Source organism: Corvus kubaryi, unplaced genomic scaffold (assembly GCF_017639235.1).
Source record: "Corvus kubaryi isolate FWS band 111438036 unplaced genomic scaffold, C.kubaryi_AGA036_p1.0 37334, whole genome shotgun sequence".
Lineage (NCBI taxonomy): Eukaryota > Metazoa > Chordata > Aves > Passeriformes > Corvidae > Corvus > Corvus kubaryi.
This window is the reverse complement of record NW_024581108.1, coordinates 14,147,607-14,263,940: the sequence shown is the minus strand read 5'-3', so window position 1 is coordinate 14,263,940 and position 116,334 is coordinate 14,147,607. Positions and strand designations below refer to the sequence as shown.

At 39.2% G+C, this 116,334-nt stretch overlaps 1 protein-coding gene across 4 annotated transcripts; it reads right to left on the bottom strand.

The window, feature by feature from the left end:
• Positions 1-23,234: 23,234 nt before the first annotated feature.
• Positions 23,235-98,020, bottom strand: ADGRL4 (adhesion G protein-coupled receptor L4). Of its 4 annotated transcripts, none has more exons than XM_042030390.1 (16): positions 97,400-98,017; positions 95,833-95,982; positions 60,178-60,330; positions 54,064-54,219; positions 53,488-53,558; positions 51,655-51,822; positions 51,382-51,565; positions 49,020-49,136; positions 47,739-47,932; positions 46,311-46,478; positions 44,593-44,796; positions 43,368-43,588; positions 43,207-43,273; positions 28,441-28,532; positions 25,382-25,550; positions 23,235-24,938 (listed from the first exon to the last, which is right to left on the bottom strand). In XM_042030390.1, exons 1-16 carry the CDS (start codon positions 97,518-97,520, stop codon positions 24,876-24,878), a joined length of 2,298 nt encoding a protein of 765 aa, XP_041886324.1. In that variant the 5' UTR covers positions 97,521-98,017; the 3' UTR covers positions 23,235-24,875. The 4 variants fall into 4 exon arrangements, with proteins under 4 accessions (XP_041886324.1, XP_041886327.1, XP_041886326.1 ...); XM_042030393.1 differs by lacking the exon at positions 97,400-98,017 and adding an exon at positions 60,427-60,526 and having other exon boundaries at positions 95,833-95,915; XM_042030392.1 differs by lacking the exon at positions 44,593-44,796 and having other exon boundaries at positions 97,400-98,020.
• Between the last annotated feature and the right edge of the window lie 18,314 nt (positions 98,021-116,334).

The following is a 116,334-nucleotide window of genomic DNA, read 5'->3' as shown; positions in this document are numbered from 1 at the left end:
CCAGCTTTGCTTTCCCTCAATTCTTATGATGAAGAAAGACACATTTCACAGTTTTCTTCTCCCTGATTTTCTTCATTTTTTTGGTTGGTGTGTTTTTTTTTTTTTTTTTTTATGAAAGTCTGCAGTATGTAATGAATGGCTGCTGCCAGGAGCACACTGCAAAGTGTCTATGTGATGATTATGTGAGTGGTTCACAGACTTTCACGTTCCATAGTATAGAAGTGAGCATTCGGGGCAACTCAAAAAGTTTTAAAACACCTGATTTCATTCAGGGAAGAATCAAAGAGTTTCACTAGAAGAAATTGTCTTTACACACATAAAAAATGAAGGTTTCTAAAGGCATCTTTTGGTTAGATGACAGAAAACCTGCATTTTGTAATACCGCAGGGGTTCTTTTAATAAGTCACTGAAAAGTTCCATTTGACAAGCCAAACCTTGAATTTTTTTTTCATACTTATTATAGCCAAGGAGGTGCTAACCTAATACAATGGGCAAAGGAGTGTCATCACAATACAATAGACCAGACAGAGTTAGTACAATGCTGGGCAATAAGGGATCTCACTATAATGAGTGAGAGAAGCAGCGTCTGCAGCATAAGAAGCATGTTTCAGAAAAGTGAAAAGAAATGTGTTTGGTTTGTTACTGGTCATTTTATACCTGCAATTGTAACCCAATGCAATGACCTCTAGATGTTTAAGAGTCTTTAAAAAGCAAAATGATCGTTTCAAAGGTTCACAGGCCAAAAGAAACCATTATGGTACCTAACTGGGGGCCTCAGCAACACAGGCTTTTTTAGATTTCTGCACAATGTTTCCTCTATCTAACTTGATAATTCAGAGTTACATCAGTGGTGTTAGGCTGAGTTTCAGTTTGGCCCTCTATACTGCTCACATGGATGCACTGTGAGAGCTACAGAAGTATTAGAGGATGAGATGAGAGTTTTCTCTTCCATTTAATTATATTTGACAAAAATTTGCATAAATTAAGTCAGAAATCTCTTTTTTCCTGTAGGTTTTTTGTATTTGTTTCCAAAATCTTTATTATAGTGTTGGCCCTCAAATCACTTTATGCCATTTATACTCCCCAGCTCATGTTCAAATTTCAAGGCACACTAGCTCTGGCATCAGGACAATCCTATAGAAAGTATGAAGGGTGTTTGGCTAGAAGAACATTCCCATCCACCACATCATTCTAAAGCACAACACGGACAAAGGATGCTCAGAACAAATCCATACAATATGCTATATGTAAATCTCCACAGGTTTTCAGCAAACTACACTCTGAAAATTTATGCGACCTACTTTTTCAGATTGCTTAGTGCATAATAGCATCCTTGCTGTCAATCACATGGAACTGCAAGTATAATATATGCCCTTGATGTGGAAAGAAGAGAACGAGGCATAACTTGAATAAAACTTGGGCAAGATGTAGAAGAAAATGACGAAGGTATGAGTTCAGATTTACAGCACAACAATACAAATGCTTGGTTGGGGGAAATGAGCTGTTCATTTGCTTGAGGCCAGAATGAAATATATGGGGTAGAACAGAGTAATTGTAGTATACAGAGGTACAGTTTGGATCACTTGGATATGCAAATGACAGGTATCTGAAGGTCCAAGCAGCACCTTTCCTGATTACCCAGAAGCTCTAATGCAAAGCTTCATGCAAAAGAGTGATATCACAGAATCACTGAATAAGCTGTGTTGGAAGGTACCCTCAAGGATCATAGAGTCCCACTCCTGGCCCTGCACAGCACCATCCCCAAGAGTAACCCCATGTTCCCGAGACCATTGTCCAAAAGTTTCTTGAACTGTCAGGCTGGTGCTGGGACCACTGCCCTGGGGAGCTGTTCCAGTGCCTGACCACCCTCTAGGTGAACTTTTTCCTGATCTCCAGCCTAAAATTTTCTGATGCAGATTTGAAGATAAGGCAAACAAAATATATTGGAGTTACTTGGTGCAGCACAGTTTAAGGAGAAGTGCATTTCTGGACCTAATTTTTTAAACATTTTTAATAGTTTGGTACTGATGAAAAATGGCATTCTTATTTAGCACAGAAAAGTTAGAGTGGTATATAAGCTTTGATTCAAACATAGCAAAACACAGCCAAGCTACAAACATCGCTAGAATGAAACAACACTTTTGACTTCAGTGAGACCCAGTTTACAGCTACTAAGAAAAAGAAACTGTGAAATACTTCTGAGTTCCAATTGCTAAATGGCCTGCAGGAGTCAGAAAACTTGGTTTTGTGGTTGAGGCAGTAGATAAAGCCTGAGAAGAACTGGTTTCAATTTATGGATCCATGTCGGTCTTGGAGCAAATCACAGTTAATACGAAATGTGGGTAGTATGTCATGCTTGTTGGACTATAAACATTTTAAGGCAGGGAAAATCTCTCACTAGGTGAAGATTCGGCATCTACCTCAAAGAAATATCTATCTTTGACTGAGAGGCTGAAGTATTCCTATATTAGAAATACTGATCAATAACAAAACCAAATATTTCTGTCTCTTCCCAACCTCCCCTAGTTGCTGGAGCTTATCTCAGATGTGAGATTGGGTACACAGATTTTCTTCTGCACTTAGCTGTGTTGGGGGCAGACAGCTCCTGCTTGCTGATAAAGATCAAAGAAGAAAATGAACCAGAGATGTGAGGGAAAACAGAAAGGAGGAGGAGCTGATGGAAGAAAATGAACTGGTGGAGATATTCTGGTCTGCAGATGGTGAAGGGCTTATCCCAAGTGCTTTCCACTTTACCATCTGGCACTAGCTAGAACAGAAAGTTCTCAGGGAATTAGAAAATGTTGCTTTCACCTCAAAAATAACCCAAATATAGGGCTAATTATTAAGGGAAAAAAACCAACTTGGTATGTACAGAAGTATCCAGAGTTCAGGAAGCGTGGAGAGAGCATAAGCAATCAAGGATGAGAGCTCTAAGGCTCTCTTTTATCTAGCCAACATTCAGGGCAAAAACTAACCCTTGCTTTGAATTCCCATCACCTTGTTCCTGTGCTTGATGCTTCATGCAGACCTCGCCATCTTACTTCTCTCATCCTTTCCTTTCAAAAATCCCTCCATCTGCAGTATCACTGTGAATTGCTTCTAGGACATAACCTGGCACATGGGATGAGGACTAATGGTTTCAGAAGATATGTATGCTTTTTGTTCTGAAGAGAGATGGCATAAATTAGAAAATGAACTGCCCCCTCTCTATCAGTGTTATATTCTTGCTTCTCTAAGGGACATTTGGGGTATAATGTGGTGGGAAGACATGTTACAGATGGTTAAAACACAGTGAGAAGTTGGTTTTATCTGCCTCAAATTAGACATGGAGACAGAAAGGACAGCAGTTTCTGGACATTAGGAGGAAAGTTTGTTTGGCAGGGTTTTTGAAACTCAGTCACATATTTTTGTTTAACAGCTTACAAGATAGTGTATTATAAGATTGAGTGAGTGTTTATAATCTGTGTTGGAAAAGGACTATGGGATGTAAGTTGCTGGTGAATGGTTTCAGCTTATGTCTGAAAGGCTGGCAACGATGAAGGAGGCACTGTTTAGGGCTCTGAACCCTGGAGGAATGGATGCTGACCACCCTACATCTGCTCCATGGCTCCCCTGGGGAGGAGCAGTAGTTGCTACCACTCCTTGGGGGGATTTCAGCACACAGTGATTACTTCACTCTAGTGTTTTTGGAGGATGACAGAAACTTCCTTTAGTTTATACCTGCACTTGTATTTATTGCTAAGGGAATCTAGCTTCCCATTAAGTGCCTCTCAACTCAAATAGCTCCAATTGTTTTGCCTTTTTTTTTTTGGTGAAAGCATGTAGGAAAAGACTTATACTACCAAAGACAACTCTTCTCGCTTCTTATTCTTTAAAGGTTTTGCAAAATGTTCTTATTTAATAACAGTTATCTTTATGTAGTAGCTGTATCTTTTCATAAGCTAATAGTTGTAAAGCACTGTCTACTTTGCTTAATGATGCTACTTTCCCAATATAAAACAGGTCTAATGGGTGTCAAATGTGAAAGCAATATTCCTGCAATTTATCACTTAAGCCTTCTTTCACTCTTTTGGGGTGAATTGTTGTATTTTTAAAGGGAAATTGATTGCCTTGAGTGAATTCTTTTATTCTTCTACATTAACAATTCATGAATGAAGCCAATAGCTGCAACACAATCTTCAGTTCCTTGTCCCACCAATAACCTCAGCTGTATCCTGGAGGGTAAACTCACACTGCATCAATCAGCTGTCTCTGTGGTCTATAGCACAGCCATGTGAACTGTGGCTTACACTATGTTCTTGTTTGCTCCCTTGACTTTTGGCAGTAGGGAACTCCACAGAAATGAATTAACTGCTGCAAAGTTTTCTGGCGTGCTGTACTTTACATGATTGGAAAGTTATGTTACCAGAAAGAATATAGACATTTACTCTGAAGTTCAGAACCAAATGCCAATGGTCTAATGATCCTGTGCACCTTTCTTCTCTGCACTCCTCTTTTCTCTATCACTGTTAAGCATTGGGCCAGTCCAGTTAAAAAGATTCTGGGAGATTAAAGAGATTTCTGTTAGGAAACATTTTGGACTATTTTTGTTAAATAACCCAACCAAAAAAAAAACCAACCCCAGACCAGCCCTATAAAAATGAACTGGGAAAGGCAAAGAGGCCAGCACTTTAAGAATACATTAAGTTTGCACCTGCAAATGAGTTCATTCACTTCTTTCCATGAGCAAACCCTGTGCTTCTATTCCCACATGAGAAATAAGCACACAGCGCTGGTCAGGCAGACATCCAAATGCCCAGACTCAGGGTAACTGTGTGCCCACAAAATTCATAGGGAGAAAATGAAAGCTGTGAATATGGACTTCAGCCTAACTTGTGAAGCCAGAGCTGTTGTGGAGGAAAACTAATCACTAATGAAAACTAAAATCACTAATGAAACTTCTCACTGGCATGTCCTTCTCCTCACTGCTGCTGACTCCTCTCTTGAAAGCCACCTGTCCTTAAGGACATTTTCCTTCTTTACCAGCTTTTATTTTGTCTCCGACTCTCCACATAAGCATGGATATGCATGTGCCTTTTGCTGTTTTGGTTCCTCTCCAGCCAAATTTCTTGTCTCTGTATGCAGCAACCTGTACCCACACACAGCTCTGCACACCCCAGGTTGGACAAGAGCAGGCTTCACCCAGGAATGGCTTGGGCGAACCCCCTGGGCTCTCTGGACACACTTATTTCTATCTCAGTTTCATCATGGTACTCGGTGTGTCTGGTTATAACACCTTGTACAACAACAACAAAAATATTGCTGGCTTATGAAAAACTCACCAACCAACCAACCAACCAACCAACAAAATCTGAATGTCTTTCATTAAAAAAAGCCAATTTTTTGACCAAAACCCGGTGAAACTTAGCAAACGGTTTCTTTATTTCCTCAGGAAAACAATAAATGAAAAGGCAAATAGTTAGATCCCCCTTTGCCATTGAAACTATATTTAAGAGAAGCTGCTGTGGCCTCGTTTCTTTAACATTTGACCTCAGTGGGATAGAGGAGATACAAAAGACTATTTGCTTGCAGATTGTAAGATAACAAGCAATACATATGAAAATGCAAACCTGAGATGACTCTTCTCACAAATGATCCTGGAGAAGATGAAGAAGTACAAAAAAAAGAAAAAAAAAGGAAAGAGGCAGAGAAATGAATGACAGACCTGTAGGTTGTATGAATAAAGATCTAAGAAAAGAGTTGTGAAAAGAGCTCATTTTTCTGATTCACCAATGAAATTTCTTAAAAGTCCCCAACAAGTTGGATGTTCACCTGAACCTAATTTTTTTTCCCTAGAATTATCCACAATTGAAACAAATATTGCCTGGGATTAAATAAAAATGTTTGTTTTATCTGAATTATTTTTTAAGCTTTGATTTGAGGTATTCTCTGAGATCTTAGAAAATAAGTGCTTGAAAATAAAGGGATTGACTGATAGGCATTTAAGCAGCACTACTAAAATAGAAGAAAGAGAAGAACAAATAATGTTGGCACCTTTCACAAAATGGAGCAGGAAAAAAATCTGGGTTGTGGGAAACCACGGCTTAGATTTCCCCTCTACCAAAGCTGCAGTTCAGACATGAATCTACCTTTCCTTTCCTGTCCTCATGCAATTTATTCAGACAAACATTCAATAAGAGTTTATTTACACGTTCATTATTCAACATGATATAAAATTATATCTATAGACCCAAGTTACAATCAGGGTCCCACGCACACCAGGAAGAATTAATGAGGTGACCTTACATGGTGGAGAGAGAAGATCTGCATCCTGTTCTTAAGATGTGGAAAGACACAGAAAAGCTAAAGTTTTCTTGTTTGTCCAAAGCAATCCCTGGAAAATGGGATCAGAAATCCCAAGTCCTGCTACAGAGGCTTTTCTGAAAAATATTCCACCAGACACACTATAAAGATTCTCTCTAATGTCCCTCCACCCCTTTGCTCCTTGAACTGGTTGTGCTGAGACTCCTGGAAAGCTCTGACCAGATAACCTTGATCGACAAAACATTTTACAAAGACAAGGGCAAGGTAAACTTCCCTGGACTAGTCTGCAGTGTCATAAATGTTTGCAGAATTGACTGTTCCCTCCAGAGGCAGCCCCATGCTTCACTGTCCCTGCTGAATACAAATGAAGTCACTGCACAGCACAACCAAGTGCATATGCTGTGGTGTGACCTCCTGTTTGGTGACATCCATCAGTGAATTGCTCTGTGGTAGTGGCTGTCTGAAAATCAGCTGGTACATGAGTTTCTACTCTGATTTCACTAAACCCCAATCAATAAGGGCATATAGCTTTAGTGTTCTCATATACCTGCTCTGTGAATAAAGAAAATGAAATAGTTTCACAGACTTTTGTGATCCTTTTTAAAGGGCCCAACCAGAAATTGGAACATGTCAGAAGCTCTAAGGAGGGGACTACAGACAAGCAGCATTGTATGCATAGGAGCTGCAAAGTCCTCTCTTCTAAGGGGAGGAAAAGGAAAATCAACCTAAATATCAATGAACACTTATAAAAAATCTTGAAAGATTAATTTGGCATAAGTTAGTATTGCACTCTCTGATGCTGGACCCTTGTGAGCAGGTAATTCTGATTAAACTAAAGAAGCATTATAGACTGTTCAAATATAAGCATATATCCCAGCTCTATCTATACTGGCATAGAAAATTGTGAAAAAAACTTCTCTTGGCATTCTAATTGTAAGGATATTATGGGGGAATTTTGTTTTTCCAGTAAAAAACAAAACCATTAACCAACCTGACTATTTTGTAATTATGGACAGATTAGGTACCAATCGGAAACAATGGCTCACTTTGTATTCTAGTAAGAAAACTGGGGCAAATCAAACAAAAGTGCAAACAGCAGTTTCAAAACAAAAGGAGATTCCTCTGTACTGAGTGTATCACTAAGCACAACATGGAAAAATTTCCATGAATAATTGGAAATCTTCTGAAACAAATTGCTACTAAGGCTAATACAGAGCTATTCCCACTTGGACCAAAAAAGACCCAATGCCTCCGGTGACAACACTGACAAAATATAAATACCTGCTATTTTCTGAAGTTCATTCTAAGGTATTGTATTCTAGTTACAGACAGTATGTGTGGCTTTGTGAGTAAGAACAGCAGTGCCAACGTGAGATAGGGGAGTTATTATTCCTAAGTGTTTTGTTATTGTTCTTAAAACATCTGCTAAGAAACAGTGCAACAAGATAAAAACAATGATATTATACGCAGGAGAAAAAACAATGGCTTTAGAAAAAACCAACTCTGGGAAATGGAGAGGAGGCTTTGCAAAGGAGCTCTTGTTTTGCTTTGCAAGGGTTTACATGGGGCTGAACACACATAATGGCTAAGAGCAGAGACCAGAGCATTTAAATGAGCTTTTCAGAAGTTTACTTAATAGATACATGTTTTACATCAAGGACAGATGATAGTAACTTTCCTTGCTCTAAGTTTTTTGATTCTGATAAAGGTGTGGGTAAAAGATAAACATATCTGCTCATGTTTATTACTATTCTAGTGAGAGAAAGATATTTGATTAAAACTGTCATTCGCTTTTCAGCTACGGAAGTTGTATGTTGGTCTTTGGTGTTCAATAAGAGTTTTGTTATGTCATCTCAAGCATTAAAATTGGTTGGTGCCCTGTCTTAAAATCCTTCACCTTCTTGCCAGTCCTCTTAATTTTTGTCCCTATCTTATTCCCTAACTCCTTTTCCAGCTGTCCACAATTATAAAAGTAAATGATTTCAATATGATGCAAAAGAGTAAACAAACCCTTACCCTGCAGTTGTTCTAGGCACTGTGAAAGAACAAATAATCATTTTGACAGGTAGACAGCAGACAGGTCAAAGTGATCTGCTGAATGTCTGCTTTCAAGAAAGGGCAGCAATGCAAAGCTTCTTTCCCTTTCTTTTCTTCTACCTTTGTTTTCTTTCCTTCCCATCACTCTCCTAAATTTCAGGGTGACCCATCAGCATTCATAGATATTGAGCTAAAATAGTCAGTGACTTTGTTCATAGCAAACCATTTCTAAGGCAGATACTGCAGAAATATATGATTTTTCTGCATTTTTAAAGTAGAAGTATGAGATCCCCTTGCTTTTGCATAATGATATAAAGATCCATGGCCATTTTCTTAATATATTGCAATAAAATACACTCTGAACATCAACTACTTAGAGATATGGTAGTAAGAAACTTTCTTTCAAGAGGAAAAGTTTGGACACTGGAATGGGAAGAGTGTAGCTCACCAACTTTTTTTTTCTACTTCTCACCATTGGAAAAAGACATCCCATCCTGTTAAAACTAGGTGTGTTTGAAATAATGACTTGGAACCCTAAATTATGGACATTAAAAAAATCATTCAAATTCTGCAAAATATTTATAGAGACATCTATATATATTACACATATATCTTTATATGAATAATACATTTTAAAATTCTTTTTAAGGACCTGCTTTGTCTTTTTCTGAAAATTCATTCACGTTCTCAAGCTCTGACCCTCCCCCAGCCTATGGAGATTAGACTTTTTTCCCCTCTAATGGCAGCTGGCACCAATCATCACATTTCAGCAGCTACCCTGCTAGTATGTGGACAACCTTATCCTGATCTGGAGGCAAAGGGCAGTTGGTACACCTGTTCTGGCACTCATGGCCTTGTGTGATTCACAGGGGATTGCAGTGGAAGCTGGGGCAGGGAGGAGGTGGGTCCTGGCCACAGTGTCCTGGAAGCAGGGTGCTGGCAGGAGGTCCTGATGTCCCTGTGACCAGGGCTGCCACGTGGGGGTGGAGGTGTCAGGGTGCGCTGGTGGCCGGCACTGGTCACAGACCTGAACTGTTTCTGCAAGTGTAGGGAGATGGGCTCCAGGAGGCACCACCAACCCACATTAGAGACCTTTGTATTCTGGTAGCTCTCAGCTACACATTTGCTTGTGTTATTACTTCTCAGGCTGGCAGGCTTAAACTACCAAGGGTAATCCTGGGGCAAGCTACAATTACAACTTCTTTCTGTTGTGGAGACATGACCTTTGACCGTTTGATTGCAACTGGCTTTGGATCAGGGCCTGTGGCCAAAGCTGTGTTGCTAGCATAACATGCAACACTCTCTGCAGAGCCTCTAAGTATAAGCCATCACTTCTCTGATCTAAAACACACATAATTGCAATGAGCTGTGAGATCTTCCAGCATTTCATAGCATATAGAAGAGATTTATTAACAAAGATTTTCTGTTTGCAGATAGAGAATTATACAGAAAGCCAAATTTTTAGCTTTCATGAAGAAGTGAAGCCTAGTGTATGAAGAAGGGGTGAATTCTGGGGCGGGGTGTGTCTGCACATGGGGACACATCTTTTCCATGTACCACTTGGTAGTTTTATGAGAACAGATCTTCAAAGGTGCCAGAAAAACCTGACAAAATGGTTGTAGCTTTACAGTTCTGTTTAGGTTAAAGCACAACTATTAAAAAAGGCGATATGGGCATTCCACATTCTGTTGCCAGATAAATTTGGGTCATGCCTTTTACATACGGAGTTATGGTAAATTCTTATTAGTAATCCATACACACAACAGAATTATATTTCTGAGTTCATGAAAGAGCTGTGGCTAAGACTAGTTCAGCAATCAGAGTGCTACAAAGGTTATGTCATCATCTCAGCTTTACGCACAACGCAGGGCTGTCTGGATCAGTGAGACTCTGCCTTCAGCTCTTCCATGCTGTGCAAGCTGGGACCAGCCTGCTCTGACAGCAAAGTGGGCCTGCGAGAGGAGCACTGCAGCTACCAGTGCACTGAATATCACTGAAGCTTTCAGCATCAAAAAACAACCCCAAAAACTCTCTCAAAAGCAACTGCCCCGTCAACCTCTGCATAATCCAGTTTATCTGTCACGCATGCTTTGTAAGGGCATCAGCCTATTAAATTCAACAGAGTCAACTTCAAACTTACTAAAAAGGGAACAGAACACAATGAATATATTTTGGTCAGGCACGGTACAATATTTATGGCCTTTCTTCCCCACCACAGTTATGCTACAGATTCATTTTATGTGAGTAGATCTCGTTAGACAAGCAGGCATTTGCAAAACATTACAAATGCAACAGAGTGTAATGAATACACTTCCAGAGAGGATATTCTGGGATGCTCCAGGCCTTGATTGGGCAGCTTGTTTAAACATCAGGTTAAATCCTTTTTAAGTGAAGTGCCTTGTAGAGGTTTTGCAGCAGTGCTCTTAATGACTGCAAAAAAAAAATTGTCAGGAAACAGAATAAGGTCAGCTCTCATTTTCTTTCAGCTAACTACTCCAAAAAAACCTATTCCCAGTTTTTTTCCACGCGCATGAACTCTGCCTGGAATTAGAGGGAATTCTTCTTCCTCTCCCACCAAGCATCCTCCCGATGCTACCCCTCTTCCATTGCTCCAGCCCCATTACGGCCCTCGGTCTCGGTTTTCCGCCGGGCCCCCGCGCCCAGCTGTGCCAGCGGTTTCCAGCTGCGGCGGTCCCCGGCAGGTGGCACTCGGGCTCCGCGCCTCGGGGCGCAGGGACGGGGCGCGGGCGGACGCGCTCTGCAGCGCCGGGACGGGGCGGAGCGGCGCCTTCTGGGCTTAAATCGCCGACAGCAGCATCTGTCGGGAGTGTCCCGCGGGCGAGCCGGCCGTGTTGGGGGGGAGGTCACGCCACGCTGCCGGGGACAGCCCGAGGCGGGTGCGCCCTTCCCGGAGGGAGCGGAGGCTCACGGCTGAGCATATGCGGCATCACTGCAAACCCTCACGGAAGGGGAATTTAAAGCACGGTTATTATCCCCAGGAGGAAATGCCTGCATCGAGAGGGGAATATATATATGCATACTGTAACTCCTACTCGTGTTAATGGGAATTATGTGTGTAAATCCCCAAATTCCAGCATACAAAGATGAGAGCGTCCCCGTAAGGGTCTGAATTATGCATTTGAATTAAATCTGATTGTTGGGAAACTCATAGTGCTGTGGCTCTTACTATAAATTTATACTTAGTAGGACTGAGTTTCACCTGAAACAACAGAGCCTGAAGTGTTATTTGTTCCAGCACATTATTTTGTTAGATGTGATAATCAGCTCACAGCAGGACTGTGAGAGGCTACTCAGCTTGTTGACAATTCTGGGTGCCATCCAGCTTCAAGCAGCTTCTGAAGGCTTCAGAGGGGGATCCCAAACCTGGCTATTCAGGAAGATGTGGCCAGGGCATTGCTGACTGTCCACAGTCACTTCCCAGGACATCCCTTTTCCTGGGGGCAGAGTTATCTGTTCTGTTTGGGGTGCACTCCCACCCCAAAGCAAAGACTACAGGCGAGACTCGTCAGAGGTGCTGCTGTTCCCAGCCCCCTGCATGTTGCCAGGTGGATGAAATTTTTTTCTTATGAGTTAAGTGCCTAAAAAAGCAGTCTGAGGTGGAGGAGAAGCTTCAAATCAGTTCTCCTTGACTTACTGGGCTACTCTGTAGATTATTTCAGGAATTATGTGACCTAAGGGTATGACTTCCATTAGCATTACCTTCGAATTAGGAAGGTGCCTTTCACAGGAGCTTTTGTCCCACATTTATCATCTCAACCTCAGATCTGTTTTAATCCCAAGGTATCCCTTCTCTCAAGGCTGCACATTTTCCCTCAGGTCTGAAAGGAAGGAAATCCTGTCCTGACCCTCATGTGTCAGCAGCTGTATGTGGTGAGTAGCCATGGTGCCATAGGAGGGATGCCATGGAGTTGGGGGAGATCCTAACGGGGAAACATGTCTAAAGAAGCCATGTCCATGGCTTCAGCCTGCCCTATCTTACCTTCACCACCTTATTATATGACCCAGCACCTACAGGGAGGAGAACAGAGAAACACAGAGGACAGCTGTGGAGGGCCTGAGGCAGCAATACATGCATGGCAGGGAAGGGTTCCCTTTCCAGGGGTGTCCAGCTTACACACCTCAGGGATGCGATGGTGCTGGGTGACAGCATGAGCTCCAGGGCCACTGTGTACAGGCATGGCCACAACCGTGGTGTGAAACAACTGCCAAACAGCCCCTCAGCCCCTCCCATTCAGTCGCATTTTCTCCTCTTTCCTTTCTCATTTTGTTCAGTGCTCAGACACTTCATTCCTCTCAGCTACCCCATGCGAGAGCAGCCATGCGTGCCCTCTAATCCTGTGCAGTCCCAAGGTTAGGCTGAAGCAGACCAGCACTTAATGCCATCCCAGATTTAAATACCAATCATAGAGACAGGGAATTGCTTTATTGTGAACGAATCCTTAATCTATCAAGTTATTTGGAACAGCAGAGTTAATTATTTTTAAACCTCACGCTCATACCTTAAGCCTGGGTGTGTCTCCAACAAATTCACTTTCAAATCTTGTAATGAAATAGAAGTATTGCCAGTCCTCATTAAAAACACCACAAAAGCCACAGCAGCAGTGCTGTGTTCCTTGTAATGATTTGTTTTACTGATAGATCAAACAGCCTGTTGACAATGGTTGACTGCAACTGACAGCCTCTTCGAAAAAGATAAAGAAGTTGTACATTTTATTGATTATAAAGCAAATTGGGTTTTTGTCCCTTTAAATTTTTTATTGACTAAAATTGGAGAACTTAGGCCTTTGAAACTTCATCTTGCCATGACATTACAATGAATTATAATCCTAACCTATTCATGCTTCCTCGAAGGCCTGACCCGTTTGCCTGCCTTGCAAGCATGTTGTAAAATGCCCTGCATTTACATACATATTTTCAGGAGCTTTTTATTCAAGAACTGCGGCAGACTGGAGAAAGAGAAAGAGGCTGAACGGGCAAGAGTTCTTGAGATCCTGGAATTTTAAGAGTCTTGCAATATCTTGTCACAAGCTGCAAGCTCGAGGCAGACATTTTTGGATAAGGTTCTTAGTTTTTCATTACACAGGAGTTGAAATTTTTAATCCTTTCTGGCTCTGAAGATCTGTGTTCCTGAACATCCTGGGGATGGAGCCCATATTGCTGAAATAAATCTGACACTTTCTAGATCAATTTTTAGGGTCAGATCTTACAGAAGCTTTAGGCAAATCAAGATTTTTAAAGACCAACTGCCAATATGGGCAGTAAGACCACCAAATCTGCTCTCAACATTCTTCTTGCAACCCCAGGTATCTCCCTGCCTGAATCCAAGCTGTGCAGGCATGCATTTGCACAGAGAGGAGCAGGTAGATGGGGATGTGTGAATGAGTGACACTCAAGTCCCCTGCCTGGCACTGTTTGAGGGGGGAGGCCAGTGAACACCTCTGACCATGACCACAGAGTGCCTCAAAAACATCATAGTGTCAACTTTACCCTTCTAGCAGAAAGAGAAAGGGAAGCAGAAGAATTGCTTGTCCCTTCCCTGACACATCTTTGTGGGTAAGAAAGCCAGAGCACCTTACTGTCAGTAAAGCTGCACAGATGAGAAAGCAGCAAGAAGGAGCCCTGACTCCTGGTCTCCAGTCTCAGGGCTATTTTTGTTCGGTTGCTCTTCCTGCTCTTTTCCTGCTCACTCGTAGCAGTGATAAATGAGGAGGTGGGGGTGGGGTGGGGGAAGTTTTGGAAGGAGCTGTCAGAGCACTGGCTTCCACCTACTGTCTCAGGCACTTCCAAAGGGAGAGACATTCGGGCCCCTCTTGGGTCCACGATTCCTTGCTTCAGCAGCTGACATTTGTCAGGAAAACATACCCCTACTGTGCTGAGTAGCAGCTCATGGGCAGGTTTCTGGCAAACACTCCCAAAAAGTCAGAGATGTAGATTTGAACCCTAACAGGAGCTGGAGCATATACTACCCGGACCCACTGCTCCCAGTTGCTAGGCACTTCAGGATAAGTGGATCAGTGTCACCATTGCAGCTGGCTATGAATATAAAAACAACCCTTTCTCTGTTATTATGCAACTGGATGTAGGTTACATCTCCCAGAAATGCTGGATCTAGCACACAATGCCAGCAATTGCCTTCCTGGTATTCACATTTGTGTTAAAAAGACAGACTAACCCTGTGCTCCTCTTTTTCTAAACTAGTTGGTATATATGAGAAAAAAATACAATGTATCAGATACCACACCACCCTGAAAAACATCACTCTGGACTGAGCATTTTATCCACATGACCCTTTCCATGTTCTCAGCCTCAACGTCTTTCAGTAAGGAGGAAGGAAAACACCCACACACAGAGTCCACAGCAAGTGACAAGGGGAAAGGGAAACTCAGTTTCTGGTTGCTTTAGGGTGGGCAACTTGTGAGCTGCTGCCCACAAAGGGATGAGGCACCTCAAACCAATGCTAGAGGTCTGCAACCACCGTGGGACTTTGGCCTCTGATGGACATCTGCTCCTGTGTGAGGAGCAGCTCCTATATCTGCACGTCTGGTCTGTCAGCCTGGAAACCGGACCTGAAACCCAGCTTTCAAACTGACAGTATTTCCACCAATGGTGACCTGCTAATTACACCCACAGTTTGGTGCTTATGTACCTTATTTTACTTAAAAATTATTATCTGAAGTGGTTTAGTAGCTCTACCACAGATTTCAGTGGGGTGCTTGAGCTTAGGAGACTGGTTTGAAAATTTTGACCCAAATATATGGGTTATTACCAGGTAACATCCATTCACTCACAAAGAGGATCGGTTAAAAGCAGCTTGCAGTGCAACAGTTCATGCTGTCTCTGTCCTACAGGGATGGAAAGTCCTTTGGTTTCCTGTTTGTTGATCGGGTGCTTTCTCCAGTTGCTCAAGTCAGTCAAAGGAAGAAAAAAAAATTAACAGAGCTTCATAGGAATATTGCATTCTTTCCCAGAGTGGAGGCAAAACAAACAGGAGTTTAAAGTAAACAATCTCTAGCAGCAGATCTTTTCCCCTTTTATTGCATGAATTACAATGCCCTTCAGCCAGCAGAAGGCAGAGAAAGTTCTGCCAGGAAAAAGAGTTATTTGAAAAAGTTTACTTTAAGCTTTTGTTTGCTTTGCTGCACACACACACACACAAAAAAAAAAAAAAGGAAAAAAGAAGAGAGAACCTTTCTTTCTTCTCTCACTTTAGTGCTAGGTAGAAAGAAAATGGATTTCTCTTTATCGACTGGTATGTGATTGGCAGAAGTAAAGGCAAGTTTCCTCGTGGTCATGCCTCTGTGCTCAACCATGACCTGGAAGAACATTGTGAGAGATAAAGCAGGACTGTCCTGTTCACCAAGGACATGCAGAGCAGTGGAAAAAACAAAATATGAGTGTCTCTGATCATTGCACTGATATAAACAAGCACAAAGCTACCAAAGCCAAACAGCACAATTTTATTTTAATATAACTGCTCAATGAATCTTTTTCTTCTAAATCTCTGTTCCTTTTGTAATGAGGACTAAAATTGCAGTCTGTTTTCATTCTCACTCTTGTAAATCTGGAGTAACTGGAAAAGAGATAAAAAAGCTCTTTGTTGGCTAGGACAAAAATTCTGACTAAAAAGTAAAGTGTTCTCAAAACAAAAACCATCATCTTTTGTGAAAAATGTTCCCATTTCTGATCAGTTCTAATGTTTTCATTTGAAACAGACTTTTTGATCAGAAGTTAATAAAAGTGTGTTGTGAAATACTCAGAGCATTTTATAAAATGTATAAGAAAAATAGGTGGTTTTGTGAAGACTTTATAATAGAATAAGAAAAAGAGGCAAAGATAAAAAGAGATTTCTAGCAATGTATAAGCAGAGGGGGATAAAGCTGAATAGCAGTCGGATTAGTGCAGCATGAGTTTGTTTTTAAAGTACATCCCTTTTCTACACTTCCACCCTCTCCTGTTTGCCCCACAACCCTGACCTTGTTCCTCCCCATTTCAAAAGAGCCGTCCCTTCTTATTTCCCTTCTGACCTGCATTCCTCACTGCTGGCTGTAATGTGGCGATAAAGCACCAGTAAACCCAGCCAGCTTGCCTAAGATCAGAAGATATGGAGGGTGATGTTAGCAAATTAACTGATTGGTATAAAACAAAGGCAGAAAAAAAAGCTGTCAGGAAGCTGAGAACTTTTGAACCCGTTTAAACAAATACGTGGCTGAGTAGCAGGCTTGTCTGTTACAGGAATAGCGTCTGCAAGAGTCAAGCCAGAACTTGGAAACTACAATCAGTTGCACCCTCAGAGAGCATCCCCTGGTAGGGGAACAAAGCTGTTGAAGAAAGGGGAGCTCCTGCCTGGCAAAAGACAGGACACAATGGGATGCTCCTTGCTGCCGTTTCTGGCCCTGGCAGACCTGTGCTCCAGACCCTCCACTCTGCAGCAGCTGCAAAGAGACAGCGAAGCCTCTTTGTGCACTCTCCTTGTGACTGTGTGTTCAAGGGCCCTGGGCTGGTAAAGAAAGCATGCTGTACTGAAAATAATTGCAGTTAAGACTTTGAGACACACAGACACTCATTTATTTAGTACCATTACCTGGCTTTCCTGCTTCTCCACCAGCACTAAGAGGGTTAATACCTTCCTCCTGGGCTGGCCTCCAGAGATACTGCTCTCTGTGGCTCCAGCTGGCTTTCAGAAATCTCCAAAGTTTTGCTGTCCTCATTAGCGACAGATGTGGGAGTTACAATTTGAAATGTAGGGTCCCTGAAGTAAAGAATTGTGAAATCCTAGGAACCCACAGAAGCACTCTTAACCGTGCCAGGGTACAGATCACAGAAAACACGCCCTCATGTAATGCTGAACACGAGGCTTTATTACCAACACTACTTTCCTTTCCCCCCTCCACTTTGTCACAGAGTTCCAGCGCAGCTTTTCCTGGGAGCCTCCCTCTTGGCTTTTGCAGCTCCCCTAGAGCCCCACAGCATGGTGCCTCACTGCTTGCTGGGAACGGGCCTGGCAGCACTGTCCCCTGAGCTGCATCCCACAGGCTTCCCTCTGTCCTGATGGCACAGCCCCAGCCAGAGCCAGGCACTGATTCTTTCCTGGAATCAGCCCTCCTATTCCAGTACAATTATTACAACAGGCATCTAAAGTAACCTGAACCAGAACACATCTTAGCCACTGCTTTTGTCTTGAAAGTGGACAGAATTTTTCATCCTCTCCATGCAGCACACTTTAGAACCACCTCTGAAGCATGCCTTTGTTACAAACTCCCTTCTTCTTTTCCTGATATAGAAAGGGGAGACCTGAAACGTGGCTGCACTCCTGGATAGGACATTTGCTTTGTCAACCAGCCCATACCACTTGTATGCAGAACCTGACAGGTAAAGCCTCTGAGGTCAGCCTGCACTGGCACTATACAGGGCTTGGAGAAGAGATTATTGCTTCATTGTCATCACACGCAGCTCTTCACCAGCATCTTTTGTGCATAGAAGAGACTTGTCACTTGTACCATCCTCCATTAGTATTGTGGCTACTTCAGGCCTCCTCTCAGACCAAAACCAATGCAAAACATAGAAATATTTGTGAATAGGCTTGAAGTAGAGGGTATATAGTAAAGAGAATCTAACTTTTTGGTCATTCAAGTAGTTAAGATAACACTGACCACTTGAAAGGATAGCTTACTTTAAAACATGGTTTTATGTAACTATTGTACCCTGTGCATGACCAGAGAGCACGTTTCTGTCCATCCTTTCTGCACAGACATACAACGATCCAACGATGGATGCAGCCTAAGGTTGCCAGATCCAGAGGGATGCTACTCATTTGTAGCTCACAGAACATGTATTCCATGCACACAATGTCTTTCTGAAGAAAACAGTAGTTTTAAAGGAGAAAAAACAACTAAACAAGACCATTCACGCCGTGCAACAGTATAAGCAGATCTCACAGGCTCACGTGGTCTCATGAAAGCCATGCAGAACCACAGGGTCTTTCCCTTTTTCTCTCTTACTGTAAACGTCTTCGTGATGTTCCTGCAAGATTATGCTGTCTGATTCAGTAATGTGTAATATTTTTAATCTAGAAATGTTGCACACAAGTCATTCATTAAAAAGATTACATATAGGATATAGTTCAAAGTTTCTCCAAGAATCAGTTTCTTTTTTTTTTCACATTTTTAGCTTCAGAGAAGACATCCTTGCAAAATTACCATTTGATACTACTCTCATTTTCCCAATAATACATAACCTGTGTTGCCCCCAGACCCTGAGCCTCCTTTGAGTGCTAACACCTCCTCTCCCCCAGCACTATTCCCCTTTCCTTTTGGCAAATACAATTATTCATGGAGGGAACTGTGATGTTCTCTAAATGATAGCTCTCAACTATCAATTTTGTCCCAGAAATTATTCTTTCATCTTTTTTTCCTGGCTTTGAAAACCTTATATATTAGGGTTAGGATGCATTCATGCCTTTGTTTTGCTACTCACCAAATATCACTGTTTTTACCCTTGTTTTCCTATTGCAGCACTGATATCCCTTGCTCACTCCAAAACCAAATATCACACTCCAGCCTTCTCAGCTGTGCTGGTGGCTTAGACTGGAAGGCAACTGAAGGTCAGCTGTGGGTGCTGGGTGCATTCCAGAGGGAAGGTCTCTGGGTAGGCGTGTCCTCATCAGTACCTGCCAGGGGAGGATGGACACCTGGTCCTGCCCCATTCATTTGGACAGAGAGTGTATGCACCACTGCTTCTGAGAACAAGGCATCAAACCCCAGAGTCTTTAGGAGTTGTATTATAGGTATTAAGTGTCAATTGTGATGAAGACAAAGCAGAGCTGAGCATCAGAAGAGAGATTATCCTTCAGTAGGACAGGCCTTGTAATTTCAGTGAGGATATACTTGTCTTTTTTCTGCTTCAATGCGACCCACCTGCCGGAGAGGAGTACAAGCTGCCTCTCCCTTAGCTGGCATCTATATTAAATGGGTTACAGCTGCTACTCAACTCATTTAGGGCCTAACCCCTTGACAACAGAAGCCATGACTTGTGCACAGGATTTTGATGAGTCCTACCTGGGTATTTGCAATTGGTATTTCTGCAGCTCTCTTACACAGTGAGGAGCATATTTTCAGCTTAAGGAATGTGACCCAATCTTTCATCTTGAGCATAAATGAGCTCATACTAACACACCTAAGGTGGGTATTTGTAAGTGGAGGGAAAAAGCCCACATATATTAAGTGACAGACAAAATTAAAAATGGCTGAGGAGAGGTAAGAAAAACAACTTGAAGTTCACTAAAAAAAAAAAAAAAAAAAGAAAAGGCTCATAAACATCATGGAATGAAAAACAGCTAAATGAATTCCACTACTGATAATGAGCAGGAAGCCCAGTGCTTGGGATTGTGAGTTTATGCAAATCTGTTATTACTGCAAATTGGCATCCTAAGACCCTGATCATACAACACTTGCACATATGCTTAACTTTATGCACATGAGCAGCCTCATTAACGCCAAAGACTTAGTCGTGCATAAAACTGAGCAAATACATGAGTGTTTGTAAGACTGGGATTTAAACACAAGGGAGAGAAAACAAATTTACTGTATCATCAACAATTATTTCTGAAACCCAACAGAAGCCAAGGTGATGCCAGAAGTCTGCATAGTGCAGAAACATTCAAAGAGAGAGAGGAAAGGGATTTTGAAGATTGTTGCCTTTAACTCAGTCCATTAGACTAAATAATGGTGGGCCAGGCATAGGAGGAAAATGTCCCTGCTCAGATTAAAATAGAACTGATTTTAACAAAGAAAACTGGATTGTCTCTTAAAAACATGGTTTCAAACTTAGTTATTATAAAGAAGAACAGTTTATAATCAACTTGGATTCAGCAAAATTATTCAGCAGTGTCTCACAAAAGTCTTACAAAATTAATTTAAATGGCGTTAGGTTTATGGGGATTCAGAGCTGACTGCAGCATTTATATAAATAGTTACAATAAATACAAAGGCTTACATTGGAGGGAGGTGCCTATTGCACTGCACTGAAGACTGATGGTCAGTCTTGGAGCTAGTTTTAATTAGAATATTTGGCAATGCTTCGGGAAACAGAGGAGCTCCCCTATGTTATGAAATTTGATGAAAATACAATTTTTCCTTGGGAATCCAGAAGAGTAAATACAATAAAATTTAAGTACTTACCAGCAAGACGAGAAAAAACCAAAAAGCTGTAAAACAACATCTGTAGAAGTAAAGCTTCTTCCAATTTTAAAGGGATAGTTCTGGAAAAGGAATCCTGGGAAAAGTGCAACCCTGCATTGGGAAGATGTAAAATAAGGCCTCTACAAAACGTAGTTGTTATCATAAATAGAATCAGTCATAATTTATGTTTATGTTTCATCTTAATTTCAGTGTGCTTTTTAAGCATTTTTTTTTTGTTCCACTTGGAAAAAAAGAGTTCATTCTCAACAGTCAGTTTTACTGTTACTTTTTGTTGGGTATGGATTTTTTTTCATACTTTCTGTTCTTCTGACCCCGTAGGATTGCTGCTGTCAATATTGCTGTGTAGCAGTAAAGCTGATGGAATTATTGTACTTCATATGAGTCACATCTTGCAGCTTGTTTTGAAACAGCAGTTCCAGGGCCTCCAGGTTCCATGTGTGGCCATAGATCTGACTCCTGGCAACGTCTGGATATGTCAAGGGCTCTTGCCTCTCCTTAAGGTTGTTCAGGCAGGTTGTCATGGAAATACAGGGTTTAAAAACAGCAGTCCTGTCCTTCTGTGACTGCATCTCCGTGGACAGGCTGCCCACAGCAATGGCCGTGAGGGCTGAGCTGGCAGGGAGCCAGGCAACTTGTGAAAATGCTTCAGCACGTTTGCACTCGACAATTTGGTTGTGTTTAAATGGACTATCAGTGCATTGATGATCAGCTGTTTTCAAGTCTGCATCCATCTTAAAGGCTTAATTTTATATAAAAATTGCATGGGGGGTGACTTTGGTGAGGTGGCATCGTCACTCCTGTAATCTCACAGCACAGCACTGAATGTATGAGAACAAAGGGAAGAGAGTGACACAGGCTGGAGCAGGTTGTTGGCCGGGCCCTCCTCCTACCACCTCTTTTCCCAGAGGAAAGAAAGTTTTAATTTTCTTCATGGGTTTTGACTTTTTTATCTCATCTCCACAGATTTCAAAGAAGGAGGTAGGGCTTCTCCTGGGATTAACTGGCACATTGCAAGAGTGTGATTATGAACTGGGCTTTAAGGAACTATTATGATAAAGATATAAAAAGTGATATTATTGATGAGAAAAGTGATGCTGTAGGTGTAGCAGCTGGAGGAATCAGCCCTGAAAATATTTGTTCTGCTTCACATAATCATGTGCAGAGTTGTTTTATATGTGTGGTCAACAAGGTGCACAAGTCTCCAAATTCCTGGCTTCAGAGCATCACCATGTTCTGAGTTGAAGGTCTGTGACAACGGGAGGCTAGAGAAAAGTCTGAGATAAATTTGCACTGTATTTATCTTGTTTTAAATGACTACCTGCTTCATTCCATAGGTAAACAGATGATCTGTTTATTAGCACAGCTTCAGCAGACTGAACCTCCCAAAGGCTATGGTGATAATATTGCAGTTTCTTTGAAATACAACTCTAATTCTTTGAGGGAATATTTATTTCAGAATAGATGAGTCTTTACCTTATTTGTTGTATTCTGAAGTACACCTTGAAATGCAACACTGAACACGTGTTTCTGTTTGGTTTAATGGAAAAAATTTCTTCATCGGGCATTTACTTTCAGAGTGAAACCATAACATTTTTCTTTTTATCTCGCTGGTCAATCCCTGATGTTTTTACTTTTTTATTTTTCCTGTTGGCCCCACTGGACATGTCATATACCTCCAAAAAGTGTGTAATCTTAAAAAGTGTTGAACAGAATTCTTAGTTTTCAAACCAGTCAGCTAGTTTATCTGATAATTAGATTACATTAATTTACTTTTGGAAAAACAGTTTGCATAGCGCTTGAGTGCAAGTTTGCATAACAAAATTGTAACTAATGCCTGATTATTATTTTTCTGATTTGATACCATAGAGTCCTGGAACAATCAAGGATGGAAGGGATCTCAGAGGGTCATCTCATCCACCTTCCTGCTCAAGGCAGGGTCAGGTATGAGATCAGGTTGCTGAGAACTTTATCCAGTCTTAAAAACCTTCAAAGATTTTGACACAACCACACAAGATCTCTGGGCAACCCTTTCCAATACTTGACTGTCCTCATAGTGAAAAGGTTTTTCCTCACATCTTGCTGAAACCTCTCTTTTTCAATTTAAGTCCAATGTCTCTCCTCACTCTGCTGGGTTGGGGCTTGTGTAACTAAGGGCTGTGACAAATAAACGCTTTAATTTCTTGTCAGTACATCTGCATGCACTAGGAAGGACAATTGCAATATCCTTCAGGGTCTGAGGCAGGGAATCTAAAAAAAAATTTCTGCTCTTTATGTGCTGTTTTAAAAGATGAAAACTCATCCTTGCATGTAAGGAAAACAGAGTTTCAATGAAGATCTGACCCAGAGACAGTAGAGCAGTATTCCTATAAAAGATGTTCTTTCATTACAAAGACTATTGTAAGCTAAACATTTATGATATATTTTCTTTCCAAGGAAATTTTTTCAATCTCCCTGAGCATGCTGAAGTCATTATATAGTTACTAGAGATGCTTTGTCCAGATCAGCTTACTATAGGTTACAGTTCTGCAGGAGATTAAAAATGATGGGCTGGTAGATATCCTTCTAAAAATACTCTTTTAAGTAATATGTATCTGCATGTCCCAACCTTAGAACAAAATATACAACAGCAAAGGAAATACAGCAAATAATTGAGGGCAAAGGATATGTAACAATGAGAACTTTTACCACTGTATTTATTTAAATGAATGGAAATGTCAAAATGTGGAAGCAAAGCACTCCAGTTTATTCACATATTTTACATTCAAAAGATCAGGAGATTTCTTTAGTATTTTTTTTAAAAATAGACTCCTCTTTTTTCAAAAAACTTGACAGAGCCATGGAATATACTTAATGAAGCCTGTCATTGCAGTGCATACAATGAAAACCTTGTGTACATGGAAAAAAGATAAAAACCAAAGTTGACCATTACTAAAACCAGATTTCCTGTAATATAAATAAAATTCAGAATAGTGCTTTATTTTAACAGACAACACGACAGTGGGATTTATTAACAACTACATATTTACAGTGTCTCACTGGTAAAAATACTGGGCTTCATCTGAGATCCTAGACACTTCCTGAGAAAGCAACATGGACAGGAGATTGCTCAGCACTTCACACAATTTAGGTGCTAAAAGGGTGAAATTAAAGCATACTTTTCAAATAAGTCAGATGCCATAGGTGGAATGGTTGATGCAATGTGTTTATGCTCTGCCAAACTTGCACCTCGATCCTCCCTTTGATTTCAGTAGTTCTGTACATACTCCTAAGGTTAAGTGCAGGATTATTTAAAACCCAGGAGCCTCAGAGGAAGACAGCTGCTTGACTCAGTAGAGTCAAGAGTAGAGAAAACTGTTGTAATTGCAATTTTACACAATGGAGAGGCAAATTACCTTGAATTTAAATCTGTATCCTTCTGTGTGGGTGATTCCTATCATTTTAATTTGGTTTTACAAGGCCTGGATTCCAAGTATCTCTATGAAGTGACAAACCTGTGAAAGCATCTTCTTCCCACAGCCTCCAAAATCATAGTGCCAGTTAAGCAGATCTCAGTCTTTTTGGCAATTAAATAAAACAAGAACCAGATCTGTTTCAAAGTATTCACAAAATAATCTTTCAGTAATAAAATGACTGTCCCACCATTCTTGTATCAGATCTGACCTCAGCTCTTTAGATCTAAACAATTCTTTAGAAGTTATAAAAATAAAGGATTGATTAATATACAAATATATATTTCAGAGTGATAAGAGAATAATATTAAACAAATCCCTTTTTTAATCTACTTTAAATTAAAAGAAATGTTTTCAAAAGACTAGGCTGAAGCAGATCTTTATCTATTGACTCTTTAATGGAACCCATTCCCTGCAGATGGTCACATACAACTTAATGTAAGAAGTTCATTACTACAAAAGGATGGTGAACATGTTTCCACTAGCAAAGCACTTCATAAAATCTGCTGTGCCAGTTGGTTCTTGGTATCTTGCTTTCAAGAACTGCAGATATTTTTAATATTAGAAACAAAACCTCAGTCACAAAGTCTTGAGGTTCTTTAGAAATTTGCTGCTTTCCCTTGTCTTTATTAATATTTGTTTTGCAATGATCCAGTTTGTTTTCTATACTGTTTTTATACAGAATAAAATAGATGTTCTGCACAAATGCACATGTATGTACAAAACCAGTAATTCAGCTAAGAGATATGCCTGCTCACTGGGTCATTTCATACTTTCACAATACCATATTTTGCAGTATTATCCATAACAATAGCATGTAGGTTGCTTCCTTCTTCTGCTGAGATGCTTTTGGGTGTTTTCGTTCCCTTTATCTCAAGCAGCCGAAACAGCAAGGAACATTTTTGAACAATCTGTAATACTCCTCCTGAATCTGAAATAAAAAGATTGAATGTATTTATGAAATAGATTTATTGATAGATCTATATGTATTTGAATTCATTTTGTACTGCTCCCATCACTAGATGTTTTAAGGTGGGGCTGAATTTTTCTTTAGGACAGAACACTGAAGAAAGTATCATCCAAGGGTAGTGTGGGTGAATCTTGCTGCTAATTGAAAAGACTGGAAGGAAATTTTATTACACACATTGTATTATTTCATCAGGTTAATGACACTATAACCAGTTTTACAGTTAAAAAGCCCCATTTTTCCATGTTTCATGCCTCAGTTTCAAAACTGGAGGTAATATGTGAGAACACAAAAGCTGGAAAGTGGTTCTGCCACCACTGAAGGCAAAATCTCAATTTCAGGGCTGGGCACCTGACTGTGTAGGGACATGAGACTGAGTCATTTCCCACAAGAAGTAGGACACTTACCTTCCTAGACAATACACAAAGAAATATGAAGATGAACATCCCCTGGAAGGCATTGAAGATTGTAAAAAGATAGGCAGTAACCACGGATCCCTGGACCACATGGAGGACCCCGAAAATCCAGGTAGCTCCAAGGAGAAACAGGAGAGCAAGGGCACCTCGGGCACAGGATCTAGACAGTAAGAAAACGTTGTGACCAACATGCAGGCACATGCTATTCCCCTTTCTTCTCCACTTTGGGTGGTGAATGCTGCCTTGGAAAGTTTTTCAGAGCTGCAAAGGCCTGAGAAGTGCAAATGCAAGGACTGCTCTTCAGGGTGTGCTGTAGCACTTTAGCATGAACAAACTCACATAATCACTATGGAAGAGCAAAGGAGTAAAACTGGAGGGCCTTAAAACACTGGCTTCTTTAATCTTCAAATATGTTTTCTCTAGTGTACTGCAGCACCATATGATTTGATTTAAATCTACTGTTAGTGTAATTCCCCAAGGAAAAACATATGTCTGTTATGAAGCATTCCCCCAATTTTCCTCCTCCCCCTTATCTTCCTCAAAAAAATAACCCAGAAAAATGTTCAGTATGCTCTTAGGTCAGTGCATGGGCATGACATCAAAGGATTCCCAGGCTGCCTCTCAGGTTCACTGCAGAGGATGGTGCCAGTTGTAAAATCAGATTCTTTTAAAATTCTTTCTCTTAAAAAAACCCCAAGAAATTGTTTTTAGAGCACAAGTACTGTCAAATAGTTCCTGGGTCAGCATATTGATGCACTAAAATTGTAGGAACTGATGGGCTAAAATTTTTTTTCCAAGATGCTGTAGAGCACTGTACACAGGTGTCATAGGTTAGCAAGCATAGTCCCGGAAGGGACGTCCTTGCTAAGGGGTGCTTACAGTTTCCTCTGGGACCTGATAGAACCTATCAGCTGGCCAGTTTGAATATGGACAATTCTCTAAGCCACTTAAAGTTGTGATCACCTCTGTGATCCACATTTAAGAATAGGCAAACTCCCCCTCCAAGCTCTCTCTCGTTTCCGGCGCTGGCACAGGTGGCTGCAGGGCCCGAGCAGGGCCCAGTGGGCCCGGCCAGGCCCTGCTTGGGCCAGGCCGGGCCGGGCCACGGCCATCCTGGAGCCATGGACCTGTTCCAGCCGTGGAACCCCCCCCACTGCCTTGCCGTGGGCAGCCGGAGCGGCTCGGCTCTCCCCCCTCTCCACTGCGATAAGAAAAATTCAACATTCCAGCTGCAAAGCTGCAAGGCCAAGGTGAGATTAACCCTTTTATTGCTGTGAAGAGCTGAAAACCTGAGGGAAGAGAGAGAGGAGATGCTTAAAGCTGAAATTCTGTTGTGAAGCTATGATATATCAGAGTATCCTGTTGTAATTTCAAGAAGATATGGGGGGTGGAGTGTTCAACTCGTAAGCAAAAGCACCTGCTCTGAGATAGGCAGATGGTGACACAGCTGTAATTTCATGGGAAGTTTGGACAGGGAGAGATGGACCAGATGAGGACTTTTGCTCCAAACGGGAAAGGAGAAAACCTCAGTCCCTAGAGATGCTCCCAGAGATAGTCCTAACGATGAAGATGATGAAGACCCTTTGCTCCCAGGGAAGGAGAAGGGCCTCTGTTTTTGTTTCTGAACGGCTCAACCTTAAAATTATACCCCAAAAAACTTCAAGAGTGGACCCTCGAAAGCAGTTGCGGGAAAAGCTGCAAGTCGGGGGAAAGGACTCACACGCAGGCAGAGAGACTCCTCTTCCTAAATGGACTGAACGATATTTGGAAGTGGGCGGCTGTCTCATTGTGATAATGTTTTCATAGCATGAGCAAGAAGAGACTTCTCTTTCTAAATGGACTGAACAAGGTTATTATGGAAGTGGTAAACAGACTGAACATCTTAAGGGTTGTCTTTGAACATTGTCAGTGGGGGAAGGGAGGAAGGTGGGGGGAGGAGGAGAGTTCTGAAGGTGGTATAATTTTTTTTTCTTCTTTTAGGTCTGTTAATAAACTTCTTTATATTCTTTCAAGTTTGGTGCCTGTTTTGCATTTCTCCTAATTCTTATCTCACAGCAGATAAACAGTAATGAGTATTTTGGACCAAACCACTACACTAAATTGGTGTTTCTGCCCGGTTACAAACCGAACCCGCGACAACAGGCTTGAGCAAATTACAGCATGTTGTCTTGGAAATGAAGCCACTGATTACTTTCTTATTCATTCTCAGCTCAGTCATTGCAGGACTTCCTTTGTACAGCAGAAATTTTTAGTACTGTTCCCCTGAAAATGAATAATTTTCAACTTCATTAGAAACAGGTCACCACATGAAGCTATGAAAGGTGAGGAATAAGAGAAAGTAATCAATCAAACAATTGCTAAATCCTGACTATAAATCTAGTTCAATGCATTGAAACTGCAGGAGTGTTCCTAAGCAACACAAACAGTAAGTTGTTTTCAATGTTCCCTGTAGTACACTTCAGCTTTTCCTGCACAAACGGTTTTCAAGGTCCCTATAAATCAGTTTTAAAGAGAGTGAGTTGATGGAAAAATCATAGCAGCATGCAAAGTGAAATCCTGGAGAGAATCCGCTCCATTCCCCCAGTGCCACAGAAACACAACGTCCTACTGCAGACTTTTCCCAAGCAACACGAATGCCTCCAATCTCTTATCACTGAATTACTTGTTACTTCAAGGCAAATATTTTGGTCCCATTTCAGGAGTAAGTTTTGAAATCTGTTTTGGCTTGCATAGAGGCTGTGGAAAATACTTAAGAAAAAAGGACAATCTCTTCTTTAACTTTGCCGTCAGCCTTCACCCTCTGGTTGATATGGCCCACTTGTTTTCCTTGTACACCTCTCACACACACCCCAGCATACAAGGTATTGCTCAATGGGAATAATGACTGCAAAATTTATGTCTAAATATAGGTAAGGGTAATAACAGAAAAAAAAATCTTTATTTTTATACAAATCTCAGGAGATTAAACAGTTATTTTTGAATAGTCACTATCATCTCTGTTGGTATTTAAACCTACAGAAGGTAGAATTTGTATTGAATGGCAAACTTACCTTATATTTTCATAACAACTGACTTCTGGCTTTAACATTGCAGTGTGTCGAAATACTTTATAAATAATCACTCCAAAAGCCAACAAATTAACCTGAGGGGAGCAAAGAAAGGAACTTTTAGTTCAAACCAGGATACTCTTGAATGCCAATAACTGTTAAACATTTAAATGAAACAAGTCAGATAGAGTTTCTGGGTATCTGAAACTTAGGGAATCCCGTGCCAGGAGGGGAAAAAACCCACCCTGTTCTGATTCACTTCTATTAAAAAATATGAGCCCTGAAATAAACACTGGTCAAACAGGGATGTAACCCTACCTTATCTCAACAGTATCACTACCAACAGTCTGCAAATGTTTATTGATTTTATCGGTAAATCTCTTCGATTTCCTGCTGAGATTATTTTTCCTAAGTAGAGATGGATGAACGGAAAGGAAAGGAATGAAAAGGAAAAGGAAAGGGAAAGGGAAAGAATTAAAAAAATGGAAAGGGAAATGGAGAAACTGCTGAAAAACCCTGTACCATATGGGTTTTCTGTTGTACTGTATCATGTTGATCTTGAAACATGTGTCTTTTGTTGCTGAATAACATTAATAACATCATTCATTATGAGGACTTTGGGGTGTGAAGACTTTCAAGTGACACAAAAATCTTAGAGGCTTACACAAATAATTAAAAAAAATCTAGCTTCTGTTGAAAGGCTCCTTGCTGCATATTCTCTCTTATATTTTATGGTTTTTCGTCACAGATGAATAATTTTGGTATTTTTTTCCTTGATTTTTGTAAAATTGCATTGCTTTATTTGAGTTTGAAACGAAGAAAAGTGACTAAAAGAAGCAGTTTTGCAAATGATGCTCAATTGTGGTTCTGATCCTCTCTTTGCTTGGCTAGGCTTCACTGATCTTTCATTTAAATTTATACTGCATTCCTTTAAAAATGTGGATGGTTGCTCTCTTACTTTGTAGCATTTAACATCAGAATCTATTTAAAATGTCAGTGAATGTACTAAATTTTAGCTCTGTGTCATTGAGGTACTGTTTGTAAACTTTTGGTTGCGATCCCTTGGTCAGTTCCTGTGGGCTTCCAGCTGTAGAATGAATAGAATTAATGCCTTCCTCAAGCTGTTTCTCCAGAAAGACTGTATGGTTTTTCCCCTGCTTCTTTTTATTTAAAAAAACCAAACCAAACACAAAATCCAAACCAAACTAAAACAAAAATCTCTGAAATGAAAACCAAAAGCTGTTGGAGCACAGCATCACTTGAAAAGGAATAATTTTCATTTGTTAACACTCATTAGGTATGTCCTTAGAACATTTTTGTTGTGTCAAGGGGGGAATATCTGATATTAAAGCAGGCTCTGCTTTAATTAGCTACATGCTCATAGTTTAATGAAGCATAATATATTTACAATTTGATAAGGACAGGAGATAGAGTTGATTAGCAGTTTAGGGAATTAGTCCTTCTTTGAATACCTTGTACTAGTGCTGATCGTGAGAGCTATTCTGAAGCTCCTTATATTTAAAATTGTAATCTATGATATCTCCTAAACCAGCAATTTTTCAAAGTTAATTATAAGTCAGTCAGCAGTTGTGGATAATTATATGCAGACTTACTTTTTATCTTATATTTGTTGGTGAGTAATATATCAAATAAGTTTGTGCACACACTTTAATCTGCGTAACCCAGCTAATGTACTTATTAATTTGAAAAAGGTAGCGGGAAATGTGATCAAAGTACTGTGAGCATGGAGTGCACACTGCTACTTCTTCAGAAACTGCATTGGAGATGGCAGCACAAACCATGCAGCCAACCTTCCTCTGTGCCAGCCCCTCAGTAGGATTACTAATGTCAGTGAGCACCTTCCTATTGCCAGAAATAGGTTCTGTGAGAAGCTCTATGGGGCAACCCCCCCTTACTCACAATAACAGCTGCAGAACAGGCAAGGCTTTGCTGAGCAAGGATGGCGCGGGCAGCAGGCTCCATTTCTCCTTGTCCCAGTGGAGCTCCTTTACACAAATACTATTTGCACTGTCCGTTGCACAGGATAATAGGATTTGGCCTTCTGCATTAAAGTAATACCCATTAACTATGATCTTTTCATTCAGCAGCCCATTCTAATGGGAATAATCTGTATGTATCAGGGGAACGGGAGAGGTTAACACTGGCTTCTCAGAGTCAGCTGCCAGAACACAATTACTGTACAATATGTCTCAGGTAGCCTCACAGGAGGTAGTGTTACAGGGTAATGAGGGTGAACTTAACTTCTGAAACACCTGCTCATTTCCAAGATTTATAAAATCTTAAGTCAGTCTTTGCCCCATTTTGAAGCACTCCATTAATAAAAAAATTTCTATAGCGAAGCAGAAGTGCATAGTCTGGCTTTACATAATGCTTCAACCAAAGCTGGAAGCCTCTGGAACAGCATTTCGTCCTTTGAGGGGGATGAAATGGATAAAACCAAAGTATTAGTAACTATCCTGAGACATGGAAGTGAAGCAAAACTTGCAGGAAAACAACAGCATGAATTCATGGGTAAATCCCGGAGAAAAAAACAGCTAATGTAAACAACGTGTCAAGTGTGGCCTTTGGAGAAAAATGGTAATCCAAAAGGAATCCCAAAAGGTATCCTAAAATTGATGCATTCTGCTTCAACCTGATACTCTGCATGTTCTTTGCTATGAACATACCAATGGCCTCAACTATTTCTGGGAAACGGAAAGTAAAAAGTTCATGTTGGATGGCAGGACTGAGTTAGGAACACTAATAAGTTGGATTTATTAGGACTAAAGAGGAAATAGAACTGATATCCCCAAAGAGCCATATGTGTTCCAGCAAATGATATGGGAAGTCAAATCACTTAAAATGCCTGGCCAAAGATACAAACATTTAAGACATTTGAATTTGTATCCAAAACTGAGTTTCAAATGAGCAGAAATGGAGGTGGTAGGCTGTAAAAGTAATCTAAAATATAGATGTACACAGGAAATCCTGGATCAAACAGAGGGGCTTCTGGATGAGAGACACTGAAACATCTAAAAAGTTTCAACAGCTACTTACAGCCAAATATTGTTTTATTCTTGCTTTAGTTGTAATCATGTGTTTTCATTTTTGTAATTAAACCACGGTCTTAAGATCTTGTTGAATAAACCTTCAATGATATTATAATTAAGACTGCCTTAAGGTGACAGGCAAGGTGAATGAGAATGAAATGGCAAACATAAGGCATGCTGTCTCTGGAGAGGGAGCAAGCTGGAGCAGAGCAGGATGTGCAGGCAGCTGTGAAGCCGAGCTCAGGACAGGCTCTGCACAGGGCTGGGAAGGGCCAGCCTGGGGACGAGTTACCTGAATAATGAGCAGAGTTACACTGCAGCTTGGGGCAAACCCAGAGCGTGAAATGCTGTGGCATGGCCACAGTTTTATCAAGTGAATAATGATGTTACAGTGTGACACAGCAAGTTCTGGTGCCTTTGTTTTCAGTGCTATTACATGGTTGAGCAGTCAGAGAAACTGCTGCATGTCCTGAGAGGGGCTTCTCGGCAAGTCTAATAGACTAGAGGGGAATTGCATTGATTCCAAGCCCTGAACTGAATAATTTTTTGTATTTTATTTATTTAACAAACCACCCCAAACTGCTATTGAGCAAACAGTGCACTCAGTCCTCACCATTTTACAAAGGAAACCTCTGACTTTCTCCCCACCAGCCCAATTCTCTGAAGTGCTGAGCATCCTCAACCCTGCCTCCTCTGCAATTCAGTGGGAATCATGTTTCACTCATCATTGCTCAGGTGCACTACAGGACTAATTTTAATAATTAATCTATTCCTTTTTTTTTTTTTTTAAGTGGTTAATCAAAGTCAAGGACTGATACAGAAAAAGCCTCCACTCACAACATCTTCAGGGAATCAAGTCTCCTTAAAGATATTTGTAAAAGTATTTTTAGCCTTCTTAAATTCTTGAAATGTTGTGGTATATTTATGAACAAATGAAAAACTTAAAATATATTTCTGTGAAATAGACATTGAATAAGAGCAATTATTAGGATGCCATGAAATCAGGACTCTGTAGATATGGGCAACTACATTTATGTAGCTGTATAACTCTGGATAATCTCTGAGGAGACACAAATCTGCATGAGCTGGGTTTTATTGTACACCCGAGATGGAGTTTAGAGAAAGGATGGTAAGTGTTTGGTACATCTCTCTCTGGGAGATCACATATGAAAAGGGTCAGAAGGATTTAAGGTTTTGGAGTGGCTTCTGGCCCCGTTAAGCCAATATGCAGAACTCCAGTTAAATAGTAAAACTCCCACTGTCACCAGGATTGTCAAAGCTTTATCACTACACACCACAGAGAATGGCAATCCCAAGGGATTCACAGGCAACAGTGGACACTGGTGCAGGTTTTGCTCTGCAGATTAGCACTTAGGTGTGTCATGGATGCACACTGTAGTATAGAGCAGGACAGTGAAATTGCCCTGCAGCTGTTTTGGGGATCTCCATGATACAGTTCCCATGTTCAGAATTGTGATGTTGGTGGGTTAGGTCCAGCAGGCACACAAGGAAGAGTTCAGAGCTATCTGGAGTGGTACAAGTCCTAGGACCAGATCTGACCCACAGCATTGCTCTTGATAATTTCCTCTTGTAGGAGAGAAAAAGTAATTGAGAATTCAAAGAAATTTCCTGGTGCTCTCCTAATCATCTTGTCAACAATAAGGAGGCTTTGCCAAAGGAATTAGCCTGGGGAGGTCTGTTCAACCAATCATATGTGTCTTAGAATAAGATGGGAAAAGCAGTGTGTGGAGTTAACCTACCTTCACTTACATCTTGGATGGCTCTGGAAATCTGTTTGCAGATTTGCATCCCCCCCTCTCTGTCCCTACTGCCATGGTTACCTGAACAGGTGCTTCTGCAAGGAAGGAAAGCTGGGCATGGGCAGAGCAAGACACTGCTGCTCTGGCTTCTACTCCTCCCAGGTCTGGGACTGCCCCAGCAGAGAGCACTGAGGAACAATCTCATCTATTGTCTAAGCAAATTACAAACTTCTCTGCTGATTGTTAACTGTATTTTGGAAAGTTAGTAATAATATAAAAATGAGCATATAGGTCCTAAAATCCTAAGTGCTCCAGGCTGCTGGAGTTCTGCTAATGGCACAATGCCTAGCAATTGCTATATTTAAAATAGGTCCTTAGTTCCAGTCTTAAAGGTGCGCATTTGACATACTGGAAGAGTAACATAGTGTTCTGCCCTCAAGTAAATATCATGTTAGTGCTTCACACTGCATGGAACTCCCTCTGTGTAGATACAGAATGATAGTTATTGTTAGTTGAACACTGAATAGGATGAACTACACAAAATTTAATAAAACTTGCAAATAAAAATATTTGCACTCAAATTGAAGAGCTGTAATTTCTTTCATAATTAATTACAATTAAATTGTAAGACACTGAGTGAAGTGATCTATCATCATTTTGCCCCATCAAGATAGCTGACAGCTGTCAAATTTGACAACTAAGACGTCTTTTTTCCTTCTCCTCCCGCCCTGCTTCCTTTTTTAAAGCAAGACAAAGAGCACTTGAAAGCTCAGAGGGGAATGGTGTGTCTTTCATGACGGTAGCTCAGTTAGCACCTGGACTTCTGGTGAAATGAAATGGATCAGGACAGGGCATTCAAAAAAATTTTGTCTAATACTTTTTTTCTTGAAAAATGTCAGTTCATTAGCACTAAAAGACATTTACTGTTTTAGACTATGTTTTCACCAGGAAACGCTTCCTGACTAGGATAGCTTTTCTGAATAAAACCAGAAAGGACACTCCTGAACAATGAAAATCCCCGTGGACTGTGCATTTGTATAGGATGTTGGAGACATGGGGCACAGTTTTCTGTTTTCCTTAATATTCAGACTAGGCTATGACCCTTGGTTTCTCCAGGCTCTGAATTCTCTCCATTCCCTGCTACTGATGGATCTATTCCATGCCATATAAATAATTAAATATTCACTGGAGCAGAGAGACCTGGATTTCCCTCACCCCCCAGTTCCTCATCCAGGAATTATCTAAAGACAGTTTTGTTTTTTAAACACTGCTGTAATTGTTTAATATGAGACTGAGGTTTTGAGGCTATTTCCAATACACATTATTTATAGAATGAAAAAGGAATTGGTAATTTCATGTAGGATATCTTTGCGCAAAAGATACACCCCAGCCTTTCAAAAGTTATTAAAACATTTCAAATACCAGCCTTTAAAGGCTCTCTAGTGTTACAAAGAAGAGAAGGTATAAGAAAGAGGTAGCTAATTCTAAAGACTCAGACATACTAGTTCTGATTCAGTCTGAGCACTTTACATTCAAACTTCAAAAATGAAACCCCCAAATCATTCCCTTTTCCTTTCTTAGTCTCTGGCTCAATAATTGATGAAACCATCTATATGCTGATGTCAGATCTCACAAAAAAGAATGAGAAAATTTCTCCTGCTGCTCTCTTAGGCATATACTTGAATTTTTTACATATATCATATTGAATTTGGCTCTTTCAAAAAATGTCTGAAGTTCAGAGCAGCTGTATCTGTATCAGTCTGTACAATGACCCTCATTATGAGCGTTTGAATTAATGAGCTTGTGATGGTCTGAGTTCTGCCACAGAGAGCAATACATTTCTGTCTTTCTGGCTGGATGGCTAATGGCTGGGTAAAATGACAACATTCAGTGGGTCATCATTATTTCAGTCAGGGGAGAACGGAATTAAGCTATTAACAATACAACAGTTTAAGCTTCAAAATGAAAATGTATGCTATATTAATTGCATAAAATTGGACACAAGCTGGCAGTCAAACAGTCAGGGTTTGTCTCCTGACTGATTTATCTCATTACCATGTCCCCAGTGAATATATCTTCTTGAATGCTTTAAGTATACAACAGCAGTCTTATCTGGGAGTAGGAAATGGAACAAAAACCTTAATGAACCCCCTTTAGGCTGTATTTTTGGGAAATATTTTCCATTATTCAGGGGTAGAATCTTATAGTTCTAAGACTTTAATGATTTCCCTTGTTTTAAAAGTTAAAACACAGCCAAATGGGTTTATTTCAAATCCTGACTCAGGAAATAAAAAATGTTCACATAGTATTGCTTTTTATTTATGAATACTTCAAAGATTTCCTTTGCATACTTCAAGCTATAGATTTAGACTCAATTAAGTGTTTCCTTTATGTCACTTTATATCACTTAAAAGAAGATGTAAATAAATAAATAAATGAGGTTTCTATGCTTTTCATCAGGGTAAACAGCTTTGCAGACTTACGGATTCAGTGTTTCTTACTGGATTGCAAAACTAAACACATTATTCACCCTCAGTTCTGCAGCCAAGGGCAGGAAGAATGAACCAATTGATCTGCACCTGACCTCAGCCAGAATTATTAGCCCAATTAGATCCAGTGGTAGGACTGGGGTCTATTCTGCTTGCAGTGTGAATAATTACTAGGTTTACTCTTCTCCTTTTCCAAGAAGCTTTTGGGAAGGTGTGTTAGGAGTGACGTAAATCAGGCTGTTTAGTGAACTGATTCAAGGTGCATCAAAAAGTTCAGACTACACCTTGCTCCTGTCCTATGGTTTCTTTGCATAGATGGGAACCTTTCTTAGGGTGCATCTGGAGCCTTATACAGGAGCCCTGCAGAAGGAGTTTTGCATGGCAAAGAGGAGTGACATAGTTGAGTATTATCTTTTAGCACAACTAGCTTCAGTGAATGGATGAGCTACCTGGAAGGAGAAAGTATCAGGAGCATGACTGAGATGTCAAGTCTGAGAACAAGCCGTATTTGCCATTTTGGAGGCGTGAATACTTGGCAGAAAGATATCCATACCTTCCACAATTTGCCAAATCCTCTTGAGGATTTGGCTTTTTGCTTTTTCAGAAATATCCGCAATTCTGCTGTGGACATGGTCGCAAAATCCCATGGTGTGATTTATTCAAAACCACAAAAGCTTCTTTCAGTGACCAAGTGAGATTTCCAAGCAAAGTATTCCTGTGCAATTACTACTGTGAATTTAAATTCGCCTCTCTAAATGGCTGTCAGGGATGAATCAAAAGGGCAGTAGAATAGTGGAAGAAAATCTGATTCGAGTGAGAAAATATGTCATGTGGATGAAGTCACTACGTAATTGCTAAGAAAGTCCAAAAGACATCATCAGTCCATGTTTACTGCCTAAAGCAAACCTATGTTGTCCTTTCAATGAACAATTTAGGGTAAGCATATATGTTTATAGTAAATGTGCTTGTAACAAGGAAATGTACATAATCACCAAGAAGATATTAAACAATTAAAAAACCCTAAAAATAAAAAACAAAAACCCCAACCTATTTCAGTCAGTTGTGTGGCTTTCCTGAAAAAACCATCCATAGAAGCTGATTATACATGGATCCATTAAAAGAATGGGCACTGTTTATCTTCCTAGAATTGAAGGAGGATGTGTGAGACATTAATCTGCACTGAGCTGTGGAACACCTCAGGAAATCTGCACAGCCAGCTGGCACATGCAGGTGTTCTCCCTCTTTCCCCTGACATCCACCTGTACTCCCTCACCTGCTGTTTCTGCTTGGTTCACTCTGGGTGACAGAGGACATGCTTGAGTTTCAAGTCTAATGTCCTTTCAGTGACTGAAAGGGAAAACTTAATATACTTTTTATTACAGAACTACTAAGTTGTTTTTTTTTAAAAAAAACCCGCTTTTATTTGGAACATCCTTCAAGCACCCTTCAGCCTTATGTGATGAATTTGTTACTCTGCAATAACATAGGATGTAGCAATTTTCACGTTGTAGACTAATGGCCACACCCTCTTTTTTCAAAGTATTTCCAGGGACCTTAGAATTGGAGCTTTAATGGCAGAGAAAAGGAAGATAAAACCTTAATTCATGTGAAAGCTCTGGTCTTGCTGAGAAATTACATCCACTGAGTATGGCAATGTGGAAGCTGTGGCTTGGAGATTTAAGCTGATCCTGTCCACTGAACAGGGCAAGTATTTTGTGACTCAGTTATTATTTAGCACAGCAGGTATTGTTGTTGCTGAACAGCACTGTGCTTTGAACTAATCTGTTTCAAGCAAAGTTGCAGACTCAGTCTTTAATGCTGCTATATAATTAATTCTCTCCACTTTATCCACTATGGCATAAGAAATGCCATGGAGACACCTTCAACTGAAGCCACAGAGGGGCTAATGAAAAGGGGACTATTACTCTTTAATAAAGAATAATAAAGGCATTTCTAGTCCCTGTAGGAATTTATTTCCACTAAAAAGGCAGACTGAGGAATAACAGTAGATGTAAAAATTGTTTAAACCAGCTATTTTCTGAAAAACATACAGTAGATGGTAGAGTATATCTTTCACATCTATCTAAGAAGCATAACTAAGCATTTGCTTAGTTATAAAAAACCCACAGAGCTTTTCAAAGCATAAATATTCACAAAAAAAAAGTGAGGTGGTGTTATGTTTTGTTGTGGTAGAAGTCAGAGGTCAAGCAATTTTTTGATAAAAATTCTTAGAATATCAAGAAATGTCAGGAATACTGAACATGCATTGAACATTTCACTGAAGAGCAGGGATAATAAAGTGAGGAACCCAATTAGGCAGTGGACTTGACACCAGTGTGATGTGACTCACCTCAGAGGGACTGCTTTTTCCTTTTTCTTTCTTTTTTTTTTAAATTTTTATTTTTAAATGGTAACAATGATCTGTCAGACCACGTTCTTTATCTTAGATTGTTTGAATTTTTTTTCTATAAGATGTTCAGTTTGAATAGCCTAGATGAAGTACATGAAATTTGTGTGTATATGAGAAAACAACAGAGTAATGGATTTGCCAAGAAATTTTTCTGCATTGATTGCAGCAGTATTACTAATCCTGAATCAACCTAAATGTACAGAACTGAATAAGTATTAGAGCTGTCCATTAAGATTTGATAAATGCACTACTCCATTAATTTTACCTTTTTTTGTTGAATAAATTATTTGACAAATAATGGTAAAATCCATCAAATAAATTATCTGATGAATGTATTTTTTAAGTAATCGACTAGCTCTAATGAATATGCAGGCAGTTCCTTAATGAAAAGCATTACTCTACTGTTAGCCTGCTTTCATCACTCATATGTCACTTTTTTGTATTTTGCAACTGCAATCTGTATATTTTATTCATTTACCCATTCATTTACACAAGAAAGGTTCAAAACAGTATGGTTAATCAATCACTGAAGTTCTTAGAATATTTTTGCTTTACAGTTGATTATCCATTACATTTTTTAAAAAGGGCTTGGATTTTCTGGGGACACCGCTCCCAAGAATTATTCTTGGCTTGTATGTTCCAAGTCAAGTGCACAAGAATGCTCTGAAAATTGCAGGGTTTGTGTTTAAGCCATTTTTATAGCTGTAAACACTACAATTACCAATTGTTTCAAGAAACTGGAACTTGAAGCCAAGCCAGAAACCTTCGATGTCCCTAAAAACATTCATTAGAAGAGTAAAACAAGGAATAGCATACAGGAGCTACCTTCTCACTGCATGGCACTGGGATGTTTGGATAAAAGACACAGAGAGGATTATCTGGATGATGTTCAATTTTGGAAATGTTCCAAAGTCAAAGAGCAAGTCTGTATTTTGTTATTACGGAGGTGATCTCAACAAATGATACTGATAGATTTATACTGTCAAATGGCAAATTGCACCTATTAAAGTTACAACACGTCACACTTCTGAGTCCTGGTTCCTCACAGAGGTGTGCCAATTTATTGTGGCAGTGGCAGTAGGTACAACAGTCAAGTTTGCATGACTCTGTCGATACTGTAAAGGTACAAATCATGTTTTCATGGGTGACTTTGAACTTGCTGCACAAAGCTCAGCTGAACAGATTTGATGGGAGAACATTGTGGGAGACAGGTATATTAGAGGGGTTGGCTATAGCTGCACTTGGAGTAGCAGTGATTATTTTCCAAATTTTCCTTTTAATGTCTCGTACATTTTTATAACTACAGTGTTAATAGCCTTTGGCTAACCCTTCCAGACATCATTTCTACTCCCACATGGGTAACTAATATACAGCTGGCCCTCAAAATAGGTACAAGTGGAAGGACTTGTGCTGTGTCCACAGAATTTAAAAGGTGAAGTTTCCAAAAACACCAGGGATGCAGAATAAAGCCCTTACATAGGTCAGCTCCCACTCAAAAAGCTATGATGCCAGAGGTGGGGAAAGCCATGCTGAGATCCTCCTCAATGGGAAGGAGTTTGTTATTGACTGACATTACATGCTAATCAAAACTGCAGCCACGTCACCCCCGCAGCAAATAGTCATTTCCATTCTGCACACTTATTACAGGGAGATTATTATTTTAAGACTGTATTACAATAGAAAAAAAAGCCTTCTAGGGCTTCTTTTTATGCTCTTCTCTCCCCCCCCCCCTTTTCATACTTTTATCTCTGGGGTTTATATTTGTCTTTGCCTCAATCAGGCTTGGGTTGCAGTGTGTGTTAATGTTTGTCCCTTAAAGCTTGAGATAAACTCACTTTTCTATTAAAAAGTTTAAATACTTGTTATAAATAATTTCTCCATACTTGTATGCTTTGATCTAATCTACTGCATAGTTTTAGTTAAAATGGTTGTGGTTCTAAAGATTACAAATATTAGGAGGAAGAAATAAGTTGTAGAAATTATCTTCAGTTTGCAGCCTGCTTTTTAAAGGTTTAAAATGCTCTTTCTTGGCTAAGTCCATCTAAAGAGCTTCTGACCCACTTCTTTTCATGTACAGTCACCAATATAATAATAATAATAATAATTTTTAGATGGGATCAATAAGGCCATTGCTTTGCACTTAAGACTTCTAATAGAACCTTAATTTTAATAAGCAAACACCTTCAGAAGCAGTGTTTCTGCTTAGGCAATCAGAGGAGAACTTAATTTGTACTCCTGATAAACATTTGAGCTCCCTATGCTTCATTATTACTGCAGATTTACAGCCCAAGAGCACGTTTGAAACAATGTGCCCTGAGACAGATAACCCACTGGTACAGGAATGGTTCTGTTCTCATCATTTACATGCTGTCTCAAAGGCAGATTACAGTATAATCCAAACCACAAATCTCCTGGGCCCCCACTCACAGAAATGGAAAACACCATTGGGTACATGGGCATTTGTCATGACAATAATTTTAATGCTTTTGTGCAAGAATTTTGTGGTGAGTAGCCCTCCAGAGAATTGCTATCCACACTCTCCAGACTATCTTTGAAAACCTGCAAATTCAATGCTATTTGTAGATGAAGCTCAGGATTAAAGGTAAACTTGAAGCTGCCAGATTTTTCACCTTTCAGTATGAGGGTTGTAGTGCCCTATCTGGTTATTCCAGAACAAAAGTGACATTTCCTCGTCAGAGTCCTTAATTAGCATTTTTTCCCCTCTTTCTCTTTAATTAGCTGTGAGCAGAATGGAAATATTGGGAAAAGATTGGCTCCTGCAATTAAAAGGACTTCCTGGGTGGCACTACTTTGGAAAGAGTTTAATCTTTGTCATGTTGGAGCCCATGCACTGCTCTCAAGAGGAAGGTTGGACAATGGAAACAGAATTACCACCACCAATGTGCCTTCCATGGTGAAGACATCTGACACCAACTTCATCTTCTAGTGTCAGTGCCTATTTTCATAGGCTTTCCGTATTTCCCTTTATTATCTAGATAGAGCATAAGCAAATTACTTAGCTCCCTGCACCCTTAGAAAACCCTCTTGCAGTTCATGCTTCAGTTTGCTATCACTTCATCAAAGCAAGCTGTCCAAACCCTCAAAAAAACCCTGGAGCAGCTGAAGCACCTTGCTGACAGTGGGTTGTCTTTGCCCCCCGGTCTAGTGGAGCATGATTATGAAGAGACACTAAATAAAGGTATGTGAATACTGTGAAAACAAGTTAGCACAAAATATTCCTATAACACACAAAAAGTAGCTGAACAACCACGGGGTTCTTTGCTGTCCAGCTACAGGTCTTTGGCCTGGCTTCACTTAGGCAAATGAGTGAGAGGAAAAGAAACTCGCTGGCTGCTCTCCTCATCCGTAGGAGGGCTGCCCTGGCACGCAGGCCTGGATCAACTTCTAGCACCTCCCTTTTTCCTTTTAATTTGCAGGGAATGATGGAAGATCTGGAGTGCTCAAAGAATGTCTACAGGCCTCAGAGCCGAGCTTGCAGGATTTGCTTCTGCAGCCAGCCAGATTTACAGCAAAGCCACTGCAGACCTGCTCTGCCTCCGCGCTGTGTACCTGAGATCCCCATTAGGTACAGCTCAGCTGGAGCTGAAAACAAGGTCACAGATACCTACACTTGGAGCATTTTGTATGTTTTGATAATGAGATTTTCATGTGCTAACAGTGTAGGGATACACCACTGTGCATAAATCTTTACTTGAAGGCAGATGAGGAACAGGTATGAGAGAAACAACAACAAAACCCCAGCTGTGCTGCCTCCATGAAAGAAAGAGATAAGGTCCAAAGAGGAAATAGGAAATTGTAAACTTATACCTAAGAATTGTAAGAATTTCCTAGTAAAGGATGATGTCTCCCCATGATTTTGTTCCATCTTGGTAACCTGTCAGACACCAGGGCTATCTGACCCCAGAAGCACTGCGTGAAGGGAGGTCATGGTGCTTTGCTTCTCAAAATCTGCTGTGCTCACAAGAAGGGTGAGATGGGAGGCATCACCTATCTGGCATGTTGTTTCCAGCTGTACCCAATATGCAGCGGGATTTTGGGGTGGAATTTGACCAGAATTATACCTGATAGTTTATTAAGTTTTGAAATGGATAATGCCTTGAAATAAAACTGTTCCACTACCAAGTTTTATGTGTTACGATCTTCCACTTCTTTTTTACAAATCCTCACATCATTACCAAACAGCTTAAAAAGCAACACAGTTGTAACTGACTTGACCATAGATGTTGTGAGGCCTCACTATTGCACCTTCTCCTTCTGTTAGCTCCAGCTATCACTGTCAACACAGTCATACACAATAAAGCCCCATTACAGCTAGAATGGTTCCTTAAACTTTATAGCACTTAGAAATGCTCTTGAGACACCAAAACCATTTCGATTCAGCATTGAACATATAATACCTGCCAAATTTGTGGTTTGAAACCACTTCCAATAAGAATTAAAAAGGCCCTCTTCACAGCTGAAATAGGGCTATCAATACTTGACTTGTCTGCCCATGTGAAATAGCGGGTTCTTTTCTCTGACGTCGCAATTTAGTTTAAAATGGCTTTGATGATGACAGGGTACATGCGAATGATAAAACCACAAAGATGACAGTCTAATCTTACAAAGATGACCGATCACTGATAAGAGATTAAGTCACACAACATTTGAAAAACCAGATTATCTGTCTGCTAGGATGGTGTCTGTGTACACCTCCTGCTGAGCCATGCTGAGATGCCAGTGACATACAGAGATGCTTTGTAAAAACCAGAAATGCTTCACAGAATTTCTCAAACCATTGGGATAAAAGAAGGAGAGTAAGAAAAAACCCCTCTGATAGTATATTGAACTTTTTTTGTCAAACATTCATTTTTCAGACTAGTAAAGTATTTAGATGTACAGCATATAAATAATTTAGAGGTACTATAAAAAGGTCTAAATTAGTCGATTCTGCCCTATAATTAGCACTCACAGCTATGCTGGCAGTGGGTGGGTGATTATTAAACACCTTTTATTATTGGCTTTATGTACTACAATAAAAAAATTAAAATTATACTTACAAGAATTATTAGACATGCTGGTCCTATAAAACTCCATATAAAGTTATTCTTAGTGCTGAGCCAACATCTGAAAATTAAACAGCAGAAAATGCCTTGAAATGTGCTTTTTCAATTACTGTCTCCTTCTGTACTATGATTTGGACACAGAAAGAGTGACTTACACTTCTGTGGTGCCATAGTACTTGTATCCCAGTGCAGCAGAGATTCCAACGACCACGGCTGGGCTGACATAGCCAAAGACATAGAAATTCTTGTGCAAGAAACCCTTGTTGTAGATGACTCCCACAACTATAAGGTAGAGGTGAATACCTTCAATGCACATCCATGCAAAAGCAGCTAGAAGGAAATAATGGAGTAGTCCAGCAGTAATTGAACAGAAGAGCTAGAAATTCAAGCAGAGAAAGCAGTAGTCATAATTCTATTAATAGGCCTTCGTCTATATATATTATAATATAACAGTACATGCACAGCAACCGAGTGACTCTCAAGTGGTGATTCAGCCTAGCTGTAATGTTAGTTAACAGCACCCATTTGCACATTCATTCATTAGTGTTTTCTGTAGCAAATGGTAAAATAGACTACATTCAACTTTTAAAATTGGTGTGTGTCTTCCCAGAAAAACTGTATAAATGGTTTGACAAAGTTGGTCCTATTGTTATAGCTGAGTAGCCTACATGCTTGATCTACATTTTTATGTTTTTGATAACATTGTAATTAGGCACCATGAGGAATCATTTTTGAAATAGCTTTTGTTATACAAAGTGTTTGCAAAATGATATTTTTCAATCTGTCAGTACTGGAGTGCTACCTCAGGGAGAGCAGCTCATACTTTTTCAAGTGATTTTAAATCCTATTCAGCTATTATAGTAGGCTATTTTGATAATTTATGCATAATTTTATTTCCTAAAACTAATCTGAGATGCAAAATTTGCAAGCTTAGCTTTCTGAAAAGCAAAAGGGACAGGTGAAGACCTCACATACAGGAAGCAATGTAGTCCTGCAGCTGGCAGCTCAGCGTCTCAGATGTCAGCTTGAGATAGCAGCTCTGGCCTGGATTTTAGGGAAAACTGTTACCCTGGGAGCCACCAATGTGGCTTTGTACAGCTTCCTAAGGGATTTGAGAAGTGAAAATGCTAAACACATTGGGATCACAGTCTTGATAAAGGTGACAAATTTTAAATGAAACCCATGGAGCAAAGTCAATACACACCAGCTCAGACGAAGGCCCTGCTTCTTTAAACGACCATTTTGTATTTCCTCTAACTGTTCTGGGAAGTCAGGGTCACTATTGTAGGTAGGATATGTGGGGAGTAGAAGGAAGATCATATCTTACACTGCATATTTACTTTGCAATACAAAATCAAGACACAAGTGAAAGCTACCCACCTTATTATTGTTCATATTAATTCCAATCAGAAAAATAAGTTCCGCCAGGAAAAGGCTGCAGCAGAGGTTTTTGTGAATTGTTGTTCTAGTGCTTTGAATTTCACTGAAGAACCAGAATGTGAAAATGCACATGGAGAGGCAAATCAACGAAATAATTATTCCTAGCTGAGTGATTCTTGTAAGAATGCTATAATTTGTAACACCCTGGGGGAAAATTATAATATAGTATTTAAAAGAACAGCTTTGTACCTTCTCAAGAAAAACCTCATTCTATAATACAGCTCTTTTCTTCTTTTAGACAAAATATTAATCAAAAATGTTTGTAGAGTTTCACTAGAAATGTACACTTTGGATAATCTAAAAAGTATTGGGTTTTTGTGAGACAGATATAATTCTAGGGGAAATTAGTAATAAACTCTATATATTCCTGCTCCTGCATTTTCTGATATGTCTTAACAAAACTTTTTATTAACATCAGTATCTCCTAATGAGATTTTCAAAATCAGATTATTTTAGTGAATGACAAATACACTGGCAGTAGGACATATATTAATATGACATGAACATTTTCTAATATAAAAGGACTTATCACAGCAGTGACTTAGATAAGCAAAACTGAATAACTGTCTTACTGAATTTGCAACATGATCAAAACAAGACTCTGAAATAACAATCACTTCAAGCAAATGCTATTCCAGATATGTAACATGAACTTTCTTCAAAGAAACACAAGATATTTCAATACCGGATGTGAATATTTTCTGTGTAAGAATACAATTTCTTTTGCTGTTTGCTATTTGAACAAAGTAACTCTGAAATAGATGACTGTACATCAGCAAAAGGATAGTATTCAGCTGACCATAAAATGTATCTAAGTATTTTTTTACTAAATAAAGGATAAGAGATTATTCATCTCCCAGCCTTTCTTTTCAAAATAACTATATAAGTACCTGCAAAGGTTTTAAATTTGAACTGAAGACTTAGGATGCTATTTAGCAACCAGGAAACAGCCTCTATCAGTGTGAAATTCACAGTGTGAGAGAACTGTCTCAATACAGTATATTCATGCTAATATTCTGCTTGCTGTCAGTTCTGATACCTTATAAAGCTGCCTCCTGAGGCAGGACCTGAGCTCCTGCAGATCCCCACTGAGACCCTGGAAATCTATGGGACTTCTTAATATAAGAAGGACATAAATTGAATGTCCATTCTCCCAATTTTGTGCTGGTCGTGAGTGTCCATGTTTAATAGTCATAAACTTCAGATTGATTATGCTGCTTCAAACTCTCCAGAGAGAATTTAAAGCAGATTTTTAGATGCCAAGGTTAGACAAACGGGTGGCAAAGTATTGTGAGACAGAAATTCAGGGCCATATGTTTACTGACCACCAATGAATGGCAGATAAATCCCACAGCAGTCTTAAAGTGAGATTTAAAATGAAAAGCAATGCTCCAAAAATAAGCACAACAGACTGTGTTTTTGGAACAAGATACTTTGCTGCATCACTGCTCTGTAATACTGCAGAAAGGACATAAGGAAATTCAAACACATATGGGAGGAATTTTGTTTGCTTTGTGCACAATAAATTGTGTGTTTGCTGAACAAAACCAGGACAACCTAAAGGAGGGTAATGCGTGTAGTTTGCACTAAAATAGGAACATAAGGAATGAAAACAGAAGAAAGTATCAGGTAAAACACTAAATTAAAATAGCACTTACAACAGAGCCACCTGAGGACATCAAAACAGCAAAATGAGTCAGATGATTACATTTGCATGAGATATGAGTGGAGTTGGAATGTGTCAGCTCACAGCCTTCTGTAGCCCAGTTGCCATTCATTGTGTCTGAGTAGTTCCAAAATGCACATTTAATGTCTTTATCTGCAGTCTGGAACAGAAACAAGATGTTTTACTGATGGCAAAAGGCAGGATATTTCCCATCAAGAGACCTTTCTTACGCTAGACTGCGCAATTCATTAAAAATTGCTTGTTATCTTTGGAAGGTTGAGAAATGAAAAACACATTCTGCAAGGCCTTTTCCAAGCAATTAAAACATGGCTGAGGATGGAAGCAATTTATCCACACAGCTAAAACCCCACCAAACATGTAGTCTAATCAGATTACTGAACCCTTTTGGCACTTGCAAAGATGTTGGAATTTTTACCTATTGAAAACATTGTTATATATACACTTGCACCTGCTGAACATGGAATAGACTCCAAGGTTACAGCCACATTGCTTATCCATTCCAAATGAGCAGTTCAAAAACTGAGACTTATTCTGTGCATTTTACAAAGCAATCTGGGATAAAGCCAAGGTCATATCACACCTGCTATATCACCTGCTACACAGCAGTGAAGAGTAAGACTGTTAGTATTATTTAGTACAGTTAATGCTTACTAAATCTAGTCAAAGATTAAGTCTCCACTGTACTATAGGCTTTTTAAATATATCGAAATTTATAAAAGGTGATTTCTAACTCAGAAAGGAAGTAACAAATTTAAAAGCTATGTAACCCAGGTTAGAACCTTGTCCCATTGCTCACCTCTCTACAGAGCTGCTTTCTTGTTGTGTTTCTGATGATTCTTTGTGCCAAGTAAGGTGATTGTCTACATATGAGTGTAGCCAGCAAAAATCTGTATTTGCTGGAAGTAAACCTCAGTTTTAAATAAATGTGTTCAGATTTCAGAAATAACAAAGCTTCAAAACTATAGGTTCTGCTATTATCCCCTAATTCCAGGTCACCTTTTCACATTAACCTTGAAGCATTTCTTCTCTTCGCAGTATACATGCTTAACTGTCTGATAAACTTCCAGAAAAATCCCCACCTAAGTACAAAACAATCAAGATCCTGTAATATGCTCTGGTTCAGGCATCTACATTTTATCCATGCTACAACCCAGCAAAGATGGCATTATTGCCCTTGTTTTAGTCCCACAGCAATTTTCCTCTGTATCATATTTAGTATATTGCACTTAAGATGTCACATTTGAGATTAATCTTATTAGAGTAATAAATAGTAACCTCACATCAGCAAACAACAGAATTATGTCTTAGTTTATCGTATGCTGCAGGTATGCTTACATCACATAAAATGATTAGCTAAGGTTTTGTTTTACTTGAAGTTGATAATAAAAAACCCCCTTACCTTGGCATACTTTAGGGTAAATGTTATTTTCTCAAGCTCATAGAGTGTAGGTGGATTTGAGCTAATTGCAACGGCTATAACTGCTGAGCTTACTGTCTGCCTCTGCTCTGAAGGATCTTTGGAGGAGCGGTTTTTCGGCGATGAAAGAAGAGAACCGATATTGCTGTACCGCAGAAAGACAACTGCAACAGTGCCTATCAATCAAACAGGCCATGGTTAGGAGTTTGGGGGTTTTTATGGGAGAACAAAATTGAAGACATTAAGGAAACAATAAACAATAGACATTATTGCTGCTATTGTATAAAATATGCAAAGCAGATGGAATCTTTGTGGAATACTTATAAAAAATGTTTTAGAGACAATGAAATATAGCTTTATTTAAAATAATGTAACTGGAATTAGAAATAAAAATGTGTGTTCGCACTGGCAATATTAATTAGATATTTACATATATATTTTTCCTAGAATAATATATGCTTGCTGCTGTTCTGCAACTGGTTACACATGTGGTGTCAAGTCATAAAGTAAAATGTGTCAGACCTGAAGTAAATACTGGGCCTTTCTGAAGTACCTGGCTTGCTTTGATTTCCATTACAGCAGACCCAGGATGGAATACAAGTAGGGAAAAAGAAAAAGGTATTTTAGGATACAGTGCTGATCTTAAAAATGACTTTCTCCCTGGTACCAAAATAAACCAAATTTTTAGATACTGATAGGTGGTGAGATACAGACTAGATGGAAGGTGAGGATTTAAAAAATCTTTTCCATGTTTATTAAATTATGTGGTTTAATTCCAGAGCTGTTTATACACGTCTCTACTTAGTGATGACAGTACTTTAAGTCCTTTCTGTAGCACTCTCAGGTACATTTGGGTCCTGGTTTTGGTATTAAAGATTTGGTACTAAAGATTTCATGTTCTTGCCCCAGTGAGCTACTCTCTGAATGGAAAAGATGCGCCAGTTTTTGAAGTAGCACAAAGGGTTGAAAGGGCCAGTCCAAAGTCATAAAGCAGACCTGTGTCTTAGAAAAGGATAAAGCTCAGGTCTGTGGTACCAATATCCAATGTGAAAACTCATTGGATACTCACTGTGCCGCCGGATATGTTACAAATATCAGTCTTGGGACAGTAAAGGGGAAAGGGTGATAAAATACCTTGATCCTTTGTAGTTAGCAGTGTGGAAATTCAGCCTTGATAAACTTCACGTTTGGCTGTGTTCTAGTGGGTACAAGTCTATCCAAGGTGTTTACTGACCCACCTACTCTCCAACCTTTGTTTCTTACCATTTGGATGAGGTTCCCTTCTCTTCTTCGGAGAGATCTTTATGTAATCTCCCCCTGTGTATACATGAGGGTGGATGTGTTTCATGTGGTGTGAATCAAAAGCAAAAACCTTGAGTGCTGTAAAAGAAGAAAAATACTGTACAAATCGCAGCTCCATTATGGCCTACCACAATTTAGAATGGGGTTAATAAATGTGCTATTGGATTGCATAATTACTGTGAATTTTAAGACTCTACCATCAGGCAAAATATTTCAAGAAAGATGTCATTAATATAACATGTTTGTTTAAATGTCTATGTTTTGTTATTTTCATGCATACATTTTGCTTTCATACTTTCTACTCTTTCCATGAAAAATATAGTCTCTTATTTACCTTGCCTTAAATTAGGTACTGGGAAAAACAATGTAGTTTACTTTGGGAAGAGCTATTGCTTTATTAAAAATGTATTTCTGAAAGGGGCAACAAATCACAATTATAAAAAGAAAAGCATAAAATTCTCCACTGAATAGTAACATTTGATAAAAGCCAATTTTTGAAAAGTATATATTTTATGGTTATCTATCCACACTACCAAATATACATTGCACTATGAACTAATGATGTGTCTTGTCAAAAAGCAAACAAACAAGCATCACCCCTTAGGACAAAAACTACATTAGAGTCTATTGAGCTCTTTACTTGCTTCATTACGGTGCTGAGTTTCAATCACCCAGGATGGGAACAAAAATAAGTCAATCAGGCCTTTTTAAAAAAACAAAACAAAACAAGAGCAAACAAATGTAAAACTTGACTGATGGAGGAATATCACTAAGCTAGACCATCTGCATTGCTTATAGCACAGCACACAAAAATAATATAAGCTATTCAATAGACCAGCTGTCAGAAAATATTTGTCAGGGCATAAGAAATAGTTTTCTTTGGCTAGAGTTCTGAAATGCTCATAGTTCAAGAGCTTGCACCAAAAGAAGCAGTAGAGAGAGAGGGATGATGTTGTAGGTCTTGTCCCAAAATAGTTGTGTGTGGCACATGTGAGACCTGTGAAAAATTTATTCATGCTGAGAAACAATAACAAAAAATGTTAGTGTTTGGGTCCAATCTGGAAATGAGCTCGTACAGTTTACCATTTTAGAACAAAACCAAGGAATATAATCATTAACCTTTCAACATGGGAATTCCTCCCTGTTCTCTTTATCAGCTTTTTCTGTCACCTTGGTGACTGATATCTGCAGTTCCACTGGAGACTGCACCCAAATCCTCTCTTCTTGACTTTCATGGCCTCAGCTCTGTGGCCATGAGAGCCTCTGCTTTCAAGCAAGGGACGTATGAGGAGTGGGGCACAGGGGCTTTACAGCCAGCACCTGGCACTGCTCTGGACCTGCTGCAGACCCAGAGGTGCTCTGCAATAATGTAAGTGATCCTACAGAGTCTAGGTCATAGAACAAATCCCTCCCTACTTTTCCGTCACTCTGTCTAATTTACTTTAAGAAAGGTGGGGGAAGAACAGGAAGTTTGACCTGCCTTGAGACCACAGTAGGAATCTTTCACATCATGTCATCATATGAAAAAACAAGCCAGGGTGCAATACTGAAGGACTGTACTAAATCTAAAATAAGAAATCAGATCACATGCAGTTTGGGGACATTTAGAAAAATAAAGATGAAAGGGTGGCCATTGACAAAGGAATCAGCCATGCTTTATTGGGATTTTCAAAAGTGGCTGATGTTAGCCTTACTCTACCCTCAGTGAAGGAATAGTAAAACTGTTATTACCACAGTAAAATCAGCAGGTATTAGTGGGAAGACACCAGGACACAGGGAGAAGGTAGGAGAGCAAAATGGGACAGCTGAGACTAACCAATTGTCCTCCTGGGGAATTCCTCTTAAAATGAGAAATTCCTGTTGAGTTAAAGCCACTCAAGACTGAATTCACTAGGAACAATTCTTATTCCGAGTTCATTTATAATAACTTCACTGAATCTAAAAGAGATAAAAAAAATCTGTAGAGAGCAAGTCCATATTTTGTTCCACTGGTGTTTTTTATGCACATAAGATGAATAGGATAATTTTGTGCTTATAAAGTGAATCCAGATTGTGTGAGTATGGCCATAATGAGAGATTTAAAGAGAATCTGAAAACAAGTTCCCACAGACTTTCAATTTATTTTTGTGCTCTAGACTCAAGTGTTTAGTCTCTGAAAATTATGATACCTACACTGAAAGTCAGGTGTTAGTTATGAAAATCATACAAATTAACACCTGTGTCTTTCACATAACACCATTTCTAATCTTCATAATTGTGCTGAAAAATTCCTCAGTTTAATCCACATCTAAAGTATATCTTAGATTAATATTCTTTATCTTACCTATGTCACTTGCATTAGCATCCAGCTGGGTTGTCTTTTTGAAGCTCTGTGACATGACAAGTGTCGCCTGCTCTGCAGTGTGCAGCAGCTTAGTCAGGCTCTGCCTTTGGTTATCTACAGGTAAAGCTTCCCAGACTGTAATTTTGTCTTTTTGTAAAAAATTGTTCACAGTGTTGACCAAGACCTGTAAGTAAAAGCACGTGCTTGAGAAGAGTCATATGCTATCTTTGGAATAAGGATAAACACCACAACTCCAAGGCTTGATCCACTCACGTTAATGGTGGTGTTTTGAAGGGCTTCATTGTCAGAGTCACTCATGGCATTCCACGATGAATAGGACAGTGCTTCAACATATGAAACAACTTCTACAGGTAAAAGTGGCCCCAAAGTATTTTTATTAATTTCTTGCAACTTCTCCAGAGGTGTTTTTAAATGACTAATCTGAAAAATGCCAGAACTCATATCTTAATGAAACAAGTAAAGACATATTTCTGCAGGTGAAAATCAATCCAATACAAACCACTGATTTCTGCTAATTAACATACTGGTTTATAAGACACTTGTGCATAAACACCCCTACTCAATCAACTGGTTGACCTATAAAGTATTGATGTTAAACATGTCTAGTATAACCTTAACAAGCAACCATAATTAAAAGAAGTCATGTGCTATCATTACGCATTTTTTCCCTACAGCAGCTCAGTTTTATTTATCCTGATGATCCAAAGTGAACTAGTAAATATTCCACAAAACTAATTAAGTTTCAGTGATATGATTATTCTGCTTCTGTATTAATCTATTGACTTTTAAATTTTATCTGAAGAGGTGGGAACAGATGGGAAGTATTTGTATATTTTTAAGTTGTTTTTTCTCAAATGCAAATTATAAAGCATGTAGTTGAGTGAACTGTACTGCCTATTTCTCCTTCAGTGCTTCAGCTTATAAACTGCTAAATGCACTTACATAAAACAGCTAGTTTAAAAATATAGGCAGGAGAGGCTGACATGAAGATTGAGCTTCCACATTTCAGTCTCATGGCTGAATAAGAAAAGAATTCTTGCTTCACAATATTGAAATCTAATTAAGAAAACACCCAACATTTGATTTTGTATGATCTCTACTCTCTACTGTTGAACAGCTTTTATGGGGCTTACTTTGTCTTTGACTGTAACTGAATAGAACTGGAAAACAGGCTAAAAGTCTGACAGTTATTTACATGAAAGTATTTTGACTTTTTAATTTTAGTTTGAGTACATATTTAAAAAAATCTCACTCTAAGATTCTACTGTAACATTTGCACCTAAGTGTGATAAGCAGGTATTATATTTGATACAATGTATTACATTGCAGGTAAACATAAAAAGTACGTTAACACAATGTATATATAACACTAGGTTAATAGGATTCTTTAAATTTTGATCTAGTAACAATCAAACTGCTTAATATCAGATGCAAACATATACAATTGCTTTTAATTTATTTATGCTTGTGCTTCATTTATCCTTTAAAATTAGACAATACCGTAGATGTAGAATAATGAATAGTGCATTCATTAACATATTTGTAATTTTCTTCAGGAATCTCTGTTTCTGGTGAAAAGAAATGGAGTCCAGAGTATTTGTTTCTATAAATCCTGTATCACTTTACACACTCTCCTTTGAGGAGTAAATAAACCAGCGTACCAAGATGTTATGGCTCCGTTTTCTATTTAGTCACTTGTTGACATTACTTTTGTAAGCTATCTTACTGCCTTTCCTTCTGAACAAGCAAATAATTGCACATCAGTAAATGCAGCAGTGTGTAACTCCAGAAATTACAGAAACATCTGAGTGATTACCACACTTCTGAATTTTTCATGCATCATGACTCACTTTGCTGGAAAGAGAACACGTAGATTCCCAGCAAGTTATTATCATGATTAGAACATACAATCCAGTTCAAATAATTTGAAATTATTAAAATGACTTCTGTAAACATGCTTAAGTTCAATTGTATGCTTCAAGCCTTTGTTAAAAGCTGTTTAAGAACTATTATAATTGAAATAGCAGTTTCAAACAGAAACAATTAAAGGGTTTGAAAATTAATCTACAAACCAATGTTACTTACTCTGGCCAAAGTTCTATTAATATGTTCAGCTATACAGTCTCTGAATAACTCGCACTTGGCCTTTGGATTTTCTGTAGAAATAAAAAGGAAACTAATTCTACATTGCAGTTCAATCAATATTCAATATATACTAATAGCAAAATCTCTTGTCTAGGTCATTCTCCAAACCCCCAGCATTCTGAATTTATGCACATAAATCACAGCACACCGTCGCCAAACTTCAAAGGCTTTATCTTGGTCAAGGTTATAGCATTGAATGAGCTGTTTTATTCAGGTGGAGAGTTTGGTCCCTTTTATGGGACTTCCACAGGTGGAGTAGAGACAGCTTGAATTTACAGAGAGGAGAACAGATCTGACAACTATGAGGGGGTAATCATTATTTCAAATGGATTTCATCACACTGTTTAACAAAAATATATTTACAAAATTATTCTATTCTCAGGAATTGTAGATGCCACAGCCTTGCCTCTTTTTCATGTCTTGCTGATTATTCTAACTGAAGATAAATAGGCACTGGTGGGTTTCTCAGAAGATATATCTCTATAATAACACATAAACCTTTATAATATCATGTACCTTGGCAGGAAGTGCCATCATTTGGCTTAAACTGCAATTTTCCTGTGGATGGTTGATAACCTTCCTTACAGGAGCAGTTAAAGCCTCCATCCACGTTTTCACATTTTGCATGATCTCCACAGGCAAGAGTTCCTTCATTGCTGCACTCATCTACATCTGCAAATATCGTGAGAAATTGAATTTTTATTAAGTATTTACAGACTAACACCTTGCTGCTTTGTTGATAATAGCCCCACACACTACAAGCAGTTTCATAATAAAATTTCATATAATAAAAAAAAGCAGAAAATAGACCTGCAATCTTAATGGCAAAACCCCTGCCAATTATAATGCTTAGGGATCAGAAGGCTAAATCATAATTGATCATATTTTTATACCACCACATTTATTACTATATAATACTACATTGCTTGTGTTTTAAAACCATATTAATTCTATCGTAACAAAATGGTTGGCATGATGCAAATCATCTGAAATCTATTTTTCAGAGATTAGACTAAATAGATTTTCTCAGCTCAGTTAGAAAAAGAAAAAAACAACCTACAGACTTGTCTTTTAAATTGCAGCTTTAAAAAAGATGCTGCAAAACTCACTCTGTCCATCTTGTTAATCTAAGAATTAAACTCTGTGCCCTTTAAAGTGCTTGGCATAACCTTTTTTTTTAAATCCACATTTAAATTACATTTGCCTAAAATGTCTTTTGTGCTTCTAAATAAATTGCCATTAGGTAGACAAGTTCAGTAACTGGGTGGGGCACAGTCCAAAAGTAAAACCAATGAGTTCCAGTAAGGGAATCCATGAATTGATTAATTTAGGAGAGCTGGGTACTAACTCCCTGGCTAAAGTACAGATTATTTTGCATTATTTGGTTGGCTAAGGATAAAGATCAAATAACTCAGTGGAGAAAGCAAACTGGGAAGTATACCAAATAATTCTGGAGAATGAAGTAATGGACTGTGAAGTGCTGGAAAGGAGAAAAAAGTGAACAGCTTTGGGACAGGCATATCTGAAAAATGAAGTACATGAGCAGGTTTAAAGTAACAGCCTGAGAACCAACCTGAAGGAAAGGAAAGATGGCAGAGGGAATGGAGGAGAGAGGATGACAACTCCTGTCAAGAACTGGTATGATGCTTAATTTTGGAAAGAAATTGGTGGAAAAAAGAACAGTGATTAATTGATCAGTGGATGAGAAGAGCTATCTGAATTGATAGGAAGCCTCCTCTCAGCCAGATGGGTGTTAAGAACAAACAGAAAGCAGATATGGGGTGGCTGGAAATACACTATTAGCATATAGGAACTAGTTTTGCACTCTGCTTTTGATACAAGAATCTTGATGCTTTTCAAAAAGGAGCACAAAAAGGATCAATAATGCCTGTGAAATAAGGTCATTATTAAAAAACGGAAAGCTATACTGCATGTATATAGATATATCGAGGGAACTCAAAAAAATACCTGAAGGATACCTGGGGGGCCATGTGTCTATTTGGACAGAGGTCTCCCTGGGATTCAAGGCTGAAGTCCCACCTCACTCATATATCTATTTTTCTCAATGAGCCATCAGCTCTGATAGGCTGTGTTTTAAGCCTGAGGTTCAAAAGCTCCCACAGAAAAGCTGTTCAGACTCCTACACAGACAGGAAGGAGATGTGGGGCTGGAGGTGCATTTGCCTTCCCCAGCACAACCACCGCTGTTCTGCAGGAAGAGCCACCAAGAAAGCAATGTGTTTGAATGGCTTGGTGCCAGCATGGAAGTTTAAAGCAGAAGGTTAAATTATGATTGTCTGCATTAGGGCAATAGTTTATTTCCATATTTAATGACCCAAATGTGTCTCTTTAAGGAACTGAGTTCTGCATTATCGGTATTTGTATGGTTTCTGTGACCTCAGTATTCATAGTCACGGAGCTAACCACCTTATACATGAACCAACCTGCCAAAAGGGAAGGAAAATAGTGTGATGTAGTGCTGCACACAGGATACCTCATAATTAAATGCTGTCATTTAAAGAAATAAGGCTAAAGTTCTTACTCTTGGCATTTAAATAACCTCTCACATCAGTAAATTATAAAGCTGTTTGAAACAAGTGGGTGTCTGTCAGTGCCTTGTTGTGTGACTCTGTATGAGAGACTTTGAATGAATTGAAGTGGCAAGGGTGAAAATCATGACAAAGCCAGTTTATCTAACAAGAAAACACATCACCCTTAGACCAAAGATTTCTTTGGCCTTGTCAACTACATGGAAGACATGTACATCTGAACAAGCCATTCATCGTGTAATGGAGTGCTAAAACACCAGGAATTGACAACAGTCTTTGCCAAAACTTACAATAACCTATAAACAAAAAAAATAATATTTGAATGCTTTTCAGAATACTGTTACTAGGTATCAGGTTTCCATATGGTTTACTGATACAAGTATTTCAAAATTGTAATGCCATTTTTCTTATCATAGACTTTTAGATCAGTAAATCATTCCTTTGTTATTATTGGGCAGTCATGCAAATTCCTTTTGTAATTATATCAGATATTAAGTGTAATGGAGATTTTAATGAGAAGACAGGATTATCCAAAACAACAGCAGAAATTCAAGTATTTTGGCACATCTCTGGCAGCAGAACTGCTATTTAAAGTCTGATAGAGACACCCTGTTGAGTATATGCAAATAGATTTTCTACAGTTGAGTTGCCCATATGGAATGAGTCCATATCACGCCTATTTAATTTACTGTTTCCAGAAGAAAAAAACAACTCCTGGATAACAAAATTAAAAGGCAATATGCCTGATCTTGCAAGGTACTAATCAGCTTCCTATCCCTTTTAAATCAATGAGATTTTCAGGGGCAGCCAACAGTTTGTGACAGTTGCAAGGATGCAGCTTTTAAGTTCCTGCTTTGAAATGCTGTGTGCAGTAGCTGTAGGCTTTTGTTTCTTTATATTTTGTAGCTATGCCTTTTTAACCAAATATGCAATTCTTGGACCACACATGGACAACAGCTTGCTAGTGCTTTCAGCAATCCAATTTTAGTGGAGCTTAGGGGCGAGGTCTGAAACTCTCCTACTCGATGTGCTGTGGGAACAGGAGTGGGGTGCCAAGGCTTGTGTGAGCAGTCTTCACAGACAGCATTCCTGAGCAAAGGTTGAGGAACAGCAGCTTTTTAAACAGATGAGCATTTGCCATACCTCTGTAAAAAAATCTCTGGCCCTTCAGTAAATATTCAAAACAAATCCTGGAGCTGAACTTTGATGCTTTTATAAAAGGTGCGATCAGAAAAATAGTATGTACAACACCACTTAGGCTAGTGTGAAAATAGATTTATAACCTTTTATTTTATTTCTGTGCTTTGTCACTCCTCATTTACTGCAGCAGGCAAGGAAATTCCAATTAAATTAAAAGTACTGAGAACAGTTATTATGTTCAGTCTTGCCAATTACAGGATTGTACCTACATCGCTTTGATTCTTCACCAGCCAGTCAAGACAGCTTGATGTCTACATTATACCTTCTGCTTATTAGTAGCTTGCAAGTGATTGAAAAGTCCAATTGCAAAGGACTAGATGTTCCCTCCCCGTGTCTCCATACTGTGGAAGGCAGCAGCACACACAAAGTAGAAATGAAAAGGGCTATGAATGGCAAAGGTAAAAGAAAAGTTAGCAATGTGGCCCAACGCCAGATTCCATCCACTGTACAGCTCCCTTGTCACAGCAAAGGATGAGATGGAGAATGGGTGCCTTCCCAGTGCTCTCAGAAATACCTGAAGAGAACTAATAGCATGTTCCCAGAAAAGGCAGAGTGGCGTGGATGTCACTTTCATTTCACAGATGGCCATTTTCACGTTTTTACTCTGTTGACTGGGGTGAAAAAAGTAGGTTTATATTTCAGTTTTTTATCTGCAGCTGAACATTCAATAAAATGTGAAGTCTAGGGAAAAGTATGGCTTTTACACAAATCAAACAATAGATTTTAATAACTTGCTTTCAGGACAGCAGAAAAATGTCTTCAGAAATGTAACATTTCTGCATTCCTATTTTTTCTTCTCCATTTCCTTTATCCTTCTCTTCTCCTCTTTTTCCCTTCCTTCCCTCCTGTTCCTTCTCTGTCTGCATGTTTCTTTGTCAGCTCTTCACCAATTCTACCTGATAACATGCGTGAAATACTTTTGACCCTCAACTCAAAACTCAGCATTCTGACTGGATTAAGGGTGAACCAACCTTTCTCAAAGCCATTGTCCCAAGCTTTCTTTTAATCTACTTCCTTGAGGAACATTATCACTTTTTACTTGGGAGCTTACTGTAGTTTCCAAAAAGAGAACATGCATGTATCTGCATGGACTTTGAAAGGGGCTCTCCCACACAGAGTTGTGTACCACACTTGCACTACTGGAAAATCCAGATAGGTTTGAGGGAATAAACAAAGAGGGTTCATAATGGCATACTCTCCAAAATTCAAACATTGTTTTTTTAAAGTTACTGCGATGTACATAGATACATACATTAAAAAGAAGATTTAAGACTTTGCAGAATCTGAAAATATATTGTGGGGTCCTATAAACTTGTGTAGGATGGGTGCCTGGTAGTTCTGTCCTGTGATTTGTACTAAATAACTTGCACTGTATTTATGATGAAATGTTGGCATTTGCTTCAGCTGTCACCCTGAATACACAACTCTCAGCTGCCTTTGTGCAAGTCATATCTGCTACCCGCAGCAGCAGGTCCCTTGGGTACAAAATACCCTATTATAGTTTCCCCGATGGATAAAGCCAAAAATTAATTGTGGATCAAAAGGTTGTCTTTAGGTCTCACATCTTGGTAAAGTAATTGGTACACTTGTTTAATGAGAAAAGGTGCCCACAGGTAATTTTTTTATTTCAGTGTGAGTTTTGAAAGCTCTTGGCTCCTCCATGTGGATTTTCAAAAAGAAGTACTAAACTAAACCCTAGTAGAGGATAAAAAAAGATCAATATGCCCAGTAAAGAGGGAAAAAAAGAGAAATTATCAAGCTAATGATAAGAAGTTAAAGTGACACAAAACCAGTCAGAGAAATAACTTTGAAGACAAACTTCTGAAGCTGAGGAAATATCATAACGTAAAAATCAAAACCTGGAGCAGAAATGGTGCGAATATTTACAGCTCAATGTGCTGTCTCCATCCCAGCTAATTTAAGAATGATTCATAGCAGCTGGATAAAGCAGAGCACTTTTAGATGGATGTGAGCAATGGGCAAGAAATGTCGATTAGATCACTTTCTGGCTTAATATGCAACCACTCTGCTGATATTAAGAGCAGTAAGAAGAAAGGTTGTCAGCACTCACAGACTCACAGGAGACATACCTAGAATGAGACACAGTCAGCATAAAGGTGTAGAGGGCAATAGATTTATTTTTCATTTTCCCATTCCCTGAGGACTTTTGCAACATACAGAGAAAATTACCAGGAGTTTGAAAAAAAGAGAAATAGTTAAAGTTCTTCCATTCAGAGGAAATCCTAAAGGATTGCATGGTTGTTCAGAAATAACATTTTTCCAGAGAACTTTTCCTCCCCTGTAATCTTGAACATGTTCAGAAACAGAGGCTGATGAATGGCACAGGGGGTAGGAGAACCACTGATCTTGCTCATTGTTTTTGATAAGACTTGAAAAATTACCAAAATATCCCAACCAAGTTTCAAAACAAAAGATATTTGAAGTACACTAGGTCAAATGTAAAGAGAATTTTGTTGATCCAGATCTGACTGCAGACTATTTTGTCATTTTTTTTTGAGAACATCACCACGTTGCTCACAGATCAGTGAAAAAGTGGCATAAGTGGGTGAATTGGTGATTTCCAATGTTGCCTTAAATATATATTTATTGTGTAAATCTGTGACATGTGGGTTTAAATGTATTGCAAGCAGAGTCAAGGTTGAAGTGTTACTGAAAGCAATGGCAGCTGCTCTGTTGTCAGGGAGAAGTGTGGGCCTGAGCTGGAACATTAAGTAAGCTTGTTCAGTCCAAATTGTAGGAATTTTATACCCAGACTCCAAACTTCACAATTATGAATGCATTTTTCTAGATTTCTATAATTAAGAGAAGCAATAGGAAAAGAGTGACAATGTAAAGATATCTGGCAGACAGTAATAACTTACCCACGCAGGAGGTTCCGTCATTAGGAACAAAAATTTGTTGACCATTGCTGGGTTTGAAACCAGGCATACACGTGCAGTAATAACTTCCCTCTGTGTTTGTGCAATTGGCATGCTCTCCACAAGGCTGAGTAGCATTTTCACACTCATTATCATCTGCCAAGACATAAATTATGGAGAAATATATTTACATTTGACGATTGAAGAAAACAGTATCGTATAAGCTTAATTTGGCTCTGGTATTTCACTTGCATAAGTTTGGAATGCTGAGCTGGCACTCTTGGTGTTTGTCCATATAGTTTTCCCATTGCCAAGGATGTAATCAGGTGTTCAGCAGCACTCTGTCCTCGTCCTGTGTGAATCAACAAGTGAGAGAATGAGTGGGATACTGAAATGAATGTTTTAATTGGATATACACTTGGAATAAAGGATTGAGACAAATGCATGTTCTTGTTCTGCCATGGTTGTAATAAATAACAGATTTTTCCTATCCAAAAATCTACAGGTGGAAAGTCACTCTGAGGATGTGTCTGGGAATTCAGAATTATAAAAAACGGAGGTCAAAAGGATATAAAGACATCACCCCTTTCATTCTCTAACATCAAAGCAGAACCACTACAGCTAAATGCACATTTTTTATGGCCTGTTTTTAAAGACATAATGTGGTATTTCTCAGCATTACTGGGAAAAAAAATTTGCAAATTCATCCTAATGACTGGCCTGAGTTTTCAAGCATATTGTTTTTTCTTAGTTATCTCAAAGATCTTGACAAAGAGATGAGAAAGATTCATGTCTTGAGCCTTACTTTTCAGCAATTGCTCTGCAAGTCATCATTTTTGTACCTGGAAATTCACACAAACAATTTTGCAGGGCTAATCCCAGGCCTCCAATGATACAGTGAAAAGGAATGACATACACAAGTTTGAGACTATGTAATCTCTGCAGAGCCTCAGCATGTGCTGTCATTATGGGCATGGGGATCCAGCTGTCTTAATCAAAGGTCAAACAAAATCATAAGCTCGTGCTTTGGACTGCACAGTTGATGTCCTGCAATGACTCAATAAAACCATTTCCTCTTCAAAATCTTCAAGGTTTCTGTTGTTTATTAAATAATAAATTTCAGACCAAACTTGAAAAAAATTTCAAAAGCTTTCTTATCCAGGCACACTACTTATCAAACTGAGAGAAACTCACAACACTGATAAATCCATCTTTCCAATAGCCCATTTCTTTTAAAGTACCTCAAAACTTTGAAACAAAGAAATCAATGAAAGTCTCCCAAAGAAGGAGACTCTCTGAGTGGAATTCTCCATTTTCTGCATCATGAGAAAGGAAAAGAGTTAAAGACTTCCTGAAGTGTACTGGGATTTTGTTCCTGTTCTCAAGCAAAATGTACTCCTAACATGATGAATGACAGGAAAGAATTCTAACAGGGAGAGAAATAACAATTTATTGCAGAAGAGAAATGATTAAGGAGCATGACAGGGAGAAGAAATATGATTTCAGAAAAGACAGCCAAGGATGAGCTTTAGAAAGGTGCTCCTGCTTCCTGATGGCCAGTGTTCTCATAAGCTTACAGTTTACAGAGATAAGGTGCAGATAGGGTGCAGATAAGGAAAGTGTCACGTAAGCTGGGGCAGTGACAAGATTAAAGTACAGCAAGAGCCATAAAGCCTTGTAGGAATACATTTCTGGAATATAACTGAGTCACAAGCCCCAGCATAACTCGAACAGGATACTTTTTAGATTTAAATTCTGACATGATTTTGAATGTGACTCAGTTGACTCAAACATGCAAATATCAATTCAGAGCTGCATTTTTCCTCAGGGGAATTTGGGTCAACACTATAAAATGGATTATGCTCATTAAAACTAAAATTTATTGTAATTTAATGAGGAATCCAAGTATAAAAGCACTTTGCCAACTCACGTCAACAATATTTATTCTACAGCTTTGGTATTCATGAGAATACAGCAGAGAATGTGTATGCTTTGGATCTTAAAGAATGCCAAAGTAAAACCTAATTAGCCTAAGTGGAATTATGATAGGGAGGAAAAAGTGTGGTGTTGATCCAAGTTCAAAAGCATGAGAATATGAAAAATCTGGTTTGTCACGTAGCATCGCAGAGACCAGGTCCCAGAAAACTTAGCAAATCTTGATCACAAGGTCCACTTCTAATGTAATTTGTGTGTGTCTGACTCCTTTGTAACCCAAATTTGCTCCCAGACTCTAGCATTTAATGACAATGAAAAAAGAGTGGACTACCCTATTATAGTTGTAAAGTAAATTTGGTCTTGGGAAAATATTACAGATTCTAGAAAAGAGTATGTGTTGACTTTGGAAAGCTCATGGGATAGTAGTCTTGGAAGATGAGAAGTAGAAGGTCACTGATGATGGCACGACTTGATTTAAAGCAGAGGAATAACAGAGCTAAGGAGTCTAAAGGCTACATGCAAGAACTTTGGGATTTTTTTTCTAGGAGTTCGGCTATAGTCCTCGATATCCAACAATATTACCTTTTTCAGGTGGTCCAAAGGATTTATAAACAATATTAAAATGACTCATACAGTGGTTATCAATAAATTCTCTACAATTATGCTAAAATAACTTCACTGGATTATTAGTGTTTTTCCTCAATATTTATGATGTCTGCAAGGGATTTAACGGTGACTATATGGTCTTAGTGAGCTTGCTTATTGAGGGATCTTTCAGATCATTAGAGAAAAATTTTGAACATTGAAAAGCAGCAGTAACTTACATTGGAAACACAAGAATGAATATTTTAAAGGGTTAAATTCATATGGAGTTTCTTTTCACTATTCCCATGGTCTAATGTAATACTGAGCAGACCATGCTGGGGGATAATTTACTGGACCACATCCTGCTTCCATTGAAATTAATGATGAAAAAGTTACTGACGTAAGTAGGCTATGGAAAACTACTAGGTTAATGAGAAAGGCAAGAGAAGAGGTTTGAAAAAAACAGAAAGGATTTTCATGTACAGTTTATCTAAATGTATTTTTTTACACAAAATATCCTACAAGATAAAAAATGATGGCAAAAATATTATCGAGTTCTCTGTGTAAACAACCTGAATTTTTTGTTCAGACAGCACTCCAATGAGAAGCCCAGGGGCTTAAAGTAATATTCCAAATTTTACATGATTTATAATATAATTGAATTTCTGATTTAAAGGATGTCAGGAAAAAAACAATGGGATTTATAGATGAAAAAATGTTGTTTTTTTAACAAAATTTTCTGCCTATGCAGAAAGGATACTTTAAATGACAGCACTCATATAATCCACCTGCTTTGTTGCTACCTAATTTAATTACAGCATGTGCGTTCAATGCTGCATAGATACTCAATGAACGCTGCAGGCACTGTGTTGGGAATAAACATTTCTTTAAAGATTTTTTGTCTCTAGTAAATTATGAAAAATTTGGAGACTTTAGAGACAGGACTGGCCAAATGACAAGGTTAATTATCATGGCTAAATAGTAATGCTACATTCAAGACTCCTTGATACACAAGGCATTTCCTGAACTGCTTCACTATCTTGAGAAATGCCAGTGGGGAGCAGGTTGTTTGGGATGGTAGGCTTGGTTGTTTTTTTTGGGTTGCCTTCCATTTTTGGTTAGTTATTTTTTACACAGCAGTTCTATGATTTGGTTTGCTCTAAAATCTCGTCATTACCAACCAAAATGTAAGGAAGGTTATAAATAATTTCCAAGGAAATTTGTGTTAAGTAACTCAAAGATATGTGGAGGATATAGGAATGTGTACCTGAATACTGGTAGGGTGTTTATATGGTACAGTATAATAAAATCCATTTTCCATTTTTACCTTAAAATTACAGCTAGCATGTATTTTACTGTACATAAATGTCATTATGGTTAGATAGAATCAACTAGAAGCCACATGTAATCATACCTCTACTAGTCTCTTGAGAATGTATTAAGGATTTTCAAAAGCAAAAAAAAAAGTGGAAAACATATACCCCAATAGAGCTCCATTTTGATTTGAGCTAATAATTTGAGCTTGATTTGAGATAATACTCTATTAAAACGCTTGTGCTCATTAATATGAGTACATTTTTGTATAGAGAGAATTCAATTCTTTTAGAAACTTTAAAACACAACACAGACAGGAAGAATGATTTGTGGACTTTAGGGCCATGATGCAGTTGGAAGATAGAGGAATCTGATAAGACTATAGGGGGAAGAAAACCAACCTGGAACATTTCTTTTGTTGTATTCCGTATCCCTATTAAAGTGCAAGATTTACCAAGTCATTTATGGTATTTTAATAATGTGTGGTTATGAAATTATAACCTACAATTGGAAAAGAGCTACAAAATTACAAAATTTGTTATTTTTGTGACAAGCACTGGAAAGTTCTTTGAGTTATCAGTTTTGGATAGAAGATTTTTGTAATGCTGTTTGTGTATTTTACATGAAAAATGTCACAAGGAAAAGTCTTATGGTAGTGGATTTATCAAACAGCTATGAAAGACTTTCATTGCATTAATTTCATTGCATTTTCATGGCACATCTCCGTGATAGACTTTTGATATTATGATGACATATAATATGAAGAGCTAGTTTTGGGGTGTCATATTGATTCACAAACACACAGAAGTTTTTCTTGTTTTCCTTCTTACAAATTTTGAAATAAATTCTTCCTCCCTTCACTTCAAGTAACAAACAAACGAGGTGGAAGTCCCCAAAGTTAAACAGAATGATTTGTGCACTTTCAGTCCTCCCCAATCCATGCAAAATGAGATTTTTGTAGAAGTGAAGAGAATAGAAGAATTTTATTGAATTAAAGACTCCTAACCAGAGCTTGAATTTGATAACCTAAGTTTTCCCAAAAGCACACTGGAACAAGCATAGGCCCAATAGTGTGATTTTCATAAGTTTAATGAAGCCTGATGTTACTAAGGACTACAAGCATCTCTTACCCTACACTGTGTGTAATATATGCACATCCTATTTAGTGCATTCCCCGTATGAAATAAAGTTAATGCAATTAAAATATCAACAGTTAATTTTGCCCCAATCCAGGCCTGTCTGTGGAAACCAAAGTTGGAGGCCTCTGGGGCATACCCATCTGTCAAGATGGACACTTTATTTCTCGGACAGAGCAGTCTTAGAGGTGGGGAGCAGTGGGTAGGAAGGAAATGCAGCCGGGGCGGCTGGGGAATACATTGATTCATTGCATCCAGCTGTTCTCTTCTGACAGTAGCCTCTTCTGCTAGAGCTGCTATGGAGCCCCTGGGGAAACGAAAACTACCCTTCCCTAGTGTAACCCTCATGGGAAAGCAGGGCTTGAAGTGCCTCACTTAACCCCTCAAAAGCAAGGAAATGAAAGGCTTCCTGTAAAACAAATTCCAGTGCTACTCACCCTGCTGTGCTTAGCTTGTCTGGAGGTCTCAGAGCAGTGGGTGATCTTACATACATTATTTCTGTGCTGCAGGACTGCATCTACTGCCATCAAAGCCTGAGCTAAGAACAGCGATACCATTAACAACCTTGCCTTTCCTTTCTTGTGATTTGTTTCTGTTAATGGCAATTTAACACAATTTGTTTATGATTCTCCAAAGATTCAGCATTCGAGCTTGGTCTAAATCAGCATGAAAGAGCAGATGCTTAGAATAACCACTCGACACTGTAGAAACTGGGCTGGAAATCTCATTTAAATATGAATTGCTTTCATAATGGGCCTGATTCATCTTTGTCCTACACCTGGGCAGGGAACCATGCAGTTGCTGCATAGGAAATCTTGCCACTGCAAACTCTGCTTTGTTAAAATTTCACATTTCCCTACCCTCTTCAAGAGCTTTTCACAATGCCTTCTCAGGCTGTTTTTGTAGCTTGGCAGGAATTTTTAACTGGTTTTAACTTGGTGGCTCTGCAATTAGCTGGTCTCCTATAAAGTCTTAGCACAGCATACAAATACTCTCTCTCACATTCTTCACAGGCTATCTGTATATGCAGAGATGATTTCAGATCAGCATTTCTTTCATGTCTGGAGGAACTAAAGGGCCTCACAAAAGAAAAATTCTCTTGGTCTCAGTTTAAGGAACAGGACAGAACAGTCTAAAAGAAGAAGGAAAGGAAAGTTTCCTACATATTAAAGTCACCCTCAGGTTGAGTTTCAGAGAGCTGAAAAGGTTTGGAGAGGTTAATATATTATCTAAACTGTTTCCCTCATCTCTTGCTGATATTTCCAGACATTATAAATTAAACATGAACAGCATTTATTATCGGGTAAGAGCCAGTGATGAAATTGTCATTTGTTTAGCCACACAGAACGTCCTGCCTTTTCAACACTTGTGAAATATCAGAAAAAGGAAATATATAATTTGTGATCACTCATATGTGAAGAACGGGGTTGTGGTGGGGTATATATCATTAAAGTTACTAGTCCTTGACTGGCAACGAACCATTTACCCAGAGAGGCATGTGCAAGAATTTGAGAATAAAAAGGAACAAGGTGCTTAAATTAGTGAAACAAAAGTAAAAGGGGAGAATAAATAATTGAAGGAGGGAAAAAATATTGAGTGCTCTTGTCCCACCTTTTCCCCATCACTGCCTCCCCTGCACCTCTGGAGAACAGAGGTCTATGTGCAGTGCATCAACACCCCCCCACCACTGTCCCAGAAGAGACCTTATTGCTGCCTTGACCAACAGCAACTCAGCAAGAAAGCTTCAGTGCTGCAAGTGGAGAGGATCAGTTTGGGTGCCTAAACCAAAAATTAGTGATTTATTATTTGACTGACACCCCTTCCCTGACCAGGTCATGAGGGGAAGACCTGGGAGTGCTATGAAGATTCACCCTTTCTGCAGCAGGTAATCCTCAGAGCTGGTCAGGCAACCCCTGACTGTGGAGAGCAGAGTCCCAGGTGCCTGTCAGTGTGTGGGTGTAGAGCCCAGCCCAAGTGGCAGTTCAGGCACAACGGACGAGAAGCTTCCACTCACTTTTCAGGGTAGCAGACCATGACCTCCCTGTATCTGGAGCACTCCAGGATCCCCTTCTGCCTTTCTCCCAAGAACATGACATTAATTTACCAGCTGAGCTGTTAAAATGCAAAGCTAAAGAAGGAGAGAGATTGTAGCAGAGTAATGTCAGAGATAGTACGGCAGGAAAAAACCCCAAAACAGGCTGAAGATGGTCTGTTGGAGTTCCAAGACTGCCTTTTGAGGTGAGAAGTTGTGACTAGGTGAATTATTTGGAAAATTAGCTAATAGATACTGAATAGGAGGGGATAAAAAATCATCCAAATTTCAGTACCAGTCACATGCAGCTCCTGGTTGGCTATACTGTGAACTCAAACAACGCAATGCTCCCATCTGACAGGATGTGAATGAGTGAGATGTCGCCATTCAAATCTAAACATTTTGGTCCCATGCAAGAGATTAGACAGAAGGAAAACAGCTTAGGAAACAGTCTGATTAAGGGGGAAGAAAGGCTTCCAGGCAACACTTTCCTAAATTTCAAAACAAGAAAAGGAAGATATTTATTCAGAAAACACAACCAGGAAATGCATCAGCACTTTACATGTTATATATGAAATCCAGAGTGGGGCCATCATGGTATGGGTGAGCAAGATGTGGAGAAGGTGTAAGTGAGAGACAATGCAGCTTGACTGAGGTAGGGGAAAACCGAGCATTATCTGATGAGCTTTATCAAACTCACTACAAACATGCAGCAAAGGCTATGATAAGAAATGGAGCTGTTCTATGTCAGGGTATGGGCTTATCATCCTTCAGTCACACACAACTACATCCTGGGGTCTGGAATGTCATATGGAAGCAGCAGCACTGTGTTCCCTCTGTGCCAGGCAGCTGGGGCTGGAAGCAGAACCCAGATGCAACTGTGCTGCCCTGGGAGCCAGTGCAAAGCACAAAGGCAGTATCAAATATTTGATGTCAGTGACACTGCAAGGCGTGTGAGCTCATTGCACAGGTGGCACACAGTGATGGACAAAAATGAGTAAGTATGTGGAGCTCTGCAATGATTCATGAAATAACTGCTGAAGCACAGAGCTAGTTGTTAAAGGTACTTTTAATTGGAGCTGATGGGATTCCTTGACTGTCATTTGTTTGGGGTGGTTCATATTATATGTTTGGGAGCCAGAAGTTAAGACCTGGTTGCTGAATTCCTCCCTGGAGTGGGCAGACAGGTGTGTTTGAAGTGAAGGACAAGCTCAGGTTCGTATCTAGTTCTGAAGCAGGCTTTCCCCTAGCTGACTCGCTCCATTGCTCCTTGTGGCAGGCTCAGAAGTACCAGGACTGTTTCTGCATTTATTTCCAAGTGAACATGCTCGTGTGTGCGAAAAGTCTGTTTCCATAAAAGAGCCTGACCTCAAACACATGAATGCCCAAGGAGTGACTCCCATTAACCTACACCTTTGCTGTTATAGGAGCAAAGGGGCAAAACCTGCCAAGAGCAGAAGTCAAGAATAAAGATCACGTTGCTCTTCCTTTCCTCACCCCACACTGATCTAATTACAGAACCCAACCTCAACATCCTGGCAGACACCCTGTGTCAAGCTTGCTGCTTCAGGATTAGACAAAATGCAATTGAGACATGTCATTAATTTCTTGGTTTTTCTCCTTCAAAAACAAGGAATTAACACAAGGTGAAATGCAGTTGAATGGGGATATGCTGGATTTGAACTGCTGGCAGTGTGCAGGTGTCAATGTTTTTCTGAACACTACTAGCAGAAGTGTTTTAGAAACTTCACTGTTATTAAATTACATGATTTCCAATCTAGCTTTCATTTTTGTTGCTAATTTGCTTGTTTTCACTGAAAATCATCCTTTAACTGAAGAGTAAAACAGCACATGCACAATCAAAATATTTTTGCTTAAAGGAAAGTGAGCAGCACACAGCAGTCCCCTACTAAGAGGGATTTGCCAGCATATAGCTATGCCCCCTCTGTGGAACTAAATGGAAGCCCAGGTAGAAGTTCTGTTTCAGCACTGCAAATAAAACTGCATTAAAAGAACTAACAAACAAAACCAGAAATCCAACCAAACTCCAAACAAACTACAGCCAGACAATATTTGCATTGTAATTTCTTGCAGATTTCCCATTGCATTTTCCATTTCCTATAATGATGGCATAGAATCAGCACCACCCATGAAAGTCGATGTATCAGAATGTGCGAGTGCAGTCTTGATTACATTATCTTTCTTCAGTTCATATAAATAATGTGTTTATTTATTCTGTGTACACATATATGTCCAGTACTCCAGCAGCCACTGTATACTAGTATTAACAAAAATAAGTCTCAAAGTTGTTAAATTACCAATGCACCTGGTTCTTGTTATTTCCAACACTAATTTCTCAAAACTCTGTTACAGAACTTTCTGAAACACATAAACAGTATGACACAATTTTTTGCATGATACATCAGAACCATAAACACTCTTGTAGAGGACATAGCTCTCCAGTAGCTGCAAAGATGTTGTACATTACCATGCACCAAATCTTGTGATCTATCCGATCTGCACGCAACAGATGTTAAATGCATTTAAAGAAAGACAGTATAACCATATCAGGATTACTCTGTTCACATCTAAATCCCAAAAGCTACTAGATGGATGTCTCCTATGGACAGTTACACGAGGGTATCAGTCATAGGCAGAGATCACTCTAGCTTCCTCAACAATGGCCCATCTAACATCAAGTGAAACACAAAGCTGGAGGTTGGGGTGAACACGAATTCCTGCATCTCACATTTCCAGATTACCTTCCTGGTCCTGGGGAGATAAACTCTGTCAGTTTACATTTACCATTTTACCAACATTTTTGGAAGAGAAAAGAACTGAATTTTACTGAGAAGGTTTTTGTTAAATCCTAAATCGAGAACCGTAGCATGAAGACTTTATTTGGGCTACAAGGACAGCTAGACATGTAGAAAGAACAACTGGGCTCCTCGGTGTTCAGCTAAAAGTTCCTCTTTATGCTTTTGAATCTGCTGCTTAAAAACAGGTAGTACTTTATGAAGCCCAGGTGTCATTTGTGTTACATTATTTTCCAAAGGACAAATTTATTGCAGATAATTTCCTGTAACATATCTGAAACAGTATTAAAAGCATTTCTTGCTTTTGAGATGTGTAGTATGTTCCATTTTGGATCTAAAAAGAAAAATAGAATAAAAGATGTGGTAAAATTTCTTTGAGAGAAGTAATAGCTCAAATAACATGGAAGGCCATAAAACAGTGACTACAGAAGCTATTTTTTTTTTTTTCCATTGTGGAACAGTGTTCATTGATTTCTGAAACCACAGGCTAATTATGCTCTGAGTGGACAAAGTACCTTAAGGAGTCTGGTCTGGGCATCAGAGACACAGAGATCACTCTGTACTTTTGTCAAACCCAAGTTACAGTACTAAAGACAGAAGTATCTCAATGAAATTTGATTGCCAGTACACTTCAGGAGGTTAGATGAGGTGACCTAATAATTCTGCCCTATGAGACACTTGAACCTATACTGCTCTAAGCTAATACTAAGGTTAAGTCATTAGAAGAAGATACCGCAATAGTAAAGAATGGATTTATTTATTTTATTTTTAAAGTAAAAAATTACATGTGAAATATCCATCTTCTACAGTGTCCCACACAGCTTTCATGTGGCTTGATGACTGTGCTTTTTATATTAGCCCTATTTGTGAGTTATCCCATTTAAATGTTCTGGAATTCAATAGCTTCACTTCTGGATAATAGACTAAATCACAAAAGGAAATAATTTCAATCTATAACAGAGAAAAGCCATTAATTGCTGGAAAACATCCAGTCTCCAAACCTGAAGATATCAAATATGGTCTGGCAAGGAGGAGACAATTAGGCTGAGGAATTCTACCCAGAGGGAAAACATGCCAGCATTATTTCAGCTGGACTAACGACTACAACAATAACCACTGAAGTATTTCCAGCTACTGTCAATGCTGCAAGTATTTAACTCCATGGTGAAAACCTCTTAACTACTGACAGTGATATTCTCAGAGACTGACCCCAGGGGATCACTATAAAATCATACAGGTTTTGATGTTGTGTACTCCCCACTGCCCCCCCTTTTTTTATCTTCTGATGTGAATTAAAGCTAAATGTAATGATGCAAGTGGAACGGGAGGTTATAAAACTCAGAAGTTAGGTCTGTGGTGCTGCTTGGCTCAGTTGAAAGGTTGCAGGTTTTTGGATGATTATAATAGTTTTACCATATATTAGCCAAATATCATCTTAGTGGAATTTGTTAATTTGAAAAGCATCTAACCCTTCTCCTTTCTGCAGCAACCTCTTCCAAAAACCAGACTAGTCTTAAGGCCAAATTTCCTCTTTCATCTCTCCCTCCTGAAACTTACAGCTTTGAAGTGATGGAACCCATAGTCTCCTCATGCCAAATAGTCTGGGTAGCTCTTTCTGGACCCTTTTTTCTGTAAAACTTTAGTTTCATGTCAAACAGCAGAATGAGTTAACCTACTCAGGTCTCTTAATGAATTTTGAGTGTGAGGGGAGTACATAGCATCCTAAATCAATCTAAAGCGGCTTTTCCCTTGCTGACTACACCAACAACCCTACTCTTCATTAGTTAATACATCCTAGGTTGAAATACTCTGTTTATTCATAATCACTGTTGTCTGCATAAATTTGTCATTTTCTAGTGAAGGTTTTTATTCTTAGAAACAGGGGTTAAGGACTTTGTTATCCCAAAGAAACAAAACACTTAGTAGGCAAAAATACAACGTTCCATTAAAAACATATCTAGTTTGGACAGAAGTAATACTTATACCATGGAATAAAGTTGAAATGTGGCACAAGTCAGAGATGAAAACACTTTTAAGTTTGTCTGCCATAATACAACCTCCCACATAAAGTGTTGTTATGTGCATTTTGTGTCTGGGAATACAGACAGGCGGGAGGGTGTGAATGTGTTGCATAAATGCTGTGTATCTTTTGGCAACAGGAGATAAGCTGTATGCCACACTGAAGGGCTTCAAGAGCTCAGAGGTGTGTCCTACTGCAGGCAGTGATGCTACAGTAATGCCACTGTCTAGCCAGGTTAATTAGCCCCTGAAATCCAGTCTCTGTTAGCCGCGCCATTGCAGCACAGCCACACCACTGCTCGCTGTCGCTTGACTTGGTTTATCCAGCGCTGCACTCTGTCAGCACAGCAGACAGTCGGAGACAAAGTCCCAGTTACAAAGCACAGAGAAAACACTGCTGCCACTGAGTAAGGTGAGGGGTATAATTTACATACTAAGATGACACAAAAGGAGGATTGTCATAAGGTGCTGAATAAATGCATGTAGAACACAACAGATTTCCACAGACTGCCATGCTGAGGTTCCATCCGAGAGGGAGGCACTGCAGAAACTTTCACTAGTATTGTTCATTGAGTATTATGCAGCTGCAAAGTTCTCAGTTGGAGAGGCTAAAAACTTGCTAGCCAAGAAAATCACTCAAAAATACAAAAAGAACCTTCCCTTTACATATTGAAATAAACCCGTTAAAGTAAGTGCCTAAAACTAAGTTCAAGCAAAAATAATCAAGATAAATATTTCAATTACCAAATCGACTGAACTTGTGGAAGCATTGGGTAGATTTCTACAGCATGTTAAGTATTCCTGAAAATTGGGCCATCTATTAGAATGTGGCACAGTGCTGCAAGCTGCAGTAAAGATGGTTACTTTGTTTTTAGTCCAGGAAAACTGTTATATAATCTATCAAATGTTTTATTCATCAAAAGAAGTCATTGCCTTTGGTCCTCTGCACCCGTATGTGAATGCACCAGCACAGGCAGTTCTATAGGATATCCTCAATTTTGCTCCAAAAGTCCTAGCACAGTCAAAGTACTGAAAATCCCAGTTTCAATTTGCTGGGAAAGGTTCTCGGTGCTTGGTATTTTTGCAAATTTTATGTTATTGTAAGCATTAAACATTTCACTTGGAGTAGGTTTATACCTCAAATCTAAATTCAGACTAAGGACACAAAAAGCAGTTTTTAAAAAGACATTTATTTTCAAATGGTCAAGCTGTTATATAAGAAAATAATGTATTAGAGTTCAAATTCTTACACCAGCTGCCTTGGCTCCAGATCAGCCACTGTAAAGTTAACCTCCAGGACCTCTTCCAGAGACTCACTGAAAGATCTGGGATACAGAACAGCTGGAGCCAGGGAAAAGGGCATGCTGGGGATTGGACAGCATGCCATGCTTTGGGAAGGCTGATATTTTACAGAGGGCTGACTATTGTTCAGAGGAGTCCTAAAATCTAGGTAGGAATTTGAGTAAAGAAAGGGCATGCTTTTCCTCTTAACTGGTGACATCCATGTTACAGCTGCTAGAGACAACTGGCAGAGTCACGCTGTGAGTTAAGGCTCAGGCAAGAAGGAAAAACTGTTTTCTAAGCAGGCCCCACTTTTAGGCCGTTAAACTGCAAGATAACGATGGGTTTTTTGAGGAGCAACAAATTTCTTTAGAACTTCATTTGGTGCCTGTTTTAGCCAACGGCTGCTGTGTTGTGATATTTTATGTTTAAACGTACCCTACTCTGACAAGCCACCAAAGTCTTTAAAGTCTTCTCATCTTTATTGCAGACAGTACTTTGATCTCAATGCCAGAAAAGGTCAACATAAGAACTTCAGAATTAGACTTGTTTACATCCAACATAAAATACAAATAAATGAATGTGGCAAGGACATCTCAGGCAGATTAAATAAGGCCACATTTTCCTAGTTCCACTCAAAATGTTTTTGTTTTTGCCAGCCATTGTGCAAGCAATGTCATCATCAAATCCAATGAAATTCACTTATTGAGGTGCTTTCCCCCTCAAAATGTTTCATCAATCATAGCCCAGAAGGGCTCTGTCATAGGATAATTGCAACTTGGCATACCAACAAAGAGCATCCCAAAGTCCTCAGCTTCCTTATCTATACAATAGACAGGGATGACAGCCATTTTATTAACTGAGATATTGTTACCCCCATCAGATAAAACAGCATGTTTTGTTGCTTTGATGTTTTCTGTCACCAGGGCAGAGCTGTCGTTTCCAACTGCATGTTTAGAGAACGGCTGTGGTAGCAGCTTATGTTCCCTCACAACACCCCTGCCCACAAACATCTCACAGAGTGAGCCAAGGGATGTACTAACGGCACTTTATCAGAAAGGAATGGGAAGAGCAAACAGAGTTTCTGCCACAGTAATTTCTAGCCAAGACATAATTGTGGAGTCATCTCATGTCTAAATAGTTTTCCTTGAGGAAGGAAAGATCACCAGAGAGTGAATTGCCTCTGAAAGCAGCCAGCTGAGAAGCCACCCAGAAATGATTTCAGCCATTCCACATACAGTACTATTAATCCACAGAATATTTAGTGAATTAAAATAACATTTGGGGTAACTGCTTACCTTTAATAATTTTTCACAATAACAACAATTATAGCACTCAGAAATATGTATCTTGCTTCCACATGCTTGGTTAGATCATGCAGACTTTGAAGGCTAGCTAAAGAATCTGACATGCAGAGCAATATGCAAACCCATTTAATTTTCTATTTAAATTCTTCCTGAGAGAGTGGACTTTTCTTGAATTTTAAAATAGCCAGCCTGTTAACCAAACTCCGAAGGTGGAAAAGTCTGCTTGTCGACACCAGGCTTATCTCGCTGTACTATCACTTGGGCAAAAATTATATGAAGTGCTGTAGACATAATTTAATAATTCAACATTTTCCTACTGCTACTGAAGACTTCCCATCTATACTAAGCACAGGGAAGTGCTCTGGACTCTCCAGTGGACTGCATGACAAATACTGTCCACATCTTTTACGCCAGCAGGGCTCTAGTACACCGCTTTGTGACGGGGGATGTTGTTGGAATGATAAAAGGAACAGCAAAATTAAAAGTCATTAACCCATCGGGAAATCTTGTCTTTGGTGGCTACTTAGCAAGGGGTTGCCCCTGATAACAAAGAGCAAAGTAAGCAGGTGTAAACTGTTCTGGCAAATACCAGCATCTCTGTTGAGCTTCATAATTCCACACATGTCATGCGCCACTAGGGAGTCGAGGCATTTCCACTGATGCTCAGTCCAACAGCCCTGACATAATGACACCTCTCCCTGCTATGCCTCCACCTCCCCAACCTCCAGCCCCTAAGTAATTCCCAGATGCAAAAGGTACATTACTTCCTTCACACAGCAGTCTCCTTTCCATATTTTCAACCTCCATACATCCTCCTGAAGCCACCTCCACAACCGGAGGTTGTGAGCTGGTTGCGCCCTTGATTGTGTGACCTTAAGAGACTTACAGATTTCATTTTAATTTATTGACTTTCCTATAGACTGTGGGTGGAAGCCTGTGGAAGCCTGTGGAATCACTTAGCCTGCCTTTGTCTCAGTTCCCCACCTACAAAATCCTTTCATTTACCTTGTCTGTTTTGATTTAAACAAAACAAGCTCAAACCCTTAAAGGTCACATTTGCTTTGATAGCAATATGAACTCATTTGGCACCTTGATCTTGTTTGGGTAAGCCTAAACCACATAATGAATCCTAAGAAATGAAACAAACTGAAACTTCCTTTCAAACACTGCTCTCCAGAATGTTTTTACTTTGAGCGAAGGATGGTACAAGATTAAGTTGCATAGTTAGAAATGTACCTTATTACCCCATTTAAAAGCAGAGCTAAAAAAGAAATTCTGTCATGGATTTGAGTGGCTGGGAGGTTTAACCTTGAATACCCTTTTGATATTGCAGAGAAGTTACACGTTGCCCATGCTTGTCTCTAAGCCCTGTACTGTTGTTTCCCTTGTTGAGCACTGGAGATGATCTGCAGACACAGAGGTGAGGTCCTCTAGCCCAGTCAACAGATGCCCTCCCTGTAGTAACCTTCTCAAGCAGATTAAACCCTACTCTAAAGAAAAGTTCCTTCTCCTATGGAAAAAAATGTTCTAATGTAGAATTCAAGGTCAAAATTGCAGACAAAAAGAGGGTTGTGATAGTCTGTTTTGAGCAGAATTTCTTGTTATTTTTATGCATCAATGGGCACCTCAAGGCCAAAGTGCTCAGTCTTTAGAAACGCCTCCAGTATATACTTTTACAATAGTCAGTATTTTTTTTTTACTTAAAGCTTTAGCTCCTGAAATCACATTAACAACTCTAATACTTAAAAGTATCATCAGCTCCTGGCAACAGAAATTTTAATCTACGTAAAAGAAAGTCAAGTATTTTCATGGTTCCACTTTCCTGTTTTGTAGGATAATGCATACATGAGGTCTGATTCACAGATACATAACTTGGTTCTACAAAAAGGTTCTACAAATCCAGTGGTCCTACCATTTGTCTCATGAAATTTGGTTTTTCAATTTTGCAGACACACCCTGGGCATACCACCTATCAGGTCTCTTGAAAATTAATAAAATATTGAGTTAAATAATGCCTCCTTTTTTTGTTGATGCATTTTTGAAAGCCTCCTCAAAAGAATGTAACAAATTATAAACTAACAATAAAGAAGGCAGAGACCAGAAAATAATCGAGCAAAAGTCAGTGGCAGGGAATCACTCATTTCATTATCCGTACATATTTCTTCAAACAGCTTCTGACACACTTTAAACTTGCAGCTCTGACTAACACCTACTGACAGGCTTAGCTCATGTCTGTCTACCTGCTTCACAGAGAAAATAACAGTCTAAGGGTCCCACCTTGCTGTCTGTATTTAAAAACATGGAAGCACTTACCCTTCCTGCTTTTTTTGTTCCTTTTGCTGCTGCTGCTGCTGCTGCTCCCTGCCATGCTTTCTGCCTATACCCTGAAACAGACTGTCAGTGGAAATCTCAGTGCTGTTTCCACTTCCTTCTCATTTAATAACTAGTTCAGGAAAGAGGTAGTAGATTGGTATCTGGAATATTGGGGCTCAGGAAACTGCTCACCTGCAATTGAAATCTCGTGTGTGTCAGGTGTGATGAGTTCTGAGAAAAAAAATCAGAAACTTCCACAAATGAACTGCAACTGCCTGAGTCACAGCATGGCAATGAAAGGGGCTCTTAAATGAACAGAGTGCTACTTGGCCACTTATCAAGGATTATTCAATTATCTAATAATGAAACCTTTAGGTAATGAAATATTTTTTGAAAGGTGGAGGGAGAAAAACAACAACAAGGACTTTGCTCAAGCAGATGTAAAACTGACACATCTGCCTCCCTCGACACCACCAAATTGGCTCTTTCAATATGTTTCATTTGTTTTCCTGCCAATTGCTGGTCTCTCGTCAATTTACTTTCAGACTTGGAAGAAAATTAAATGGTTTGATGACATATTGGTATTTTATCTTTGAAATGCAAAATATATATTTCAATGATCTTAGAAATATTTCACTGCTTTGAAATCTGCAATTGTACAATGTTGGACTTGATCTCCATCTGGAACAAAAGAGTATAACTCCATCTAACTAAATGGAGCAAGGCAGTTTATCACAGCTGGTGATCTTGTCCATAGTTTTTTCATAGATTAACACAGAATATATTATATACTTATTTAGAAATATGCAGTGGGAAAGGTGGTGACACCCTATATGCTTTAGGCATGCTTGAAAATAACTATACTAGATGATTGCCTAAAAATGCTTCCTAATAGCCTTAAATAGTCAAAATGAAATGACAGAACTGTCATCACATAGGGAAAGAAAAATGATGCCAGCATTAACTGCATCAGCCACCTGCTCCATATAGGTTATTAAAATGATGGAAACAGTATGTTGACTATTCCATATATGCAGGCTAAAACCCCCAGCAGGTCCAATGTTTCATAATACTAGTTGTAATTTACATGCCTATAATTTATACTATACTATAATTTATACAACATTTCTCAAAATGCTGGCTGGAAAAGACTGGCTACTGACTGGGGTACTCTAATTCCTTTCTCTGTGACTACTTCTTTAATCACAACTTGAAAAAATGATTTTGGCACCGAAAGAACTTTGACAAATGCCTGTGTTGTGCTTCTTGATATGCTCAGGACTGTCTTGACCCTGCCAACAATAAGGGGGGTCAGTCTTTATTTTGTAATGATGCCTCAGTTCCACTGGGAGCTCTTTGACAAGGGGTTGAGGTCCTATAAACACCTATGGGAGCTTGTGCTATGATCAACACAGCTGCAGTCACTTCTATTGAAACACAGGAAGAAGAAAAGAAGAGACATGTGGGTAGTGGCAATGTGCTCTTCAGTGACTGTGTTTTAGCATGAAGGAGTTTTGAGGCAGTCCTAAACAAACCTGCCCTCCCCTAGTCCTGAAAAACACCCCAATCACCCAGCTGCAGGCAGAATTTCGCCCAATCCCTCCTATTGAGGCTACTTCAGTTGGCAAGAGCAGTTCAATCACCCTGAGCACAGGAGTGCATCTCTCCAGCTGGGCAGTTAATGTCTCCTGTGCCAGTCTTGATTTCATGTTCCTGCCCTAGGGATGCCTAATGTATTTTATCCAAGAACTGTTTAAAGTAAAATAATCTGTCATATAAATGAATGAATGGAAAGAGGCTCATTTTAGGAGCCACTGCCACTATGGCTGACCAATATAGATGAAAGTGCTTACATTTAGGCTTTCTTGACTCAAAACAGTGCCTTCCCTCTCTTTATGCTAAGTTTACCCATCTGTAAAGCAGACACATTACAGTTTACCTAACTCAGAGAAATGAGATAATACAACTTTGGCAAAAGAAAGGCTCCATCACATTGCTTTACTAGACATAAAAAGGTAATATGAATATATGATTTTAAATCAACATTAAGATAGTGTAGACTCTGGGACGTTTCTGATATTGCTTTGGCTGGATAACGTAATTCATTTTTTAACAGGTTTCTTGAAGTGTTTGATGTTCCACAGAGCCAGCCTGTGTTACAAGATGTACATAGCTAATCTGCTGAGAAAAGAAATCATAAACAACACTTTATCCTGCATTATTTTATTCATGAGAGCATTTTTCCAATCAGTGCAATCCTGAAGTATGGATTGGATCTTGGGATCACATAGACATGCCAACACACCTCAAGTTAGTCTGCTTTACACATTCTTTATTTTGAGAGGAAGGAGGTGGTGCAAAATTTTAAAGGCTGCCATATCTGGTTTAAAACATCCTTATATTTTTTTTCTTTCTTCTTTTGTTTTTGCATATTTTCATAAGGAAAAAAATCTCATTAAACTACTACCCATACTTTCCTAAGTGAGTATTCTGAGCAGGGTATTAATGATATTAGCAGTTAGTTTCCAGAGTGGAAATAACAACATCTGCCTCTGATTGTCCCAGCACAGGAAGTATGACTTTTGGGAGCTCTCAGAACAGGCACCCAGCACTGCCAGAAACAGGAATCTCTTGAGCAAGATTATACTGCTTCTTTTTTTTTCCAGGAGCTGGACTGAAATTTTTGTAATATGCACAAAGTTGCCGCACATTCCTTAAAAATCAGCCATCACATATTGTCAGTAGCATTGTTTTCACAGGATAATCCTTGTGATGTACAAAATGAAACCTGTTATCTCTTTGATGAATGCATTTTAAAGTCCAAGGATGAACATGGGTAAGTGACACAAAGAGAGTGAAGATTTGCAAGCAGTGACAAGAATTGACAGGAAGGAAAACTAGTGTCTTTTGAAGTGGCTTCTCAGAAGTCATCTCCCCCAAAAATTTAACTCTTCTTATCCACATTTGTGCAGTACATATAAATTAATACAAAAGCTTAATTAGCTACTATCTCTATAAATTATTTAAGAGAGGTAGAGCCCAAGGTCTTGCAGACATTGGCCAGAAGATCCTGTTAGACTGGATGCTGAGAGCTGTCTCCCATGACAGTCCTGGATACTAAGCCACTGTTAAATGTCTGTCTTGATGGAGATATATTTTGTATGTGCTTGAAACTGAACCATGTCACATATTTGGCAGGAAGTGTAATCCCTTCAGAAAGAGGATTTGATCCTCAGTGTGATCTTGCCATTCTCAGGCAGGAATAGCTCTTGGTAAAGCCAGTGCTAAGTCTGTCCATGTATTTCTGTTTTGAGTAAGGGACAAGCCCCAAACATGGGGCTATGAGAGCAAAACCTCCTGTCCCCACCAATCCACATGGCCTCGATGGCATGAGATGTCCTACAGATACAAACTACACAATGCACACAAAGGATGCCTCCATCTGAATTCATGCAGAGAATTGCTGGATACTTTTCAAATTGTTTCCCAAATCCACAAGTGGCATGTGATGCAAACAGCAGCATCAGAAGAATCACTATGAAAGAGAGTAAGGCATGGCTCCTGGTTTGAACAGAATCAAACAAAAACACTGAATTAATGACAGCTTAGAGATCCTCCTTTAGAGCTGACAGGTCCAGAATTCCCCTATCAAGTTGATTCTCAGTTTTGAGACTCTCTTTGGCTTGCCCTTCTCCTTTCTTCTGTTCAGACCTCCCCCTGCTATCAGCTACACCATATCTTTCTGTCCTTTCCTTCTGACTGCATCTCCTAAATTGTAGCTAGTCCCATCTCTCTGCCTTTCCTCATTTTCAGGTGGCACTGCCCATATGAAATTACCATTGCTGAAGTATGAGTTGGGATTTACCACCCCCTTTGCCTGAAAACCTTAGCTGTGAACCTCAGCAATGGCTGAGAACGTGATATATCTGGGATGTAGCATAGCATTTGATACAGTGGCTCACAAAATCTTATTAGAAAAATATCTTATAATGTCTTGGATAAGACTGCTGTCATGGGGAGTGCAAACTGGCTGCAGGAATGTAAACAAAGGATAGTGGGTCATGACAAACTGCACTCCACTGAGCTGTGAAGGGGTATCCAGTTGGGGTTCCCCAGGAGCTCCTTTTAAGCCCAGTTTCATTTAACATATTTATTGATGCCCTGGAAAAAGAGATGACCATTCTGAGAATTAAATTCATGGGTGATACTAAATTACTAGATGCTTTTCATATCAATTAGGACAGAGTTATTCTATAGAGGGAAAGCAGAGAGGATGGGAACAGGAAGAGTCTGTGACCAGACTCACCTATACAAATATGTGAGGAGGGGTTTTATGTCCCAACTCATAATAATGGGAGGCCACTGACAGCCCAGCCAAAATCAGTTTGCCTCTGGTCTGTCAAAGGCTGAAGCAGAGAAATAACATTAAAATCAGCTAGGAGGTAATTATTAATTATAATATTTCTCCCAAAGATCCCAGATATCTCATTTTCTAGTCTCAATAAATTTCAATGTTTGGGGTTTTCTAAGATTTTGTGTAGTTTCATACTACAAAGTGGCATGTAGCAATGTAATACAAAGCCATGTGTCTCATATCAATTTATAATGTCTCTTTTCTGGGGAGAAACCAGTGGTAAAAATCTCACCATTTTCTTTTCATGACTTCTTTGAATGTACTATCAACATGATGAGAACAGAAGTAATAAAAATTGACAGAAGCAATAAGCCCTTTTAGGAATTTCACTCTCCACAAGCAAAACAATACACCTAAATGGAATCTGTCTAGAGATATAAAAGCAAAAATAAATTCTGCATGTGCCCAATAGGTCTTATGTTACAGAATCATAGAACCATCAGAGAATGGTTCGGATTTGAAAGGACCATAAGGATCTAGTTTGAACAGCTCAGCGATGAGCAGGGGTACCTTTCACTAGACCAGGCTCCTCATGAAAAATAAGGTTTTTTCCAAGCACTGTGCTCTGTGTGCTATGGAAACACCCATGAAAATATGCCACTGTCCTTATCTAGTTTAATGGCAATATGTGCAGAGTGCTTAACTACACCATACTTTTCCATAACAGATTGTGTCTTGCTCAGCACAGATAGCTGGAGGAAGAAGGAGGAAGAAGGGCCATTCTGAGTGATGGCTTTTGTTTTCACTAGTTACAGATGATGAAGACCTGCTGTCCTGGAATGGCTGAATACCTGCCTGCTCATGGCAGTGGTGAATGAAAGCCCTGTTTTTCTTTTCTTGTGTGCACAGCTTTTGCTGTACTTTTACTTTTCTGATTCTCTCCCCCACCCCACTGGGGAAAGCAAAGCAGCAGCTGTGTGGGGCTGAGTCACTGGCTGGAGTTAAACCATGACACACAAAAAGCCTTAACATGTCAGCTAAAACAAAGGTGTCCATTAAAGATTATGTTATTCCCTACTTTACTTCCTGACTGGTAACGACTGACATGGTAAACTGGAGCCAAATCAACCTAAGAAAGTGTATGTAACACACATGAAAGTGTCTTCAGATTGCGTTAAGTCATGACAGAGGATGATTTCAGCAGAGGAGTGAAAACCATGCCTGGCTCCAAGTACAAATCCTGAATGTTTGAAAATCTGATAAGAGATCATTTTAATCCACCTTTTGAAATACCTACTACTGCTAGTGGCTACTATTTTTTTCCTGTAAGTATTGCCAAAGAGACTACTTAGGAAGCAAGGTTAAAAATTTCCAGGAGGAGTTTAGTTGTAGTACTATCCAAGTAAATATAAATTTTTGATTTTGTACAATGCAATTACTTGTGTGACACAAAGCACTAATGTGTGGATGCTTTATTTTTTAATGGAATGTTACACCTAAAAATTCTTAGGACTGGCAAGGGAAAAATCCCTGGGCCTAAATCTCATTTGGTGAAAGCTTGTGTAGTAACTTTGAATTTAGAGAAGGCCTTTCAAATATGATAAAAAGTTTTTTTAATGGGTCCTGTTATATTATAATTTTCTCTCGTCTTGAGAGTTTAACACATCTTTTCAGTGGAATATTTGCAGAGATTCTTCCTTGCTCCAAAGTTTCTACAGAAGTTAAACCCAAATTTGCCTAGAAAAGTTACGTTGAGCTAGTTTCTGGCAGCAATCCAGCAGCATCTTTATATCTGCACAGCATTGTGATTATCTCACAAATTCACAATACTTTAATTCTGAACCCTACTATTTTCCATAGAGGCAATATCTTCAGTGCTAGTCTGAATGCTCTGAATGTTAAGTGTCTGGCTCTGGCTGGATTCCCTACATTTTTTGTCTGTGAACATGTAGCACATGGCTCTTGATTACTACTTTTAAATTGATCTGTGTCTGCTATGAAAATATATTGCTTCATAAAAGTCTTTCAGGGTATCAGCTTCCAAATTAATGATTTTTCTCTCAAGCTCTGACTTTGAGAGCTTACAGTACAGAATCGTGCAGTCCAGCTACTTGAATCAAATTGAAATCCATCCATCTGCAATTCAGATCCAAATTCTTTCAGTCCTCTTGGCTCATCTCTAGGTAAAGAGCAGCTGTTGTCCTGTTAAAGTGACTGTAAATAATTCTAACTTCAACAGTGAAATTCACCCCGCTTCACTGGGGACCACTTATCCCCAGGATGCTCCTGGGTTTGGTCTTCAGCTGGTGGAGGCTGCATACTGGTGCTGCAGGGGTGCTGCTTTGCAGGGTCTGGCCCTGGCAGAGGCAGTGCCAGGAGATGTGGCAGCCCTGCAGGGCCGTGTGCTCTCCTGGGGACACAGGGATGTGGGGACACGATGCTGAGCCAGAAACCCTGACTTGTGCTAATTGCACAGGGTGCTCACACCCATACAACACAGGTGAGGAGGGGAAAAAGGGTTTTTTTCTCTTATTGTTTTGTCCTTTTTCATCCCCAATAAGCCTGTCACCGTGTTTTTTAGGGGTTACATGTGTTCTGCAGCACAAACAGTGCTGCACCAAAAAGAGGCTTGTTTACAGCAGAGAGTCAGTAAAGTGTTTAAAGGAAGAATTTTCCAGTAAAAAGAGATGGGCCCTAACTAAGAAGGAAGGTACTAGTTAAAGCAACTCTATCAGAATAGCAGATGAATCACAATGTGATATAGCACTATCTGAAAGGATGTTTTGAATGGAGCTGTCAGCAAGTATTTTAATAGCAAGTCTTCAATTTCTGCTTTATGGGGTTTTTAACCACCAAGAAGAAAACATAAGTAACAAGGAGGGATTTAGGAATTGTTTAGTGCTTGGCTGTTCAAAGAAAGAAAAGAAGCCTCCACATGCATTGCAGCTAATGAAAATTGCCATTATGGGGTTTTTTAGTCCATTTGTGAATGCTAAGCACTCTAATAATGCAAAGTCCTTATGATTTTCTAAATCTTCTCAATAAGGAGGATATTATCTACTTATTTAATGACCCAATCTCTAATGGCAAGGAGCTGCTACCACCAGCAGCTCCAACTCATTCACATAGCTCCTCTCCCTAATTAAAAGGTCTTTACAGTTAAAAATAAAGAAATAAATCAATCAAAAGCCCAAACTGCCATCAGATGATAGGAAAATAAAAGGCACTTCAGGGACAGATTTTCAATTGCTTGGCATCCACAGCTGGGAGTATTCTTTTGAAACAACCCAGTCCTCCTTTAGGCACCTCCGATAGAGCCAGACAGTTCAAAAGTGCTCAACATATATTTCTTTGGAAAATCCATCCCTAACTGTGGCTTTGTGTCCTACAGCCATTGTGACTAGCAAGACCCAAACGTAAGTCACCTACCTCCCTGCTGGAGGAATGTCATCAGCATCACCCCTTCTGCAGGAAACTATAATAAAATACCTTACTGTACTCATCTGTGCTCTTGCCACTGCTTGCTGCTGCAAGAACACAGGCAGCAGGTCTATTTTTACCATGCTGCCAGTGAAAGCAGCAATAGCTGTGCTCTTGGATTTCTCTTGCAGCACTCGAAGCCAGATGTCCATATTGCGGCACAGACTCCTTACTAGCTTGAATATCAAGCTCAAAATGGAATGTTGCTGTCTGCATGGCATTCCTTGAGGGTAACATGCCATTGCCAGGCTAAAAGTTTTCTTAATGGTCATCAGTCTAAGACCAAAACTTGAGTTTCAAGAGCAGTTTGGAGCTAATGAAGCTGCACTATCTTTCTCTGAGAATAGAGAATAAAGCCCAGAGGTTTTTTAGCACATCCCTCCACTCAAACAAGAAGCATTTGGTGGAATTAACATACTACCTGTTTATTCAAGAGGAAATACAAAAAGTTCAGTTAGCAGTTCTTTTTTTCTGCAGTCTACAGCTGTGTAAATATTATCCCAGTCTCTCCTTTGACATCCACTTAAATCTCAGGCCTTGTGTGCAAAATGATACCAATGGAGCTCAACACTTGTGTACCCCACTGCTGTGTCCTGACACACCTAGGACTAAATATTTGACTTCTGTGAGACCAGTGGTGTCATATAATACATCCCTGAAGTGACCTCATTTTCTAAAGACAGCTTTACTAAGAGTTTCCTAGGTCTTAACCATGGAGCTGAGTATGATGAAAGAGTTACGGAATCACCATACCAAGATTTGCATGACAACACTGAAAAAGAAGCCAAATTGTAGTTCTGCATCGTTTACAACTGTCACCCTGCACAGTTTCTATTTTGATCTGCTCAGATGAAAAGCTGTGTTAAGTTTTAGAAACTTCTCATCTCTGTTTTCAAGTCACTTTTGAAGGCTATTTGCCTTTCCCATTTTCTCTGTGGTAGCTAAGGAGACGAAAGTCTTTCTGTATGCACCAGATATCCCTTACACAATGGGAGAGAAATACTGATATTTTTGTATTGCACAGTGGTCATATTTATGAATTGATGCATGCTTCATCATAGCTCTAAATAATGGAACACTTTGGATAGGAACAAAGGGCCTGAAACTGTTCGTCTGAGTACCTCCAGCTTCCTCTCCCTTCTGAACTCCTTACAGGCTGATTTCGGAAAGGTAGAGCTTCCTCAGGATCAATACTACCCATGAAAATGATTTATTCAAGAGAAAATGTAAGGCAAAGCCTTCATCATAATACAATTTTCCACCTACTCCTTTCCCATCACCACAAGGAACAAATGCAGGACTCAGAGTTCCTATTTCAGCCTGCAGAGCTTAGCTGAACTTCTCTTTCAGTCCATGCCAACATCCTGAAGTTTCTCTGGCATGTCTTTAGGGCCTCTGATGTTACAGGGATCAGTGATGAAGACTGTCATGTGATGCATAGATTATTGCTGCCATAGCTCCCTGCCCCCCATGACACTCCCGATGCAAACTGTGAGACAAAGCTGTGTTACCCTCAGCCCTTTTGAGCTTTGGGGATACCCAAAACCCACTATAATGTTGGAGGGCAGTGAAGATTACCGTACCCTGTCCCAGCTGGGGACTGAACATGAGAAGACAGGACAATGGTTGTGGGAATGGACCCACAGCTCATCTGCACAGATGGGGCAGGAGAGAAGCAGTGGTCTCCTAGTGCAGGATGAACTCACCTTTTCTCTTAGTCTTCCACTGGTAAAATTCTGGGAATGAAACCTGCAATACCTCAGACTAATTTCACATTTTTTAAAATTGAGATTCAGACACTTTGCTGCAAATAAAATGTAAATATATAAACATGCAAGTCACCACCCAAGCTTATGCTCTCCCTCACTGTAACTTATGTAGATTGCTGCCTATGTGCATAGCTTTCATTACAAATAAAACATAAAAGCCGGTGCATATCCTGAAGAACTATTTTTCTTTATTGCAACAACATTACACGAAGCCTAGTAACATAAACAAAGATTAGACTTGGCTGTTCTGAACAAATAACCGTTTATTGTCAAGGCTTTTCAGGAGCTTTCATTTTCCCTTTTGAAAAACAAGGTCCTGTGCCAACCTAACAAATGTGTAACATTAAGTAGTAAGCAAAATAAAGGGACACCCTGCCAGACTAGTTTATAGACAACCTCAGAGTGTCACAGCTGTACATGTCCAAGCTAAGACAGAAACCCAGTTAAATGAAGCAGACATATTAAAACTCCACCAGTGGAGTCCCTTGGGACATCGCTGCTGTTCCTTAATGCTGCAACCCGCCTTTTGAGCAGGAGGATACACAGGAGGAGCAGTCCGGGGGCAGAGCGGTCCCTGCTGCTGGAACAGCACACAGCAGAGCACAGCCAGAGAAGCTTTCCCCTGTTTCCCATCCTGGCACAGTGGCAAAGAGCACAGGACAGAGCTGTCTCAGCCCTAAAGGAGCAGCCAGGTTTGTGATGGGCAGGTGGAAGGAGAACCCCCTGCGCCTCAGTGTGTCTGCTCTGGCTGTGGTACCGCAGCTGGTGAGGCTCTGGCCTCTGGTGCTCCCTGAATGTTAATTCCACCAGAATTCTCCATTTTAAAGCAATTGTGAATCTCCTAAACCCAGCCAGAAGTAATCACACAACAAGCTATCCCTTAGACAATGAGCAGAGATTATTCAGCTTCCTTGTACCCCAGTGGAACTGCAGCTTCCTTCCTGCCTGTGATTGGGGCTGCGATTAACCGCACAGTTCAAGGTGAAAGAAGAATGTGGTTCCAGGCATGTATGGCTTTCTTTAACCTCAGCAAAACACAGTGCCAGATATTTCAATTAGTGTGTACCAAGGTCACAAAATCAATTTCTTATCACCAAAAAACACACATACTGTAAATTTCATTTTCAAGCCACAATCTCTAAATTAAATCTGTGTACCTAAAAAATATACAGTACAAAATTGAAGTCCTTCATCCCCCTTCTTCTCCTGCAGCCCAGCAGCATTTTCACAAACATCACCTGTCTTTGTGCTCTATATTTAGAGCACAATGTTTGGTTAGATTCTAATCTTCTTGGAGAACGTCATTATCTCTTTCTTTGGCAAATAGAGGCCCAAAGTGTCAATTACCTTCTTAAACTCTTTCATACACACAGGGCTGAGCTGGGTTTGATATTCTGTCTGCCAACAGCTCAGTCGGCAATTTTTCACAGTCATACACAGAAAAATTGTGCACCAGCATATCATCCTGGATAAATTACACATTTCAAATGTGGTTACATACAACTTCACCACTCCTGACCGGTATGTTCTGGCAGAAGAAAATAAAACCCAACAATTTAAAAAAAGGCAAAACCCCCAAAATCCTAAGAGGAACACTTTTCTGCAATTGAACTCTATGAGTTCAGTATAGAGTCAGAGAGAAAAAAGTTAAATGAGTGTACAAGATTAGTGGGATATTATACGTAAATCAGCATAGCTGTGCAGAAATGACATAATCTTTTATGTGTGTAATTCCTGATGATACATCCCTTCTTCTGTGGGTGACACTGACTTCATAGCCCCAAAGGCAGCTCAGAGCCTGATGGCTGCAGCAGCCCCTACCATGGGCAAGTCTGGATTGAGAAGTCTCAAGGAAATGGAATGCATGGAAGCAATTTCTTTACAATAAGTCCTGGTCTTTCCTTAGCAAAAGCTAATTTTGTCTATACAACCACAGAATGAGTAAAACTGACAATTTTGAGATTGCCTTACATTTTTTTCATAGAAAAGTCTGCTTTTTATTCACATGCCTACCTATACACAGCTCCCTGTGTACATGGCCTTGTGTATTTAATATACATGTATGAGTAGACATGTTCAGGAAATACTTTTCATCCTTTTACTTCAAACCAGCAAGTGAGAAGAACATATTGTTACTGTTGGATCTCCTGGGACTACTTCAGATGTTAGAGACACAGGAAGGGAATCATATCTCTGGTAAACAGAGAGTAAGCAAACTCTGACATAATAAGTTTAAAGCTCCTTAAATGAATTTTCCCACATCCTCTAAACTTGTAACATATTGATTCCTAGTACATAAAGCAGGATGAAAGGAGTATTTTCTCAAGAAAGGAAATTAGCATTATTTGGCAAGGGTTAAAACACATTTTGAATTAAACAAGTAAGAAACCATCCAAGTGCAGACGATCAGTCTAAAAGTTTGGGTAAATTTTTGAGAGAGATAAATAACTTTTTTCTACCACATCATCTACACACATTTTAAAAACTCTTTTTAGATACTAACAGGACTAATTGAAAAGAGAGTCTGGATACGATTAAAGATATAACAAAAGGAAGTTGTGTTTCTTTCTGGTCCTTTCAAAAATGCATTACTGCATTTTAGTCATGCTCAAAGTACCATTTCAAGAAAATGTAAACAAAAGACATGAAAAAAATAGAGGGGTCTTTTTTTTTTGGTTCCAATTTGTGGATGTAATGAGTCTATCTAAAAAGTCCCTGAAATGGACTTTGTCTAAGGCTTCTTAAAGTTAGTGTCAATCTTACAAATGGTTATTGTGGGCTGTGTCTTCGGCCCAGGTGAACTGTGTTTTCTGGCAGTAGGGAGAAGAGCTAACCCTCTGAAGATCCTCTCTCATTTGGGTGGGAAACAGGGAGGGATTTTTTCATATGAGAGAGAAAACCGGATTTGACACTTTGGATGCAAAAAAATGTTTTGAGTCAAAATGTCTTGGACTCAGCCATGTACAGAGGTAAGACAATTGGAGTGAGACAGCCTCCACCATGCCTTATTCAACAGGGTTGTATGACTGCAGACATCCTGCACTGCTTTCTTTCTGACTCATGTTCTCATGCATCACCAGGCACTGTTGTAACACATGCTCCCCTTTCAAAGGCCTGAACTACTCTCAAAAAAATTCAACTAAAATATAATTTAAATAGTAGCTATCAAAAGTAAATTCAAGGCTACAGAAGCTGTTTTGACTAATGCTATTAGCCAAGGGTTATTTTCAGGAACATAAACATAACTCCATCCTTTGTGGCTGGAAGGCAACCATACAGCAGCTGGTTAGTCCCCTGCAACCTACAGACATCACAGACATCAAGCCCTTCCCAAATTCCAAGAAAAGTGTGACATCTTGCACATGAAAAGGCAAAAGCCATACATAAAGCTGTAGGTCCCCAAATGGCCAGGAACCTGCTGAGTTAACATTAACACCAGCACTTTCCTAGGCAAGTGGACTGTCATGCACCAGCAAATCAAATCCTCCCAGTTAATTTGTCCAGAATTTCAATTCCATGATTTGCCTACAGTTTTAATCTGGAATGTGAAATTGAGATAACTCAGCTGGGTAACATCTCACAGCTCAGCAGTCAATCTCTGCACTTCAAGAGAAGTGAAAAAACATCCAGCTACATTATCACCAAAGAAGACATAAGGGAAGAAAACATTCTGTCCCCTGAAGAGGAACCCTGAGGCCACAGGCTTAGTTAAATATAATACCTAAATATGCAACAAACAGGGAGGTGCCTCCTAACAAATCTTGGGATAACCAAAATGCCAGACACCTAAACCTGCAGTAGGAATTCTGAATTCAAAGGTGACTCCTGCTCTTTCACACAGCCCACACTGTTTTTACCACGCTCCACCCCGAAACCATGTAAAAGCTCCAGCAGAATATAGAGGCAAAGCAGCAGAGATTAGGAGATGCAGGAGGAGAAGGGGAAAGGAAAAATGGTAAGGAGTATGTCAGAAGGGCTGGGAATCTTTGGCCCCCTGTATAGCACATTCCAAGTTTTCCAAGCTGTCACACGCTGAGTTGAGCCCTGTTATTAGCATTTGGCTAAGGCATATCTTTCTCCTGCTGTGCTATGTTAGAGCAGCTGCAATTTGCCTTTTTATTGCTTGTGGTAACTGATAGCGGTGAAATAAATTTAGGAAGTGTGTGGATTGGATCTTCCATATCAGTGATTTCAGACTATTTGGTAAACACAGAAGTGACATCCAGTGATGTATGCCTGCTGGTAACAAAAAAAAAAAAAAAAAAATTCTCCTTTAGTGAACCAGCACTTGAATTAGATAATTTTCTATTGAAGAGCACTTCTGGGTAGAATAAAATGATTATACACAGTGGCTTTACAGGGTCATTTTAATTTGAAAGCAAAAATCCCTCAAAACAATACACAAATTGGGTGCTGCAGGATGGTAACAGTGACACCAGTGAATCCAAACAAATTCAGTGACTGCAATAAAAGTCAATGGTGGGACTCAGCAATATCACGTTAGAACAAGGAACTGAGGTCTTACAGGAAAACTCCTTTTTATAGCTGGCAAAAGCCAGAGAGTTGGTTGTCTGATCCTCCATAAAACAAGAAAATATGTTTGTGTTCAGATATTGAGCATGCTTTCAATTTGATTCAGCTGGATTTATACAAATTGCCCTGTGTTCTAACAGGGATTTTGTATTTTGATACAAAACACCACTTTGCACTGAGGTATTTTTTACCTCTGTACAATGATAAATCCTCCCACACTGCACTTCAGAAACAGAGCTACTGCCTTGCTCCAACAGAAAGTTTCCCTGACAGCCTAAGACCCCGCTCAATATTTCTGGAAGAGCTGTAACTATTTTACAAGTAAGACTGATTAATCTTGCAGTGTAATTTGCAAGTGACATTTACAAGGGAATATTGTGTAGGGATATCTGGGAGGGATATTGTGTTCAGGCTTTTCCTGCTTGCCTGCCTACCCTCCTGGAACAAACAGCACTGCTTCATTTTCCTTCCGTATTTTACAAAGTTAAAGTAAACACTGTGATCACACTGTTTACTTTAATTTCCTGCAGTGTGCCAGCAAAGCAGCAAATTGGCAGTCAGCAATCAAGAAGCAGCCAGCATTGAAACAGCAGAGCTGCTTAGGAAAGCATCACTGATGCCAACTCATTTTCCCCTTTGTTTTAAAAATAAAATATTGGCTTCTATGAAGTTTTACTTCTACCCCTATCTTTTCTAAAGGATCTGAAATTTTGTTTGTTTCCTTTAATTTTCTTTTGGAAGAAAGCTGGAATTATGAACAACACCTAATTTATATGTCCAACTCTTTTTATATAAAGAAATGCATTTACAACTATGGCAAATATATTCTATTTATCTGTAAAAAATCTGTGGCATTTTTGCATGAGAGGAAGTTAACTTGTCTATAAATCAGTTGCTTCTGGATATATCTTTATTTTTTATGCCAAGAGCTTTAGCCCATGTTACTTCAATTAGGTGTGTGGTATTGTCAAGCTAAAGCCTCATGCATTACGTACAGAATACACATCTGCCCAAGAACAGTCCTAAAAAGCAAATAGATGTGCTATCAGAGGTCATTCTCTCTCATCTAATACTACATAAAGCAAGGAATATAAATACAAAAAAAATGTAAAAAGACTGGGATAGTATTTTGTACCTCAGAGGTGTAAAGCTTGACAAGGTGACTCATTTATGGCTTTCTGGAAGATCCTGTACAGAGGGAATTTATTGCTATGTAGGCTATAATTCCAATATATAAAAGAGGCCAGATACCACAATCAGTTATTCTCCTGACTATGTGCATTCCTGCACATATTCTTGCTGAAGACAATGAGATTATGAAGAGGATTAGCTTTTTGTTAGAGTGGCCAAAGTATGCCTTCAGAAAGTCCAAAACATGACCTAATTTAAAGTGGTTGAAATCTTGTGGGAAAGATTGTAAGAGGATAATTATTTTAAAAGCCATGACTTTGACACCAGGAAATTAAATTCATATCTATGTGTTTTTATCTATACACAGCAAATCCAATAATCTTGAGCTCTCTGCAGTCACTTAGCCAGCTGGCAAAGGGAGCAAAGTCAAAACTAACAAACCCCATTCCTAAGGTATGTTGACATCAGTGATTCATGATTCATCAATAATGGTGCTAGGAAATAAATGTAAGAGGGCATTATTGCCTTTTGCAGCACAGAAAACCCAAGGGAAAATGTCTAAGTGTGTCACATTGAAAAGACAGGGCTAGCAAAGAAATAACTTTTACAAGTATTTAAGAGGTGTTACAAGCAAGTGAAAATAGAGAAACAAATGTAAACCTTTCAAAAACTGTAAGAATGTAGCTATAAATAAAAATGAAGAGTTTTTCAGCTATGAAAGTTTAAGAGGACTAACCTGAAAACTAACACTTTCTGTTCAACACGTTTATAAGGAGAAAGAATTTGAATTGCTTGTTTCAGAATGAAGTCTCAAAACAATGACTGTTCTGCTTTAATTGTCTACCAGGATAAGCACAATGAAGAAGCTGGATCTAAGTTATGCAAAATTACTAATGTTTTTGGCAGCAATTATGACTCTGACAACCCAGCTAAATAACTAAAAGGGCAAATATGTAAACACAATGCACTATATAGGCTCTTTAGAAAATGCCTGTATTAGCACATAATTGATGATCTCCTTTGAAGGTGACTGCACTATCATTGTAAAAGCCCAAGATTATTAACTGAATAAAAATGGGTAGCTATCTCTAGAACAGCAGATACACCTGCTGCTTTCGCCACACAGAACAGCAAGATCTCATACATCATTAAACAACTGAGGCTTTGCTTTACGTTTTCACAGCTTTAAACTATTTATGATAGGGTGTAGCCTATATTTCTAATCCTTTATAGAACCTACCCAATTAAAATTCTGGTTACTTTTTTATGCCATTAGAGGACTACTGCACAATATTAATAATGCACCGTGTTACATGCTGCCCTAGAGAAACATTGTCTCTCTTTCAGGGCCAGCAGCCACACAGTTCTGATATAAACTTTGCTGCTTTGCTGGAGGGTAAGTGACTTTTGTGGCTGTTGAGGTATTTTACCAGAGAAAATGTTGGTCTCCTGACATGAGGCTTGCTTCAAACCATTGCCACTTAACTGCAAAGCGCCACAAATACATCTAGTATCTTGTTCGCCTGGACTGACATTGGAAATTTTATTTTAAAGACTGAGTTTTCAAACACTGGGTATAATCCTTAATAAAAAATTAATGGATTAACAAGATTTGTGAATGCATATTTCACTGCACTGAATTTTCTTTAAGTGCTCAATAAATGTATTTATGAAATTTGAATGTAGATTTCTGTAAGAAAATACAGATAAAAGAGAAAGTAAGAAAAGGTACTGTATGAGGAAAAAAAAGCATGGAAGGTAAGATAAATCTGTGCTCACAAATTTGGATTTAATAACATTATAATGGGTACATATATAATGGAGGGATTTAAGAACATCAGTCATGGCAGTGAGAAAACCAGGTATATTTACTGCAAATTTCATTGATGATTCATGATCAAAGACTTTCTAGACCAGTACAGACAATGTAGTGGGTGCCAGATGATACTAGGTAAGTAAATGCTAGTTTGATTTATTCCAGGTAGTATTGCTAAAATTGACTTGGTTTTCTTCTTTCTCTGCATTATTCACAAATGTAGGCCCTTGAGTCTGCAAACATGATGTGCACTTGTCGTTCAAATCAGCTGACTTTTTCATGGTACTAAAACTGAACTAGTGCAAGAGCAAAACCAGTGTTGTGAAGGCCATTTCTTAATTTCTTTTGAACAGCTTGATAGACAAATAATGATTAACCTATCAGGGCAAAGATAACACTAAATTCAAGAAATATGTTTAGAAACTACATCAAACTTGATGCAAATAAGAAACTGACAGAACAATGTTTGTTCAGACTTTAGAAGGGAAGGCAAAGGGCAAATAATAATGCTGCCTACACTATCTAATGGGAAGTCACGAGGGCTTATGGAGGAGATGAAGCTAAGCTATTATTAGAAATGTGGTAAGTGCACATGGGAAGGAACATTTACAAGCTGCAAACAAAAAACCTCAACCAGACATCAGAAAAAATGTTTTCACAATTATGGTGGTCAGAAACTGAAACAATGGCCCAGAGATGTGCAGGTTTCATCCTTGGAGATACTCAAAACTCAGCTGGCCAAAGCTCTAAGACACCTGCTCTAAGTTTAATCTGCTCTGAGAGGGGAGCTGGATGAGATGACCTCCAGAAGTCTCTTCCAAAATAAATTATTCTATGATTTTTTGATTTATTTTTTATTATTTTAGCTATCTATACTTCTGTTTAAACATTACCAGCTCATAAAAGGGTAGACATGTTTCTTAGAAAAATGCCTTTGCATTTCTAAATTTTCCTAAACATACTTCCAAGCACAGCATGGCAAATGAGCTATAAAAATCCAAAATACCTGTCGGCTGCTTTCCTGTACTCATACCAAACCAAAATGTTCCTGCTAAGCAGTAACTGCTAAATTTCCCAAAACGCTTGAAACACAAAAACTGACCTGGTAGATGGTTGCTACTCATAACTACTTCTCAGGGTACTGAAAACTGACAAGATTCATATGAATTTCAGCCTATCTGCAGCTGGACATAACCATACCTAACAGTGAAAATAAGTATTAGAGACATTCATAGTAGAAGAAAACTCAAAAATGAAGGTAGGAAAAACATCCTTTTCTTTGGATGAAAGATAGAGTCATCCAAAAGCAGATCCCTTAATAGGATTTCTGGCATATTTCTCTAGCAAGAAGCTGTAGTAGAAAAATCAACACTGGCATGTCTCTGCGGCATACACACCTCCTTGGTTTTCTAGAGCAGTCCAGGAGCTGTTATTTGATGGTGATCAGCTGCTGGGAAGAGTGGCCAAGTGCTGTGTGTGTGGGGCAGGGAGCTGAGGGCTGTGCAGTAGCCACCACAACAGCCATAAGCTTCAGAAATCCTGAGTCACAGGGGAAATTGCTGAAGGTAAATCAGCAAAGATGCATTATCAACTCTCATGGAAAAGGAAAGCTGGAAAACAGGTCATACACAACTGAGATGCATAGCATGCTGTATCAAAACACTAGGCTGAGAGTAAATGGGACAATTTCTCAGAAAATGGTAACGTTTTTGTCTTTGAAAGCATGTTAGTGTACGACACTGTTGTGACATAAAGTTTAATCCTTGAACTAGTGGGCTCTTGAGTAAGTTTTCCAAGCGAGCATATAACAAAAAACATATAGGTAAAATCTGTTTACCTTTACACACTGTTATGCCATTTCCTGTGTATCCTTGGGAACAATAGCAGCCTGTTGTCCCACCCTGAACTTCACACCTGGCGTCTTTGTGGCACGTCATGTTGCAGCTTGGAGAAGTGCAGCCATAGTCCAGCAGACTGGAAATCAGAACTGAAACAAAGGAAAATCAGACTTATTTTCATTGTCTAAAAACTTTATTCTGAGCTCTGAGCCAAAGGTTTCCACAAAATGGGTGTATTCCAGTAAACTTAACATCACAGACTCAGCTGTACTGCATGATAGGGAAGAGCCACCAGCTACAGGGGTTTCTGTGGTAAAACACCAGACACGGTAGATAAAGAACTCTAGTGTGTTCTTAACCAGTATAAAATTGGTAAACAGCTTAGAAGTTACTCAGTGATCTAGGGGAAACATTTGGATGGCTTTCAAAGCTCTCTAGTAGTTTCCAGTAAAGCACAAGCATTTATTTGCACTCTGAATTATGTATTGAGCATAATCCAAACTGCCCTACACCTCCGAGGGAAAAATACCAAAGAGGGTTCCGCATAGCAGACTTTTTATTTTTATAAACACTCCCATACTTCTGTAGCTAACACATAGGCATGGTCTGGTAGATCAAGATGAAATATCACATATTTACAGCATTATGACAGCGCAGCTCAAAAGTTATTTATGGTGTGGCAAATTACTTAAATTTAATCTCTTAAAATACCATAACTACTTTCCCATTGTATGAATGTATATGGTTTTCAATACAAAGAAAAAAAGGAATCTCTTATTTTGAGAAAGCTTACAGATCACTGTACTATCACACACACCCAACAGATAAGATATGAGGCATTTAACTCAGAAGGGAAAGTAAGTTTTTTACTTTGTAGTTTATAAATTTTTAGCAGAACATAGTGAAAGTTGCAGAACACAGAGATCCTACTGAATGCTATCTTCCCCTGCAGTTCTGCTTTTCCCTACCTAAATGTTATTCTGGATATTTGCTAGCCTAATGTTACAGTTTCATAGCCTCATGAAATCTCACTGAGATGCTGTTCTCTTGGACAAATTAAGACTTCATGAAAAATTCAAAAGACTGAAAATTACAGACAATTTTAAAATAATTATATATAATCCAAGTCAACTTAGTGGTCAACAAATTTCACATTTTCTCTATGTTTCTGAGAAGAGAGATCTTCCACAGGGATTAAAACAGAAACCTGTGGGATTCTGTTGTCATTTTACTGTTTTCAGCATGTGAAATCCGAAAATTTCCCAAGCAGATGGAGAGAGATAAGGAAAAAAAACCCAAAACCAAATGCACAGAAACCCACAAAGTTCCTGTCTTTTTCAGTACAAAAGCCACAGTGAGATAGACAGGTGTTTTGGGGTTTGGCTGTGGGATGGTACTAACCATACAATTACCAAATCCAGTAGCAGAACTGATCAAAGCTACAGGGACTTCCAGTCCTGTGTATCCAGCAGCTTTCAACCATCCCCGATATAATAATTTCTCCTTGCCAGATCCCACTCCATTCTCACCTGCCACACGCTCCCCAGAGACAGAGATTTCACCTACCTAGGAATGGAAGCAGTTTCATTGGTGATGCTGTTGCTGTGCCGTGCCTGGTGCAGAGCCCCTGTGTCCCAGAAAAACCTTCCCGCTTTAAAATATCTGACCGTGTGCAAAATACGCACATATGCCTATCAGGAAAGTGGTGTCCTGGTGCAGGGGCAGCCCTGACACTGCCCTTTGTCCCAAGCCTTACGCTTCCAAAAGTTCCTGAGGCTCACAGGTAGGACAGGAAGGGTCAGGAGAGGCTGAGGACCTGGTCTTCTGGCAAATGGGAAAACAATGAGAAAGTAAAAGGGAAGCAAGAGGCTGTGTCTTGCAGAGGATATCAGAGGGGTGAGGAGGTTAGAGGAGCATGGAGCTGTTTGGGAAGTGGCTGGGGCAGGGGGAGGGTGCAGCTGGAAAGGGTGACTGCAGCCTGCTGGCAGTACAGGAGCAGCAGCAGCAGAATGGAGCAGGTGGAGCAGATGAGGGAGGGTGAGGAGGAGGTGGAGGAGAATAGTAACTTGCTCAGTGTTTATGAGCTCAGAGGTAACGGTCTACATGTTTCCTTCCACCTTTTTCCTGCTGACATGAGTATATGTTAGCCCTGAGACTCTTTGTTTGGAATCAGTCTTGGCTAACTTCTGTTGCTCTTACTGCTGTCTTCAGTTATGAGATGGATCTTTACTACAGTCAAGCAATGTTGCTTTAAGGTTAATGGAATGTGAGGGAGGTACAGGAAATCTCTGAACTCGGCTTTGTGAGGAAAACAAAGACATAGACAGGGAGGAAAGAGGCAGGAAACTCGGGAACTGAAGGAGACCAAATTTCTATGAGTTCATGGGTTGCGTAATAGGACATATTCAATATAGCCTTTGGCATGTCTTTGTGCTTGACATGAGAGCAGTTTTGTTCTCATTAAGACATCCTAATGACACTTCAGCATGTACTTATATCATGCTTGATATGGCAATATTTTCTCTAATCTTGCCATGGACAATGTGCCTACAGCCTTTTCCCAGCTTCCTGGAGGTGATGACTCTCATGTTGAAGCATTGTAAAACAAACAATGAAATGTGCCTGTCCTTATAGATGCAAGCTGAGGGACATGCACAAACAGCCATGCTGCTGGGAGAGTGGAGAATCCCTCTAAGGTAAGTAAAACACATGAGGCTGTGGAATGTCACTGTGACAAAACATATCATGTCTGACTAAAAAGTTTTGAGGCTGGGATTTTGGTGATGGGAAAGCGTCAGTCTGCTCTTGGGAATTATCTCTAGATGTGGCAACATTTTTTTGTAAACTTTTTAGTATCTATTTGCTCACCACCATTTTCCAGCCTCATGATCACTGCTGGCTGAAGTTCAGTGGGTTAATCTACTCAAGCCAGGGAGGTGTGAGGCATGTAGAAGTAGCACGTAGGTGTCTGGTTGGCACAAAGTACCTCTGGAGCACCTTGGCAAAGAGAGAGGAAGCTCCAGGAACCGGATGTTAATTTCTGATGAACTGCAGAATAATGAACAAAGGGTCCAGGTGTAGGAAGACCTTTTTCCCTTCTGTTTGACTTTGTGATGGGGGGAGAACTTAAAGGGTAAGAGAGGAAGGGACCAGGAATCGGTTTGTTTTGTTACGTTTTCCCGTAATCTAATGCATGGAGACACAGAGGAACAGAAAATCAGCTGACCTAAGGACAACTTTGATCCGCACGTCCTGTCCTTGTGCTGGCATGTGCTGTACTGTAAGCTCAGCTGGTGTGTACTAACTTACAGATCCTGCTGCTAAACTTCAGTGGACTAATAGGGGCTGAAAACCTATAATGCAGAAAATATGTCTTTTTACTCCCCAAAATCAAGATAAAAGATGATGAGACTGACAGCTGGTCTGGGGGTCTCACAGAGTCAGACCCGAAACCAGTCAGAATTTACCTGTGAGACTGTTACAGTGACATTTTGCAGCTTCAGTAAAACCCACAGAGGAAGCCAAGATAATCAACAAGAGAAGATGTTCTTGACACAAGGGGAGGATGTTCTTGTTATGGGACATGAAGAGTGCACAAGGAAGAACTTGTGGATAATATGTAGCAACTATACTTTTGCTTGCAGAGCTGATTGTTTTACTGCTTGAGTGGTCATTGTTTCTTAGACATCCTTGTCATTGTTTGCTAAGCAGCCAATCTCAATTAGGCCACAGTCATTGTGAAGAGGTATAGGAGTAGAGAAAATAAAAAATCTTTCTACCTCTCTTGACTATGGATTACAACTAGCGTGTGCTTTTATGTCCGCCTCGACAAAAGCCACAAAAAGATTTTAACATTAAGCAAGAAAGCAAGAAGTTACAACCTAAGATTCAGGTCTTAAGAGCAGGAAACATATTTTTTAAACGTCAGAGATATATATTTCAAATTTGTCTAAACATCAGCTTTCTGCGAGGGGTGTCCAGATAGGCTGGTTGGAGAGCAATTTCGCAACCTCAGTGAAAGTAAATTTATCGTAACAACTTTAATTCCTTTTCTGATTCAACGCCTAAGGACACAGAAAAAATTGTGCATGACTCAGAAAGAAACAGCATAATCTTACTATTGGAAGACAAATGCCTCCTTTTCTTTTTTTAGAAAAGCACTCAATAACACCTTTTCACTAGTCATTGATTCAAACTTATAAAGGGGTCTATGCCAATCACATCAGGATATTTTCCATCTGGAATGGTGTTGTTGAACTGCTCACTGCACTCACAGGTATAATGGATGACATGGAAGGCAGTGCACAGGTCTAATTGGCAAGTGGTTTACACTGTGACTGGCAATGGGTGAGGAGGGAGCACATAAGGAAGAAAGATGTGGAAGAACAGAGCAAGGACAGGAGAAGGTAGGCTAGGTGAAGAGCAACTCTGGGTGATAAGAGCAGCTTCGATCAGATTTAGAAGGCAATAGGGAGACAGTGAAGAAGAGGGATTTAGGAATATCTTAATGAGATCTCAATACTGGGAGCAGTGGATTACTTTTGCATTACACTACTTTAAAAACTGGCTAATGTGAGTGTCATTTAGAGGCTGAAGACAGCAAGGTCGCAATAGGAATGGATGTGAAGAAGGATGGACTTGACAAAGATTTTATGGGGAGAATGAAGAGGAACGAAGAGATTTCTGAAACATTTTGGAGATTAAACCAGGAGGATTTACTGATAATATCTATTGGCATACAGGGATGGGAGTTAAACAAGTAGAGATGAGCGGGTGAACACATGAAAAAGCAGACACTTTCAAATTTGTGCTGTCAAAAATTTCAAAAAATGCTGAGAAAAAAATATTGAGGCGTCACAAAACTGAAGTATTGATGGGTGCCCGTCTTTATAGGCAGGGAGGAGGGATATGCACAAATGTGCATATTCCTGAGAGAGTGGAGAATATGTCTAAACTAAGTAAAATGGGGACCAGGATGTGGAATGTCAGTACTGCAGAATCCCTCATTAAGAAACAGTAAAAATAAATAGTTTGTGGAAATATTTCAAAAGGCAGTCTTTCCATTCTTATATATGGAGAGCAAAGCCCCAGTTCTATACTTAAATGTGCTGCTCATTTTATAAATGAGCTCATTTATCTTTGCAAGACTGAGTTAAGAAGGCATAAGTAAATGGATATAAGTAAATGAATAACACAGGTTAACATGCTTGACTTCAAACCCCACATTTCTGATTATTGATCACTGTGATTACAACATCTTATGTGTGACTGTAGAATTCTCAAGTTTGTTTTTTTGCTGGTGACCTGATAGGAAGACATCAGCCTGCTTTTATAAATTATTGGATATTTTCCAAGCTTTGCATCATGAAAAAACATATTTATTCATTTTTTAAAGGTAATTGGGATGTTGATTGTGCAAACAATGTTATGAAACTAATATGCACAGCTGATGGCTTCCTAGAGCTCAGTCTTAGGTAGCTTTCAAAAGATAAATATAGATAAATACAGAGCACTGCTTTCATTCCAGAAACTGCCTATAGTGCCAACAAAGGAGCAAAAACTGAACAGTACTAGTATTGGGAGTGTTTTCTTAAATGAGCAGAAGCATGATCTAATGTATTAAAGATATTGATTAGTTTGATGTGATCAAATTTGGACTGCTAGCTGAATACACAAGAAAGAATCTCACCAAATTTGCAGTTTGCCGTAGGTTGCTGGCCCCACTTTCAGACCACAACAGGTCATCCTAAAGGAGATGGTGAGAGGGTGTATCAGATTGAGACATCCTGAATGCTCCAGATAGGGTTTATACATCTTCAGCCTCCTTGGTGGTGTGTTCTGTGTATTTTCAGCACCCTCAAATGCCAGTATCTCACCCATCACAGTGTGCTGTGGTATAATCCACCCTGTATGTGCAGAACAGCCAAAGGCATGTGCATGCACACACATATTTATCTCTATCACATAAGCACGTACATGTATCAGTTACTGAATTGGGATAATAAATATTTAATGCCAATAATAAAATTATGATCATGATCTTTCAGTCGTTGCTTTTTTTTGACAAATGACTGTTCTCTTCAGTCATCAAGTTTTCTGCCAAAAGAAAACTATGATGTAAAACAGACAGAAGATGCACAAATGCATTGGATAAAGCTTTTCCTCTCATGCTTGCTGTGTTTTTTTTATATCAAATTTATTTATTGGTTTCAAATCAAGTCCTATCACTTCAAGAATTTAGATGGTCTTTATAATACTTCAGAAATGTTTCATTTATCCTTGTCACTAGAACAATTATAGGGTTTTTTCTTCTAGTCACTTAAATCTGGATACAATTGAAAATGTACTTAAATGTCAGAGCAAAATAATGAATTTCCATTATTGGTTAAAATTATTTTCAAATAAAAAAAATCCATGGAAAGTATTTGTCAAACACAGACTAGTCAATCACAGGGCAGCCTATCTCAGAGGACTCCAGCTCAAAAGTAGTGTCAGCATCTGTTTTATAACTGTCTCACCTCACCTTCCTGTCTGAGTGCTTTACAAATCCTTATCATTTTATGTGCAAACATCATATTCCATCTGAGCATACAGGGCTGAATAGATCTCTTGGGATGATGTAACTCTAGGCAATTCTGAAGCAATAAACACACAAACTCACATAAACATATGCATGCACACATCCTCCTAAATCTGCGTAGCTAGGTCCATCTGAAGGAAATGGCACATTTCAGTGCTCAGAGCCAGTTCCTTTCTTCCTTTTGTTTCACCTTGGATGAAGTCATGAAATAAGGGAATTTAAAGTGAATACATTGTTTCTGAAAGCCAGATTAACTGCCCTGAAATTGGGCTCTGTTTCTGCATCTGCTAAAATACAGCAGAGATATACACATTGAGTATAAAGATCCCCACAGCTAAAATGGATAAAGTAATTCAGTTTCCATGTCTGTTTGTGTTCTCCTGGTCATGCTACAGTGAAATTGTAACAATAGTCACATCTCTGCAGGAGGGGTAGAGTGAACTCCATGAATAATTACACCAATGAAATGCCAGACTACCAGTTTCTTTTAACAAACTCATTTTATACCAGAGCATCAGAAGTGAAGGGCTCTTACAGGGATAACATCTTAACCAGCGGGAAACCAGACTGGGTCCTACAGGCCCACAATTACATCTTTGTGTTTTTCACATTGGAGAAGAGTTCTGACACTTCTCGTTTGCCTACCACAGAGTCCTAGACTGGCAGTCCCTGTCCTGGTCTGTCCAGGTGTTTACCCTCAAAACACTACAGTCAATCTCCCAGCAGAGCAATATCCCACAAAAGACACATTGAATTTTTTCTCTTCATGTAACACTCTGAAAAATGTTTAAATTATGACACGGGTTTGGGTCCTTACCAATTAACCTCCATGTCTATTGAAGAATGACTAGAGTCTAAAAGAGGATATCAGGATTTGGTCCTGCACTTCCCAGGAACCTTGGTGTGCCTTGGGGTTGTATCTTGCAGAAATGAGGGTCAAAGGGACCGGAGGAGGAGGTGTGGCCAGCTAGATCTGGCCACAGGGATGGACAGGACTGTGGTCAAAATGAGGTATTCTCAATACTGGAAAGAAGATGCTCTTTTCCATCCTCTCAGTCCCTCACAGTTACAGATGTCCTGGATAACAGCTCATAAAATTTCTGGCGCTCTGCTGCTGTCATGTTCTGCCTCACTTCTCCCAGTCCTGCCAAGGCCAGGACCCTCTTCCCCCTGCCCTCTTTCCTTCCTTACCACTTTACTCCAGCTGCATCTCTTCATCCTTTCTCCCAGTGACTCCTCAAGAATTTGTGCATTTCCTATCTGAGAACCCTTGCAGAAGGAAAAATGCTTGAGGACCATGACAGGAGATGAAATAATACTCAGAAGAGGAAAATAATGAATGATCATTTAGGACTGAGAGTGAAAAGTTCATCCTATGAGCTGCCAAGAGTGCTTTAAGTCAAACCCAAACATCTGCATTACAAACAACAATCATATAATCACTGACTTTTTGCATTACCCCTTCCTAGGCAAAAAGTACTCTGTGGTGCATGGGCCAATAAAACAATTATTCTGTAACAGTCCTTCTCTGTGATATCATCTCCTTCCTTGAAGCCTTCAGGAACATGGGAATTTGCTGGGAAGTTGTAATGTTTGGAGAAAAGTTGGCTGTAGCACACAGAGTGTAAGTGAAGCCTCTCCATTCAATGACAGCATAGATAATGCTTTGAGAGAGAGCATGAACAGGAGGAACAGGTCCTCAGGCAACCCTGCTTTTCTGTCTTACCAGTCACTTGGTTAGGTATGTTCTTCATGTGAACTGACTCCAGAAAGGGCTTTCTCTGGACCCCAGTACTCACAGCAGAGAGTTAGTAACAGCAATGGAAAAGTTCAGACTTTTTTGTTTGAGCCAGTGGCTTAGAGCCATGTTCTCCCTCACTCATGGTACAAGGTCACATTTCTCTGGTGTTGGGGCACTGATGGCTGAGCACTGGCAAGTCCTGTTGAAGCAGTTTAAAATTAAAGCCTGAAGTATGCTGAAATGGTTAACACCTTAATATAAGCCTAATAACTCATTGCTAAACCTCTCTGTCTGTTCTCGTGCTAGGCATTGGATCGTGGCATGTCTTGAAGAAACTCAAAATAGGCCCCTCACAGAATCGCATATTTTGAGCACACTGGTGCTCTTGATGCTCTCTTGACTTTGAAAGTAAACTTGCAAGTTTAACTTGCATCCTTCAGACCCTTTCTCACATGTGCCTGCCATTTCATCTGGAGTTGTTTGTCTCTGTCCTTTCAGAGTTGCCTTTTAGCTTAAATTGATGTAATTTCCTCCCCAAAATGAGAAATTAATTATAAATAAATAATTATAAATAATCATAGCCATTATTATTTTTTTCTTAGCTTGGAATTCTTCATACACATCTAGAGGTCACTATTTCTATTTTACATGAGCCCTGCTCATGGCTGCAGTAAGACTGAAGAGATATTTCTGATCTGGACTTACCCTCCCCCCTGGCTTACAGCACTTTTCCTTCCTCACTGCTGCTGGATTGTGCATCCATCCTAACCCAGAGGTTAGAGCTAATTCAGACCCCATCAATACATATAAGTAGTTTAAATGATTTCTTACAGTGCTCATTATCTTGTACCTGTCTGCAGTGAACTTCATCTGGTATCTTGTTAGTCAGTCACTCAGGTTTTAACTAGCTCCTCCTGAAATTCCTTACTTTGCTCCTCGGTTTATATTAACTTAGATAATTGTGTATTGTCAGCAAATTTCAGCACCTTGTTATTCATTCAATTTCCCATATCATTAAATATGACTGGTGAGCAAATAGCGGAGGAAATTATTCATGAATATTCATTTGAAGTTAAAAGCAAATTCCATTTCCACAGCATTCGTGACTAGCCCTTGTTCACTTTTTGCAAACAACTGAGTGCTAAAGCTTTACTAGTGTGAATGCATACAGAAGATTCACATTTTATTCCCATATGCAAATAATCCCTCCAAAAATCTCCACCTGCATATTTCTAGACAAAACTCGTGTTTCAGGAGTAGAGGAGATATCTCTGGAGAGGGGACAGAATCCCAGAAGCTAAGAGTATATTTTGAAAGACCTATCCCTTTCTCATGAAGAGACAATCTGACACAAGGCAAATGAGGAGAGAACTGCATTTCTGACACATCCCCTCCAACATCTGCACTGGCATTCATCCAACTACAAGCAAAGACCTGCAGACCCGACCAGCCTTCTGTTGCCATCTGCATGGGCTCCTGACCATATTTTCAGCTAGTTCGGCTTATGGATTGGCTATTCCATGCATCCTGGCATCCTGGTCCAGTCCTGTCTGGTAGGGCATCATGGACTCGCTGCCAGCATTGGTCCTGCCTGGCCATGGTCAGCTGAGCCATGTGCAGGCTGCTGGCCATGGGCCCTGCTCTGCTCTGCAGCTGCACACCCAGACAAAGCTTTGGGCAGGTCACCACCCCTCGTGGGTCCCTGGCCACCTTCACCATTTCAAGAAGCAAGAGCCTCCCTCACCCGTACAGCAGAGGTTGCACTGCTTGCATCAAGCACAGCTCCTTTTTAAACATTACCCTGTGCATTTCTGAAACAACATAATGAGATGTATCATAAATCAAGACCATAAAACAATGAGCTATTTTTATAATAGCAGTTAAGAACCCATCCAGTCTGTTAGAAATTCTGTTATGGGTTGCACAGCAGCGCTAACCTAGATCAAGGTTATCTTTGGAATCCATGTAGATGCTAAAAAGAGAGAAACAGAAGCAAGGCTTGTGAATGAGGCAGGGAATCTACAGTACTGTGACACAGTGCATGAGAAATGTTGTAGCCAAGTGGTTAAATTGATTTTTCTGCCAAATGCCAAGAGAAGGTAGAATGGAGGTATCTGGTGAGCAGTTTAATTTGATTGCCCCCATCCTTTATTCCTTATTCTTTTAAAATGGTATCAATACTCTGTTAAATGTACATATAAGGAAAAGAGCCTCTTCAGTAAATTCAAATCCATGTTCCACATTTAGCTTCACGTGAACACAGTGTCACACACACACACTCACAGTGGACAATTTGGCCTTTTGGGTGATTAGCCTAAACTGTTTGAAGGTCTGCTCCACGCATTAGTATAATGACAAAACCAGGATGGAATAGTTTGCAGTACTTAAAGAGCAAGAAATATGTGTTTGTCTTAGTCATATGCAGTTCTGTGTGTGAACACCCAGGTGTGGCAGGCATTTCCTGAATAAACTCCTGCCTGCAAGCTAAATTTAGTGGAAATTTTGCTCATGCATGGCTATAGGAGTTGTTCTTTAAAAGAACTGGAATACGATAAGTCTATTCATGAACTGCTTTCACCAATACACTGAAGTCTTTGCTTACTAAATCAGATGTTTTCAGATTAAATATTTAAAATATTTTCAAAACACACTGCTGCTGTATGTATGTGGCACAGTCAGTGCTGATTCCACCATATGATACAGCTTTTTTCATAAGATTGCAGGAAAGGAGACGTGCAGATAGTCATATGCAACTTCCTTCACAGAAATGCCTGTATTTAAAGTGGAAAAAGAAAGGAAATTAAAATGAGATTCCATTGTTTAGATGAGAAAGTGCAAAGGTTCATGACTAAATTAATGTAATTGTGACTTTGACCTTCAGCCAAAGCATTTAAGAGCTTTCCAGTAATGACATCATAATTACTTGGTGCCTATGCTTTAGTTTGCAGTTTAATTTCTTAAAGAATAAACCAACTATAGATTTATGCTACATGCATTATATAGTAGATATGTTATAACCCTTACACTCGTCACAGTTGCTTTAATTAGTTCAAATGATGATATGCTGGACTTCAGCTCACAAAGCCCTTTCCTACAGCCTCAAAGCCATGATCCTAGAAACATCTGGTTGCATAAATAGATGACCGTGAGAAGTTTCAGTGTGTTTCAGAGAGCTACAGGGTTGTGGAAGATGAACATATACATTTGCTATTCTATATTTCACATTGTTTGTCAATCTTCATTTTAAAAAATTCTCCCCTAGGTATCTTGAACTATCTTTTATTTCAGTATTTTTGAAGCCTCCCTATCAAGAAGAGGGTTTCCTTGGAGATTTTGAGATTTTGAGTTCACTGAAGTCAAGGGAACTATGCTGCTTTATGCAAGCTGGGGATTTAGTCTGATAGTCTCATCTTAGTGAATACAGAGCAGAAAGCATTTATCCCAACGTATGAAAGCCACATGAATAAGTTTGAACAATTCTGTTGTATCCCATCTGTATTTACAGTGCAATTTAGCAGAATGAAATTAATTTTTCTTCCCTGATTATGTTTTCTGCAGACACTGGAAAGGTTGATGAGTACAATATAGTTTAAAATGATGTGCCTTGTTCATGCTTTTTTCTTTATGTTCCATTACTGTAGGATTTGAGTGGAACCATATGATTATAGTCTTAGGCTGTCATGCAAATGGACTAATTTTGTTCCATTTCCCATTCCCCTCACTGTCCTTGTCAATGCAATGGATAAATCTTGCTCTGTGTTCCGTTCCTCATAGACTAGCAAGCCTGTCATCAGAGTGGATTAATCTACTGCCTGTGTTATCACAAAATTCTCTGTCCTAACAATGACTTATCACTGAATTTAAAGCTTGATATACTTTATACTCGATCTGTAGACTTAGTCTTGCAACAAAAATTGTAATGAGAGCTAAAAATGGTACAAAAATAATCCACTCTTATCACAGTCTTTGAATTGTAATTTCATGGATTTCCTTGAATACAGTATTTTACTGAACAATACCAAGAGAGAACATGATAGAATAACGTACTTGAAATTTCAATTTTAAATGTCACCTAAAATAAGCTTCCAAATCGTTTAATTAAGTGACCACAGCTGTATTAGAGGTTATTATCAGCACAATCGCTGTGCAAGCAGTTCCTTAGATAAAAGCCAGGGTGTGGACAAACTATTACTCAATGGCATATAAAAACACCACTAAAAACAATTATAATGGTGGGACTTAAACCTAGAATAATATCAATTTTAGAGTTACTTCTTCTACATATAATCCTTTAATTCCCCCCTTCATGCTTGACTATTGCATGGTTTTTAAACTGACATGTGGTTGTTATGCATGCTTGTAATTTATTCTTTTCTCAGGGTTCTCACAATGATCTACATTGTAAGAAAAAAATGTTTTAAGCATATATTTAAAATATATATTTATCTGTGTGTTCAAGACACTAGACGAAATAACAATTTTTTGTTATTTCTTGCCCTCTGGTATAAGGTATAGAAGGCCAAAAGAAACTGATTTAAGCTACTCTACATAAAAATAATGCCTTCTAAACTTTAAGCTATCTTGGTATTTTTTTAGCATGTTGGGTTTGCCTACATGGGAATTTTAGAACGAGGCAAAGAAGTCAGTGCTAGACTATGTTAAATGGAAGCGGGGCTTCCACTCCACTTCCTAGAGCTGATTTACAGAAATTCCCGTGTTAACCATTTCATTTACAGATACTGTTTTTTTGACTTCATAGTTGGCAATTTTGGCTAGGAACCCAGTGCAAACTTTTGCATGTCAGCTTTGTGATTTTTCTCACCGTGCTTTATGAGATGCCTCCTACAACTGGCAGTAGGCCTGAGACTGACTGTGTTAAACTGCCATGATGCTTTTCCCATAACTCAGCTGTGTTTTGCCAGCTCCATTTCTAAACTGCCATGAGAGCAGCCTGGAAGACACACTGCTCACTTACAGCAGTCTTTAATATAAACAAGATAATGTCTTGTACTGGCGCTCATGCAGTCAGATGGATTTGGCTTTGTAGCTTTGGAGGAGCAACATTGTGACTTCAGAAGGAAGAGCTCTGGAGGATGAACTAAAAAGCAATGCGCGGTTTGTTGTGTTTTTGGTAGTTTTGGGTTTGGGTTTTGTTTGTTTGTGTTTTTGTTTTTGCTTTTGTTTTTTGTCTTTTGTTTTTTCATTTTTTCTTTGGAGGCCTCTCTCTGCAAGTACCTTCAGAAACTGCAACTTTGCTGCTTTCCTTGGCAAGCTGTCAATGTCTGGTAAGATGAATTCCTGGGAGGAAAAGCATCGCTGAAGAATTTTATGCCGGAGAAGGTGATGATCCTACTAAGCTGTTTGTTGCTCATTAGAAGGTACAGAATATCCACATGAAAACCTTTATCTCCTTATAGTTTAATACCCTTCTTGCCTAAAATACTGAAAAAGGAAAAGCTTGAAAAGCAGCAGCAACAACTGGGGAATGTACTGGGTATCATGGATGTCCCCTACAGACATTAAGGACATTTGCCTAGGTCTGTAATATGTTGTGCTGCCCCTGGGTGAGAAATGACTTCCTCAGAAATGGAGGAAGACCTGGACAATGCACAACACCTGTCTTGAAATGAGTATGCTAAAACAGACTCTCTGTTTTGCCATGAGCTGTCCTTCATGACACCCACTCCTACACATCTCACTTTGAACCCTCAGTATAAAGAATGTTTTAAAATTATTACAGTTTCTCAAGAAGTGCTCCTACTTCAAACACTAGCCCATCAATGCAGTTTCAGCCCCAGTGCTCTCTCTCTGCACTATAGCACTGATTCACAGCTCAGTCTTGGAAGTGAAATTCCAGCCCTGACACTTACAAACATCACAACACAGACACAGAAATGATGTGCATGAAGAGCTCTCACTTGTCTGCAAGGTCATATAGCTTATGATCACTGTGGAAAGTTTCCTCCTGGTCAGATCTCAGCATTTATGTAGAAAGGATGCTTTTCTTTCATTATGGTATCTTGGGAATTGGTCACCTTTTCTTGGGTTCCTGTTTGGCTACAACAATTTTTGAGAAAATTTCCAGCATGTTGGTAAGCACACTGGAAGTGTACAGTGATAGAACACCTTGCCAAAGTGCTCTCTGTTTTCCAAGAAAACAGGAAGGTGTTGGAGCACTGACTGAGGCTTGGTCCTATCTTGTCTTCAGTCACTACCACAGAATATTTTTCCTTTGACTTGGCACATGGCCTAGGAGCAGGAATTACCATCTCAGTTTTATTTACTCCAACAACATCTTGTAGACATTTGCTTTTGTGACACCCTTCCAGATGGGACTGAACAAGCATCTATTTGAGTCCCAGAGCTCTCCAGATGTCCATATGGAAGACTAGAGTGCACAGCAATCAGTGAGTAATTGGGTAAGTGATAGACCTGCTGCAAAGCAGCATTACCTCAGTCTTAAGGAGGATTAATTACAAGAGACCTATGATGCCAATTAATTCTCTTTAAAAAGTTGTGTGTAGATTCAAGGCACTTTAAGTCAAAGAAGCTGTAGCTAATTCAACATAATATGCCTACATAAATAAGCAAGTGTTGAAAGATATTAAGCACATTATATAGCACACTAGCAAAAGTACCTGAGTTTTTTTTTTTTGTAAACGTGTTCTGGAAACAGTAATAAACTGATCCCCCTGTCACCAGAGGTGGTCTTTCTAAAGCATAGTGTAACCTCTAGTTTTGTCTCACACACAGCACCCAGTGCTGAATACTGAACATGAAGTTTGATCCCAAAGTACTGATAAAATACAGCTGATTTCTCAGCTTACGCTGACAAGATTTGTTCATGCTTAAAAAAATAATGCCTCAAGTGACAAGCCCTCAAGATTTCAAAGGAACCCTAAGAGAGTTTTGTTCAATCAGAAGGTAACAGAGATGCTCTGTCTGACACATCGCTGCAGTCTCAATGGAATAAGATAGACACCAGGGAGGGGAAAATACTACTGATCAGGTTAACGTGAAAACTTCTTGCAAGCACTAATTGGAATGCAAATCTTTGTACCATAAAAAACCTGAGCTATGAATAGAGCATTGGAGTTTAATTGATTAAATCTGTCAGTTTCTAAAAAAGCCAGAGAAACATGCTCTGATATACTTGACTCCCAACAGTTTTATTAATAGCTATATGGTGCCCCAGCTTCCTTAGAGTTGCAGGTATAACACACTGTATATTTTTACACTTGAGCAGATTTCCTGTGACTCACAAGGTGAGCAGGAACGTGCCTGTCCGTGGGGCGCTGGCGCTGCCGGCACAGCTGAGCTGCCAAGGCTGCAGAGCTGGGCAGCAGCAGCACTGGGGCTGACAGTCACTCAATACCAGCGACATGTAGAGGTCTGCCATTGCTCTATGAAAGAAATTACAATAAATTGTAATAAACACAGGCTGTAAAATACCAAGAAATTAGAGAAGGAATAAGAAAAAAAATGCCACTCCCTTAGGCTAATTGCTGTTTTAATTTCATCGCCATTTTCCCAAATTTCTGCTCTAAGAAGCTAACAGATTTATAAATCCTGCACTGAGAGGTGTGCTCCCCTTTTGATGAGTATGACAGAATGTATGGGTGTATGTGTGTGAGGAGGGTGTCGTCCCCTCTGCTTATCAGTATGCTCAAGCTTAATGTGCCAACTTCCCCCACAGCTGCTTTCTCATTATAACTCAAGTAGGTTAGTTTCAAAATTATATATCCAGTAAGTCACCCTACAGATATTCACTGTCACCCTATGAATCCTCTGTCTTATTTCCTCAATGTGCATTCTATTTTTCTGAAATCCTGGATCAAAATTTATCAGAACATAAATTGGAACTTTGCAAAATTACTGTAGTTAACTGAGGGTTTTTATATTCCTTACCTATCCAAGGGAAAGTATAAAACCCTGCAGTGAAATGTCATTAAAAATTATAGTATAAATTAAAGCTGAACTAGAATGCTTTTGTTAATCTTCCCTCCTATACCCAAACTTAAAAAAACCCCCAAAAAACAAAAACTTCATGGTCCTACAGTCCAACATAACAATACCCAGGTGTACATCATGACACATGGTATCACACTGTTTCATTAATAAGACAGCTATATGGCTCGTGTTTTATTACTGGAATAATATTTAATAGATCTTGCATTTTGCATTGCATACCTGATCTCACATTATGGCTCATATATTTATTCTTTAAAGAAGAGAATATGAAAAGAGGAAATAAAAAAGTTAAATCAATAGGCTTATGTTTCTACTCTGTGTAGAACCATTTGAACCTTTTCTGATTTTCCAGCAATTCCAAAAAGCCCGAAACAATTCCAAACCACCCGAGTCAGAATGAGAAAGCATGAACTACCTGAAAACATAAGATAGCAGTTTAAAAATTAAAATGGTAAAGAAAAAAATCTTCAAGTAGAAAATCCTTTCAATTTGGAATACTGGAATATCAAGATATTGAATCAGAGCAAAGCACTTTAACTTCTATTTCAGTTTTTATTTAAATTTCCATCAATCTCTTCTTGACCCTAACAATTCAGAGAAATTGAAATGGAGCCAAGGAAAAATTCATTGCCACCCAATCAGTGTTTTCCAACAAATTTTGACCTGCCCCTAGCTTTCTCCTGATACTTGGCAAGGAGATTAATTTATTTATGAATTTTTCAACTTTAGTTTTTATGTTTTTCTATAGAAAAAAAGCGACCACAACTGGTCAAGAAGTTCCAGCACAAATATATTAGACAGCTCATGCAGAGATAACTTGCTGCTATTAATCCTGCTGGCTAATAACAGAATAAATTTACCCTGCACAGAGTCCTCCTTCTAAGGTATGAACAGTCAAGTTTGGATATATTAAATAAAAAGTGAGTGACTTGCTACAATGCAGGTGCATTGAGGCTTTGTGGGTGTGGGGTGGGTGTGGGCAGCATCACAGGGAGCAGAGCCTGAAGCCATGGTGGGGCTGTGGCACCTGAGAGGGATGATGTGGGGAAGGCTCCAGCCAACGTTTCTGCAGAGCAACTGCAGCAACATGAAATTTGGAATGGCCGCACCCAAGAGCCCATCACTGACCTCACCCAAACAAACCCTGTGGGGTCAGGGAAAAGGAGTCCCCTGGAGGGCAGCAAACCTGGCTGCCGCCTGTCCTTGCAGGGCAATGCATGCTTGGTGCAGACAGACAGACCAGACGCAGGACATGTGAACCACTCCTCCCCGTGCAGAGGAAATGGGCCTGAAACTTGTAGAGTGTGGCTTTGTTCAAAATGTCATAGCAGCCAGTTTCAGGGTTCAGGGCATTTCAGTGGAGGAGCAGAGATCACAAATCATGCCCTTTAATTAACACTGTACAATATGTTTCCTATACAGGCTGACATAACTGTCTATATTTCAAGTGGTAGTTTTATACAGCAATGGTTGGAAATGAGCAGATTTACTGCAAATACCACCATAAATAAACTTTCCTGAACCAACATCGGTAACACAAACAAATGATTATGTCTGTTGTCTGAAACGCAGCAAAAAGCAAAATTGTGGCAGGTGTGACACCTGATAGCTAAATTGAAATTTACAGAATGCATATGGCAGAACTTCATTTTTCTTTTTCATTTAGTGATCAAAAACTAGATGACAGACAGTGTAAAATGAAAACAGATGAAATGAATTTCCGAATTGATCCTGCCAAGTTTCATTTTCTCCACAAGTTCTTGGAAAGCCCAGAACCTATTCCCATGTGCACAGCCAGAATTTGCAGATTCTGCGCTTTACCTCTTCATCCTGCCATCTGACAGTTTGCCAAGTCCTGTGTGCTGCAGAATGATTGTGAAGAGAGGTCTGTTTATTATGGTACCGAGATCTTTCTGTCAGACTTGATAGCCTAATTTTTGTATGGAGTATAAATAAAATATAATAATGTATAAATATATATGTACATATGCGCACATTAATTATAAAAGTTTTCAAAGTCACAGTCATTATAATGCTTTCTCTGATAAAAGTAGAAAGACTGGATAATAAAGTGTAATGGAAACTTGATATCAGTTTTTAAATGTGGGCTGAGGTAAAAGGTGAACATAAGCAACAGATCCTTTTACTCATCCGATATGAAACAAGATTCTCTGTGGAATAAGTTACAGACAGGCATGGAGAATTTATTTTTAATCAGCTTTAAAATACAGTCTATAATAAGTGTGCCCTTAGGCAGTTATAGTGTGCATGCCATCATAAAAAGAAGAAAAAAAAATAGAAAAAGCTTACAATGAGGCTTAAGAAAAATGGTCAACTGGATGCTAGGTTTTTTAATCTATGGTTGTCTTTGCCCCTGCTGAGGATTCCTATATCATCTTTTCATCAGGAGAGTTTGGCAAAGCCACTCAGCGGGTGCTGTATGTTGGGAGCCACAAAAATCAATACAGGGAATATGAAGGCAATTTTTAAAAGCTAATGTGTGAAACATTAAAAATCCATGCAGTACAAACCATGTATAATCTTACCAACTCCCTGGCTCAAACAGATCAAACAGCAGAAATTGGGGTATATTGCACACTAAAGTGAAATAACCTTTAAGGCTGAAGATTGATTCTTTTGGGAAAGTTTTTACAATATGGTATATTAAGCACTTTGGATAGAAATAACATGCCTTCTCATGACAGGGATATACACTTGTGAAAGAAAACAACCGGACAGTGATGTTATGAGCTAAGGGAAAGGATTCAAGCTTACACGGGAAAAGCTCAAAATTTATGCCTTTTCATAAGAAAATTGTTGGATAGTTTTCATTTCAGAGTGTAACATCATTAAATTAAAGCTTTTAATTAAGACACATTAGTTACAAATTTATTTAATGTTTTCTTGGAGAGAGCATATGTCATATAGCACTAAAATTATTTTGGATAAAGCTTTATAAACCTCTTAAGCATCTGATGAGGTCCAGTGCTAGAAAAAAAAAATGCCTTTGGCAGAGCTTTCATGCACTGAAGATATCCCACTAAAATCAAAATGATTGTTCTGGGGAAAAAATTGTGCAAAACACCAAAGCATGCTACAGTCTATCCCAAAGATATGAGAGGTGGGGGGTGTTTCTGTCTTGGCTGGGTAGCTGGAAACATGAAGAACAGAGAGATGAGGGGACATGCCAAGGTTATGTACAAAGTCTTTGTCAAGGCAGGATCTAAATATACATCTTGAGAGTCCTAGAGGGCACAATATTGTCTCATTTTGAATCGAAGTACTCTTTCTAATTCAGTGCAATCTTCCAAAACAATTATAGCCTACAGCATATGCACAATATCCTTGAAAAAATTAACATGTGTTTTGTATAAAATTCCCAGCACAATTATCCTCCTAGCACACTAGTATGAAATCAAGAATAAATAAAGAGGTAGGTAAAAGGAAACATCAATACAGAGAAAACACTGAAAAATAGAAAATCTTCACCAAACCCCAAACAGAGAATTAAAACAGCCATTCTTGCTCTCAACCCTACCAAATTGTCCCTGTACTGGCTGACCAGATTAAAAGGGCAAAGGAATCAAAATGTGAGCCTAATTGGAACTTGTCTCGGTTTCTGTGCAAATACGTACACAATGTCTCCAAAGATATGTACTTTGCAACTTTGCCAAAGGAATAATATATTTCATGGCTCCTTTCTTAATTATTTCATTTAGACCTATGGAAGTCCCTTGTTAAAACTTTTGCTGAGATGTAAAGTCACACTTTTTATTATTTAACATTTTTGTATTGTAGATTTTGTATTTGAAGAATTTCAACTGAAACATTAAAAAGCTTCTCCTTCAGAACAGAAGAGTATTAAGTACAGAACAGATTTGCATACGACTTCTTAGAGAGAGAGCATGATTAAAAATGCCCCCACAACACCCAAAATACCTGCTAGCAGTCAAGAACTGAAGGAGGAAAATGACATGCTTCAAAATATGATGAACTCCTGTGCTCTAATATTAAAGAAAAAAGAACAGAATTTTCAAAAATGTTCAGGGGAAAGAAAAACAAAAGACTGGGTAAGATTTTTGGATAACAGAGAGGGAGAAACTATCACCAAGGACTTAGGCATGGCAAAACTACTGTGTAAACACTTCTCTTCACACTTATAATAGGAATTAATCAGAAGCAAAGAAGTATTGGATGCAAAATCGAAGA

Coding starts and splice junctions, on each gene's coding strand:
- ADGRL4 (XM_042030390.1), bottom strand. CDS start 97,520: ATGTGCGTATTTTGCACACGGTCAGATATTTTAAAGCGGGAAGGTTTT. Junction 95,983..97,399: donor GAAACTGCTTCCATTCCTAG/GTAGGTGAAATC, acceptor CCTTTGTTTCAG/TTCTGATTTCCAGTCTGCTG. Junction 51,566..51,654: donor TTCAAAACACCACCATTAAC/GTGAGTGGATCA, acceptor TTTTACTTACAG/GTCTTGGTCAACACTGTGAA.